A 127,019-nucleotide genomic window follows, 5' to 3' on the forward strand; every position below is an offset into this window, starting at 1 on the left:
TTTCAGTTGTAGCCCTATGCTCTCCTACAATCATAGGATCATAGAATAGTAGGGTTGGAAGGGGCCTACAAGGCCATCGAGTCCAACCCCCTGCTCAGTGCAGGAATCCAAGGCTGTTGCGAACCTCTTTCAGCCTGAGGGCCGACCCATTTCAGAGAAGCACTCGGGGGCCGCATTCCAGTGGTGGGCGGGGCAAAGGAAAAGTGGGCAGGGCAGAAATGCCAGCATATCTTAGCGTAAAGCTCTCACTGCCAGTAACTCAGCCTTAGGGGAAACACGTTAACTTCTTAGAATAGGGAAAACACTGTACAAAAGCATTTGCCTTGCACAATCCCTCTGGACAATTGTACAGACGAGGTCCAGAGGGATAAGATGCATGAGTGGGCAGGGGGAACAGAAGAACCCCATGGAAGGCATCCTGTTCAAAGGCCCTGCAAAAGCTGGAGCCCACATTGCTGGTTGCAACTCAGTCAGTATATTTTATTCTGTCCCTGCACCATTAGTTCTGCACCATGGAGGCTGTGGCTTCAATGTCAGTGGGGCAGCAAATGTGGTCTGGGTTTCAGTCAAAACCAGTCAGAACTATAAAGGAGCTGTCCAAGAAGCCCCACTGACCTCGAAACCACCAGTTTCCACTGGCTCTGTATAGATCTAAGGCAGAACTCACTTCCGCCCATGCTCATTGACCTGTTCCTTGTGCCTTGCCATCAGATTCCTTTGGGGTTTTCAGATCATTAACAGGGCTTTCTCCTGAATCTCCGCGGGTCTGGCCTGGAGCTCGGGGACAGCTGCACAAAGTCATCAAATACATTTAGCTGCTTCTGACTGATGGGATCATAGAGGGAGACAGAGACCTTTCTGCTATCGTTCATCACTTCACCCCCCACCCCCGTTCTCACTTTCAAATCCAGGAAGGAGGCTCAGTTTCAAGCATGGAATTAACTTTGGACCATTTTTGTGCTCAAACGCCTAGGAGGGGTCTTGAATCAGGACCTCCAGCACTTTACCTCCAGTACCACCAGCATTTCAGGAGGCGGATTAGTCCGTAGGGCAGCCTTCCGCAATCTGGTGCCCCCCAGATGTTTTGGACTACAACTCGCAGGATTCCTGACCATTGGCCATGCTGGTTGAGGCTAATGAGAGTTGAAGTCCATAGCATCGGGAGGGCACCAGGTTGGGGAAGGCTGCCTTAGGGGAAAATGTGGCCTCTATGCTGCAGTCAGCTGACACCCAACTGCATGCCCCCCCCCGCTTAGATACTATCACCTGACTCTACAAGCCAATAGAGACACACCAGGACCTATAAAGCCTTTGCGCCAAGCCAGCTCATCAGTCTGAGCAATAGTGGCTTCCTCCTTGTGTCATGGCCTGTTTGATCAGGTACTCTGACCATGTTGGATGCATCTGGCCTTTGTCTTCCCCAACACCTGAACTGGACCCCAGCGGAATCCTGTCCTGGAGCGGGGCCAAGGCCTGTTCCTAGAGCTCCTCTTTTCCATAGGACAAGACTTGCCTCGAGAAGGTACTAAAGCAAGGACCCATTGGAGATCTGAATGGAAAGGCAGCCACCGGGGGACTCAAGGGCTGAATATTCAGCCACAACATCCCTCATGATTTGATTCTGCTGATGCCACTTGAACCAGGGTGGCCACTTGTCCTACTTTGAAGAGGGCAGTCCTTTATTTGACGGCATCCTCTTTTTCAAGGGTGGGCAGTAGTGGCCTGGGGGTCGCATGCGGTCCCCTGTGTCTTTTTTTGCACCCCCTGCCCCTGCTGCCACCATTGTCAAATCTGCCACGGTGGGAGCAAAAGCATGGTGATTTTACAAGGAAACAAGGTGTGTGGGAGAAGTGGAATCATACTCCCAGGGCTCCTTCACACGGAGCTTTTATCCTGCAATTGAGATGGCTCCTTCACGGAAGTTTACAGGCTCTTTACATGACGCCGTGATCATTCAAGGCATCTCCTGCACTAAATGCCCTTTATTCCGTTTTTTAATAGACCACAGATAATGAGCTATCCAATTACCCCGCTGTGTTCCGCTTGAGTTTCCTCCCTGAAAAGTGGAAAAGCGGCAAGAAGAGGAGCGAGATCAGTGAAAGATAATGGAAGACTGAGGGCATCTCTACACCAGCCTAAAATCCTGCATTTAAAACGGGCTTTCAGCTTCCGTTTTAAACGCAGGATCACAACAACTCCCTTTTTCACGTGCTTCCTTTTCCCCCACCCCCTTCCCCCTTCTTCTCCCCCGTAGATGAGTCTTCCGTTATCTTTCATTGATCTCGCTCCTCTTCTTGCCGCTTTAACTCTTTTCACAGAGGGAACTGAAACGGAACACACCACGGTAATTGGATACCTCGTTGTCTGCGCTCTATTTAAAAACAGAACAAAGGGCATTTAGTGCAGGAGACGCCTTGGATGATTGCGGCGTCATGTAAAGAGCCCGCAAACTTCTGTGAAGGAGCCATCTCAATTGCAGGATAAAAGCCCAGTGTGAAGGAGCCCTCAGAGACGGGGAGAAGGAGGGGGAAAGGGGAGGGGAGAAAGGAAGCACGTGAAAAAGGGAGTTGTTGTGACCCTGCATTTAAAATGGAAGCAGAAAGTCCTGTTTTAAATGCAGGATTTTAGGCTGGGGTAGAGATGCCCCCAGAGACCTCCTGGGAGCATGACTGTGCTTGCAAACAGAGCGTACGTTCCCTGTGTGCCTTGTTGCCTTGCAAAATCACCACACTTTTTGTTAGGACCATCGTAAATATGGCAGCAATTTCTGCAGTGCTGGGGTGCAGCCCTGGTGAGTTCTGGGTGGGGGACAATGTGGCCAACCAACCCCTGAAAGTTGCCCACCCCTGCTCTATTTGAAGGGCTGTCTGGTCCATGACCAGTTTAAAGCAGTGGAGGCTGGTGGCTCCGATGGCATCCACTGGTTTAAAGATAAAGAACCATAGGAGGGAGAGCAGGCTGGGGCCTTGAAGTGGCCCATGAAGAGCTGGCTCCCGGACAACAGACAGCGCAGACACATATGGGTCACCTGTTCAGTCTTCCCACTGCAGTGGGATGTATTGTATTTCTATTTAAATTATCGTCATTATTTCTAAATGTGCTTCTATGCATAACATTAGCATATGCAAATTACATTGGTGCCCTCTTCTGTCCTTTTTTTGGGGGGGGGTCATGCATTCCATCCTTTTGGGTGGAGTAGGTGCCACCCTTCCCCATTTCAAATGGACACAAACTCACTGGCCTGTGGGAACTGAATAGAAAACGGGAGGGAAAGGAGTCTATTCCTCTGCTGCTACTCTGGCATCTGCCTGGTGCTGTTATGGTAGGTGATAAAAGGCTTCTTCTCATGGGGGCCGTCAACATGTGTCTGGACTGTACCACTTCATACGGGGTGGGGGGCTCACAAGCTTGAATGCCTCTCCATAACAAAATTAATACATTTTTAGGCTGCCGTTAAGGCTGGAAACTTCTCCAGGCATTGTACAATTAAAAAAAAACAAACCCATACAAAGTAGCTACAATAAAAATCAATAAGAACATATTCAGTAAAAATCCATAAAAGTAGAAATTACCAATACATATCCTGTGCGGATCTTTCTTTTAAAGAAGAATCCTGCACGTGCCAGGCAAGGATTTCTGTACTATCACTATTCTTCTCTGGCAAGTGTTCTGGGTGAGTCTACATGGGATTCAGATTAATTCCAAATTGACCTTGCTCTTTTTCTTCTAGAGGTCGAGTGTCTTTGTGCCAGCAAGGGAATGAACCTTGCCCGCTTGCCCAGCTGCTGGGGCTCTTGGTTGCTTATCTCACCTTGAGCTTCCGTGTTGGTGCTGGGAAGATAGACTGAAATCTATGGCAGGCATTCGGTTGCCTGCAGTGTTTCAAGGGAGAGATTTTGAGCAGGGTGTTAATTCCTGGGCCTTTTATTGGACTCTTCCTACTTGCTGAATTTATTCCAAGCAAAGGGGGGGGGACACACAAACCATTTTCCAAGTTTGCACACTTGTTGCTTTCTCGTATTGCTTTGTTTTGTTCATTTCTACTGCCCCCCCCCGACTGTACTGTACTGTAGCTATTTTTATATTAGTGATCCAGCAAGTTGAAGGGTAGTCTACAGTAAACATCTGCCTTGGAGTACTGAGCTGGATGCAGCCTCTAATTGTGAGCCACTAGGGTTGGGCGGAGAGCTTGAGAGTTTGCTCGCAGATCTGCTAGATCTCATCCATCTTTAACAGTTGCACAGAAGAGTAGGTCAACAAGTGCAGCTTCTTCCAAAATATCCTGCTCAAATTCCCCTTTCCTCCAAGCCTCCCCTTGGAAGGGGTAGTGACCTAATTGCAGAAAGAGCCCTTTAGACACAAGGACAGCTCACTGCAGGGCTGTTCTCGCAGTTTTGGGGTGCTTAAGGTGTGCCCAGCCCCATCAAACTGCTTCTTCCAGGAGACAAAAGGATCTCTGAAGGCGACGTGGAGTCATCGCTATGATTGTCAACTTCACCATGGGATGTCTTCTATGGAAACAGTTGCCAGGGCAACCTATAGGCAGAGCTTCATTCACTGAAACTGTCCACTTATACAGATTCAGATAAAGGGCCAGACATGTTATAGATGTGGCCTTGCGTGAAACAGGGAACGGAGCAAGACAGACCAGTAGTGACTTTATTTGCTTATTCTCTGTCCCTTAGGGCTGATGTTGGCAGAGTGCCCTGGCAGTTTGCAAAATATTTATACAGTTCAAGATGATATTCAGACATGTTTGTATTCCACATGTCTGTGATTCCCCTACAAGCACAGTTAAGGATCAAGTGCAGAACCCAGCCTGAGGCAAGTTTCTATCCCATATGGCTCTCGGATATAACCTGGAACATTTCTGGGCAGTTCCTGGTGAAATTGCAGAAGCCAAGGTGGGGCTGAGTTGGATGTCCAATAGCCAGGAGGTGTGGCTTAATATTCTGGATGGGAGGAGCCGTGGCAGAAAACATGTGTGCCAGTCCTAGGTAGTGATGGCAGAACTTACTCCAACAGAATTCATTATTTCCTCAGAAATTTCTGTCGAATCTCAGACAAGAGTTTTCTGTTAATTTGAGATGTACTGTTTTGTTGTTTATTCGTTCAGTCGCTTCTGACTCTTCGTGACTTCATGGACCAGCCCACACCAGAGCTTCCTGTCGGCTGTCGCCACCCCCAGCTCCCCCAAGGTCGAGTCCGTCACCTCCAGAATCTCATCCATCCATCTTGCCCTTGGTCGGCCCCTCTTCCTTTGGCCTTCCACTTTCCCTAGCATCAGCATCTTCTGCAGGGTGTCCTGTCTTCTCATGATGTGGCCAAAGTACTTCAGTTTTGCCTTTAATATCCTTCCCTCCAGTGAGCAGTCTGGCTTTCTTTCCTGGAGTATGGACTGGTTTGATCTTCTTGCAGTCCAAGGCACTCTCAGAATTTTCCTCCAACACCACAGTTCAAAAGCATCTATCTTCCTTCGCTCAGCCTTCCTTATGGTCCAGCTCTTGCAGCCGTAGGTTACTACGGGGAATACCATTGCTCTGACTATGCGGACCTTTGCTGTCAGTGTGATGTCTCTGCTCTTCACTATTTCATCTAGATTTGTCATTGCTGTCCTCCCAAGAAGTAAACGTCTTCTGATTTCCCGGCTGCAGTCGGCGTCGGCAGTCACCTTTGCGCCTAGAAAGACAAAGTCTGTCACTGCCTCCACGTTTTCTCCCTCTATTTGCCAGCTATCCATCAAGCTGGTTGCTGTACTGTACTGTACAGATGTACTGCAGTTCTCCATATATTAGTTTTTGTGCACGCACATCATCAAAGTGCACCTTGGGAGCTGTGGTTTGGAATCACATCATGACATCATGCGCCACTATGTTATGTTCCTTTTCCTGATTGGTTGGCTGAGGACAGGCCTGGGATAGGCCTGTCTGAGCAACTGCCCGCCCAAGAAGACCGTACAAGGTGAGATGGACCAATGGCCTGATTCAGTAGAAGGTTCCTTCACGCGAGTAGAGGTGCTGCCGCATCACGCATCTACTGTGCCAGACTTTGTACGGGGCAACTGTGTGGCATCGTCTCACAACTGTTGATTTCTTGTGTTCCCCCTGTGGTTCTTCCAACCTTTTTCACACTGCAAAAAATCCCTAGGCATGGAGGGTTCGTAGTGCTACTCATCTGTCTTTTTTAAAGAGACGTGGTTTTGACATACACAGTGATATATTGGGTCAGTGAACCTCTCTTTGTGCATCTGCTCTGGCGCAGCTTCACTATTATCTTTCTAGAACCCTGGGTGATAGTGCCCTGCTAGCTAAATGACATCCCTGTCATATTTTCCTCATTGTGCAGAACATCACAAATGTATCTATTTGCGTGCGCGCGCGCGCGTGCGTCCACACGTGTTGGCTTTGCAAATCCCTGTCATGCTCCCGCAGCACGTGCCAGAAGATCGGGCCTGGGCCTTCAGGGGAGATGGCTGCAGGTCTGTTCCACAAGAGGAAGGGAACTCTGCCTCAGAACCTTATTTCAGCTCCCAGTACCTTGAAACTGTGCTTCCTTGATCTTGGAGTGATCTCTCATGCTGCTGACTCCTGATAAGACTTGCTTTTGGGCCGCCATTTTTTCCTGGACTGGTGATACTGTGCTTTGACCTTTTACTTGCTTCCTGACTTTGCTAAATGGATTTGCCCCTAGTTTGCCTCAGGGCCGAGCCTGACCGTGCCATAGCAGGATGGCTCCCAACGTTTCCCCACCTGGACCTCAGGCAGGACTTGGCCAAATAGGCACTGTCTTTTATGACTGGCACCCTGGCAAGATATGTGTAATTCGGAAGGACAGGGCTGGGCTAGGTAAAGTGTCTGCTAAGTGCCCCAGGTGACCAGCAGGAAACAGCTGGAGAGTCTGCAGCCCAGCAGCTGGCCTGGCTCACTCTGCCTTCCGGCAGAGAGTACATTGCAGGCCAAAACCAGAAGCGCCAACATTTCTGCAGTGTTGAGTGCTGCTGCTTATACTTCTTCTGCTGGCAAGCAGTGGTAAATTCTGACGTGCAGGCAGTCATTGTCCCCTTATAGAATCATAGAATAGTAGAGTTGGAAGGGGCCTACAAGGCCATCGAGTCCAACCCCCTGCTCAATGCAGGAATCCAAGTCAGAGCATCCCTGACAGATGGCTGCCCAGCCTCATCTTGAACGCCTCCAGTGTGGGAAAGCCTACCGCCTCCCCAGGTCATTGGCTCCATTGTCCTATTGCTCTAACAGTCAGGACGTTTTTCCTGATGTTCAGACAGAATCTGGCTTCCTGTAACTGGGATGATGGAGAAGATATCCTGGCCTTCGTCTCTGTGACAACCTTTCAAGTACTTGAAGAGCGCCGTTATATCTCCCCTCAGTCTTCTCTTCTCAAGGCTAAACATGCCCAGTTCTTTCAGTCTCTCTTCATAGGGCTTTGTTTCCAGTCCCCTGATCATCTTTGTTGCCCTGCTCTAAACCCTCTCCAGTTTGTCTGCATCCTTCTTAAAGTGTGGTGCCCAGAACCGGACGCGGTACTCCAGATGAGGCCTAACCAGTGCTGAGTAGAGGGGAACTAGTACTTCCCGGGATTTGGAAGCTATGCTTCTATTAATGCAGCCCAAAAGAGCATTTGCCTTTTTTGCAGCCACATCACATTGTTGGCTCATATTCAGCTTGTGATCGACAACAATTCCCAGATCCTTCTCGCTTGTCATGTTGTTGAGCCATGTATCCCCTATCTTGTAACTGTGCATTTGTTTTTTTTCCCCCTAGGTGCAGAACTTGGCATTTATCCCTATTAAATGTCCTTCTGTTGTTTTCTGCCCAGCGCTCCAGTCTATCAATATCACTTTGAATTTTGTTTCTGTCTTCCAAGGTATTAGCTATCCCGCCCAATTTTGTGTCATCTGCAAATTTGATCAGCATACCCTGCCCCTCCTCCTCCAAGTCATTAATATAACTATTGAAGAGCACTGGGCCCAGGACTGAGCCCTGTGGTAACCCACTAGTTACCTCTCCCCAGTTTGAGAAGGTCCCATTGATAAGCACTCTTCGAGTCCGATTCTGTAGCTAACTGTGGATCCACTGGATCGTTGTTTCATCTAGCCCACTTTGAGCTAGTTTGCTCATCAGGGTATCATTGGGCACTTTGTCGAAAGCTTTGCTAAAGTTGAGGTATATGATGTCTACAGCATTCCCACGGTCCACAAGGGAGGTGACTTGATCAAAAAATGAGATCAGGTTCGACTGGCAGGATTTGTTCTTGACAAATCCATGTTGGCTTGGAGTAATCACTGCATTGTTTTCAAGGTGCTTCCAGATGGATTGCTTTATCATCTGCTCCAGAATTTTCCCAGGGATTGATGTCAGACTGACTGGTCTGTAGTTCCCAGGTTCCTGCTTTTCCCCCTTTTTGAAGATAGGGACAACATTAGCCCTCCTCCAGTCATCTGGCAGTTCCCCTGTCCTCCATGATTTCTCAAAGAGAATATACAGCAGTTCTGAGAGTTCTTCTGCCAGTTCCTTTATTACTCTAGGATGCAGTTCATCTGGCCCTGGAGATTTGAACTCATTCAAAGTAATGAGGTGTTCCTTGACCATATGCCTGTCGATCTCAAGCTGCAATCCTGCCCCTTCAGCCTGGACTTCGCCTTTGGCATGGGGATCATAGACCCTCTTTTGGAAGAAGACTGAGCCAAAGTAGGAATTGGGCACCTCTACCTTTTCTTTGTCCTCTGTTATCGTTTTGCCATCCATATTTAATAGCAGAACCACCATTTCTTTCCTCTGCCTTTTACTATGCACGTAGCTGAAGAAAGCCTTTTTGTTGTTTTTAGCATCCCTCGCTAACCTCAGCTCGTTCTCAGCTTTAGCCTTCCTGACGCCATCCCTGCAATTCTGTGCTACCTGCCTGTACTCTTCCTTTGTTACTTGGCCTTCTTTCCACTTCCTATATGTGTCCTTTTTTGTTTTCAGGTCATCCCTAAGCTTTTTGTGAAGCCACATTGGCTTCTTCTGTTGTCTTCCACCTTTTCTTCTTGTTGGAATTGTTTGTAATTTTGCCTTGAGAATTTCCTTTTTTAAAAGCTCCCCCCCCCCCCATCTTGGACTCCTTTTCTTGTTAGCGTCGCTTGCCATGGGACCTTACTGATCATTGTTCTGAGTTTATTAAAATTGGCTTTCCTAAAATCCAGGGTACGGGTTTGGCTACACTCGGCTTTTGCTTCCTTTAGAACCAAGAACTCAAGTATAACATGGTCGCTTTCCCCCAGAGTTCCTGTAACTGCTACTTTACCCACTAAGTCATCTCTGTTAGTTAGGATCAAGTCAAGAATAGCTCATCCTCTAGTTCCTCCCTCTACTTTTTGTAGGAGGAAGTTATCCGCCACACAAGTCAGGAATTTCCTGGAGGGACCATGTTTTGCAGAATTTGTCTCCCAACAAATATCGGGGAAATTGAAGTCCCCTGTTACTACTACATCATGCTCCCTTGAAACACTGGCTCTTTGCTTTTCAAAAGTTTCATCCTCGTCTTCTCCTTGATTGGGTGGCTGGTAGTAGACTTCGACCACCATGTTCTTTTTATTCTTTGCTCCTTTTATTTTAACCCAGATGCTCTCGATGGGGCTACCAAGCTCATTCTCCTGTATTTCTGGGCAGAGATATGTATTTTTCACATACAGTGCAACCCCACCTCCCTTTCTGTTCCTCCTGTTCTTTTTGAACAAGTATATCCTTCAATTGCTGTATTCCAGTCATGAGAGTCATCCCACCAAGTCTCAGTTATACCTATCAAGTCATAATTTCCCTCTTGTATTAAGAGTTCTAGTTCGTTCTGTTTGTTTCCCATACTCTGGGCATTAGTATATAGACATCGAAGACCATGTGCTTCATAGTCTAGCTTTCTTCCTACATGTGTCTGAAGACTATAATTGGGCACTATTAGAGCTGTTCTCTCCGTTGCAGTGCATGAGCCTACGTCCATTGTTACCCCCAACTTTACATCTCCCTTCCCGGTAGGATTCAGTTTAAAGCCCTGCTGATGAAGTTCTTCATGCTGTGGCCAAACACATTCTTCCCATCCTTTGTGAGGTGCAACCCGTCCCTTGCCAACAGCCCATCTTCCAGGAAGTATAGCCCGTGGTCCCAGAATCCAAATCTCTCTCGTCGGCACCACCTTCGTAGCCAGTCATTCACCCGGAGTATTTTTCATTTCCTTTCTATCCCTCTTCTAACTACTGGAAGGATGGGTGAGAAAACTATCTGGGCCCCAAAGTTCTTGAGTTTCCTTCCCAAAGCTTCAAAGTCTAACGTGATTTCTTCGTAGCTCCGCTTGGCGGTATCATTTGTTCCCACATGGATGAGAAGAAAGGGATACCTGTCAGTAGGCTTTATGAGTGCAGGCAACCTTTCAGTCACGTCTCTAATCTGTCCTCCCAGGAGACAACATACCTGGCGAGTCCACGGGTCTTCGCGACATACTTGGGTCTCGATCCCACACAGCAAGGAGTCTCCCACTATTACCACTCTTCTTCTTGTTGTAAGCTTGGGTTTCATTGCCTCTGTTTGACTGACCTTCAGCCTCTTGCTCACTCTCATGTAGGTTCCCCTGTGATTCTTCCTCTGCAGGCTGTCCTCCAGTCTCATCCGCAAGTACCTGGAATCAGTTCCACAGCTCCACTGCTTCCACTGGTGCAGAGTGGTGTCTAGTTCTTCTAGCCTCACTCCCAAGGAGAGTCCAACAGTGCGGGTAGCTGTGTTGAGCCATATCAACAAACCAGTTCTTAGGAGTTTTCATCTCCACCAGGAGCAGGTCTTTTGCAAAGCTAATGCAGGGATGGGCAACTTGCAGCCTTCCAGATGTTTTGGCTTACAACTCCCATTGTCCTTCACAATTGGCTCTGCTGGCAAGGGCTGATGGGAGCTGTTGGCCAAAAAACATGGAGGGTCAGAAGTTGCCTACTCTGGAATGCGTGGGTCTTAATTGCCCATTCAAGATCGAGCCACCCCAAAATACTTTGCATTACAGCAGGCATAGCTGACAATTATCTACTGTTGCTGGGAAAATCAGTTTCCCCACCAGCTTATGTGAGGATTGCAGCTCAACTCAGAGGGAACAGGGAAGCAGGAGGGTGGTGGCAGATGATGCCCGTGTCCCTGCTAGTGAAAAAGGCCTGGTGCTTTGACCCTGCAAGCCCCTGCTGCACTACAGCACTGTGGGCAAGGCCTCCGCCCTCCTCTCCCAAGGACCGCCTTCACACAGCCAGCCTTCGGGAAGGGGTGCAGTGAGTGGGTTGCTGTCCAGAGAACCTGTCCCAGGTTGTCAGCTACAGGCAGATGCAAACTGTTGTCCGAGCTGAAACATCCAGTAGGATGGAGCCAAGCCAGGAGGGGTCAGACCAAGATGGGAACTGAAGCAAGGGGAGATGACCCTTGCCCAGGAAGAGTCCCGGCCTTAACACAGGAAGCAGCTTTATACATGGCCAGACTGTTTTTTCCATCTTGGCCAGTACTGTCCACTTTCCAAGGTCTTGTGCAGAGCAGGGTCGACATGTTTTATTGAAGATGTATTCATTGATGTTTATTGTATCCACTTTGTACGTTTTTATCTTCTACGCTGCCTTGAGTAGGTTCCACCCTCAAAGGTGGTCTAAAATGATGCCCTGATCCCCCTGCCACTGCTGCTAAATTTCCTCCCACAGAGAGACTCATACAGATCACTCTTTCCTCACTGGAAAGAGAGATCTGTATGAAGATCACTTGAGTGGTGCTGGTGGTGTGGGACAGAAAGCTCTTCACTGTCTCCCCTAGCAATCCTGATACAGATCATTCTTTCCCTGCTGCTCCTAGCAGGGAGGAAAGAATGATCTTTATCAGGATCACTGGTGTGTGTGTGTGTCCTGGCCCCCAATTACATGTGGCCCGCGGAGCTGAAAGGGTTGTGCACCCCTGCATGCTGCCTGATCCCTTTTTAGCTGAAGCTGACACCGACTGAACGCACTGCACGCATTGCAAAGCTACAGTCTCTGCCCTGGGCAGGAAGCTTTTATGGCCCCTCCTGTCTAAGGATGAGGGATACATTAATTTGGCTCTTGTTTGAATGTGAACGTACCTAATTTTGCACTTTCAAACCAACACACGAACCAAAACTCAGTTGTCCTTCAGAATTCACATTTCTCAGAATTTTGCAACAGAGTTCTAAAAAAAAAAAGCATGCAAAATACAAATCCCAGTAAAAATAATATTCAAAATGCATTGCACTAGGCAAATTGCTGGTAAAAAAACATGTATGTCAGGCAAAATTGCATACAAAAATGCATGTATTAGGAGAAATGCACACAAGAAAGCATATACAGTTTTATGCAAACTTAAAAAAAAACACCCTCAACTCTCGAGCCAAAATGAATTTAAGATAGGGAAAAATGAGACGCAGAGAAACTGAAGTAGACAGATTCCTCCTGTCTTGAGTCACTGCACCTTTGTGGAAAGCCAGATCTTTACCAGCTCTTTGCCTTGCTTGGTACGCTCAACTCATGTGGCACAATGGCTGGTCCTGTTGGGTCCAACGTCGCCTACTGTGAACTGAAAGGGCACTCCCTTTCCGCTCTGCACTGGGCAAGCATTCTGCCATTATGGTTTGCCCACCATGACTGATCTTCTCATTAAGGAACCCCTGACGAGCCTTTGACAAAGGTTCCAGGCCTCTCCGTTAGTGGACAGGCACACCTGACTGCGTGCCTGCTCCGGAGCCCAGGGTGGACACACAGCAGAAGAATGGGTGAATCAGAGCCGGAGAGAACTTGGCATCCGTTGCACGCACATGTTGCATCTCAGCAGAAGCTGGCCGCTGGTGACAGTGGCCTCTGTGAGCCGTGATGGGTGGGCAACAGATGGTCCATGAAAGCCTCCTCTGACTGTCCACAGATGATGCTGGTTGCCATGGTGGGAAAGAAAAGGAAGAGTGAACAGATGGCTGCGCATAGGGAGAGGGGGCAGGAGGCAATGTCCATCATTCCACCGGTGTTGTGGCTTTCAGTGCTCTGCCCCCATTCCATAACTTCCCTGGAGGAGAGGGAGGGGACGTAGGCATCTCTCAGCTTGAGGGCCAAGGGTCTGAGATAAGCATGAACGTTATCGATTGCCCTCCACCCCTAACGTCTAGCTGTGGCCAGTGGTGTGACAATATGGGAACCTGTGTCTAGTCGAGCAGGCGTGGCATCAGCGCCTGGCACCCTCTGGCAGCTGCTGGGATGCTCGTGCCCCGGACCAGCCACAGCGCCCTCCCGCCCTGCTGACACCTGCCCCTCGCACGAGGCCTCTGGGTCTGGGAGCTGCAGTTTACATTCATCAATGCCCACAACACAACATTGCTCTGGGGCTTTGTGGGAAATGTGGATGGCAGCTCCGACCTGCTGCTGCTCAGACTGCATTTGGTGACACTTCCCACAGGGGCCCAGCACCACAGGAGAGGGGCCCCTCAGGCCGGGAGCTGACCCGGCCGCCAGGCTGTGCTGTGCCGTTTCAGATTGGGCTCATGTGATGGGATTCAAAAAATTATATCTCTGCACATGGAAAACTAGAAGTCGCGGAGAAGGCTGCCATGCCCCGCCACAGGACTCTGCTCTGGATGACGCCCCCCCCCCCGATGTGCTCCATTGCTGGGAGCACGTGTCTGCGCTCTTGCTCCTGCCAGTGTAACAGAACACAAAACAGACTGAACAATCCCTTTTTGAAACTCAGTGCTGTACCTGCATTTTATATGCAAGATGATTTGCAAGTAAAACCATTTTACCTTTTCTTCATCAAAGAAGGATGCGGTCTCCTTTTATAAGATAGCCTATGTCTGCATAAACACTCATTCTGCTTTCGTTCTTTGTTTTTCTCTGCTAATTGCCTTTCTAGCAGGAGGCATCATTATTAAATAATCCCATCAGGACCAAGGACTGGGCCTGTCCTCCCCTCACAGAGGCCATTCCAACCAACTGGACTGTGACATTATGGGGACTTCTCCTCCCGCCTGGCAGTAAAAATACAGCAATACATAAATTCAGTCACCAACAGTTTGCTGCTCTCTCAGGAAACCCAAAGGCCTCACTCTGCCCAATGGTAGGGCCGGCCCTACAGGCCCCTTTGCCATTGTGCAGCTCTGCTTCCTGCCCTCAACAGAGAAGGGCAGCGCTATGGCCACAGCAGCAGGGGTCCTCCCACCCCTGTTATTTGACCTGCATTGGTCCACCGTGTTGCAGTTTAAAACCCAAGTTTCCTGTCCTAGTCGATCAGTCACTTCCTCTTGACATTCTTTAGCGCTGGAATGAGGCTTACCAATGCCTAGTAGCAACATAATGCAATTTCCCAGATCTTGGACACACATGCTTTTGTGAGGCGAGCCTAAAATGGCCTTGGCTGTTTGTGCCACATTGTCATGCTTCTGACTCATGTTCTGTTTGTTATCCTCCATATGCCTTAAATCCTTCACAGGAATGGTACTGCCTAGTCATATATTCCCCACTTCATTCCACTGGAGTGTTTGCAACACTTGCGTGCGTGTCTGTAAATCTAATTTTGTTTTTGTCATTGCTGTCCTTATTGAAGTGACGTGTCTTTAGCACTCTGCTTCCAGATGAGGCTTTTATCATACAATTGTCCTGCCTCATCCAGGGAATTTTACAGGTGGTTGGTTCAGACATCATCTTCCATTTGTCACCCTCCCGTGTTTTCCCAGCATTTCTTGCTTCTTTTTTCTTGCTGCAGAAAATCTGTTAAGGAGGGAAAGATGGAATAGCTGCACAATGCTTTTTCTGATTAGTGCTAGGAGCCTTCCATCTGGAAGCACCCTGGGTAGGTTAATCTTTGGCAGAGGCAGTGACAGAATCACTAGGGGCTAATCTACACTGCCATTTCATCCTGCTACTCTAACACCTGGCTCATGTGTGGGCCACACGATCGATCGATCTATCTATCTATCTATCTATCTATCTATCAATCAATTGCCCATCTGGCTGGTCACCCAGCCACTCTGGGCAATGTACAATAATAGAAACAGTTTAAAACAATAAAATCCTACATTAAAAACATTATATTTCTAAAAATACTCTAATCCACCCCAAATGCCTGCCTGAACCACGTTTTTAATGTGTGGTGGAAGCTCATTAAAGAGGGGGCATGGAGGAGTTCCCTAGGGAGGGAGTTCCACAGAGTGGGGGCCACCACAGAGAAGGCCCTCTCTGTGCACTCCTTGACCCATTGTCCTGTCACTATTTCCCCCTCAATATTCCATTTTTCCTCAAATTATTTCATGATGTTTTTTCTGTGCTTGCAGCTTCTGTGCACTACAAAGATATGTGTGTTACAATCTAGTGGCTTTATAACTCTGACCAGCAGGAGTGGCTTTAAAGCTGGAGAATCTATTTTGCAACACTTCCCCCCTTCCCTGCTCCCATGGTAGGATCTACAGTTTCTCTCTTCCTCTTCCTTTCGGTCCCTGCTCTTTCCTCACATGGATTTTCATGGGATTTGCAGACAGGAAATCCACAGTGTTGGGGTGTTGCTATTTTTCACTGTGCACCCACACAGCTGTGCAGCAGTGAATAACCCTCCAGGTAAACTCCAGAATAGTTTTAAACCTTCAGTGAAGGTACTCATGCAGGTAGGGGCACTAAAAAAAAAAAAAGTGCGAATTTAAGCAGCAGTGCGCCTCCCATTTCCCCTGCAACTGCAGTCCTGTACTGTGGCTTGTGGCATATGCTTGCACTATAAACACAAATGGTAAAATTCACATCAGCCCCCTGGAGTTGTTCCTCCTCTTCACCGTGGCAAGCTGCTTGTTCACGTGCCTCTTGCTCTGGCCCAGACATCGGTGTGGGGGGGGGGAGGAGCAGGGATGCCACCGCCTGCTTGCTCCCTGGCTGTCTGCCTGTCAGGCAAGGGGGAGCCACGATGAGAAAGGGGAGGAGGCGCAAGAGCAGCTGGTGACCATGGCAGCAAGAGGATGGGCTCGCTGAGGGAGGGGCCCCATGCCCAAGGGCCCTCAAAAACCTGGAGCCGGCGCGGATTTCTCGGGACAGCAGTGGCTGGTGACGTCCAAGGGAGATAGACGGCTGCAGCAGCTTTTGCGCCATGAGACCACCAGCAGCTGCTGGGAATGGTAGTGCTGCGCCCGTGAGCTGGCAGTTGGGAATGGTAGAGCTGCTGGGAAAGGCTGCTGGGAATGGTAGCACTGGGCCTGTGAGCTGGCCTTTCCCCGCTCAGCCCTTGCAAATGGAAAATCAGAGGCCCACTGACAGCTTTTCTCTATTAGAGTGGCAGAGAGGCATTGAGTGGATGGCAATCCCTGGCTGGCCCCAAAGAGGAATTCCCATCCAACTGTCCAGGGGGAGGGGAGGTCAGGGGAGCACTGCTTCCCCCCCCCCCCGCAGCACAAACCTGTCTCTGGCTGCAGCTCCCTTTCCGCAAGAGGTCGTGAGCAGCGAGCATCTGGAGGGGAGGGTTGCCAGGTAAAAACTCACCGCATACTAGCCTCCGCGGCAGAGAGCGGATCGGCAGAAATCAGCAGGGAAGACGTCTCTAAACCTTGTCTCCTGCACATTGCTGGAGCTGCTGTTAAAGGGCCAACTGCAGGAGCTGCTTCAAGAGTTCACAGTCCGACGCGCAGCCTCTGCGCAAGCTCTCTCGCCACCTGAGAGAACACGTGCCCCTTGCCGCTACATCGCAGCCCTTCCCCCTTCCCCAATTCTGTGCCCAGCTTACCTTTGCCACCAGCCGCCCTCTGTTTGCCTCGCCACGGGGAGTGCCGCATGGCCAGAAGAAGGGGCTGCGGGGCTCTCGTGAGACCCCCGCAGCTGAGGCAAACAGGCACATGTGACAAGGCAAACAAATGGGGCGGCTGCTCCAGAGAGCCCCACCAGCTGCTCTCTCACTGTGGCAAATGCCATGGCAGGATTGTGGCTGGGGGTGGGGGCATTCCAGAGTACCCACTGGAGGCAGCAGGGTAGCAGCAGTGGTGGCAGGCACTCTGGGGTGGTGGTGGCACAATGCCCCACTTGTCCCACTCTGCTGGCTGAAGTAGGAGCCTCACTCTGCTTCATGGGAGGTCTGGCTCTGCCTGCTTACGATGGTGGTGATGGGGGACTGTACTTGCTGGTCCTGGGTCCGGCATCCATGTGCTTGCTTGTCTGTGTTATTAATCATGGAATGTATATTCCACTCTTCAGCAGACCTGTCAGAGCGGTGCACTCTTCACAGAGTAGGCATCAAGGGTAGGCATGGTTGGGCACCTGCTGACGGCCCTACCAACAATTTAACAAATCGTAAAATACAAGTGTGAAAAATGCCATTATAATAATAAAATAAATACAGGCAACGGAGCAATAAAATATATCAAAAGCTAATAAAAAACATCAAAGCAGCAGTTTAAAACCAACTAGGTGAAATGCCCTGAAGATCTGGGGAAAGAAAAAGGTCTTCGCTGACCTGGCACGGGAAGGACATCAGACAGGCAGATGAGCCTTCCTGGGAAGGGTCTTCTACACTGGAGGCACCCTAACTCAGCCTTCTCCAACCAGATGTATTGGACTGCACTTCCCACTGTTCCCAGACTGCAAGACCCAGGCAGGCGCTGACACGGACATCCCCCCTCCTTGCAAGTAGGCTCACGTGAAGGGCAGCCTCATGTGCCTGGCTGGGCACTTTGCCAGCAGCCCTGACTCACCATCTCCTCTGCTCCTGTGGGTCTGGGAGTGATGAAGACTGATGCAAGAGCCTGGGCAACGGGTGTGGAGGCCTCCAGTCCTATGGCTGGAACGCCAGGGTCTGAAAGCTCTGCAAGCAGCCTTCCCCAACCTGGTGTCCTCTAGGTGTTTTGGACTTCAAGTCCCGTCAGGCCCAACCATCATGGCCAATGGGCAGGAATCCTGGGAATTGTAATCAAAAACATCTGGAGGGCACCAGGTCGATGAAGACTGCTCCCCAGGAATAGCTGATTTCTCAGGGTCATTCCCAATGCTGGTATTTGCTGGAGGGGGTGGTGGACCTGGTCGCGCTGCTCCTCCTCTGAGGAGGAGGCCCCAGGTCCAAGGTCTGGGCAGGACTGAACTGAACTCTAACAGATACCCAGGTCCAAAGCTGTTAGGGCTATACATTGTGCCTGGAAATGGAACAGCAGAAAGTGAAGTTTTAAAAGAATTGTGGGGTCAGGTCCCTCTAGGCAGCCCCAGTTAGAAGTGTACAGTAGTGCTGTCACAGCAGGACTTTGGGACAGAAGTCTGGGGCCCAGTCAGTAGAATGAGCAAGAGGGGCCCCAATGGCCAGAGGGCTGCCTTCCCACATTTTGAAGTACGTGAAGTAGTTGGTGGGGCAGTGAACCCGCTCCTGGTTTCAGTCAGAACCAGTCAGAACCCTAAAGGATAGCTTTGCACCTTGGAGAGCTCCCTTAGAGTTCTGACTGAAACCTGGAGCGGCTTCACTGCCCCACTGACATCAGAGTCACCAGCCTCCAGCGGCAGTAATACACCTGGCCATCTAAAGAGCCCTTTAAGGAGGCGTTGGGTGTTTACAGCACCGTCACCCTGCCTCCTTCATGGAATTTTACGGGAGTCCAGATGGCGAGGTCGTCTTCTACTCCTGGACCCTGCCTTGTTTTCTCACTGCTTCTCCCTCTTTTTTTCTTAACAGAGAAAATCCTTTAAGGAAAAAAAAGACCCAACAGCTGTCCAAGATATTTGCACTGGTAGTGCTGAGCCCTCTGGAAGCTGTAGGACTTAAAAACGCCTCCGGTGCGTTTTTAGACAGAAATAAGTCCTACAGCTCCCAGCATGCTGCCTGGAGGTTGCTGGAAGCTGTAGGACTAATTTCAGTCCAAACATGCATAGGATTGCAGCCTTCAGAACATAACATGATTATACATATTATTTTTCCGTTTATTTTATTTTTTTAAATTAATTTATAGAATTAATTTTCCAAACACAAAGACACAAAAAGGCCTCATATTTATTTAACTATAGTCATTGACAGAGGTAGTTCATTTAACATCTCCCCCACCCTTTACTTTACAAACAAAAATATAGGGGGTGTCTCCATGAGCGATTTATTGCGAGTTTGCTGTGTTTGGAGGTCATTTGGGGCGCATGACATCATGGCCAACCCGCAGCCACCTCGGAGTTTTGCGCCAAAAAAATGGTTTTTCTTAGACTACTTTTAGTCCGATTGTTTTCCTTAATTTGGTTGTCTGGGCTTCTGTTGCGGTGTGCACTAACCCTCCACATTTGCTCTGGAATGATAGCCCTACCAAGGGGTGTGTCTTTCACCTGGCCATGACCCCACTGACCCCAGTCAAGGGGTGTTTCCCCAATGTTTTCCCTGCCTGTGTTTCCCCGATGTTTCTGCCATTTCATGCATTGAACGGGAGTAGCTATACCCCTATCACACTATAGCACTATGGCGCTATCTTGAAATAGCGCATTTGAATGGGAGTAGCTATACCTGCTATTGCACTACTGCGGTTTTAGAGGGACAATGATAAAAAAAGAGAGGGAGGAATTGGGCATAGGCTAGGGAGGCAGGCACTAACACACACTGGCCAGAGAAACCAGTAAGGGCAGAACAAGGCGAGAGTGGGAGAGAGTGGGTGGGAGGGAACGGGTTCTCTAGGTGATGACGTGGATGAGACTCCACCCGGTAGCCACCCAAACAATTTGCGGTAAACTTCCATGTGACTGGCTGAGAGCCCCAGGCTAGCTTTGGGATAATCCAGGCTTTCAAGCCCCACGTGTCCCCAGACGGAGCAGATTTGACTCCAGTAAAAACTGCAGCACAGTGGAGAGCAAACTAAACCCGTCACCGTGGAGATCCCCCCTGCCCAGGTGGACTCCATTGGCTGCTTGGTGTTTTGTTTGTTTGTTATATATTTATACTACTTCTATACTACTTGATATCCCAAGATCTCTAAGCAGTTTACAAAAAAATGCATATAATATAATATAAAACCAATATAAAACAATAAATACATTTAAAATGTTACAAAAACAGTAGAACAGAGCAGGATCATAGCTGACTACAAGTCAGGGAAAGCCTGAATAAACAGATACTGTTGTTAGGAAAAATCCATGTTTTCCCCAGCTACCGAGAAGACTGCAGCTAAGCTCAGAGGGAACATGGAAGTCTTGTGGGGTGGCAAATGAGGTCGTCATTCCCGCTAATAAAAAGTCCTGGTGCTTTGACCCTGTGAGCCCTGACTCCACTACACCACTGCTTATAGGAGTGCTTAAACTGTTTGTCTCCACCAATGCTCAACTTGTTTTATGGGTATCAAAAAAAGCAGAAAAGATGGGAAACCACCAAATGATCAGCTGTTAGGGGGTGGGATGGGGAGGGACTGGGCAGAGCATGGTCATCTGGGGAGATTTCTTCCCCAGGCCTGGGGTTCAGCACCCCTGATCTCTAGAGCAACCCTCCCCGACCTGGTGGCCTCCAAATGTGTTGGACTACAACTCCCAGCAGCCCCAGCCAGCATGCTGGGAGTTGTGGGCCAACGCATCTGGAGGGGGCACCAGGTTGAGGTTGAGCTGCCCCAACACATTATTATGCACGGCTACAGGCGCTTCTTCACGAAGTTGCATGCTTTGTCTGTTTATTCTGCAACCGCTTGTCCTATATAAATTTAAAAGCAAATGGAGGCTGTTCGTTTGGTCAGAGATCTACACAAAACACAAAAGAAGCCCTCGAAGATCATCAGCCACGCCAAAGGAGCCTCACCGACTGTAGGACATGAAGCGGCAGACTGCCGGTACCTTAGGGAGCGCCTTCTCCCCTGCGTCCCAGTCCGCCGCCTAAGGTCCTCTGAGGGCTCCCTGCTGCCGCTGCCTAACGTGAGACCGGCAGCCGCACACAAGGGGACCTTTTCCTCGGCCGCCACTCCGTTGTGGAAGGAGCTGCTGGCTGAAATGCACCTGCTGACCTCTTTGAAGGTCATCAAGCAGGAATTAGAGACTCTATTATTCCAGCAGGCCTTCCCTTTCTAGAACTCTTGTTCCTTTTCCTGACTTTTGTATACTGTTTTTAAGCCGTGTGGTTTTAAACTGTGTTGTTTTATGGTTGGATTATTATTTTGTTGTTGTTAAATTGTTCTTAGTTCAAAGCTATTTTTAATTATGTGTTGTTTGTATATGTCCTTCTGCTTTTATGTAAATGGCTTTTAAACTTTGCATGTTGTAATGTTTTAACTTTTGTAAACCGCCAGAGAGCTTCAGCTATGTGGTGCTGTAGAAATGTAATGAATGAATGAATGGTGTCATCGTGTTCCAGCAAATGTTCTCCTACAAACGCATTTGAGAGGCGCAATGCCTCTGCCCCACACCCAAGATTCAGCTCGTAGGGTGACTCCTGGCAGAGAGGAATGAAAGCGGAAGAACAGCAGCTCTGGAGAGTGGAATTCCAACATCTGAAAAAAGGCATTCCCCGAACGCAAAATTTGGGACAAAAAATCAAGGCTGCCCCTGATAGATGGGGACCGTTGGAGGATATCTGGGGCAGTTCCAAAAAGCATGTGTGAATATACTGTCCCGGATCCTTGAGCCCAACATTCAGTGGCCTGGTGCCCTCCAGATGTTGTGGACTTCAACTCCCATCAGCCCCAGGCTGCATGGCCAAGGGTCAGGAAAGCTGGGAGGTGTGGTCCAAAACATCTAGAGGGCACCCCGTTGGGGAAGGCTTCTGGAGACTTCTTGGGCGTAGCTGGCTGGGGCATGCCGGGTGCTGTATGGTTTTTCCTGTCTAAACTTGCCCAGGGCTGTGCTTTAATTCTCTGGGGGAGTGGGCCAGAAGGCAGCAGGAGGACTGCCGGCATTCTCCCAGAAGGAGGAGGACAGCGGCAGGCAGAGGTTGCTCTGTTTCCAGGGGGTGTCGTTCCTCCCAAGGAGGTGGCGGATGTGACACCGAGGGCAACCAGCAGCTTCAGCCGTGACTAGACTGCTGGCTCCTGTCTCCAGGCCCTTGGCTTGCTCTGGGCAGGAGTCTTCTGCCGGGGAGAGAACAACCCGGGGCTTCGCTGGGGCCTGGTCCTGTGCTGGAGCAGTCGTCCTCCTCCTTCACAAGGCAGGGGCACAAGGAACCGAGCAGGCCAGGCAGCGACATCCAGCGCCCCGGAAGAGGCGCCACTGTGCTCTTCTCAGAGGTGATCGCAGGGCAGCGCTTCAGAAGGAGTGGGAGGCTTTGCCGAAAGCCCATGGGGCAAAATACAGGGCACCCAAGCGGGCTGAGGCCAGAGCAGAACTTAACCAAGGACTGCAGGCGGAGGTGGCCGGAATTCCCTTCTCCGTTTGCTCTCCCCACTGATGCAGCCTTGCCTGGGAAAGCTGCTCTTGGTGGTTTATATGATATTAGGAGAGCCGGTGTGGTGCAGTGGCAAGAGTGCTAAACTGGGAGCCAGGAGATCTGGGTTCTGGTCCCCACTCAGCCATGGAAGCTCACTGGGGGACTTTGGGCCAGTCACAGACTCTCAGCCCAACCCACCTTGCAGGCTTGTTGTGGTGAGAATAAAATGGAGAGGAGGAGGAGGATTATGTATGCTGCCTTGGCTTCCTTAAGGAGGAAAAAGGGGGGATATAAATGTAATAAATACATAAAGGCTATATTATGTACACACATACACACACAGGCACACGCACATATATGCATCCATCACAAATGAAGGGTGAACATGGCTGTAACATTTTACAAGTGTGGTGTTGGAAGTGGCAGGGAAATGCCTCCATGCCCTAAAAGCATGCTCAGATTTTAATGGCCTCTGGGCCAAATCTGGCCCACCTGGGGGTGCTAGATGGCCATGCGCCCTTCCCCTGGACCCACCCCCTTTCCCCCAACTGCTGATTGGGTTTTCTGCCTTATATTCAGTGGAGGCTGATGGATCCAATGTCAGTGGGGCTGTGAGGTTTCAGACAGAACTCTAAAGGAGTTATCCAAGGTGCTGCACATCTTGGACAGCTCCTTTAGAGTTCTGACTGGTTCTGACTGAAACCTGGAGCGGATTTGCTTCCCAACTGACATTGGAGCCACCAGCCTCCACTGCTTATATTCCCGTTCTAAAAAGTTGAAATGCTTCTCCTAAAGCTTCATTACCGGCAGAAAGAAGCTTCAGCTGGTGTTTCTGGTCTGGCCCCATTTGCTTTGGCTCCCTCAGGCTGAAAGAGGTCCAGCACCCGTGCGCTAGACAGAATGCGCCTTGAAAAATTACACCATTGTGTCTGCAAAACTGGTTCTATATTTCCAGCATGCCAGCAAAAGCACAGCTGCAGCCTATTGGCCAGCACCTGTGCTGCCTCCAACACCCTTAGAATCATAGAATCATAGAATAGCAGGGTTGGAAGGGGCCTACAAGGCCATCGGGTCCAACCCCCTGCTCAATGCAGGAACCCAAGTCAAAGCATCCCTGACAGATGGCTCTCCAGCCTCGTCTTGAACGCTTCCAGTGTGGGAGAGCCCACCACCTCCCTAGGCCATGGGTTCCATTGTCATATTGCTCTAACAGTCAGGAAGTTTTTCCTGATGTTCAGCCAGAATCTGGCTTCCTGTAATTTGAGCCCATGATTCCATGTGCTGCACTCCGGGATGATCAAGAAGAGATCCCTCCTCTCTGGGACAACCTTTCAAGTCCTTGAAAAGCGCCATCCTATCTCTCCTCAGTCTTCTCTTCTCAAGGCTAAACAGGACCAGTTCTTTCAGTCTCTCTTCATAGGGCTTTGTTTCCAGTCCCCTGATCATCCTTGTTGCCCTCCTCTGAACCCTCTCCAGCTTGTCTGCATCCTTCTTAAAGTGTGGCGCCCAGAACCGGACACAGAACTCCAGATGAGGCCTAACCAGTGCTGAGTAGAGGGGAACTAGTACTTCCTGGGATTTGGAAGCTATGCTTCTATTAATGCAGCCCAAAAGAGCATTGGCCTTTTTTGCAGCCACATCACATGGTTAGCTCATATTCAGCTTGTGATCGACAACAATTCCAAGATCCTTCTCACTTGTAGTGTTGTTGAGTCACGTATCCCCCATGTAGTGTTGTTGAGCCATGTATCCCGTCCCCAAGCCCTGGAACAGTTTTGCAACTATTTATTCTGTGCATAGAAGACATTTTGAAATCTAGTTTTACAGAAGGTGACCCATTCTGCCTGAAACATGAAGACTGCAGGGGCAAGACTTAGAACTGATTCAGCATTTGACTTGTATGCATGTGCGAAGAACACGTGGTTACCATTGTGAAGACTGTTACATTTGCCTTCACCCCAAATGTGAGCGGGTTCAAACTGCTGGAGAGAAGACTTGAGGAGAACTGGGCGGCCACCTGCCTTGCAGCACAGCTCTGGCTACGACACTCCGCTCTCACTTTCTTCAGGTTTTTTGCCTCTGTCCCTCAGTTATCCTCGATTCTGAGGTGAGGGGAACCCCAAGACAGAGGTATACAAAATCTTGCATGGTGTGGACATTTTTCTCCCTCTCTCATGATTCTAGAACCCGGGGTCATCCCATGAAGCTGATTGGTGGGAGATTCAGGACAGATAAAAGGAAAGACTTCTTCACATGGTGCATGGTTAAACTATGGAATTCACTACCACAGGATGTAGTGATGGCCACCAACTTGGATGGCTTTAAAAGGGGGTTGGACAAATTCCTGGAGGAAAAGGCTATCAGTGGCTACTAGTCTTGACGGCTCTGTGCTGCCTCCAGTACCAGAGGTAGTGAGCTTAAGTACACTAGTTGCTGGGGTGTATAGGCAGGAGGGTGTGGTTGCACTCAAGTTCTGCTTGTGGGTTTTCCTGGTTGGCCACTGTGTGAACAGAATGCTGGACGAGACGGACCCTTGGTCTGATCCAGCAGGGCTCTTCTTACGTTCTTAACTCTTAGCAAAGCATTCCAGTCCCTAGGCAGAGCCCAGTCTGTTGACTCCTGCCTCCCCCGTAACAAAGCATCTGGTAGAGATGAGCTGTCTAGCATGGAAGGTGAGCAATCCTTGGGACTATAGAGTATATAATCAAACCCCAGGTCCCAATTAAGGAACTTTGATTAAGATAAAGGAAAGAGGGAGAAATTAGATAAGGAGACTGCAAAATAAACATTTTACTCTAAATCAGGGGTGTCGAACATCTCTGAGATTCAATTTTGGAAAAGCTGGGGGGGGTATTCCAGTGGTGGGTGGGGCCAAAGGCAGAAGCGGTGGGGGAAAACGGCACAAAAGCCAGGAAGCTACCAAATGATTGGCAGTTCTGGGGAATGGGTGGGGCCAAGGGATGGGGGTGGGGCCATTTGGGGAACCCCAGAGGCCTGTGTTAGGATTCCAGGAGGGCTGGATTTGAACTGGGGGCCTGAGGTTCATCACCCCTGACTGCATAATCCTGCACTTACACAGAGAGGTTTGGTCACTTGCACACGAGTTGTGCTCATTGAGTTCTGAGATGGTGAAGGAGTGTTTCTCTTGAGACATCACTTATCAGCAGGGGAGGATAAGCCATTAACCCTGCTCCAACCCAGGAAGGTGAGAATGGGAGAGTTAATTTCTCCCCATCACTGCTTCTCAGTACTGTGTAGGAGGCTGGCTTGCTCACCTCACAAAGGTCCAAGCTGGGTGGTGGGAATTAACCCTAAAAGTGTGAGCTGTTAGCCTAGGACAGCCTTCCTTGACCTGGTGCCCTCCAGATGTTTTAGACTTCAACTCCCCTCAGCCACACCCAAGATGGTCAGTGGTCAGACAGGCTGGGAGTTGTAGTCCAAAACATCTGGAGGGCACCAGGTTGGGGAAGGCTGGTCTAGGAAGTCCCCGAGATAAAGCTTAAACTGGCTATGTCAGCCATAAAAATTACCCTGGTCTCCTCTTTTCTCTCCCACAGTAGGGTAATTAACAGTCATATGCATGTTTACTTGGGGATTAAGTCCCACTAATGCCAATTTGGCTTGCTCCTTAGTAAGTGTGCATAGGACTGCTGCCTAAGGCAAGGCATTAAGAGAATCTGCTCTGGACAAGGGCATAAATGGGCATCAAAGACCACGTCATAAACTGACCATTAATTAAAATAATGTTACATGGTGTAATGGTTTCCTTTCATTAAGAAATGTCTTTGGCAGAAGGCAACAGTGAATTATTCCCCATTTCAGCCCATAAAATTTAAGAGGCCACATTTTCAGAAGAGACCAAGATCATAGAAAACAAACACATGGGGCATCATCCAGTAAAAACTTGTTTGCTTTTCAACATTTGTCATGTATTCAAGATGGCACAGGCTTTGAGGCTTAGTAAGGGCAGTATTCCTGGCAGGAAACACTCTTGCAGCTTGTTATTGATAATTTGCCCACAGCCGAATACAGTCAAGCAACCTTTATTCTTACATATATACACTCCAAGATGATCCTTTTTAATTTTTGTGGTGCTGCTTCCTACAGGTAAATGACAGAGTCGCATGACTGTAGAAATTACTGATCACAGCACTGAAGAACAATCACCAGACCGTACCATAAACAGCATGGTGAGCTATTTAAGAGCTGTTTAAGTCTCATGTGCAAAAACATCCTGAGATGCTCTGCACACCTTATAAATGGCAGAGAAGTGATGAGCATCCTGCCCTTCAGTGGAGGCACGGTGCCCACGTTTTCTTGGCAAGGGCCTTGGCAAAAGTGGGAGAACATCTGGGGTACAGAAGATAAAAAGGAGAAAGGCCCTCCCTGTGATGCTGCTCCTAGAAAATGAAATCATAGTGCAAAATGTGCTCAGGAAAATTGAAAGAAGAAAAAACATTGTTTCTATACATGATGGCATGTGTAGGGGAGGGGCAAATCTGTCACTTTCGCTTTCTCCACATTCTAATTCTTTAAATCCTGAGTTCCTTCTCTCTTGAATATGAAGAGCTTTGCCAATTTGGTTAAATTCTTTTAAAGAACAAACTGAGCCAGAATTCTCACCCTTCTGCACCGGCCAAATCCAACAGGTGCAGCGATTCCCAGCATGGAGAGGACCATGCCGTAGCTGCCTGCCGTGTAGCTGTTAAAGATGAGGAGCCTGCCAAAAAAAGAGAAAGAGGTGGAAACCCTACTTTAGCACCACGAGCGAGGCTGAACACACAGGGATTCAGCCCCAGGCTAGACAGTCAGTGCCCTCTGCCTAGATGGACAGATCTGTCTGTTTCAGTTCCTCACACATCTGAATGTTCAAAATCTCATGTTCTTTTTGTCCTGAATAAGGTGTACTTTGCAAATGTCGGGAAATTCTTGTCAGAAACCAGTCTGAAATGAGGTTCTCTCCCATCCCTAATTAGGAGGGAGTCCCCCTTTTCCCTGCGAAGAGAAAACTCCCTGGAAAAGACCCTGATGCTGGGAAAGACTGAAGGCAAAAGGAGAAGGGGACGGCAGAGGATGAGATGGCTAGATAGCATCACCGATGCAATGAATATGGACTTGAGCACGCTCCGGGAGAGAGCGCAGGACAGGAAGGCCTGGCGTGCTCTGGTCCATGGGGTCACGAAGAGTCGGACACGACTGAACGACTGAACAACAACAACCCCCTTTTCCCAGGCCTGTAATGTGAATGCAAACCTTACGTTGGCCAGAATGTACACTTGAATTAGAAGTGGCACTCCCACTTCCTATCCCACATTGCCAGCATTCACAGCATTCACACATAAGTAGTGCGGGACTCAAAGTTGCCTGTAGCACAAGGTGGCCAAATGCTCTTAAAGCTACCCAGTTGGTCAAGAAGCCAGGCACATACAGGTAGCCAGCTGCTGCCTGCCAAAACCTGGGTTCTGCCATGCTCTCTTACTACAACCGGGAATGTGGCACGGGCAATAGCTTCTAGCCAGCAGGGAACACTCCTGCTCAATGCAGCCGTCTGATTCCGCCAAACAAAACCTCACACGACCCACAGGAAACTGTCAGAGGCCATTCCAAAATCCACAGGGAATTAGGCGTGTCAGGTTTTGTCCCAAGCCTATGACTTCACAGAACAGTTCTGTGATCAGAACAACGTGACCTGAGGCTGGATGGAGTAACCTGGACTGGGATCCAGCCGGATAGTGCATCTGCCAGATGATGTGCAAGAACATGCGCTTGCAGGGATCAGCCTCAGCGGAATGGAAAACATAGCCGACTCTGCTCCTGTTACCCAACTGCAGGACAGCTTGGTCCTCTGGACCTTCCCCCCCTTGGAGGCAGGGGGCGGGCAGCAGCCGTAACCAGGCGCCTTAGGGGTGGGCACGCTGGGTGTTTCCCAGAGTGCCAGACTGAGCTTGGTGACGTGGTGTTTGTCGAGTGTACTGACTGCAGGAAGCAAAGGCAAAGGAAAACAGTCAGGGTGCAATCCTATCAGGATGGCTGTAAGCCCCTGAACTGGGACACTGATGGGCATCCTAGGCAGAGTGGGAGGAGCAGAGAGGCGATCTTTGCCTCTACGTTCCTCTTGTTCTGCATTTTTGCTAGACGGGTATTTCCACCCATCTAGCTGAGGCTTTGCAGTGCGGGAGGGAAGGAGGCTGGGGAGGCCAGAGGATTCTTCATACGCCAGCCTCCCCAGTCCCCTCCCCTCCCCACCCACAGAACCGCCCCCTTTTTCTCCTCTCCAAGGTTGCTTTTGCAACCTTGGAGAGGCAGCAGGCATGGTTCTCTTTGCACTGGCTGCGAGAGGGAGGGGAGCTCAGACTCTGGGCTCCGAGGTCAGAGCACTGCCTCTGACCTCGGATCCAGGAATCTGAACTATCCTATGGCCCCCCAAATGCTGTCTAGGGGCCATAGGATTGCCCTCTAAAGCTGCAATCCTATGCATGCTTAGACAGACAAAAGTCCTACAACTCTCAGCATTCCCCAGCCAGCTATGCATAGGATTGCGCCTTAAGTGTCTTTAGCCTTATTTCTCAGAGTTCTACAGGCTGTTTGGGTGCAAAGAATAAAAATGAACTTCTTCGAACAATTAGCTTTGAAGTTCCTCTTTCAATTTCCTTTTCAATGCTTTTTCAATTTCCAGTTTAATGTCATTTGTTCTGGATAAAACCTAGTGGAAGATGGCTTTACTTTGAGATGTGACCCAGCATTACCAAGCACTATGGAACACTCTCAAGGAAGCATCCCACGTGCTGACACGGTCATCTTTTTGGTGCCAGGGGAAAATGTACTAATTTCCCCAGGCATTTGCACAGGGGCTAGGGCCCAATTCTTGTGGGTGGTTTTTATGGTGTTCTTGGATGTGGGGATGGGGGATTTTGTGTATTGTGGATCAACACTTTTCAGATTCTGTTGCTTTTAGATTATGTTTAGATTATGTTTATTTTTATTATCTCACTGATTATGGTTTAGATTGATTTTGTTTTTTTCTGTTATATTAATTTCTGTATTTGTCCACGTAAGTTGCCTTGAGGCTGCTTTTTGTGGTGGGAATAACAATAAACATACTATAAATGACTACAGATAATAATAGAAGAAATTATAAGCTGCCCGGGCTGGGGTTGGGTAGCACTGAAAGTGCTCCTTGCCCAGAGCGCTAGTTTTCCTATGATCAGCCCCAGCTGTGGCAATTCCAAGATTTCCTGGCATGTGCATTGCCCTGTCCCATGCATCTCTGCAGGATGCATGCGCCCCATGCCAGTATGCCGTCTTTGACGGACCTGCCTTCCCGTCCCAACACCGCCAGCAGCACATGCAATTCAACACGTCTGGAGGCCATTGGGCTGAGGAAGGCTGTTCTAAAGGGTAGCAAATTTTGGACAGCTCAGCCGTCACCGTCAGTAAACCTGTCCCAAAATATACTTCGCCCCTGCTGCACCTGTTTGACTTCTGCTTTGTGGCGCTTCCCACTTGGAACGTTCCAAAGTTCCCCCCACCCCCCATTGCCCCAGCATCCGCCACTCAAGAGGGCTGCTTCATTGTATGGCTGGGATTGTGGCAGATGGTCTGGTGAACAAAAGGCCTTGTGAGGAAGTCCAGAGGCTCCTAAATAAAAATCCTTGCAGCCTTCCTCAATCTGGTACCCTTCAGAAGGTTGGGATCTACCCCATTATCCCCAGGTGGCCTAGCCCGGTACTCAAAAGAAATTCCTGTGCTCAGAATTCTTCAGTTTATTTATTTATTTAATTTATTATTTATATCCCGCCCTTTCCCCCTCTTTTAAGAAACCCAAGGCGGCATACATGATCCTCCTCCTCTCCATTTTATCCTCACAACAACAACCCTGCGAGGTGGGTTGGGCTGAGAGTCTGTGACTGGCCCAAAGTCACCCAGTGAGCTTCCATGGCCGAGTGGGGACTAGAGCCCGGATCTCCCGGCTCCCGGTCCAACACTCTTGCCACTACACCACACTGGCTCTCGTTTATTTAATCCATCGATTTATAGACTGCTTACTATATCCATAAGTCTCTCAAAGGGGTTTACAATACATTCCTAAGTGTTGGCCTTTTGCACCAGGCTCCATTGGTGGATCTTGGGGTTGTTCTACAAAACGAAGTAGATACTGCAAGCCTAAAGTCTGCCCAGCCCTGGCCTAGAGGACAGATGTGGCTGGAGAGAGACCTCTCCTTTACTCCTGACCTAGGGAGGCTCTTCGTACCTAGGATAGCTCCTCTAGAGTTCTGAGTGAAACCCGGGAAGGATTCACTGCCCCACTGACATCAGAGCCGCTAGCCTCCACTGGCTATTCCCCTTTGCAAAAACTGCTCCTGAAGGCTTTGGTGACAGCTGGGGCCACCATAAGTATGTCTTCCCACCTAATACAACACCCTTTTCTCTTAGAGCACATGGGGGCAACCTGTGGCCCGCACATGGCCCTTTGTGCGGCCTGTGGGGCCCCACCCACTTCCCCGCCACCCAGCTGATCAGCTATCCGCTGTGTAGTGGCGGACAGATCACTGTTTCCTCACTGCTAATAGCAGGAAAATGCAATCTTGAATAGGGTCACTGGGTGAGGTGGAGGTGTTAACTCCCTCACTCCAGTAGTCCAATCTCCAGGTAGAACACAGTCCTCTTAGGCCACCAAGAGCAGCATTTATTTACTTACTTACTTTATTAATCGTCCACCTGGCTGGTCACCCAGCCACTCTGGACGATGTACAATATTAGAAACTGTTTAAAACAATAAAATTCTACATTAAAAACATCAGATTTCTAAAAATACCCTAACCCACCCCAAATGCCTGCCTGAACAACCACGTTTTTAATGTGTGGCGGAAACTCATAAAGAGGGGGCATGGCGGAGTTCCCTAGGGAGGGAGTTCCACAGAGTGGGGGCCACCAAAGAGAAGGCCCCTTCCCTCATCCTCACCAGTCTAGCTGTCCTGGCTGATGGGACAGAGAGAAGGCCATCCAAGGCTGATCTTGTTAAGCGGTCTGTCTGGTGTTGCTGGAGGTGCTCTTTAAGACAGGCTGGGCTGGAACTATATAGGGTTTTAAAGTTCAAAACCAACACCTTGAATTTGGCCCCGGAAAAGAACTGGTAACCAGTGCAACTCCTTCAGCACTGGAGTGATGTGATCTCACCAGTGGCTGCCTTTAATCAGGCGAGCCGCCGCGTTCTGTACACGCGTCCCAGCACAGTCTCTCCCTGCTGGGCAAAGAGGGTCCTAGAATCATAGAATCATAGAATAGTAGGGTTGGAAGGGGCCTACAAGGCCATCGAGTCCAACCCCCTGCTCAATGCAGGAATCCAAGTCAGAGCATCCCTGACAAATGGCTGTCCAGCCTCGTCTTAAAGGCCTCCAGTGTGGGAGAGCCCACCACCTCCCCAGGTAATTGGTTCCATTGCCGTATTGCTCTGACACTCAGGAAGTTTTTCCTGATGTTCAGCCAGAATCTGGCTTCCTGTAACTTGAGCCCATTATTCCGTGTCCTGCACTCTGGGATGATCAAGAAGAGATCCTGGCCTTCTTCTCTGTGACAACCTTTCAAGTACTTGAAGAGTGCTATCATATCTCCCCTCAGTCTTCTCTTCTCAAGGCTAAACATGCCCAGTTCTTTCAGTCTCTCTTCATAGGGCTTTGTTTCCAGTCCCCTGATCATCTTTGTTGCCCTCCTTTGAACCCTCTCCAGCTTGTCTGCATCCTTCTTAAAGTGTGGTGCCCAGAACTGGACACAGTACTCCAGATGAGGCCTAACCAGTGCTGAGTAGAGGGGAACTAGTACTTCCCGGGATTTGGAAGCGATGCTTCTATTAATGCAGCCCAAAATAGCATTTGCCTTTTTTGCAGCCACATCACATTGTTGGCTCATATTCAGCTTGTGATCGACGACAATTCCAAGATCCTTCTCGCTCGTAGTGTGGTTGAGCCACGTATCCCCCATCTTGTAACTGTGCCTTTGGTTTCTTTTTCCTAGGTGCAGAACTTGGCATTTGTCCCTATTAAATGCCATTCTGTTGTTTTCTGCCCAGCATTCTGTTGTTTCCTGCCCTTCTCCACCCCAGCAGGGAGAACCTTTGAAAGCTAGGACTGCACAGGCTGGCACCAGCAGGGGCCCCAGCATTCACAGAGCTCGTCTCCTCTGATCTCAGCTCACAGGAAGGGAAGTTTTACCCTCTCCATCCTTGGGTGCTGAAATATGGGTGAGTGCATGCAGGACTGTGTGTGTGTGTGCGCGTGTGCATGCACCGCCCATCATCAGATGTGGCCCTTGGGACCAAAAAGGTTGCCCACCTAGCCTTAGAAGCACATTTCGTCCCAGTCACTCCTGTCCTTGTAGCCTCTAGGCTAGACTGCTGTAACATGCTGCCCTTGGAACTAGTGTTGCAGTGGTCAATTGCGAAGTGCAGGCATTCAGCATGACAGTCCCTGCAGCCACGCTCCCCACGGAGAGTCTGGCATTGCAGGCAGCTGCGTTGATCCAAAACAACAAACCAGTTCTTGGGAGTTTTCATCTCCACCAGGAGCAGGTCTTTTGTAAAGCTCAAGACGGAGACACCTTGCATTACAGCAGGGAACTATATACTGTTGTTGGGAAAATTCATTTCCTGCCAGCTGCCGTGCGGTCCAGCTCAGAGGGAAGAGGGAACTCTGGGGGAGTGGCGGATGACGTCAGCGGCCCTGCTAATAGACAAGCGCCAGCACTGCGTCCCTGTGAGCCTGGGTTCCGCTACACCACTGCTCCGATCTACTGTTCATACCAGTTGGAGATGCCGGCTGGTGCAAAAGGTACTTGGTCTGCTATTGAAGAATATTGGCTACCTGAAGCTCAGTGCTGGCCAGACTGAAGAGGGCGTCCAGTTTCTTTCTGGATGCAGTTCAAAGCACAGAGTTCAATCCATGAAATGTTGTGTTGTTCTTCTGGAAGTCAGCCTGTAATGTATTCCTTCTCCACCCTGGACCCTCCAGATGTGTTGGACTACAGCTCCCATCATAAATCAGCATCTTGGCTTGGGGTGATGGGAGTTGTAATCAAACACATCTACAAGGTGGATCTCTCTTGGTTTCTTTCTCCCCCCTCCCGCCCGGAACATTTACCTCTGTTAATGACCAAAAAGCCACAAGATGTTGATGGTGCTTGATGGGATTTGGGGCAATTTCTCTTAAAGCCGCCTACCTGGTCTCCTTCTCTCACTGTCCAACAGCTGCACAGCCTTCGTCAAGCACTGGACCCTTCCAACCCTACTATTCTATGATTCTATGACCCAGAGGATGCTGGGAAGGCTTCTGCTCTGGGAGCCATTGTCCTTTGGCCACTTTCTTTTGTTGTTCTTCTATTTTCTCTGTCTGTGCAATGACAACACAGGCCTACAGTCAATATTCAGGACCGCTGCGCTAATGTTTTCCAACACTTAGGGCTTTTCTACATGAGGCTTTTATCCCACACCTTTACCGAGGCTTCTGCGCCCAGATTCTTTGTGAGATTAAGATCAGCTCCTTTACACGTGGTCTTTTTTTCCCCCAGGGTGTGAGTGTCTCTTCCTTTCTAAATGTTCCATTACAAAACCACTAGGTGGGGCTGTGGTATAGTGGAATTGCACAATTACACTAGGTTTCTATGACACCATTCAGAAAAAATACCAGACTTTCCTCCTTAAGGAAAAAAAGTGGTTGCAAAGCACAAGAAAGGTGCTGGAGCTGCAAACTACCGTGAGTGCGGAATCACGAGCGCACGGTAAAAGCCTCAAGTAGAAAGACTGTTAGAGCTGCTCCCACCATTTTATAGGGGGAGTGAGGTGACCCAAGCCTTGGGTAGTGTGTTTACAGTAACAAATAATACTCACTGGCGACACATAGAGCAAATCTTTAAGACCACATCATTTCCCAGGAATGGAAAAGGGCACACTCACCAATTCCAGTCCGAGTCGTTTTGTTCAAACGATCTAGTATGTGTACCTTTTCCATTCCTGGGAAATGATGTGGTCTTAAAGACAGAATGAGGCCCAGTGACTTCAGAGGCTATATCTGGACTGAAAAATGCTTGTTTCTCATGTTACATGTTGCATGATTCAGAAGTTCCATTTAGAGAGAACAGGGTTGGTATGACTCGGGAAAAATGGCATATGGCAGCAGTAAGGGAGACAAAGTCTCATATTGGCCCAACAACAACAAATATATATATATATCAATATATATATCATTTTAAGTTTTCCAAATGCCTCACACACACGATCTCAGCACTCTTCCCAACAACCCTGTAGGGTGGGCCAATATTATTATCCCCATATGGTAAAGGTACTGAGGTGAGCTTGAGAGATGGAGGTGGGGCGCTTACCTAAGGCCACCTTGTTAGTTCATGACCCAGGAGAAATTTTGAATCGGGTATTTCCGAGCTCACAGCTAGTCCTTTCAGGGCGCAATCCTATGCATGTTTAGACAGAAAAAGTCCCGCAACTTCCAGCATTCCTCAGCCAGCATGCTGGGAGCTGCAGGCCTCCTTTCTGTCTAAACATGCACAGGGTCTGGCCCTTAACTGCTTGGCACAACTCGGGAGCAGGGAACTCACCGTCCTCCCCGTTCCCAGTAACTCAAAAGACGCCTGGCAGCTCTAGGTGACTCTGCACATGTTCAGAGGCATGCTCTTTCTGAGGCACATCTCTCCCGCCCCACTCTTCAGGATCGAGCGCCGGCACTGGGGGCGGCGGCGAGCCCCGGCCGAAAGGGACGCGCTTCCCCGCTTCACAGCTCCCAGGGCGGGCGCGAAGGAAACCGGGGCACTGAACGACCCTTCCCCGCCGGCGGCGGCGCGCTCCTGGAGCGGCTGTGCGCGGCAGGGAGGCGAGCGGGGCCGGTCGGCGTCAGACAATCCGCCTCTTTTTCTCCCCCCGTGCCGCCGCCGCCCGGTGCCCGGTGCCAGGCGGAGGCAGCCTCGCGCGGCCCTCGCCGTCCCGTCCCTGGGCCCGGCGAGGGCGCCGCCTCCTTTTCTCCCGGGCAGCCAATGAAGGCGGCCGCGGGGAGGGAAGGGGGCCGGGCGGACTCCTCCTCGCCCTTCCCTCTCTCCCAGGAGCTCGCCTGGCCGCCGCCGCCGCCGCCGCTGCCCTAGTCGTCGGCCCGGCTGCGACGGGGACGCCGCCACCGCAGCCAGCCCGCGGGATCATGCGTTAAGGCGCGCGGCCGGGCACTGCGGCCGCGCCAGTTGCGCGCGGCGGGCCGGCAAGATGAACTACCTGGTGAGTGGCGCCGCGGGACGGGGGCCAGGCGAGCCGTCCGGTCTTCCGGGGGGGGGCGGCGGCCCATAGCGGGGCCGCGCGGCGGCTGGCGCGGGGACGCCTCTCCGGACGCGCATCGGGGAGAGGGGGCGGGCGCCCCTCGCCGGGGAGCTCCCGCGGCGCCGTGCCGGCAGGACGCGCTGCCCGGGCCTCTCCGGGCCGTCTGGCGGGGCGGGGGCGGGGGCGGCGAGCGAGGCCGGAGCGGGGCGAGCAGGACGGACGTGGCTCGCGCTGCTTGCCAGAGGAGGCGCCCAGCACGGCGGAGCCTGCAGGCTGGAGAGCCCTGACGTGGCCGGAGAAGCCCCGCGGCGCCGGCCGCGGGCAGAGCGCGGGGCTGCCGAGGGAGCAGGCGGAGGAGGGTCGCCGGGCCGATGCCCCTCGGCCTTCCAGCCTGCCTTCCCGCGCGGGAGGGGAGAAGGCGCGCGGGGGGGATCGCTGCGCTCCGCCTCGGAGCCGGGACGGAGCGAGCGGCAAGGAGCCGTCGGTCGCCGGGCCCCGCCGCCGCCCCTTCGGAACCCGAGCGGCTCTTGCGCTCCCCCCGGGCCGGGCCAGGGCCAGGACGGGAAGCGCAGCGTCTCTCCCGCCCTCCCCTTCCCGGGAAATGGGCTGGGGCGGCCTCGGACGCGGAGGGAGAGACGGCACGGCGAGCGGGGGAGTCGCCCGCCTGGAGCCGGCCGCCTCGTCCTCCCGCCCGGACCTTTCCGCCTCGGCCCTGCCGTCGCTGCGCCCTCCGAGGGGAGCTTCCCGGGGCCGCGGGCGATCGAGGCTGCGCTGGGACGGGGGCTGTTGGAGGCTCAAGCGAAATCCAGTGGCCCCCGACTTGGGGAGGGACGGGAACGCAGCCAGAAAGAGCCCCGTGGCGCCGGGAAAGCGGCCATAGTTTCAATAAGCGGGATATAAATCTATTCCAGGCGCAGTGCTATGCATGTTAGACCCCCCAAAAATCCTACAGCTCCCAGCATGCCCCAGCCAGCCGTGCTTGTCCGCGAATGCTGGGAGTTGTAGGCTTTTTTTCTGTCTAAACATGCATAGGATTGCACCCTCAAATAAATTAAATAGCGGGAGGGGGTACCAGTCCTGCACCCACAGTTTCCACTCTGCTCCAATGAAATAACAGGGAGTAACGGCTGTTCCTGGGCTGCCTAGTTCGTTGCCTGTGCTGTTCCTTAGTTTACTCCCAAGTATGCAGTGCAGGGCTGGTAAAAACCCACACTGGAACTGCCCCCGAATTGCTGTGAGTCTGGCAGTGCAGTTAATGCAGCCAAGCCCAACCTCCAGATGTGTTGGACTACAGCTCCAGCATCCCCCAGCCAGCCACATCTGGAGGGCTCTAGGCTGGGGAAGGCTGGGTTAAAAGGGCTTCATCGGAGGGAACCGCTCCATGTGAAATGTGCGCTCTGGGGCTGACTTGAAAGGGGGTGTTGAGTGAGTGGATGGGGTCTGTTTAGGCCTGGGTGTGAGCAGTGTGTTGCATGCTTAAACCCCCCAAATGGCCTTGAATCCCAGTTATCTGGATCTAAATTGACACATTTGGGAATTGCAGAGGATGTACTGAAAGAATGGGAGTTGCTCTAATGAAAGCAGGACGTACAAAGAGCTGGAGCCCTATGAGGAAAGGTTATAACATCTGGGACTGTTTAGAAAAACGGGGAGACAAGGTAGAGGTGTGCAAATTGTGCATGGTATGGAGAAAGTGGATAGGGAGACATTTTCTCCCCCTCTTAATACTAGAACCCAAAGGGTTCTCCCATAAAGCTGAATAGTGGGAGAATCGGAGACAGATAAAAGGAAGTCCTTCACACACTGTATAGTTAAACGATGGAATTTGCTACCACAGGAAGTAGTGATGGCCACCAATTTAGATGGCTTTACAAGGGAATTAGTCAAATTCCTGGAGGAGAAGGCTATCAAAGGTTGCTAGTCATGATGGCCAAATATTCTCTCCACTGTCAGTGGCAATATGCTTCTATATGTCAGCTGCTGGGGAACATGGGCAGGAGGGTGCTGTTGCACTCATGTCCTACTTCTGGGTTTCCTTCGGGCTGCTGGTTGGCCACTGTGTGAACAGAATGCTGGACTAGATGGACCCTTAGTTTCATAGAATCATAGGGTTGGAAGGGGCTGCAAGACCATCGAGTCCAACCCCCTGCCCAATGCCGGAAGCCTGATTCCCAGGCAGTCTCCCATCCAAGTGCTAATCAGGACTGACCCTGCTTAGCTTCCGCGATCAGCATGGTTCTTATGTTCTTAAAGAATGTGATATTTGCTATAACTGGCCAGGTGGGGTAAAACTGTGTGCCTGCAGAACAGGAGGTTTTGCTCTTGCTCCGGGTCTGACCTGGAGGGAGTTTTCTTTTTCCTTTCTCACACTGGTTACTGGTGGCCCATGGGCTTTTTGTCATCTGCAAAACCTGGCCTGAGTTGCTTCCTTGAGCCCCCTTGAGCTATTTGCCTTACAACCACCTTTTGTGGTGGGTGAACTTCTTCAGCTGGGGAAGAAGGGGGTACCCTGGAGCTGGACAGGTTGATGTGGAGTAAGAGATGGGTGTGGATGGGCTTTCCAATCGCTATGTTTTAGTCCCTTTGATTTCATTGAAGTGTGCCATGATTTCGGATGGCTAGGCACCCTCAGTGAGCTTTCTGAATCTGGAAGAGGTGGGAGTCTGTCAACTGCTAATTGTGTTTCCCTCCTCCCTCCCCACCTTCCTGGGTGCACCATGCAAATTGGGAACAGCAGAACCATTGGCCTGGTGGCCCCCTGGTAAACAACTGACATCCCCTCTCTCTGGAGTCAGCCCTGATGGGAGAAACTTCAGCGTTAAGTCTCCCATTGAAGTAAATGGGACTCTGAAATGCTTCATGGCTGCCTTCTTGTTGTTATGCTCAGACACTGTATTCTGACATCACAGATGCCTGTAATATTTTGTTCATGAATAAGGGATAACTCCTGTTCAAATGAGCCATGATAATTGGCAATGCTAGGAAACAGCTCTGTTGGGCAGATGTGGCTAGAGTCGAATCCTGGCACAGGTCTTACCAGTCTAGATTTCCAGCAGATTTAAAGTAAGACAGACCCTGATCTCTAGTACATTTATATCCTGATCCTAAATATCTGGATCCCTACTATGGGGCTTAAATCCTGGTAAATATATTGCGGATCGCAGTCTTGTTAGCTACAACTCTGCTGGTTATCTATATTTGGTGGGTTTGGGGCCCACTGTGCGGCATTTGCCGAAGGAAACGGACGCTCTGATTTGTGCATTTGAAGAGCTCTGGCTGCGTCAGGTCTTTTGGAGAGGGCCAGCTGAAGCTGGGAGGGACTCCCTGTGGCAGCTAGACATGTTTACATCTCTCTCTCTTGTGCCAGTTGCTGGCAAGGGCAAGGATTAAACCGAGGCAACCTGCCGCCGGTCACTTGATTTCCAGCGTTAGTAGCTGCTCACCCTGCAAAGTAATAGAAGTGGTGTATGGCTTTAATTGCAGGGGGTGGGGATCTGATAGAGTTAGACCATGGCAATTCATGAGAGGCTGGCTGACAAGAAAAAGAAGTGATGCATGGACAGACTGGAAAATTAGGAGGCCTACAATCAGACAGTCAACAGAAGCAAGAGACGGCTTAAGCAAGCCTTCTCCAGGCTGGCACCCTCCAGATGTGTTGGACTACAACTCCCAACTTCCCCCAGCTGGCTGGGGATGCTGGGAGATGTAGTCTAACACATCTGGGGGGTGCCAGGCTGGGGGAAGGCTGGCTTAAAACATGGACCAGTGCTTTGTACAACATGCTGTTGTGCCATAAAACCCTTGCTGTAGCTCTCCACTTAATAAAGTTCTGTGCAATCCAAATGCTTTGAGCTTTACTCTCTTTCACCGGCCAGTATGGAATCATGCAAGTCACAAGGCTATGGAGATGGGAGACTGCCTTCTGGCAGCTTGCAGGTGAAAACCCCCCCCCTTTTTTTTTTGTTGTTGGCTGGAGAGGCCAAGGGTAGTGGGGTGTTGGGGGAGGACTTGGGTGGATGCTTCTTCCAGGTGCAGCTTTAGAATTGCACAGGTGTTTGGCGCTGTTCTGTGCCAGGTGCCTCAGATGTTTGGTGCCCTGCTACTTCTCTTCTACCTCCCCATACATTGTGCCAATTCACATGGATAGGGTAATTCCAAAATCCATATTAATATAATGCCTTTATTAGACCAGCCGAAAGGTCATAAAAACTGTGCAAGTTTTTGAGATCTGCAGATCTCTTAATCAGGCAAGATGTTACAAAAATCAGGTCTGGGGAATATGGGGGGGGGGCAAATCTGGCTTGATGGTGAAGTCACATTTCCTGCATGTTCAGAGTCCCAGGATGGAATGCAGGAGGAGGGGACTATGGACGTTCATTTTAGACTCTGCAGGACATGTGATGGTTACAGGTTGGATCTGCAGCTGCAGTGGGGGTTTTATGGCGCAACAGCTGGATTGCTGGGAACCAGAAAGGGGGAAATGTTGGATCCCCCACTTTGGAAATATAAAATCCAGCTATTATTCAGACATGTTTCCATTCTGGGTGAAGCACACAGGTTCCTTCTGTTACTGGATCACAGAGAGAAAAAGTCAGTCTGTGTTAACAAAGCAGGAGATAATTTTAGATGTGATATAAGTTTTTTTACACCTTATTTTCCAAGCCTGGGTCTTTGTTTCCAGTTTTTGGCTTGGAAGTTTAATTTCCTGACTGGATGCCTATGTCAAGAAAAGGCAGCAGCAATATGTTTGGTGAAGTTTAACTTGATTCCTCGGTGAGTTTGGGATTGAATGGGGCACCTGGGATGCCTCAGCAACCCCCCCCTCCCAATCTCTGTGCCAATCTGGACTGGGCAACTTTAAAAGGCTGCAGTGCCCTCAGAACCCCCTTCCTCTGATATCCTTGTGTGGTCATGGAAGAGAGCCTGATATACCATTTGTCACAGGGACTTTCCCAGTCTTACTGTCTCCTGACTACACCATTTCCACCCTTCATGTCATTTACTGCTTTAATTTGGGCTCTTGATTTGCAAAGTGCTTTTTAGCCTGAATTCTGTATGCCCTTGCCGTGGCCCTGTGAGGAAGGGCAGTATTGCTCTGGTTTTTATGCAGGTAGTGAAATGAGCCTCTGGGAAAAATGAGCTGCTCAGAGGCTGCTCAGCAAGCCCATGGCAATGTTGGGACTTGGAAATGTTTGCTTCTAATGAAAAGAATCTTTCTGACATCCACAGAAAACAGTGGCGAAAGCAGTTCTGCAGGTTTGGGCCAAGATCCTTAGAAACACAGACCTAGTTTGCACTTAATGACAAGCCAGAGTACGGGTTGTTGTTGAATCCTGGGTTGTTGTTACGCGCGAACCCTGCACTGTGTTTAACTGTGGTTTGTTAATCATGAACAGCCCAGAGTTTACGACCCAGCAACAAACCATGGGTTCTCTTCCTGTATTGTTCATGGTTAACAACCCAACGTTAAACCATAGTGCAAGGTTTGCACGTAATGACAATCCACAGTTCAATGACAACCCATACTTAGCCCATGCTCTGGGTTGTCATTACGTGTGAACCAGGTCTGTGTCTGATGTCATAAGAACTAACTTGTCGATCAGCCAAAGACCCATCTTAGCCTAGCATTCTGTCTCCGAGATCAGCCAGCCAATGCACCTGGAACACTCTGGAGCACAGCATAGCAGTCGTGGCCAGCCCTTGCTGCTTAACCCCAGCACCTCTGGCATTCAGAAGTAAATGGCTTCCATGACCATCTCCGTGATGGCTGGATTGGTGTGCCATTGGTGGGGGTGGGGGCAGCCAAGCTGAGGTCTGAGTCCCAACTTCAGCAGCAACCCTGCTGACTTGAGGACGATGGGAAATTCTGCACCTGGAGCAGACCAGCTGGGACAGCTTTGGAGCAGACCAGCTCTGGCAAAGGCATCTCAGAGGAGACCCACGGCTTGTGCATGGGGGTCAGCAGATCCCTTGAGAGCGCACAAAACCTGGGGTGGACTTGGAGGGAGGGGAGCAAAGGGAGGGCGTGCCCCTTACTGCTTCCTTTGTAGGAAGTCTGTGTGCGGAGACAAGCAGTGGAGGGTGGTGGCTCCGGGTTTTAGTCAGAACTCGAAAGCAGCTGTGAAGCCCCACGGAGAGCCCCCTTGAAGTTCTGACTGAAACCCAGAACAGATTCACCACATCAGGGCCACCAGCCTCCGCTGGAGACAGGCAAGGATGGAGTTCTGGAACAGCAGAGTGCCGGGCAGGCTGAGGAAAACCAGCTTTCTCTGCAGGTTGACACTTTCTCAGAAGGAGCAGAGCTTAATTTGTGCCTGAGCTCATTCCTGGCACCTCTTCCCACTTCCCAGGAACAAACTCTAGAGCGCCTTGGGAAAGAGACCAAAAGGTGCCCCTGAGCAAGTGCAGAGTGCATTTCCCTCACAACTGAGGGAGTCCGCATCAGAAGGGGCAGTGCTTCGTGACGGCTTTGAGCCCCGCCGTCTCTCTGTGGCAGCCTTCCCCAACCTGGGGCCCTCTAGATCCCCAGCATTCCTGACCATCGGCCTTGCTGTCTGGGGCTGGTGGGAGTCGAAGTCCCAGGCAGAAGGGGCCGAATCCAGGACCTGCCTTCTGCGAGAGGAAGGGCTCCGCTTGCAGAAGGTTGCTCTGCCGGATTGGGGGGATCCTGCTCCCCCCTCCCGCACCTCACCCCATTCAGCAGGGTCTCATGACTCTCTCTGTAGCATCTTCTGCTGGAGGGGAGGGGGCTGGGAAGTCCATGTCCCACAGCGCAGTTGCTCCAGCATAAATATGGATCCAGCCCCGGAGGGCAGCCAGGGAAGGCTGTGCTGTGGGGCAACATGCAGAGGAATCAAGCCACCTGTATGCATCCTCAGCCCCCACCCCATCATGCAACCCCCCTTCTGGCCTCCTTAGCCACTGGCTCCCCTCCCTCCCTCGGCACTAGCAGGCTGAGCCCCGTGATCGAGTGGCTGAGCAGAACCTGCCTCATGGTGGCTGGCATGGGTGTGCGGGCCAGGCCGTGCAGAGCCTGGCGTCAGTGATTCACCAGCGGCCAATACTCAGGTCGCTGGCCAGGCTGGGATGGGGGGCCCAGCTGCTTTGCTGCCGCTGCCATCCAGCAAATGCCAGGGCTCCGCTGGGGCAGAGGACGGTCTGAGGAGCAGCCTGCCCCATGGAGGGTCTGTCCGACCTGGGGCAGATTTTGTCCTGCATGTGGAGAGACCTCGCTCATTCTCCCCGGTGCTGCGTTGATTTCTAACATTTCTTTCAAGCCTCCTGGCCTGATTCCATGCCGTCTTCCGACCAGCAAGCCCCTCGCCCTGAATCCAGATAGCATGGGCTGGCAGGCTGCGGTGAATGGCAAAGGGAAATGCATTCTGTACATGCGCTGAGGTACATTTGCTTGTTCTTGCTTCACATGTTTCAGGATCAAGGCATTGAAAACAAGGACAATGGAGCCTTGACTTGGGGTTGCCCCCCCACTTCCTGCTGCTGCCCTCGGGGCTCCTGAGCAGGGCTGGCTTTTTAAAGCCTTCTCAGGCCCCAAGGTGCAAACACCACAGCTGGAGGCAGGCAAAGGCAGCGGAGACTGTGAAAGTGGGATGCCTGCTGCCTCATCTCCCTTTTGCGTCTGGCAAACAGGTTTTGTAGGCGGGAGGGGGAAGGTAGGCCCCCAAACCTGCCAAACCTGTTTGCCTGGAGGCAAAAAAAGGGTTTGCACCAGCTTTCCCCAATCTGGTGCTTTCCAGATGTGTTGGACTGCAACTGCCATCATCCCCAGCCAGGTTGGGAGACGGCTGGTGCAGACGAAAGGCAGTGTTTCCTCTCCCAAAGCATTTTCAACTCTCTTAACAACGACTGCTCATCTCCATCCCCACTTGCTGCTCCATCCTTTCCTTTGCCCTCTGCAGCCGTCCAGACCGGAGTTTCCGATGCAAGGAGCACAGGAGGAGCATTGTTTGGGCCCAGAGTGGTCCAAGGTTCCTGCTTGAGGTGGCGTCGGTTCCGGCCCCCGGTGCCCTTGAGTCAGCCAGGAAGGGCATGCCGGGAATCTGCGCTTCTGCAACGGAGTCTGTGCCATGGGAATGGCTTTCTGGTTTGCATGGACCCTTTGTCTGAGCAAGACTGGGAATTGGTGGCTGCAGGCAGGGTTGGCACCAAGGGTGGGCATGCTCGGCTATCTGCTGGGGCCCACCCCCAGCAGGGGCCCACTTACAAGAGCCCCCAGGCTTGCTCCTCTTCAGCATTTCTTGTTCGCCTGCCTCTCGCTCTGGCCCAGACAGTGATGGAGGTGAGGAGCAGGAGATGCCAGGGCCTGCCGGCGAAGCAAGCAAGTGGCAGCAATGGCGGTGAGACGGTGGGCTCACTGAGGCAGGGGACCCACGGAGGGTGACGTGCTCAAGGGCCTCCAAACCCTGCCTGAGGGCAGCTTTACTTTCCAGGTTTGACTGGGAAGGGTGCTGGGGCATGGCGGTGTGGTGCGGTGTCACGGCGACGTGACTGAGTTGCAAATTGGGGAGCCCCGGTTCAAATCTCAGTTCTGCCCTGAGCCCACCAGGGCAGATGGTCTTTGGCATGCTGCTCTCTTTTGGGGATTATAATACCAGCCTACCTTACAGGGTGGTTGTTTGGATTAAAGATCCTTCCAAGATGCAGCAAGATTGCGGCTGTGAAACACTTCGAAGATTTGAAAGTACTATATGGTGCTGATTACTATGGGGCTGCTGCTGCTGCTGCAGTAGAAATGTGTGGTGGCATCAAGAGAGGATGCGGACAGACTTTTATTATTTCTTTATGATGTTTGTATCCAAGGAGCAAGATACAGGGATATGAGGTTATCAACAACCCGTGATATGTTTTAGGCTGAGAGAGTGACTGGACCACGGTTGTCTGATAAGCTCTGTAGATGTGAAGAGATTTGAACTCGCGGCTCCCCGATGTCAATCTCACTGCTTCTTAGCCACTCCACAGAATTCCTTCTGAGGACGCCGGATTGCAGATTGCATTGGGCCTCTCTTGTCCCGTTGCTCCCCACCCATCACGTCATGGTTGCGTTTTGCCTCGTTTATTGCAGAAATGCAAAGTCAGGTGAGGTGTGAAGTGAGGCAGAAGCAGGGTAAGGAAGGAGCCATTCATCACCGCTGACTTCTGAAGCTAGCATTGCTCCCTGCCGAGGTCTGGGGTGGAGGCCAGCAGGTTTCATGATTCCGGTCACAAGACGCAAAAACGTCTGCGTGTCGGGCTCCAAGCAAGTCTCGACAGGAAGCGAGCCGTCGGTGCTGGTTATAGGTTGGGTCATGTGCAGTGCAGGGCTGGCTGAACTGCTATTCCGTGTACAGCATTCAGCAAGTTCTCCTGGCTAAACTGGGGGGCCCTCTATGGGGACCCCCCTCTCTTTTGAGTTGGCATGGCTGGCAGGGAGGCATGATGGCATCTGTTGCATGGGGCAGCCATGCTTCCAAAGTGCTGATCGGTGGTGGCACATTTGGAAGGGCGCACCTTCTGCAGTGTCGGAGAAAGTTCTGGGGCACAGTGTACTGCAGTCATGCGCTGCTGAGCGCAGCCAGAACGCTGCATGCCAGCTGCATTCTGTCCGACAGTTGAGTGACCCCTGGTGTGCACCTCTCCACTTGTGCAGGGCAGCAAAATGTCATGGGTCACCACTGCTGAATGCTTGCTTGGGGTTGCTGTAAGTCTTTTAAAATAGAGTAGCAGTCTGGTGTTTCATTATTTTAGTCCCTGCAATGTGGTTTTACCTCTTATACCGGATACTGTATTTTATGCTATGTTGCCAACATTTATCAGTTTTATATTGTTGATGTTGTTGCCCTTTTATTTGCATGATGATGAAGATGATGATTTAAATGGTGAAACACCTAGAGATTTCATTGGGTGCTTAATGATTAAATAATAAACGAGAGGACCGTCCCTGTGGCAATGAGAAGCTGTTTGGGTCTGGCTGCCAGGGAGGGCCTAGCAGACTTTCCTCTGTCTGATGTTCCGATGCCCTTCCTGGCATAGGAGCAGGATGAGTGCCAGCATGCCGCCCTGTGCAGTATTCCTAGCCTGCAGCTACAGGCTGAAGAATGGCTTACTGAGCACTGCGGTCGTGTTTGGACAGGCTGTTGGGAAACCAGAGGAGGAGGAATGCCTCCGAGTACCGGTTGCTGCAGAACCCAAGCAGGGTGTGTGTGCCACTGCGCTCGTGTCCTGCTTGTGTCCTGCTATGGCTGAGTCAAGCTCAGCCTCGGGGAGCTCTGTGCAGCAAATCCATTCAGCAAAGTCAGAAGGCGGGCAATGATCAGAAGCCCAGGACTACCAGTCAAGAAGAAGGGCACCCAAACACACGGTCTGAGGCAGAGCTGAATTCAAGCCCAGCCAGCAGTCCAAACCATGCACAATCCAAGGAACAGGAGTCCGGGGTCAGCAGCACGAGAGGCGAGCGAAGGCCTGGATGCGCCCGATCTCATCTGATCTCAGAAGCTGAGCAGGGTCAGCCTTGGTTAGTACTTGGATGGGAGACTGCCTGGGAATCAGGCTTCCTGCACTGAGCAGGGGGTTGGACTCGATGGTCTTGTAGGCCCCTTCCAACCCTGTGATTCTGTGATTCCAAGATCAGTCAGGAGAAGAAGCAAGGTCAGGAAAACTGGGCTGCAAGGCCCTGGGAGCTGAAATAAAGGTGTTGTTCCAGCAACCAGCAGGTCGCCAGAGCTAATTAGCCAAGTCTCCCAGCCTACATCCAGGTGCAGCTGCAAGCCATTAGTCCTGGCTTCAGCGTCTTCTTACTTCCAAGGAGACCCTTGTTCTCGTGTAGACCTTCACTCCCGAGGAGCCTGGTTGCTGCAGGCCTTAAGACATGCGTTTGGCCTCTGAGTGGTGTCTTGCACCTCCTCCTTCTGGCGCCAGGCAGATGCCCAGCCTCCTCCTCTGATTCCACGTGTGGGCTGGTGCCCTCAGGAGCCCCGGCCTCAGGCTCCCTCATTGCTAAATGGCCCGGGGTGGCTTGTCCACAGGTGCCGGAGGTAACTGGGGTATCACAGGAGTCGGGGGTCCCACAGGGCCTTTAGGCTCTGCAATGTCAGGGTCTTTGTCCAGAGAGTCATCGGGGCCTGGGACAGGCATGATGGCTTGTGGGCTTCCCAGAGGCACCAGTGCAAACAGGTTGCTGGACTAGAGAGAACCTTGGTGTAACCCAGCATGGCTCTTAAGTTCTTATGAGAGCTTCGGCTATTGGGCGGTATAGAAATGAAATAAATAATGAATGAATGAACGAACTTTAACTGGCTGCCTTCCCCACAGCTCTTTATAATTGCTTACCTAGGCTTTCCTTGGCCTGTGGTGCATTAGGACTCTGCTCTGCTTTATTGTTGCCTTTGCAACGACGTGTGTAGTGCAATATTTTTAATTATTTATCATTCTGTAGTGTTCTTATATTGTGTTATACGTGCATTTTAGGTATTGTATTATATGACGTGCTATAGAGGTATGGTTTACTCTTTGGAGCAGATTGCACGTCTTTGGAATGGGTTGTCGTTTCTGGAACGGAAGCATAGCAGCCACTAAAGCTGCTGCAGCTGTAAGCTTTGCACATGCGAAAGGGATGTGTGATTGCTGTACAAGTGGAGCAAGAGTGTGGCCACCAGAGAGGCTTCACGCAGCAGTCGTGCTTCTGCCATCTCCGCTATCCCGTCAATTCAGAAAGCCTCTGCTAAAGTCCGCTCTGTCCTGTTGCTGTGCCTGCATCACCCCTTTCCTTGGCTCCTCGTTCTGCTGCTTCCGCACATCCCTAATTTGTTCCTAAACTTAAATCATGGTGCTAGTTTTACAGCCCAAAGTGACCTGAAACTATTCATCTTCCTCATATGAACCGGCCTGGTCACTGCGACCCACTCCTGAGGCCCTCCTCCGAGTCCCTGTTTCCCATTGTCATAGAATCATAGACTAGTAGGGTTGGAAGGGGCCTACAAGGCCATCGAGTCCAGCCCCCTGCTCAGTGCAGGAATCCAAGTCAGAGCATCCCTGACAGATGGCTGCCCAGCCTCGTCTTGAATGCCTCCAGAGTGGGGGAGCCCACCGCCTCCCTAGGCCATTGGTTCCATTGTCGTATTGCTCTAACAGTCAGGAAGCTTTTCCTGATGTTCAGCTGGAATGTGGCTTCCTGTCACTTGAGCCCATTATTCTGTGTCCTGCACTTTGGGATGATTGAGAAGAGATCCTGACCTTCCTCTCTGGGACAACCTTTCCAGTACTTGAAGGGTGCTATCATATCTCCCCTCAGTCTTCTCTTCTCAAGGTAAACATGCCCAGTTCTTTCAGTCTCTCTTCATAGGGCTTTGTTTCCAGTCCCCTGATCATCTTTGTTGCCCTCCTCTGAATCCTCTCCAGCTTGTCTGCATCCTTCTTAAAGTGTGGTGCCCAGAACTGGACACAGTACTCCAGATGAGGCCTAACCAGTGCTGAGTAGAGGGGAACTAGTACTTCCCAGGATTTGGAAGCTATGCTTCTATGAATGCAGCCCAAAAGAGCATTGGCCCTTTTTGCAGCCACATCACATTGTTGGCTCATATTCAGCTTGTGATCGACAACAATTCCCAGATCCTTCTCGCTTGTCGTGTTGTTGAGCCACGTATTCCCCATCTTGTAACTGTGCATTTGGTTTCTTTTTCCTAGGTGCAGAACTTGGCATTTGTTCCTATTAAATGCCATTCTGTTGTTTTCTGCCCAGTGCTCCAGTCTATCCAGATCACTTTGAATTTTGTTTCTGTCTTCCAAAGTATTAGCTATCCCTCCCAATTTTGTGTCATCTGCAAATTTGATCAGCATTCCCTGCACCACCTCCTCCAAGTCATTAATAAAAATGTTGAAGAGCACTGGGCCCAGGACTGAGCCCTGCGGTGCCCCACTCGTTACCTCTCCCCAGTTTGAGAAGGTCCCATTGAGAAGCACTCTTTGAGTCCGATTCTGTAGCCAACTGTGGATCCACCGGATCGTTGTTTCATCTAGCCCACTTCGAGCTAGTTTGCTCATCAGGATATCATGGGGCACTTTGTCGAAAGCTTTGCTGAAGTCAAAGTATATGATATCTACAGCATTCCCACGGTCCACAAGGGAGGTGACTTGATCAAAAAATGAGATCAGATTTGTCTGGCAGGACTTGTTCTTGACAAATCCATGTTGGCTTCGAGTAACCACTGCATTGTTTTCAAGGTGCTTCCAGATGGATTGCTTTATCATCTGCTCCAGAATTTTCCCAGGGATTGATGTCAGACTGACTGGTCTGTAGTTCCCAGGTTCCTTCCTTTTTACTCTTTTTGAAGATAGGGACAACAGCCCTCCTCCAGTCATCTGGCTTCACCCGTCCTCCATGATTTCTCATAGAGAATAGATAGTGGTTCTGAGAGTTCTTCTGCCAGTTCCTTTATTACTCTGGGATGCAGTTCATCTGGCCCTGGAGATTTGAACTCATTCAAAGTAATGAGGTGTTCCTGCCCCTTCAGCCTGTACTTTGCCTTTGCCAGGGGGCTCATAGACCCTCTTTTGGGAGAAGACTGAGCCAAAGTAGGAATTGAGCACCTCTGCCTTTTCCTTGTCGTCTGTTATCATTTTGTCATCCTTATTTAATAGCTGAACAACCATTTCTTTCCTCTGCCTTTTACTATGCACGTAGCTGAAGAAAGCCTTTTTGTTGTTTTTAGCATCCCTCGCTAACCTCAGCTCATTCTCAGCTTTAGCCTTCCTGACACCATCCCTGCAATTCTGTGCTACCTGCCTGTACTCTTCCTTTAAGGTCAGGGAGGCCTTGTCAGTGGTGGCTCCTAGAATTTGGGATAGCCTCCCAAAAGAGTTATGCCTGGGCACATTCTTTTCAGTGGGTAGCAAATACTGTTTTATTTCAGTAAGCCCTTTCTGGATGCTGCCTTTAACAGGACCTGGCTGCTGCTGCTGTTTGAGCTCAGGGGTAAGCAGCTTGTCACCCTTCAGATGTTTTGGCCTACAAGTCCCATCAGCCCTAGCTGGCATAGCTAATGGCAAGGGATGATGGGAGTTGCAGTCCAAAACATCTGTAAGGTCTTATCGCTCACCCCTGTTCTAGATCCTGTCCATGACATTTTTACAGTTGTTTTATTGCATATTTAATTCTGCTTCTTGTTAGATGAAGATGATAATAGTGATGATAGAAAGGCTGGCTATTTGCTACCCAGCCAGATTTAAGATTTTGATACTAGTGTAAAAAGTAAAGGTGTCCCCAATCAGTCGTGTCCGACTCTAGGGTGTGGTGCTCATCTCCATTTCTACGCCGAAGAGCCAGCACTGTCCGAAGACGCTTCCGTGGTCATGTGGCCGGCATGACTGAACACCGAGGTGCACGGAACGCTGTTACCTTTCCCACCGAGGCGGTACCTATTTATCTACTTGCAATTTCTTGCTTTCAAACTGCTAGGTTAGCAGAAGCTGGGACTGAAGACGGGAGCTCACTCGGTCATGCGGCACTCAGGTCTTGAACTGCTGTCCTGCCGACCTTCCGGTCTGCAATTCAGCGTCTTAACCACTAAACCACCACAGCCCCTAGTGTACAAAGCCCTAAACAACTTGAGACCAAGATACCTCAGAGAGTGCTTTCTCCCTTGCCAGCCTTCCCAGCCACTGAGGTCATCAGAGGGCTTGCTCCTGGTGGTTCCACATGGACCCATGGCTCAGCTGCAGTCCACCCAGAGAAGAGCCTTCAGTGTGGTGGCCCTCTTCCTGTGGAACTTGCTGCCTCTGGAGGTCAGGCAGGTGCCAACACTGGGTTGTTTTTGGCACCTCCTGAAAACAGCTTTTTCCAGCCTTCATTCGTTGATCAGCCTCAGTTTTATTGGCACTCTGTTTTTTAAAGACTAATTTTAATATCATGCTTCATTCTTATCTTTTGTTCATTTTACCTCTTGTTCACTGCTCTGGAATCTGTTTAGATGTGGAGCAGTATACAAATGTTGTAAATAAATAAAGGTAGGATATAAATATTGGCCATAATAAGCAGCTTCTAGCTTCCAGCCCTTGATGCTTAAAGATCTCACCCCTGTCACTCCCAAGTGCATCTCTTCCCTTACTCCCCCATCCCTAGCTTTTTGCTGCACAAAATCATCCAAAGCCCATTCCTGCCGGCCTCTTCCCGCTCACCTGACGTAACGCATCGAGGCTGCCGGTTCCTGCATGTGCAGCATGGCACATATCTGAGCTGTGGATTTCTCGCGTGATGACCATGGCAGGTGTCAAAAGCAGTGACCCAGTTTAAAGGCGATGTTGGCCAAGGGTAACACGGCACCTTTTACATGCCCAGCGTTGCCTTTAAGTCGAATGATAAGGTAATTATGCACCACGCATGGAAGCATTTATTTTTCTCTTTCTTGAACCGGCGGCCAACCGGCTTCCCTTGGTGATGCACAGCCCTGCCTGGTGTGTGTGTTATATGAGGGGGAGGGCATTCTCTCTGGAATTGTCTTGAGTGGCTTCTTGGGGGCAAACAACACTGCTGGCCCTGTAGTTCTCTTAGTGGGCTGGTAATAGGGGAAGGACAGCCTGAAGCATGTTCCCCTGATTTGTAGCTGCTCCAGTCAGAGGCTCATCTGGCACATGCCAAAAGCCAAAGGAGGCGGCTGCAGGGAAGGGGGAGAGGTGATGGGAGCGCTTGTTTTGGCCATCTCTCTCTCTCTCTCTCTCTCTCTCTCTCTCTCACACACACACACGCACGCACGCACGCACAGAATTTCCCTTCCCACGCCGCTGCTGCTCCTCCTCCTCCAGAGCTGTGTCAGAGTTCAATAGCATCCCTTGCGACAGCTTTGCCGGCTCATTTTCTGGGTCACAGACAATTCCAGCCGAGGGGGAGTGAGGCCTCTGCTTCCTGGCGTCAGCGTCATGAGCCCCTGCCCGGATCTGAGAGGCCAGGCGTTTGTGTTATCCAAAAAACAGTTTATACCAGTTGTCCCAGCCTGTGGGGGAGAAGAGGAAGCCAGCGTCATAGCGAGAACCTTGACACCTCTGTGTAGTGAGTTTTGTTGCATCTATGCATATGGGGAAATGAGGCGGTAGAGTCTTCAGGCAGTAAACAGGACTGTACCACTTTATTATTTATTTATGGCATTGAAGCCAACCAACAGTTTACAAAGATTTCAGAAAATAAAAACCATAATCAAATGAAAACACAGTAAAATGTTGAACACAACCTCAACAAGCAATAACAACCATAACAACAATTAGACAAGTTAGAAAGATGACCCCTTCCTGTGGACAGAGAGAATGGGAGCCAATCGCAACTCTAGAGGGAGAGCGTTCCAGAGTTTGGGAACAATACAGGAGAAAGCCCTTTTCCACATACCTGACAAGCAGGCCTCTGCAAGCAAGCGGGCCTTCAAAAGGGCCTCCCTGCTGAGGCAGGATCACAGTTTCAAATGCTCCCCTGCAGAAAAGAACACCCAAACTGAACAACGTGCAAACAGAAAATTAGCACAGGAGGGTATGGGTTGGGTAAGAGCTGTTTTCCATGGTGTCCTGTTTAATTTCCTTTTTTTAAAATGTGATTTCCCTCACCTGCAGTCTGGAGTAGCAGGGTCTGCTCTTTTACCCCATTTTGCTGTAGGTCTGTTTTGCTTCTCGGGAATAAAGCCTGCTTGGGGAGATGTTTCCTGGGATTCCTTGAAGGTTGTCTTAGTTCAGTTAATGGTTGAAGTCCTGCACCTGCCTTTGACTCACCGTGTGTCTTTTGGGCAATTTGCTTCCTTGAGGCCCCAGTTTGCTATTGGAGAAATAGAAACTTCCAGGGGTGGTTGTCAAGCCAAGAACTGAACAGAGGATTGCAACGAGCAATGGGATACCTAAGACTCTGGGAGCCAAGTGCATGCTGGAAGATCCCTGGGCATGACATTTGTCAACCCAGTGTGCAGCCGCTGTAAAAAAGGCAAACTCCATGTTAGGCATAATTAGACAAGGAATTGAAAATAAAACTACCAATATCATACTGCCCCTATACAATTCTATGGTGCGACTACACATGGAAAACACTGTACAACTCTGGTTACCACACCTAAAAAAAGATATTGTAGATGGAAAAAGTGCAGAAAATGGCAACTAAGGGATTGTTTATCTACTCATTTGCTTTCTCCAGCCTATCCAAGGAAGTAACCAAAGTGCTATGAAAAGCACTTGGACAGAGGTAGCTGTGTGTGTATAATAATTCTATGAACAGTCAGGGGCAGCAAATACTTTGGCAGGAGTGGGTGAGGTTGCTGATCAGTGCCCAGATAAATTGCTCTGGTGTGTGTGGCTGGGAATGATGGGAGTTGTAGCCAAGCACATCTGGAGGGTCCCAGCTTGGGGAAGGCAGCCTAGCGGCATCTTTGTGCATATATGAAGCTGCTTTATGCCCATGGGCACCAGCGTACCTGCAGACGCCTCTCTTTTGCCCACCAGGCTCCCTGCCCCTTTTTTGTTGTTTATTCGTTCAGTCGCTTCCGACTCTTCGTGACTTCATGGACCAGTCCACGCCAGAGCTTCCTGTCGGCCGTCGCCACCCCCAGCTCCCCTAAGGTCGAGTCCGTCACCTCCATCCATCTTGCCCTTGGTTGGCCCCTCTGCCTTTTGCCTTCCACTTTCCCTAGCATCAGCATCTTCTCCAGGGTATCCTGTCTTCTCATGATGTGGCCAAAGTACTTCAGTTTTGCCTTTAACATCATTCCCTCAAGTGAGCAGTCTGGCTTTCTTTCCTGGAGTATGGACTGGTTTGATCTTCTTGCAGTCCAAGGCACTCTCAGAATTTTCCTCCAGCACCACAGTTCAAAAGCATCGATCTTCCTTCGCTCAGCCTTCCTTATGGTCCAGCTCTCGCAGCCATAGGTTACTACTGATTGTTATTAATTCATTATTATTTTTTAATTGTGAGGCTGGCTTGCTGCAAAGCATAGTGCTGCCCTCCAGCACCATCTTTATTTGGGTTCAAAAGAGTGGTTTTGTGTTTTGGAGCTCAAAACTCACCTTTTCCTTGTACTTAAGTTCTTGGGCAAGTTACTTTTCATTTAGTCTGTTTGCCGTCTGGGAAATGAGTGTTTTGTAACTGTCCACGGTAGCCATTTTATGAATGGGCAAGCCCCTCCCCCACCGCAGCCAAAGCACGTGGTCTCCCCCGGCCTCTCTCCTCTGCGGAAGGCGTGCGTTTGAAAGCTGCGTTTCTCAAAGTCAGAGTTTATTTATTTTCTACATTTCAGTAGTGCCTTTCTGCCCATGCACTCAAGGCAATTTACAGTCCAAAATCACAGCTTCGGATCTACTAGATGTAGACAATGAAAGAGGGATAGGGAGGGGAAACATTTTTAAGAAATCAGGTAGGGATGGCTGATGCCATGGCCAACGCAGTTCTGGGTGGGAAGGAGCTCGTTGCAGTTGCCGAGTTGGCTTTTGTTCTGTTTTTAAGGGGAAAGTGTCTTCCGATAATAAAGGAAGGAGAGGGTCAGGATGGGGAATATTAGGAGGCTTCTGCCTAGATGGAGGCATTACTTATCCTACAAAGAAACCAGGAAGTGGATCACGACTGGTGGTTGGGGAGGAGAGGACTGAGAAACCCAGTAGCAGGTCACTGTCTACAAGGCAAACGGCTTCAAATCCTTGCACTCCTCTCTCTCTCTCACTCACAGCGCGGGTACAGACTTCAGCCAGCAGAGCTCTTCAGTCTCTGCCTTGTCTGACTGTTTTGCTTGCCAGGGACTGTCCGCCCCTTCCTCTGTTTTGAGGCCTCCCAGGAGACCGGCCACTGCAGAGTAGCAGGTATTTAACGGCTCTTTCCTCCCACCCCCGTGCCCCAGGCCTTCCTGGGACAATTCCCGTGCTGTCTGCAGTGACTTGGGCACAGAAAGCACATTGTTGTCCAGGGCCCCGAGAGCTGGTGGGTGGACTGATTGTGCCGGGCCCGTGAGCAGGATTTGACGGGGCCTGAGTAACCACAGCTATGTTCTAGCTTGCTAAGGAATGTGTGGCTGCGGGAGGCAGAGAAGAAGCCGAGAGAGCCACAGGAGCGTCACTTTAACTTGGGTGCTCTGCTCATTTTTCACATGGTGTTTCCCAGTCGTCTGAATCACACTTTGTTCTTGTCTGGAAGCACATTTCATTCTTACACTCCGAAAGGTTTGTGTTTTGTGGAGTGTGTAAAAAAGCAAGAATTCCCCAGTTCTGGTGGAGCCTGCCCCTATGATAATCCTGTGTGAGTCACTGCTGGGCATGTACCCTGATGAAGGAGACGAGCCTGGAGCAGTGACTTGTGCAGAGATGTAACAAGCAGCCTCTTCCAAGGCAGAGAGAATTCTGTTCTTTGCCTGTGTCCAGTCACATCAGATGCGGGGAGACAGAAAAATAGGCTGCCGCCAGCAGCAGTGATGTGGGGCAGAAAATGTTCCGGTTCTCAGTTTTTTACACGGAAAGTTTTCCATTTCATAAGTTCATTAGTAAGTTCATTAGAATGGGTGCCATTTGCAAATACAATATTAGGCCACCTTGGCAGTTTCACAGTTGTAACTGATATTTTTCATTTGGGTAACCCTGGCAAGTATGTGAGTGGATATGAATATGTCTTAGAAATATATAATATGTCTCAGTGTGAAGTGGAGCTAATAAGTCAGGACAGCGAAAATGGAGATGCCCCAACAGCCTCAGTGGAAGAGAGAGGGACTCTGTTGAGAGAGATGAGTGGTTTAGCAACCTCAGTTCATTGGGTTGCTAAAATTAACCTCCCCGGGCTGAATTAAGGCCGCAGGCCAGAAGTTCTACATCTCCGGTGTAGTCAATAGCTGGACCAGTTGCCAGACTGAGAGCAAGGAAGCTTCCGGTGCTCCTCTCAGATTCCCTGGTAGTAGAACACATGCTTTGCAAGGTCCCAAGTTCATTCCCCCGCATCTCTGGATAGGGCTGGGAATTACTGTCTTCCACCGTACCAGTCAGTCTGTAGCAGACAACACGACGCTAGTTGGAGTGGTGGCCTGCCCCAGCTTAAGACAGCGTTGTGTTTAATTCCTGACTCGGATTCCTGCATTGAGCAGGGGGTCGTGCTCGATGGTCTTATAGGCCCCTTCCAACCCTACTGTTCTAAGATTCTCAAACAGGGCTGTAAAATAGCAGTCAGCATGCTGGAATAAATTTAATTTCAGCAAATGCTCCTGTGAGCCCAAAGTGCTCATCTTCAAAGGGGTCTGCCCACTGCATAGGAACACAGGAAACGGCTTTGTACCGAGTCTGACCGTTGGTGCATTTAGCTCAGTGTTGCCTTGTACCTGCTCTCAGTGGCTCTCTGGGGTTTCAGGCAGGAGTCTTCCCCAGCCGCGTTCGGCGATGTCTGGGATTGAGCCTGGGACCTTTTGCATGCAAGGGTTGTCCTCAAGCACTAAGCTAAGGGACTCCACTATGAATGTGAAACGACTGGAAGTTGGGAACTGTTGATGATCTTCTGCAAATCATCCCGGAAACTACCAGTAGATCCCACTTTTCCTTTCGCCCATTCCTGCCTTGGGACATTTCCCCAGACCTTTTGCAATACACAAGGGCTCTGTGGCAGATGAGCAGGGGGGCAGGGCCTAGTTGGGAGAAGCTGATTTAGAAACGATTTTCTGGAGCTAGGAAGGTTGGAAACCACACCCCATCCTGTGCTGTCCCTCCCTTTCTACTTGTTCTCCTGGGCATCACCAAATCAAAGCGGGCGTTGGCATGATTGTGGTGCAATTGATGCCCAATTGGCAATGCAGGTTATGGCTTGAACCCGTTGAAGAGCTACCAGTGTCTTCTGCTTCAGCTTGTGTCCTGGACGAAAGCCCCCCTGACTCCCTCCAGCCTCTCAGTCGTTTACGAGGTCAGGGGATGGAAATTGGGGTTGGGCGAGTATTGTGACGGAGGGCCGTGGCTCACTGGATTGCTCCGGTCAACATTCACAGGATTTTATCTCGAGTACACAGAAGTGGGTGGAATAGGCAGCTGCTCACAGTAACCTTTGAATAACCCCTTGCTGACTGCCAGAGGTTGTAGCCAAAACACCTTTGGCGTTTCGAGTCTGTGTAGACAGGAACGGGGGTCTTCAAACCAGGAGCATTGAACCTCTTTTAGCTGGAGGGCCAAATTCTATTTTGGAGATGCTCTCAGGGGCTGCATTACAGTGGTGGGCGGGGCCAAATGCAAAAGGGGCAGGGCCAAAACACCCAAATTACGAGCATGTTTTAGTTCAAAGCTCTTCCTGCCAGGAACTGAACCTTAGGAGCGGCATTTCAACCTTTTCGAAAAGCAGGGAGACTGCTGGAAAAGGTTGCTTTGTGGAACCCCAGAAGGCCAGATTTGGCCCGTGGGACTAAGGTTCAACAACCCTGCTTCAAACAGTTACCTTGTCAATGGAACTTTTTCCACCTCTGCCTTGTGCCTTGAAACCTGTGCTGCTGCTTCTCCTCTGCAAAGTGTCAACAGGAGTGCAGGTTGACTTGCAGGGGCTACAGGACTCTGGCCGTGCTGCAAATGTGTCCGGTGGAAGAGCAGCTGTAGAGGAGAGTGGTAGGGGAAGTGGGCAGGGAAAGGGAGAAGCACCTCTCCCACCCATCCTTGTGCCCCTGCAAATTGCAGTTTTGCAGCACCTGAGGTTTCTAAAGACAACGGTGGAGCCCGGATGTGTGTTTACGAGCTTGCGAAACGTCAGGCTCTTTAATTGCGTGAGCAAGCTCTGATCTGTCTCTGTGGCTGGAGGACCCCCTCTCCAGGAACCTCTGATGAAAGGATCTTCAACTGAATGGCCCAGAGGGAGAGCTTTTGTGTTCATTTAGAAGGGTTTTTAGGGAACTTTGGCATTATTGGAGATCGTCCACAGGTAGGAAGTAAAAGGCAAAAGAGTGGTGTGTGTGTGTGTGTGTGTGTGTGTGTGTGTGCGTGGGGGGGATGCCTGTAATGCAGAGGTGGGCCTCCCGATGTTTTGGTCTACAACTCACATCTCTCACCATTGGATATGCTGGCTAGGGCTGACGGGAAAATTCTGGAGGGCCACAAGTTTCCCTTCCTGGATCTAATGCAATGACATGTTGCAGACTTATCTTTCTTGTTCTGAGCTGGCAACCGCTAAATTAGAGTTGAAGGAAGCCTTCTAGCCTTCCCCACTCTGGTACCCTTCAGATGTTCAGCTCCCATCAGCCCCAGCCGGCATGACCACAGGCCAGGGATTCTGGGAGTTGTAGTCCAAAACATCTGGAGGGCACCAGGTTGGGTAAGGCTGAAGGGATCATTCAGCACCATCTGGCAGTGGACTAGCCTAGGATCAGGCCCTTGCTTCCAAATGACATCATCTGAACCTGAATGACTGATCAAATCCCAGTGTGTTTTCAAAGAGGCGTGCCTTCTTATACATCTCAGTTCCCAGCAGATGTCCACTGTGGTCTTGGGTGGACCATTCAGGCAGTGCTGGTGCCAGGTTTTGGAGGGCCCTTGGGAAAGACACCCTCCATGGGCCCCTTCCCTTAGAAAGTCCATTTTCTCGCCAGCCGCTCTTGCTCCTTCTCCTCTTTCTCATCATTGCTTCCACTTGCTTGCTTGGCAGGCAGGGCACCAGAGAGCAGGAAGGCCACGGCATCTCCTGCTCTTCCTTCTCACCACCACCCTTGTCTGGGCCAGAGTGAGAGGCAGGTGAGCAAGCCGGTTGCAATGGCGAGGAGGAGCCACTCTAGGGGGCTCTTCAGTAGGCCCCTCTTGGGGTGAAGGCCCTTGGGAGATGCCCAACCATATCTACTCTTGATGTCAGCCCTGCATTCAGGAAACTTGCTGATGGCTCCGTCTCCCCAATTTGGCCTTGGCACTGGCTGGAGAAGAAGGATGCTCAAGGAAGCAGCAGCAGCTGTCTCCGCTGCTCCAGGTGTTTCTTTGCTGTTGCTGCAACACCTAAAAAAGGTTGCGGGGCTGCTTTGCACAAGCCCGAGGGCTGCGCTGCGGGGATACGAAAGGTGTAAGGCGCCCATCAAGCCTGGAGAGGCCGAGTGCAATGTCGCCAGCTGCTTGCTGGTACAGCTGTTTTGATCTGATTTTAATTGAGTCATGAATGGTTTTTAAGATGTGTGTTTATTGTAAACCATCTTGGGAGTCATTGTGGCTGAAAAGATGGTCTGTAAGGGTAGCAAATAAATATAGTTGGGACCAAACACCATTTGTGGTGAGGGTGTTGCGGAGGGCATACCCCTCTAGACTTTCTGGTGTTCTATTTGCCATGTGTTGAAAGCTAAATATTTGACCCAGCCTCCTACCAGCTTTAGCTCTTGGGCAGATGAGCACAGTGAGCACAATTGAGTTCTACTTTACAAGTAGAGGGGATTAGAAAAGGTGCCATTGTTTAATAATATTTCATCTACATTCCGAAAACCATGTTGGTGTAATACCTTTATTAGGCGAACCAAAAGATCACAAACAATGTGCAAGCTTTTGAGACCGCCAGATCTCTTCATCAGGAAAGAAGTTATATAAAGCAGGTTGGAGTGAGGGGAATAGGGAAGGGGAAAGAAGCTGATTAGATAGTGAAGTCAGTGTCTACATGTTCAAATTTCCAAGGTGAAATGGGGGGTCTGCAGACATCCTTATTAGACTCTGCAGGTCATGTGATGGTTAGTGGTTGGACCTGCAGGTACCCCTAGGGCTGCTGGGTGCAAGAAATCCTCCTTTCTTGAAAATATAAAATCCAGCTGTTCTCTGAAGTGCTTTCCTGCATGTCTTGCCCAGAAGTGGGTGAAACATGTGGGCTCTTTTTACCAGTGGACTACAGAGAGAGGTTAGGCAGTCTTTATAGTAACAGGGCAGGAGATAGTTATAGATGCTATTCTAAGTAAAGTCCATTGAAGCCAAAATGGGTAGCTTTACCTAGTGGCTGGAGGGGATGAAACCTTGGAGAATGAAGCCTGGGCTTCTGCTGATATAAAATCCTTTTCCTCTAGCATAGGCCCTGCGGTAGCATGGCTAAATTTGGTATTCTCCAGGTCTCACAAAAAACAAAGGTAGCCCTGTTGACCATAAGTAGCATTCAAAGATCCCTGCATTCCTTATTTTGTAAGATTTGCAACAGGTCAGTCAGAATTCTCTCCTATATTGCAGGTGGGGGCTGCAAGGCTTGCTTAAGGCCACTTAGGGTCAGACTACAGCTCAGTGGAGTAACACCTGCTTTGCATGCGGAAGATTGTGGGTTTAATCCTTGGCATCTCTTCTTGCAGGGCTCAGGGAGCAGGTAAGGGGAGCGACCTCTGCCTGACACCTCTGAGAGCCGCTGCCAGTCAAAATAATAGACAGTACCGGACTAGGTGGTCAAATAGCCTGACCTAGTACATAATCGCTTCCCAAGTTCCCTAGTGAATGCATGGCCAAAGTGATGTTTGAACCGGGGACTTCATGCTCTAGCTCAGCCTCATAGACCAGGGGTGAGGAATGCGTGGCCCTCCAGATGTTGGACTACAACTCCCATCAGCCCTAGCCAGCTTAACCAATGGTGAGCAATGATGGGAGTCCTCATCCAATAACATCTGGAGGGCCAGATGTTTCCCAACCCTTGCTTAGACGCTGCACTTCACCAGCTTTCTCCTGTTTACACTGTCAGTGGAGCGACGGAAATAAATTTATTGGCTGCTTGCGCAGTACGTTGTTTTTTAAAAGGTTAACTGAACTATTAACTATTGTTTGTCTGCTTGGTGGCCTAGATCCTGCAGTCAAGGCAATAAAGTGCTGACGATGATGTTGCCAGGGGATGGTTTGATTGTGTTGACACAGTACCTGAAGCTGGCAGTTTTTGCCTGTTAGAGGCAGCTGTCCTGAACCAAGTTTTTATGCAAGGGTACAGAACCTTTCCCCTTCATGGATCACTGCCTTGTTGTGGCGAAGGGGCTTGCGTAACTCAGTGAAGCCATAAGCTATGCCGTGCAGGGCCACCCAAGACGGACAGGTCATGGCAGAGAGTTCTGACAAAATGTGGTCCACTGGAGAAGGAAATGGCAACCCACTCCAGTATTCTTGCCAAGAAAACCCCATGGAACGTATCACAAGGCTAAAAGATATGACGCCGGAAGATGAGCCCCTCAAGTCGGAAGGTGTCCAATATGCTACTGGGGAAGAGCAGAGGGTATTTCCAAGTAGCGCCAGAAAGAGTGAAGCGGCTGGGCCAAACCCGAAAGGACACTCAGCTGTGGATGTGTCTGGCGGTGAAAAGAAAATCCGATGCTGTAAAGAACAATATTGTTTAGGAACCTGGAATGTCAGATCAATGAATCAAGGTAAGCTGGAGGTGGTCAAACATGAGATGGCAAGATTGAACATCGACATCTTGGGAATCAGCGAATGAACATCGACATCTTGGGAATCAGCGAACTAAAATGGACAGGCATGGGCGAATTTAATTCAGGTGACCATCATATCTACTATTGTGGGCAAGAATCCCTTAGAAGAAATGGAGTAGCACTCATAGTCAACAAAAGGGTGGGAAAAGCAGTACTGGGGTACAATCTTAAAAATGATAGAATGATCTCAGTACTAATCCAAGGCAAACCATTCAACATCACAGTAATTCAAGTCTATGCCCCAACCACTGAGGCCGAAGAAGCTGAGGTTGATCGGTTCTATGAAGACCTACAACACCTTCTAGAACTAACACCAAAAAAAGATGTACTCTTCATCATAGGGGATTGGAATGCTAAAGTAGGAAGTCAAGAAATCACCGGGATGACAGGCAGGCATGGCCTTGGTGTACAAAATGAAGCAGGACAAAAGCTAATAGAGTTTTGCCAAGAGAACATGCTGATCATAGCAAACACTCTTTTCCAACAGCACAAGAGGCGACTCTACACATGGACGTCACCAGATGGTCAATATCGAAATCAGATTGATTATGTCCTTTGCAGCCAAAGATGGAGAAGCTCCATACAGTCAGTAAAAACAAGACCTGGAGCTGACTGTGGCTCAGATCATGAGCTGCTTCTTGCAAAATTTCGGCTTAAATTGAAGAACGTAGGGAAAACCACTAAACCATTCAGGTATGACCTAAATCATATCCCTGATGAATATACAGTGGAGGTGAGGAATAGATTTCAGGGATTAGACCTGATAGACAGAGTGCCTGAGGAACTATGGACGGAGGTCCGTAACATTGTTCAGGAGGCAGCAACAAAATCCGTCCCAAAGAAAAAGAAATGCAAGAAAGCCAAGTGGCTGTCTGATGAGGCTTTACAAGTAGCTCACGAAAGAAGGGAAGCAAAAAGCAAGGGAGAAAGGGGAAGATATAGCCAACTGAATGCAGAGTTCCAGAGAATAGCAAGGAGAGACAAGAAGGCCTTCTTAAATGAACAATGCAAAGAAATCGAGGAAAACAACAGAATGGGAAAGACTAGAGATCTCTTCAAGAAAAGTGGAGATCTCAAGGGAACGTTTTGTGCAAAGACGGGCATGATAAAGGACAAAGAAGGCAGGGACCTAACAGAAGCAGATGAGATTAAGAAGAGGTGGCAAGAATACACAGAAGAACTATACAGGAAAGATCTGAATGTCCCTGATAGCCATGATAGTGCGGTCACTGAACTTGAGCCGGACATCCTAGAGAGTGAAGTCAAGTGGGCCTTAGGAAGCATTAGTAACAACAAAGCTAGCGGAGATGACAGTATTCCAGCTGAGCTATTTAAAATCCTAAAAGATGATGCTGTTCAAGTGCTGCATTCAATATGCCAACAAATTTGGCACACTCAACAGTGGCCACAAGACTGGAAAAGGTCAGTTTACATTCCAGTTCCAAAGAAGGGCAACGCCAAAGAGTGTTCAAACTACCGCACAATTGCGCTCATTTCACATGCCAGCAAGGTGATGCTCAAAATCCTACAAGCTAGGCTTCATCAGTATGCGAACCGAGAACTACCGGAAGTACAAGCTGGGTTTCGAAGAGGCAGAGGAACTAGAGATCAAATCGCCAACATTCGCTGCATCATGGAGAAAGCAAGAGAATTCCAGAAAAACGTCTATTTCTGCTTCATTGACTACGCTAAAGCCTTTGATTGTGTGGATCACAACAAACTGTGGCAAATTCTTAAAGTGATGGGAGTACCAGACCACCTTACCTGTCTCCTGAGAAACCTGTACGAGGGTCAAGAAGCAACAGTAAGAACCAGAGATGGAACAACCGATTGGTTCAAAATTGGGAAAGGAGTACGACAAGGCTGCATATTGTCACCCTGCTTATTTAACTTATATGCAGAGTACATCATGAGAAATGCCGGGTTGGATGAATCAGAGGTCGGAATTAAGATTGCCGGGAGAATTATCAACAACCTCCGATATGCAGACGATACCACCCTAATGGCAGAAAGCGAAGAGGATCTCAAGAGCCTCTTGTTGAGGGTGAAAGAGGAGAGTGCAAAAGCTGGTTTGAAACTCAACATTAAAAAAACTAAGATCATGTCATCTGGCCCTATCACTTCCTGGCATATAGAAGGGGAAGAAATGGAAGCAGTGACAGATTTTACTTTCTTGGGCTCCAAGATCACCGCAGATGGTGACTGTAGCCCTGAAATTAAAAGACGCTTGCTCCTTGGGAGGAAAGCTATGGCCAACCTAGACAGCATAGTAAGAAGCAGAGACATCACCTTGCCGACAAAGGTCCGTCTAATCAAAGCTATGGTTTTCCCAGTAGTAATGTATGGCTGTGAGAGCTGGACTATAAGGAAGGCTGAGCGCCGAAGAATTGATGCTTTCGAACTGTGGTGCTGGAGAAGACTCTTACGAGTGCCCTGGACTGCAAGGAGGTCAAATCAGTCCATCCTAAAGGAAATCAACCCTGAGTGCTCATTGGAAGGACAGATAATGAAGCTGAAGCTCCAATATTTTGGCCACCTAATGCGAAGAGAAAACTCCCTGGAAAAGACCCTGATGCTGGGAAAGACTGAAGGCAAAAGGAGAAGGGGACGGCAGAGGATGAGATGGCTAGATAGCATCACGGATGCAATGAATATGAACTTGAGCACGCTCCGGGAGAGAGCGCAGGACAGGAAGGCCTGGCGTGCTATGGTCCATGGGGTCATGAAGAGTCGGACACGACTGAACGACTGAACAACAACAACAACAGAACCTTTGGCCCAAGGCCCAAATTCCAGTCTGGCCCTCCAGAATTCCCCAGAGGGCTCCAGCCCCTTCCTCTGGCCCTACCCCCTTTTCCCATACCACCAATCATTTGGTGGTTTCCTGGCTTTTGTGGAGGTTTTCCCCCATTCTAAGAGGTTGAAATACTTCTCCTAAGACTTAGTTACTGGCAGGAAGCGTTCTAAGCTAAAATATGCTGGTGTCTTTGGCATTTTGACCCCATCTGCTTTGCTTTCAGCCCTGTCCACCACTGGAATGCAGCCCCTGAGCTTCTCCAAAGTGGAATTTGGCCCTCGAGCGGAAAGAGGTTCAACGTGGGTGGAATGTGCGCTTGGGCTGTTGGAGGAGAAAATAATTCTTACCCTTGCTCTTTGTTGGTTGCAAAGAGCCTTTTGTGTATCCTAGTTTCTGGCAGCTATTTGGGGTGACCAATGCTATTTGGAGAGACCCTGCCTTAGTTCTGTGAATTTCACTACCACCCTCAAGAACCCACTAGAAGACAGGGGGTATACATAGCCCTGCTTCGCATGGAATAAGGTTCCAACATATGTAGCATGACCTCCTGCAATATGCCTTCCTGGGTCCTCTTGCTCGTTGAAATGGATGATAATTCAACATTGTACAATGCCTAGAGAACTTGTTTTATGTTATATGAATATAGTGAATCAATGAATGAATGAGTGAATGACTATAATGTTCTATCTGTGAGTCTATTCCACCTTGTTACTGTAGCCTGCTCTTGATGAGCCTGCTCTTCATAGCTCATCCTTTAGCAAGCCGCTCTCTCTGTATGTGCCACCGCTCTCTCTGTATGTGCCACGTAACATAGAGATAATGCTGACCTACCACAGAGTCGTCGTAAGGATTTCCGAGATGTTTGTAAAGGACTTTTAACTCTCTGTAAATGCGGAGCAGTATTATCTTTCAGTTATTAAGGCTGCCCTGTGCCCACTTACTTTGGAGTAAGTCCCACTGAACTTCCAAGTGAACGTAGTCGGGACTCCGTGTTTCTTTTCGCATCCCTTGCAAATTGCACAGCCCACCCTCCCGTGTGTTTGTCCAAATCGTGAATGAAAATGTTGCTTGGGACTTCCAGAGGCTCATCTGGTGCACCAACTCCTTCCTCCTCATAGCTGGACGCTTTCCAGTTTCTTGTGTGCCCACTTGAAGTCGGCACCTTTTTTTATTGCCTCTCTAGTTTGCTCATGAGAACTGACGTGCACACCTGCTGTGTGAAAAAGCCCCCAGAAGGAAGGGGCTAGCGCAGCCTCCCCTCAACCTGGTGCCTTCCAGATGTGTTGTCTGGGGATGCTGGCTCAGCACATCTGGAGGGGGCACCAGGTTGAGGGAAGGCTGTGCTAGAACTCAGAAGTTTCATTTGAAGGGCCTTTTTAGGAGATGATCCAACAGGAAACGAGGATCTTGTTTAAACGGATTTTACATAAGTGACTCATTCTGCTTTTGAGTAATTTCCCCCACCCCCACCCCACCCATGGACGGGTTCACAGGATGACTTTAGAAAGTCATTGCGTGAGCATGGAGCGTTATGTCGTAATCGAAGCCCTATCTGAGAAAATGGGCAGTTTTGGCCTTCTGTGCTGCTTGTTCCTTTTTTTTTAAGCTGCATTAATCATGCATTCTTTTAATGGGAGGGCAGGTGAGTTTAACTCCTCTGTTTAACCTGCAAAAGGTCTTTGGGGGCAACTCAGGAACTTTTTTTTTCTTGTTGTCTATCTTTTGTATCTTGCTTTCTCCAGCAAGGGACGTTGGCTGGGCACCTCTCTTAATTGGTTTTCCGAACAGTGACAAAATGTACAAGACATGCTTGTTGCTCCTGGAAATTATGCCCAGTTGTGAAAGCTATCCCTGCATTCTGTGCTGGGGGGGCAGGGGGGGGCAGGGAACTGTAAGTCAGCAAACGTTACGAATGAATACGCCATTCTTGACTCCAGGAGTCCTCTTCCAGCACATAGAGTCTGCTTGGTAGTGCGTGGGCCTTGTGTGCAGAAAGTCCGAGGTTCAGTCCACTCCAAAGGATCTCGGGTAGCAGGGCTGGGAAAGACCCATCTGAGGCTTTGGGGAGCAGACTGTGCTGGATTACATGGGCCAGTATAAGGCTGCTTCAACGCTTCTTCTTGTCACCAACTTGGGTGGTTGAGTGCTGACAGGACTGGAGACAAAAATGGAGCCACCAAGAAACAAGTGGGGAGTATCTCCATACTTGGTGGAACTGAGGTTTGCAGAAGTACTATAGTGGGGTGTGTGTGTGTGTGTGTGTCTGTGTGTGAGAGAGAGAGATCCAACAACCTAAGGGAGGAAAAATACCCCAAACACAGGCCAGTAAGGACCAAGCATACGCAGCAAAGATACTTTAAAAAAATGAAAAGAAACAATAAAACAGAGCAGCAGCGTAATCGTCACTTACAAGCCAGGCAAAGCTTTTGCAGATAAGCATGGTTTCTGGAGGCATTTAAAACACACCACACCTGCATGAGGGAGGGTGTTCCAGAGGGTGGATGCCGCTACGATTGATCACGGAATGGCCAGCAAGGCCTCCTCTTACAAGTTGCCTAGATGAATATAGGGGAAGGTGGTCCATTAGGTATCCCGGTCCTGAGATATTTTGGGCTTTTGTGCATTAACCACAGAACCTTGGAACGGGACTCGGTAGTGCATAGGCAGCTGGTGCAGTTCCTTTAGCACAGGTGTAACGTGTACATGGCTGGGTGTGCCACTGAACAACCTTCCTGCTGCTGCTCCCTCTGCAAACTGCAGCTTCCAAATCAGGGCAGCCCCACGCAGAGTGGATGACAGTAATCTAATCGTGAGGATACCAGCACAGGAACCGCAGTGGCTAGGCTGTCCTCAGATTACACTGAACATCGTTATCAAGCCAGCCAAAGGACAGGTTTCAACGAGGGTGGAGCACAGCAGGAAGCTAGCTGCCTGGGCAGTCTGCAGTCTTTTCTATGCAGTTTCGAACCAGAGGATTTTTATCCTTTGTGTCGGCGTGCTTTCCTGGGATGTCATTTTGCGAGGTAGAAGGACTGGACCTTTTCTGTGGATGCCCTGTGCTGGGGGAGGTGGCACAACTTGGTTACTTGGTCCATGTGGACTGTGTTTTCTTGCTTTCATTTCCCTGCAGGGATCTCTGGATTTGGCACAACGTGGTCCTGTTGGGAACATTTGCTCCGAGGAGACCACAAAACACAAAGTTCTTATTTTTCAAAACAAATGCATTCATTGGGGGCTTAATTTATTTTTACACTTTTTAACTTACAAATCAGCAATACATTAAGAATGAGAGGGGAAAACCCCAAACTGAAATGAATTCGATGGGAAGTGACTTCTAGTCGAGGCTTTTATGTGCAATTGCCCTGCTCTATTCATAGAATTTTACTGGGGTGGGGGCAGATTACAGATGTGAAGTGGGAGGGGGAGGAAATTGAAAAATTGGGGGGAGAACCTGGTGGTTTCCCCCCTAAATTTTCCAAAAACCCACGAGGAAAAAGTGTGTGTGTGTGTCTGTGTACGTTTAAATACATTTCCCTCGCCCCATTTTTTCTGGCTCTTTTCCTGGCCTTCATGTCTCTAGTCCAGACACTGTTGTCTCCCATTTGCAGTCCTCCTGTGTTTTCCCACTAGTGCTTCTGACTTTTTCTTCTTATCACAGAAAAACTGATGATGACAGAAAGACAGAATAGCTGCACAATGCCTTTTGATTGGTAGCTCTAGGAGCCCTGTGTCTGGAAGTGCCCATGGACATCTAAAATGTAAAAGGGCCAACCCAACCACAGTACAATGATATCTTCCTGTATTATTCCTAATAACAAATGAAGTTCTACATCTCCCTTCCCCAGCCTGGTGCCCACCAGAGGTATTGGACTACAACTCTCAGCATCCCCCAACCAGTAGGCTGTTTATACGTAATGAACCTTGTTATTCCAGTACTTTGAAAAAAATGCTCAATTTTCAATAAAACGCTTATCTCTCTCTTAACTTGTTCATATATGCTGTTTTCCAAATGCTTCATGATGGATCAGGTGGGTCAGGCCCCCATTTATAGCTTATGGCTGCTGTAAACCAATGAACAACTTTTTTATTTTATTTGAAGTATTTTTATCCCATTCCTCAGTCAAAAAGGCTCCCGAAGCAGCTTACATGCCATCAGTAAACAAGATAGTCCCTTGTAAGCAGGCTTACAATCCAGAATGTGTGACATAAGAGCAAAAAGGGATGGGAAGGGAAGAGGGAAAAATTACAGTAGCCTTTCAGCAGGGTGGAATGGCCCTGCTTATCTCTCTGTATCGCCTACTGGAATGACTGGTGGTGGTGACGGTTGAGGGAGGTGGAGCCTTTATGAGGGAGGCCTTTCAGTCTGTCAGTGATGCCTAAATCCCCACAGGTTAGGCATCTGGTTATCCTTCAGGTATTTTGGATGATAACTTCCTAAGTCTTAGCCAGCATGGCCAATGTTCAGGTATTATGGGCACTGTAGTCCCCCCAAATATGAGGGGCAACCGGTTACCTACTCAAATAACAAAAGGGGACTACGAACGAATCACACAGAATAACATAACCAGCCATCTCTGTGATATATTCCAATATTAGTGTTCACAACCATATGATTTTAGGAAGGAAAGGAAAGGTTCCTCCTGTGCAAGCACCGAGTCATTGCTGACCCATAGAGGGACGCCGCTTGTGCTGGCGTTTTCATGGCAGACTATAGCGGGGTGGTTTGCCATTGCCTTCCCCAGTCATTGTCCCAGAGAAGAAGGCCAGGATCTCTTCTTGATCATCCCAGAGCGCAGGACACGGAATAATGGCTCAAGTTACAGGAAGCCAGATTCCAGCTGAACATCAGGAAAAACTTCCTGACTGTTAGAGCAACACGACAATGGAACCAATTCCCTAGGGAGGTGGTGGGCTCTCCCACACTGGAGGTGTTCAAGACGAGGCTGGACAGCCATCTGTCAGAGATGCTCTGACTTGGATTCCTGCGCTGAGCAGGGGGTTGGACTCGATGGCCTTGTAGGCCCCTTCCAGCCCTGCTATTCTATGATTCTATGATCTCCAGCAAATGCTGTTCACTGTATTTTTAACAAGTAGGCGTTGTTTTTGATGGTATCTAATATTATACTAATAATAGTAATGCCATTTGTAGCTTGTATACAGCACTTTCAAGTCATGCACTTTCAGTTACCCTTTCAACAACCCTGTAAGATGGGCCAGTATTATTATCCCCATATATCAAAGATTTTTGGGGTGGGGGTGAACGCTGAGAGGCAAGTCGCCTGCTCAAAACCACAGAGCAACTTTGTAGTCCAGGTTAAATTTGATCTGGGGCCTTGATGGCTCACAGCTCGTGCTCTCTTGCAGTCACAACCAGGGTGCTTTGTGATAGCGGGTGACTGCTGCATGTGCATGCGCATGTGTGATGTGCGTGTTGCATGCATTCATCCAGATAAGTGATTCCTCCTTCACCTTGGGCTGTTACAGCCTTCTCCACCATGAGGAACCATTGGCCATGCTGGCTGGGAATTATGGGTATTGTAGTCCAACACATCTGGGCAGCACCAGGTTGGGGAGGCTCGGCTACTGGCTCCCCCATGTATGCCCTTCCCAAGTACAATCTGATGTGCTCTGGATGTTATCTGTACTACTTCTAGCACATGACTGGCACTACTTTACTAAGTCTAATTCTGGGCTGGAAGAAGTGGTGTGTGGTCAACAATACTATTGCTGGAGGAAGGGATAGGGAGTGTGCGCGTGTGTGTGTGACAGAGCCGGTCTTTGTGGAGCTGTACATCAGCTTGGCCAGATGCTTCGTGGTTACATTTAGGCACCCAGGCCAGGGTTGTGAACTATAGCAACCCTCCCTCTTATTCCCTCCCTCAGATCTGTGCATTTGAGGCCCCTCTTCCATCTGCCTTTTGTTTCTTTTCTGTAGGGAGAGTGGGTTGAGAATCCTGTTGCTTACAGTTTTTGAGCTTCCAGATTGTCTTCTATTCCAGGAAGCCTCTTCTGGTAGAGTTTGGGCAAGCTTGGATAATACTTCAGATTAAGAACATAGGAAGAGCTCTGCTCTTCCTGGAGGTGTTGGACTACAACTCCCATAATTCCCAGACCAAAGACCTATCTAGTCCAGCATTCCCTCCACATAACAACTAACCAGGTGCCTCTGGGAAGCCCACAAGTAGGACAGGAGTGCAATAACGTCCTTGAAAGCTGGCTTCAAAATTGTAGACAAAATAAGACTTCAGTGCAATCGTACATGTAGGACATGAATGAAAGATATCCCTAACATTAACAGAAAACATTCTGCTCAGCTCAGTGGTCAAGAGAGAACAAGCTGGCAGGGGCGGGGGCGGCTTATGTCCTGGCAAGAACCCACAACAAGCCTCTGGGTGGAGTTGGGTCCCGTAGCCATGTGCTCTAGGAGGTGGGCATGAGTCCTGGGCGAGGCTGGTGAGTCCTGGGGGTGCCCAGTGGACGCACAGCCTTTGAAGACTTGGTTTTGGAGGCTGCCTGAAACATTTTCTTCTCATTTCGCGGAGGGGCCACCCGCCGTCCGTTAAGCTGTAAACAAAGTGCTCTAGATGGAGAAAATGTACCTCTTGTTCTCCTGGGAGGAAATGCAGTACAGGAAGCCTGGACGGACACAGAACTAGGAACCATGTTAAGGATGGGACAAGCGCTGGGAGCAACGCTGTTTGCTGTGGTCTGCTGACCGGCATCTCACTAACACATGAAGTGTATATTTCCCAACTGAGTAAAAATAATGCCTGCTCACAAACCTTTCTGTTTGTGCCGTCCCAAGACTTAACTTTCCACATACAGTCGCTCTTGGAGCGAGCAAAGTCTCTTCTGTGAACTAGCGTGGAAGTGAGCAAGTGAAATATTTTGCCAAAGCAGCCAAACTCCTTCAGAGATGGCCCTCTGCTCTTGGGCACAGGGCTGGCACCAAGGTCGGCGTGGCCAGGCACTTGCCAAGGGCCCACACCCCAGCAGGGGCCCACTGACAAGATGCCCTTGGAGTTGCTCCTCTCCTCTTCACCATGGCAACCTGCTTGTTCACCTTCCTCTTGCTGCTTTGTTTGCCCGCCTTCCGCTCTGGCCCAGACAGTGGTGGTGGTGAGGAGAAGCAGGAGAGGCCACGGCCTGCTTGCTCAGTGCCTCTCTGCCTGTCAAGCAAGCAGGTGGGAGCAAGGATGGAAAAGGGGAGGAGGAGTAATAGCAGCTGGTGACCGTGGCGGTGAGAAGGCAGGCTTGCTGAGAGAGGGGGCCCACTGAGCGAGACCCTCAAAAACCTGGAGCCGACACGCGGCTGTACCGGGAGTTGTAGTCCAACACATCTGGAGGGTGCCAAGTTGGGAAAGGTCGACATGCAGGCATCAGGGGCCGGCAAAGGCCTCACTGTCCTGCTCTCCTTTCTTTCTGGCTGCATTGGAAACGCTTGCCTGGGGAAGCGAGGCCCGTCCTACCGCTGGGCGAGGCCAAAGGGAATTCTCTGGTTGACTCACAGCTCTGGCACGTCCTGCCTGGGAGAGGAGGCGGCAAGCCCAGTGCGTGGGCTAGAAGGGGGGTCCTGGGCAGCCCCTGGGGCAGGCAGCCCCTTCTGATAAAGCAGCTGGGCCAAGATCAGCTCTCCCCCCCCCCCAGCTGTTGGATTTTGAATACTTCACAGTCTAGGAGGAAAAAAAGACTCCAGCTAATAAATGGTTATAACACTGGCTGTAATTTATTGGCTTCACATTCTTTGAACTGAAGGGAGAGCAAGTGTGTTCACACCGGTATGCTGCGAAAGGGGAATGGAAAGAGAGCATCGGGGAAGCCAGGTGGGGCAGGGAGTGACGCACAGAACTTCTCCTGGGCTGAGCAGGGATCTGCTTGTGCAGTGCACGGCACGCTCCTGTGCACTGCAGTCCTGTACACACATGTGCCTAGGTGTAAGTCCCTGGAACTTGCCTCTGAGAAGATAGCGCATAGGAGTGCGCTCTTCGGTGTCCTCAAACTGCTTTTTTTTACTCAAAGCAGGACTGGTTTGCTTGTGTGGCCCACAATTACGTGACGTTTGTAAAAAGAATAAACTGTGTTTAAAGCTTGTACCATCCCTGTTGACTTGCTCCTGATTAAAAATATGCAAGTGTGTGTTCTTCTTGATCAGGGATGGGGAACACAGGGCTCTCCAGATGTTAGCCTCCAGCTCCCATCAGCCCTGGCAGCATAGCCAGTGTTGAGGGACGATGGGAGTTGCGGTCCAGTAATAATTGGAAGCAGTTGAGGCTGGTGGTTCCCACAGTGGGGAGGTGAATTCGCTCCAGGATTCTGTCAGAACCAGTCAGAACTCTAAAGGAGCTATCTAAGATCTGAAGCTATCCTTTCGAGTTCTGACTGGTTCTGACAGAAACCCGGAGCGGACTCACCACCCCACTGACATCGGAGCCACCAGCCTCCACTGACTGGGAGGCCACGCATTCTCGTTCCCTGCTCTTGATGCAGTGTGTTTGTTTCTGCAAGAAAATGTGTCAGTGTTCTTGTTCAGAGTTCCACCCATGCCCCTTTCCAGTATGCGCCGTTCAATTCTCTTTCCATCCCCCCTCTCCCCCCCCACCCTGCTCCTGGTTTTACACACACACACACACACACACACCCAACGGATTCTCAAGTGTTTGTGGACACTGAATGTGCTCAGTCTTTATTGGGCTCTCCCCACTACTTTGGGGTTTCCCCCCTACAGATTTTGGTACACCTCCTTGGATCCCCCCAAGGTGTGAGAGTAAAGAGTATCCCTCATTTTAATTCTTAAAGAAAGGATGCCAGAGGGGCAAACTACACAAGGCATGCCTGTAAATAATGCATTATTAATTAATAGTAATTAATTAATTAATTTCAGTAATTATACAATACAACTGTTTTGTTCTCAGTGTCAGTAAACGGGCAGGAAACTCTTAGAAATGTTTTCATTACTGCAGGGGTGGGGAACCTTACGGTCCAAGGGCCAAATTCCATTTTGGAGAAGCTCTTGGGGGCCGCATTCCGGTGGTGGGTGGGACCACATGCCAAAGAGTTGTGGCCAAAATGCTAACAACACCAGCCTTTTTTAGCTTAGAGCTCTTCCTGCCATTAACTAAGCCTTGGGAGAGGTATTTCACCTCTTAGAATGGGGGAAAATGTGCAAAAGCCACAAAATGATTGGTGGTTGGGGGACAGGGGAGCCACGGGGGGTGGGGGTGGATTTGGCCTTCAGGCCTGAGTTTCCTGCTTTATGAAAATGCAGACCTGGGAACATGAGAACTTGATTGCAACAGAGGGGCTGGGAGGGGGGCTGCTTTCTGCCCCATCCCACCTGCCTTCTGAGGCATGGCTCATGTGATGCTGCCTGCCAGGTTCGTGGCCCCGTTTGGCTGCTGGCTGCTGGCCCCTTCCTACACAGCCAGAGCAGCATCTAAGCCCCTGCCTCTTTCCTGCCGCCGCCCATCTCCCGGCCCACCACTCTCAACCTGTCCTCTCTCTCTCCTTCTTGCAGAACGTGCTGGCCAAGGCCCTCTACGACAATGTGGCCGAGTCGCCGGACGAGCTCTCCTTCCGCAAGGGCGATATCATGACGGTGCTGGAGCGCAACACGCAGGGCCTGGATGGCTGGTGGCTCTGCTCGCTGCACGGGCGGCAGGGCATCGTCCCGGGCAACCGCCTCAAGATCCTGGTGGGCATGTATGACAAGAAGCAGCTGCCCAGCTCCATCCAGGGCCAAGCTCAGCCTTTGCCACAGCAGCCGCCGGCACCGGCTGGACCAACCCCTCTGACTTATCCTCACCCAGGGGGCTACTCCCCCCTGTCTCCTGCATCTCAGTACACCTCTATGCACCCCTCCTACCTGCCCCAAGAGGACAATGTCTACCTGGTCCCAGCACCAAATAAGGCCCCAGGGACACTCCACCACAGCCCGTTCCAGTCTCCTCCGGGCAAGCAGCCCGCCGCCTACCCAAAGCAGAGCCCCCCTCAAGGCCAGGATGTGTACCAGGTGCCGGCCGGACCCGCCAGCCCGCCCCAGGACATCTACCAGGTGCCCCCAGCTCCCTCTGGGCTGGGGCAGGACATCTACCAGGTGCCACCTTCTCTGGATGGGAGGGGATGGGAGGCACCGAAGACCCAAGGAAAGGTAGGCTGCTCCCGGTCGGACGCTTGCGTCTCCTGTTTCTTAACCTTTAGAGAGCACGAGCTGTGTGCAAGGGGGGCAGAAAAGGGCAGCCAGAACGATCACAAGAGCGCAAGAAGAGACCTGCTGGATCAGACCAAAGGTTCCTTCCGTCCAGCCTTCTGTTCACACAGTGGCCAACCAGCTGCCTGTGGGAAGCCCACAAGCCGGACATGAGTGCAAGAGCACCCTCCTGCCCATCATCCCCAGTAACCGGTGCGCATGAGCATACTTCCTCCAATACTGGAGGTAGCACGTAGCCATCAGGACTAGTAGCCATTGATAGCCTTCTCCTCCAGGGGTTTGTGCGAAGGAGCCCTCCCTTTTCTCTGTCCTATCCACCAATCAGCTTCATGGGATGATCCTACTCAGTTCTAATATTATGAGAGAGGGAGACAAATGTCTCTCGATCCACTTTCTCCACACCATGCATGGGCACTTTCCCTATGAGTAAAGGCTACGGCGCTGGTTGCTTTTTAATTTTGAGGCATGGCTGCAATCCTGTGCACACTTACCTGGAAGTAAGCTCCATTGAACATGGTAGGACTTACTCCTGAGTAAACACATTCACTGCACAGTAAACACTGAAAGAGTTGCACAGTAGAGGTTTATAAAATGATGTATGGTTTGCAGACATTTTTCTCTCTTTTTCACAATATTAGGGGGTCATCCAACGAAATTCATGACACTATATCCAGGACAGACAAACACAAGTGCATAGGAAGCTGCCTTGTGCTGAGTCACCCTTGGTCCATCTAGCCCAATACTGTCAACGCTGACTGGCAGCAGCGGCTCTCCAGGGTTTCAGGCAGGATTCCTTCCTAGCCCTACCTGGTGAAACTGGGGATACAAACTGGGGCCTCCTGTATGCAAAGCAGGGGCTCTACCACTGGCCTGTGGCCCAGCATAGGAAGCTGCCTTGTGCTGAGTCACCCTTGGTCCATCTAGCCCAATACTGTCAACGCTGACTGGCAGCAGCAGCTCTCCAGGGTTTCAGGCAGGATTTCTTCCTAGCCCCACTTGGTGAAGCTGGGGATACAAACTGGGGCCTCCTGTATGCAAAGCAGGGGCTCTACCACTGACCTGTGGCCCAGCATGGGAGTACTTCTTCACACAAGATAAAATAATTTGCTGCTGCAAGATGTTGCGAAGGCTACTACTAGTTTAGATGGCATTAAAGGGGGATTGGATAAATGCATGGAGGATAGACAGGTCCATTAGTTCAGTCAGCCTTTCTCCACCTGGCGCACTCCACTTGGTTCCAGCAAATTGGTGCTGGGTGCTTCTAGCTTCTGCTGCAAACATACAGAACCAGTTTCCCCCGAGCCCAATCCAGGAGCAAAGAACATAACGCAGCACACGCATTCCACAGTGAACTCAGCACTGATCATACACATCTGTGCATTCTTAGTTTCAGTGAACATTAGCAGGGTTCTGTTCTCACAATCGGCTGGTCATCGTAAATGTTTCGCCTTGCTAATGTTGGCAGAGTTGAGGTACGTGCATGGATTGTTCGGTGTTAACCGTGCTGAGGTGAGCAGTTTTCACAAGAGCACCGATCAGGCTGAGATGAGTTTCTTTTGTGTGAGCCCTCTGCTATTACTGTTAATTATTTATATAATTCAGGGTGCTTTACAGAGAAACAGGAGCAAAGATGCTTCCGCCCCAACAAGCTTACAGTCTAAGGCCGGTAACCTATCCTGCCCGACCACTAACAGAACCAGCCGCTGGTGCAACGAGAAATTGCGGTTTTAGTAACATCTGGAAACGAGCGGCAATGCTTGTTTCTGGAATGGGGCAGGTGAGTGGAACTCCCAGAGGGGCGCTCCGCGGATATCCTCCATTTTGGAAATGAGCGTTGCCGCTCATTTCTGGGGTTACTTTTGGACACGCTGGTGCCTGTTGTGCAAGTGGCTGGTTCCGCACGTGCAAGAGAACCAGCAGCAGCCGTATAGGATACTGCCCTGACAGTGTAGCCCTATACATGTCTACTCAGAAAAAAGGCTCACTGACTTCAGTAAGGCTTACTCTCGGGTAAGTGTGTACAGGGTTGCAGCCTAAATTTCAGAGGTAGGCAATATGATGGAGGCAAGTGAAATGAGGTCAGTAGGTAATATTGCACCCTTGACGTGGGTGGCCCTTTATGGATTTATTTGGGTATATTATAATTTGACAAAGGGGAGACAGTGGAGGAAGGTGAAAGAAGAGTTTCTCTCTGCGCCCTATGTTTGGTTTACATTTTTATTTGAACTTACCTAATTTCACACTTTTGAACTAGTATGCAAATTGAAACTCAGCCAGCCTTCAAAATTTGCACTTCTCTGAGTTTTGCACTGGAGTTTTCCAATTAAAAAATGCATATATTGGGGAAAGTGCACACAAAAATGCATGTGTTAGCGAAAATAACATTAAAAATGTTATTCCTAAAAATATTAGGAAAATTGCACGTACAAACTGTTGGTGTTTGGCAACATTGGATTCATGTATTAGGAGAAATGCACACAAAAATGCATAGGAAGTTTCATGCAAAATTTTAAAAAACATCCTCAAAGTTTGGGAAGGACCAAATTTAAGGTGGGAAAAATTAGAAACCGAGTAACCAAAATTAACAGATTCAAACATCCCTAGAAGGGAGGCAGGGTAAAAGGGGATGAATGTGTGTTAGTTAAGTGACAGGGGGTGCTTTCAGATGAGGTTTTTATTGTGCAAGCGCCCTGCCCCATTGATGGGATTTTCCGCGGGGATCCAGACATCGTTGTCTTCCACTTGTAATGCTCCTGTATTTTCACACGCCATCTTCTTTCTTTCCACAAAAAATCCGTTGAGGAGGGAAGTGACATAACAGCCTTTTGGTTGGCGGCGCCAGGACAGGGGCTCTTCCGTCTAGACGCCCCCACGTACTTCGGCTTAGTTAAAATAGAAGATGGGCGCGAGGGGGGTGTGCCAATGATCCGCAGCCAAGGTGGGCTCGATGCCATTAATGTTCCTTTGTCCCTGTGAGGCTACTTCTCTAGAGCACAAAATGAGTCACTTCCGCAGGGCCAGTGAGGTCCTTGCTTAAAAATGAAACGAAACAGCCCTGCAGTTTTAAGGCTTTCATTGCATCAATTAATTGCCGGCGTCTTCCTTTGATGGCTGTCCATAACTCGGGCTGGCCTTGGAGGTGCTCGTATCGGGAACTTTCTTTTCCCGGAGCTACGATGGGTCTGTTTACGTAGCCTGCTGCCAGTGACTCAGCTGCTCCCGCCAGCAACGGGGCTCCTGCGGGGCCCAGGGACCCCAGCGGCATTAGAAGCAGCCACTGAACTTCAGATGGCAAAGAAATGCTGGGGCAGCGGAGGCTGGTGGCCCAGACATCAGTGGGTGGCTCTGCACCTTGGAGAGCTCCTCTAGAGTTCTGACTGAAACCCGGAGTGGATTCACCGCCCACTGACCTCGGAGCCATCCGCCTCCACTGTGCTGACATCTGGGGCAGGCACCTGCCGGTCCCACACCAGGGCTGCTGTCCTGTTTGCAATGTGGCGGGGGCCGGTGGGCCGGCGCACGGTTTTTATTGGTATTCTGTTTTCAGCCGACATTTAATGTGGTGTTTTATTCTTTTTATTCACGGCTCTGGAGTCTATTTCGATGTGGAGCGGTATGCAAATGTTGTAAACAAAACGCATCAATAAGCATCCGTACAGGGCGCAGACGGACCCCTTCTGCTTTTAAAAGCCCACGGCTCGCCAGAGGGACGGCAGCAGCTCGCGTTCTGGGGCAATTGGGTGTGGGGGCTCCCCAAAGTGGGTGGTGTGCCTCTTGCGCAGAGCTCCCTGGCGGGAGGAGCCAACGCAGCCTCGCCTCTCTGTTCTGCTCCCTCTGCTGCGGGGCGGCGGAGGCAGCGCACCAACAGGCACCGAGGCTCGGCCGTGCCGGGGGGTTTCCACCCGTGTGGCTTTCCCCTGTGTGGGGTGTTGCAGCCGGCTGCTGGGAGCGGTTTCCTGTCCCTCCCTGGGAAAGGAAATGACCTCCCATGGGGCGTGGGGCTCCTGCTCCATCTCGGAGGCCCCCTTGTCTTGACTCCTGGGCCGTCCGCTGTCTGGATCCCGGGGCGGGGTGGGGAAGGCCCCTTGTAAGCGTTTGGAAAGGAGGCCTTCTGAGCCCATCCAGTGCTGTTGCTTTACCTCTGGCTGCTAAATCTGCCAGTGCAGAGGAAGCGTCCCTTGAGGGAAGGCCCTGCTTCGGGAAGGGCCGTGGGGCTGTTAGGTTTCGACCTTGGGACCGAAGTCCCAGGCCCAGCAGCTGGGGTGGCCCAGATGGCCAGCCAGAGACCGACAGAGGCAGAAGCAAACGCCGTTGTATTCCTTGCTCACGATGGTGCTTTGGCTGAAGTGAGTTTAAAATGCAAAAACGCACGTGCTTGGCGTATTTTTTCTCTTAAATCAGGCAAACAGTTTTGTTGTTCCAACCTATAACAAATGTAGAAGTCGCTGTGAAGCATGAAATGGAGGTTGCGGGGGGGGGGGGGGGATACTAGTCGTGTGCTTCACAACTGAAGTAATACACATGACCATCTAAATGTGTGTGTGTGGGGGGGGGGGCAATACGTCCAGGCCTAAAATCACCCGGCTGCAGCACTGGTGAGGGGCTGTTGGTGCGTGCCTGGTCCAGGCTGAGCCCCCGAGCCCCCTCCCCCTCGCCGCTCCTGCGTGCTTGTCCTCCGTGGAGCTGCTGACCTTGAAGGAGATTCGGAGGGAGCAGGCTGGGCAGAATGGGAATGATTCTGAAAGTGCCGCTCCGGCTTGGCCGGCAGCCAGCATTGCCTGCCAGGTTCCCGCCCACACCTCTCCCTTGCTGCGGTTGACCTTGTTGCTTTTCCTGCCTTTGAGGGTAGGCCAAAGGCCATCAGCAAAGGGTGTGTGTATGGGGGGGTTGAATAGGATAGGGGGTGTAACATACAGTGGTGCTGCATGAGTGCCAGCTACAGAAAACACCTTCTCCCAGCAAGCTGCATTCCCCCCCCCAAGGAAAGTTGTGCATGATGATGATGGTGAGGCAATGTGGCGTAGTGGCGAGAGTGTTGGACTGGGACTTGGGAGACACGGGTTCAAGTCCCCACTTGGCCATGAAGCTCACTGGGTGAATTTGGGCCAGTCACTGACTCTCAGCCTCACCTACCTCACAGGGTTGTTGTTGTGAGGATAAAAATGGAGAGGACAACAACCATGTCAGCCGCCTTGGGTTCCTTGCAAGAGGAAAAAAGGTGGGATATCAGTGTAGCAAACAAATAAATAAAAGTGTTATTAATTTACATTTTTGAGGGCATCGCCAGTTGGGCAGTATATAAATTAAATAAATAAATTTGTATATCATCCAACCGGCAGATGCCCTCGGGCCTGTTTACAATCACAGAAAGCCCAAGACAACAGCAAAATAGCAGCCAAAACAATAAATACGACAATGAAAATATCAAGATATTAAAACTATTGTAATCCTATTGGATCCACCCTTGATGCTCATGATCCTCTGAACCTGGAGCCTTACTAGTATCCAAAACAGAGTGGAAGGCACGCTGTGCCTCCCTCTCTGCATTTCAGCTAGATGGGTGTTTTTGCCCATCTAGCTGAGGCATCGGGGAGGGGGAAGGACGGAGGCTGGAGAGCCCTGGGGATATGGCGCAATCCATCTCCCCCCATCCCCGCCACTGGCACCCTTCACTCCGAGGTCGCTTTTGCAGCCTCAGAGAGGCAGCGGGTGTAGTTCTCTCCATGCTGGCTGCGAGGGAGAGGGGAAAGAGGCAGGGAGCTCAGACTCCTGGGTCCGAGTTTGGAGCACTGTCTCTGACCTCGGATCCAGGAATCTGAAGTATCATATGGCCCCTCAGACGCTGTCTAAGGGCTGTAGGATTGCTGTCTAAAAATATTATAGAGCCATCAGTGAAATGGATAATGAGAGTAATCGATTAACAATGAAGCGCCTGCAGGAAGAGGAAGGTCTTAACCTGGCATCGAATTCAGCCAAGTGCCCCCCTTCTGTGCTGCTTTGGCCACAGTGACCTGACAGATACCCTGCCCTGGGCCTTCAAGGCAGAAGAGTCTGGAGGAGACACGGTCATCTCCGTGCGCCATCACAGATCCAGCTCTGGGGTTGTGGCACATCGCCATGAGCAAGCAACATGCTGTTGTAAAATTAATGCTTAACAAAGAAAATAACACCAAAGGTTTTATGTTTCCATTAAATCTTTTCATTCGGTGCACAAATAAGAAAAGCCCCATTTTTTATAACCCTGTTGCTTTAATTGGTGTCCTTCTCTGACCCAAACATGTCCGGGTAATATGATTGTCTACATCTCTGCCCCTCCATCCCTGAGAATATATATCTGCCAACTGAGAATAACACTTCATGCATCTGCTGATAACCTGTCCTTCAAAAGCTTCTGGCACAATGCACTTGTTAGTCTTTGAGGCAGTGTTGGACTGCAACACCCATCATTCCCAGCCAGCATGGCCTATAGGGTAGACCAGATAAACGGCTTCCTCCAAAAGCATGTTGAGCTGCTGCTGCCTTCTCCAAGATCCTGCCCCAGAAGGTGAGAGCAGCGGCTGGGCGATGGTTAAAATCGCCCCGATCCAAAGAGGGTTTCCCAAGGAATGGATGCACAGTTGCCTCTTCGAAGGTGGCCACCCCCACCCTCTCCCTCAAGGAGGCATCAGCGTCATCTTGGGCTCACCCAGTCAACTCCCTGGTTGCAGCCAAGATGGGCAGGGGTCCAGACTGCAGGTGGCTGCATGCGCCTCCGAGCACTTGGCTCACATTCTCCGGCCCCCATCGCTTGGAACTGACCCCAGACAACCAGACTAGATGGGGCTCTGGACAGCCCACTAGAACTGGCGATAGGGTGGCCATTTTATAGGCGACAGTCCTCTATTTGAAGGGCTCTCCTGTCCAGTTCCAGTTTAAAGAAAACGAACCATACACACTCTTGCCCATCGACACTTAGTGCCTGGACAACAGACTGAACAGGCGGGTATGCAGGTCAGCTAGTCACCGTCTCCCATGCTATGGTGAGATGTGCTGCATTTCTATTTAAATGATAATGATAATTTCTGCATTTGCATCTATACATACACATGAGCAGGTGCAAACTCTGTGCAAATCCCTGCCCTCGTTCCTGGTGATGCATTTCCTCAAGTTCAGGACAGATAGGAGCAATTTTCTCCTTACAGTGCCTTGCAAGCCAGAACAGGCCTCCGAGGGCTGATTTAGCTGGCAAGAGCTGGCTTGTGTGAAGAGCGCCCACGCTGACCTTGTAGTGGAATTCCCGATTTGCCATGGTGTGTGGCACTTTGCGTTTGTGTACACGCACGCAACTCGGAGGACGCGCAGCCTCCCATCCGGCTTGGCTGGGAGGGCTCCGTGCAGGTGCTTTTTCTCTGCAAAGTCACAGCCGCTGGGAAGGCTGCTCCTGGCTTCTGCGGGGTCCCTTGTCCTCCCATCCAGAAGCGGCCGCCCATGAGGGAACGAGCGCTCATTGTGCTTCATCTCCAAGCCCCTCATGTGCTCTGGATCCAGAAATAGAGCATGATGTCATCCCTGCCGTCCCTGGAGATGCAGCTCCTGCTGCAAGGTGGGCGGGAGGTTCCTCTTCCCAGCCAGGAGCTGCTTGTAGGCGGACAGTGCCCTCTCCTGGGGAAAGGGCTAAATGCACCCTGTGAGGAACATTTAAGAGCATTTGGGGCCGGGGGGAGTAAGTACGTAAGAACATAGGAAGAGCCCTGCTGGATCAGAGCCCATCTAGTCCAGCATTCTGGTCACGCACTGGCCAACCAGCTGTCAACCAGGAACCCACAAGCAGGGCATGAGTGCAACAGCGCCCTCCTGCCCATGTTCCCCAGCAACTGGTCTGCTGCCCCTGATACTGGAGGTAGCATAGAGCCATCAGAACTAGTAGTCATTGATAGCTTTCTCCTCCAGGATGTTCCCAGTTCCATCTGCCCCCGCATGGAAAAAGTATTCAGCAATATTGGATCATAAGAAAGCAGACAAGGAGTCCGATGAGGTGGTGGGTGTAATGGATTGTGGGGTGGACTGGACTTGAGAAAAGCTAGGTTCGAACCCCTGCTTGGCCATAAAACTCAGAAGGTGACTATGGGCCCACCTCTGTGGCAGGGGTGGGCAGCCAGAATCAGGTACAGGGCCGGATGACCCCCCCCCCACCATTGGGGAGAGATCCAGAGCAGGCAAAGCTCTGCCTGACTTCACTCATTCTTTGTGTTCTCCGCATGGGGAAGGCAAAGGAAGAGTGAAGCCCACTCATCCAGTGAATGTGCAGCCACCACGCCCCCAGTCCCCTTGTGATCTCAAATCTGTGATCGGCAATAACAAAGGGATTCATTCCCCTTTGGGAGGAGGGAGTGGCGCCCAGGGGAATCCTGAAATAACAAGGCAATTCCGCTCCCTGCCTCCACCCAAAGCCCCCAGGGCAGGGTTTGGTGAGGGGTAGGGGCTTAAGGAGGGGCGTGGGCAGGGCCCACACTGGAGCCCAAGCCTCCACAGGCTGGATTAGGCCCTCAGACTGGAGGTTGTCCACTCATGCTTTACGGGGTCATTTTGAGGACAGAGTGGGAACAACCCATGTAAGCCATTCTGAGCTCCTTGGAGCAAGGAAGGGATTACAATGGGGACGAGTGACTGAAGTGATTAAGCTTAGAAAAGGGTCAACTCAGGGAAGAGAGAAGTCGGGTGACGGGGAGCTGCTCCAAAACTTGCCACGCGACACCTGTTCTGCGTGTCGAAAGCTGCTCTCCAGAAGCTGCATCTGTGTAGCCAACCCCAGCATCCCCCTCCCTCCACAGCTGCAGTCACAGGTGCCACAGGGGCTTGGCGTCGATGGGCTGGTTCACACACATCTGCACATCACTTGATGATCGGCAACTGACCTGACTGCACTGGAAAGTGCTCCATTTGTATGTGGAGCTAATTTCGGAGATTAAAGCAGGTAGTAGACACTTTAACAAACCATGGAAGGATTAAAAAGTCATTCCGTCAATATTATCCTGCAATTTATTCATCAGAATATCCAGATTAACAAGCAATGAGGGGTTATAAGCTAAACATACTGACAGTTTCAGGAGGCGAGTGGGAAGGACGCAGTTGGCTAGTAGAAGATGAAGATGTGCATCTGGGATCAACATGTAAAAAATTGGGAGGAATTAGAAGTGTTGCGTCTGAGATGATAGAAACGTAATAAAATGATAAAACGACAACAAGAATTTGTTTTTTCTGTTTAAGAAATCTATCCACTGTTTTCTCAAAACAACTCTGCCCAAAGTGATATGCAGGACCGATACAATAAAACAAGGAGAAACTCATGCCTCCTTTTGAATCGGGTGTGCAGGTTAAAAATCTGCAAAATAAAAACCAGGTTATTTTTATGTCCTGTTAACCTCCTGCATTCATCCTGCCTGTAGCATTGTGCAGAAAGAAAGCGGGCAGCGTGTCACCAGAACAGTTCCCTTGTGCACAACAAGTTTCTTTTTTTTTGCGATGTGCCCCTGACTTCAGATGATGTCAGTTTATCCATCGCTCCACGAGTCTCTCGCCAGCGGTCTCTACCATGGTTCTTACCAGGTGTGACAGACAAGGTCTGACCTTTGTTGCTGGGATGACAGGGCTGGCCACCCGGCAGGCGACATGCCTCCAGAGGGGGCTGGGTGTTGTCTGCCTGGCTGCCCAACCATGTCATCCCAGCAGCCCACCCAGGTGATGTTTTTAGATGTTCTCTGAACTGTTGTGAACAACCATCGTAGGGGCTGCTACGCTTTTGCCAACAGGAAACCCTGAAACTGCACAGTTTGGTGGTTGGGAAACCACCCAATGATTGGTGATTGGGGGGAAAGGGTCTAGGCAGGGGAAGGAGGCTTGGCCATCTAGGGACCCCACGGGGGCTGGATGTGGCCCTGGCCTGAGGTCCCATCCCCCTGCTGTAAACCCATGGCAACCACGGGGAGGCACCTTTTTATGGGAGGCAATGCTGGCGCTACATATTTGGGGGACGGTCAGGTAAGACACACTGGGTGCTACCCTCTTGCAGGGTGGGACTCTCCTCCTGACCATGGCCGGCAGCATCCGTTCCTGCTCCTCTTCCTCACCACTGTTGCGTGCTTTCTTCCCTCGCTTTGGGCCAGAGGGAGAGCAACTGGGCAGCAGCAGTGAGGAGGAGAGAAGCTGGAGCAGCACCAGCAAGGCCGGAGGGCTCTCGGCGGTGGAGCGCCTACAGGGCCGTGGGCCTCCGCAAGTGTCGGCCGTGCCAAGCCCCATCCCTGCTCATGGCAGAAGCCTTGGGAGCATGACAGTCCCAGGGAGAGAAGGAGGTTCCCAGGGCTGCTTCTAGATAGACCAAGCTGGCTTTGGGCAAGAGCCGTTTTGCCCAGCCGGTTTTGCCCCTGCCTCACCTGGCCAGTTTTGTCTCATCTGCACCCTCTTTCCTTCCCTGCAGGTGGTGGTTCCCACACGGGTGGGGCAGGTGTATGTCTACGACTCCCCCAAAGGAGAGCAGGAAGAGTATGATGTTCCCCGCCACCTCCAGGAGATCTACGACGTGCCCCCGACGCGAGGCCTGCTCTTGAACCAGTGCAGCCAGGAGGTCAGTGCCACCCAGCCTCTGGAGGTAGCAGAGAGCCCGGGCAGCATGGGGCATGCAGGGGGGGGGGATGCCCCCAGTTCAGTTTCTCCTGCCCAAGTGTTTCCAATGGTACTGGCACACTCTGCGACTTGGGCCTGGTGGATGAAGTGGTAGGACCCCGAGAGGGCCAACCGGCCTGTACCCCTTCAGGCTGCAGGTGGGGGAAGTCTGTTTTTGAATGCTCCCCCATGTAAGGACATAACTCTCTGCAAGGAAACCAAACCACACCCCTGCATCGCGGGGAGAGAAGCTTCCTCAATGCATCTGGAGGGCTTTGTATAATAATGATATTGTATAATTCTATTATGCAATGCAATGACACTTCTGTTGTTCTCCGTGTCAGTAAGTGGGCAGGGAGCTCTTAGAAACATTTTCATTACAGCAGGGGTGGTCCAAGGGCCAAATTCAGTTTTGGAGAAACTCTCAGGGGCTGCATTCCAGGGGTGGGCGGGGCCCAATGCAAAAGGGGTACGGCCAAAAATAACAGCATATTGTAGCTTCAAGCTCTTCCTGCCAGCCACTTGAGCCTTAGGAGAGGCATTTCAGCCTCTTGGAATAGGGGGGAAATGTGCAAAAGCTGAGAAACCACCCAACAATTGGTGGTAGGGGGAAAGGGGCAAGGCCAAGGGAGGACCAGATTTGGCTTGCAGGAGGGCCGGACTTGGCCCACAGGCCTCAGCTTCAATACCCCTGCACTAGGATGTGGCACCTGAAGCAGGCTTTTGTTGCAGGGCACAGCTAAGAGTCCAGAGGTTGTAGCTGCAGCTACCATCGTCATGTCACTGCCTGGGTGGGAGGCTGCCTGGGAACCCCATGTAGGCCACCGTGAGTTCCATCATGGAAGAGAGGCCGGGTGTAAATGCCATGGGTGGGAACCAACACCTCCTTCTCCTCCTTTTGCCAGGTATATGACACCCCCGCCATGGCAGCAAAGGGCCCCAACAGCAGGGATCTGAGTCATGGACAGGAGATCTACGATGTGCCACCCAGTGTGGAGAAGGGCCTGCAAGTGGTGAGTGGGGAATTCAGGGTTTCCAAGGGGCAGGGGGCTCTGGCCTAGATATTAAGGGAGGCTGGAAAGTTCTGCAGTGAGGCTGGCGCTAGCAGGGGGCGCTGCTGCTGCTTGGGATACTTGCTCCGCTGGTCTGCAAATAAAGACGCTCTTCGCGAAAGCTGGACCAGTCTGTGTGTCTTCTGCATTATCATGATTGCAGAATTTGCTGGGCAGGACGCTGTGTATTCTGTGTTAACGTGATTGCAGAATTTGCTGGGCAAGACCGTGTGTCTTCTGCATCAACATGATTGCAGAATTCGCTGGGCAAGATGCTGTGTCTTCTGCATCAACGTGATTGCAGAATTCGCTGGGCAGGAGCATGTGTCTTCTGCATCATCGTGATTGCAGAATTCGCTGTCAGGTGCCAGACTCGGGATTTTGAGAATGCCTGGCTTTGAAAGCAAGTTTCAAGTTCTTATTGCTGCAGAGACAAGTGTGAAAACAAGGCCCGGCATTGTCTCAAGAAGCGGGCTGAGCAACTCTTGTGGTGGAGCGCTGGAGTGCTCCTTGTGCTTCCTGTCTGGAAGCTCATCAAGTTGTGATTCCAGCCATTTCTAACAGTGGCCAACCAGATGCATGTGGGAAGTTCATGAGTACAGCAGGAAGGCAGCAAAACCCCCTGCCTCCTCCTAGCTGGGTTATGTCCTCCTGGCATCTTTCGTGTTTAGAACAGCCTTCAGGGCTGTGCAGTGTAACCACTGGCTGTGCTGGCTGGGGATTATGGGAGTTGTTGTACAGCACATCTGGGTGGGCACCAGGTTGGGGAAGTCTGATTTAGAGGTATGGTATCGCTGAACATGGAGGTTTATTTATGGGGAGAGCAATCCTATGGCCACTAGGATCCCGTCCGTGCTCCACCCGCCTGTACTGCCCCTGCAGTAGGCTTCAAACTCCTAATTTAGAGGTGCCAAGATAGTGATGAATCAGATCCAGGTTTACTTACAAGGAGTACTTTATTGAGTAACTTACAGCACACAGGCGTACCCAATGGTTGGATCAGACAGCTTCTCTGAACCCAGAGCCATGGGGTAACATGGGTTTTATAGCATACATGTGAGCAATGAGGCAGCATGACAGAAGCAAGCGCCTTTAGCGTTCATTCCCAGCATAGACTAACAGCACTTGGTTCTCAGCACAGCCACCTGTACCTTTAAGGTAAACAAACTTCACTTCCCAGGCACATCTTGATTAGATACTCTGCTCATTAGTAAGGAATGTGCTAGGCCGCGCTATCGGCCCTTTGACTCATCTTCACATGCTCAGAGGCTTACTAGCAAGGGAATTGCGCTAATAATAAACTTAAGCAAGGCATTATGGATCTCTAGGCCCCTCTAACACTACAGGTGACTTGGTTACGCTCCTGGGGCCAATACACCGCCCTGCATTGGATAGTTGGCCTCCTCCAAGTTAGGTTGAACCCTTAGTTATTTAGGCATTGCTAAAATGTATAAACCACCCTTTATCCACAAGGGATCCCAGGGCAGTACACAGTCAAGCCCCTGAGAGTCATTTCTCGTGAATCTGTCTACCCCCCCTTTTAAAGCTATCTATAGTAAGAAAAACATATGATATTTTTTCCTAGGTTGCGAGATCAGACTAAATTACACAGGGATAGGCAAATATGAACAGCAGAGGCGGCTTTATATTTGGGGCAAATGGGTCTGTGGCCCCCTGCCTGCCTGCCACTCACTTGTGGCAGAGAGACCCCCCACAACCAGGCACATTCACTCCCAGTGCCACGTGTGGGTCTCCTCTTGTACTCCTCCAGCAGTGTCTGCCCAATGCAGGCCCAGTGGGCATCAGCCGCCACTGATATACAGGTGTCCCTAAGCTGCACAGTAACATACTGCTGTCTGCGAATGGGGCTGCTCCTTGCACAGAATTCAGTAGGCCTTGGCCACCTGGCTGAGATGGGTTGGCCTCGGCAGACATCCCGCCGCTCTGCCTGCCTCCAGGTCCCTTGATCTGTAGCTTTCTACAGAAGGTAGCTTTCTGAGAGAGCGCCAGTGGTGAAGCAGAGGTCTCGGGAGCGTTCCAGCTTTGACTTCAGTGCTGCTTCTCTGAGTAGAGGTTGGGGCCGGAAATGACGCTGGCTTTGATTTCTCCCTGCAGGTGTACGACATCCCCCCGTCCGTCAGCAAGGACGTCCCAGATGGCCCAATGCGGGAGGAGACCTACGACGTGCCCCCCGTGTTCTGCAAGGCCAAGCCTTTTGACCCGTCACGGCACCCGCTCGTCTTAGCTCAGCCGTTGGTGTCGCTGGCCGAGACTTACTTGCCCGAAGATGTCTACGACGTCCCTCCATCCGCCAGCAAAAGTGCCCCCGAGGCCCAGGAGATCTACGACGTCCCACCCGCGCTGCGGAAGCTGGCGAGCCAGGAGGTCTACGACGTGCCGCGGGAGCTGCCCATCGGCAGCAAGGATGGGGGAGGCGACTACATCTACGACGTGCCCCCCCAGGTGGACCGGGAGGGCAAGGCGAGCGACGGCAAGCGCCTCTCAGCCTCCAGCACGGGCAGCACCCGCAGCAACCTCTCCAGCTCCTCTCTGGACGCGGTGCCCGTCAAGGACGCCCCCGACAAGGAGCTGCGCCTCGACCAGGACGTTGCCATGGAGACGCTGGCCCGGCTCCAGAACAACGTCAGCACGGCCGTCTCCTACCTCATGTCCTTCATCAGCAGCAGCTGGCGCAGCCCCGAGCAAATGGAGGTGCAGGCGCCCCACCTCCAGGGGGCGGCCGAGAGCATCAGAGGGGCTCTGGCGGAACTGCTGGAGTTTGCCCGTGGCGCCGTGAGCAGCGCCGCCCAGGCCTCCGACCGCTCCCTCCACTCCAAGCTCAGCAAGCAGGTGCAGAAGATGGAAGACGTGTACCAGGCACTGCTGCGGCACAGCCAGGCCTTGGACGGCTGCGGCTGGGCCCCCAGCGCCCTCGTGCCCAGCAAGCCCGGCGCCCCGGACGACCTGGAGCGCTTGGTCATGTACTCGCGGGGGGTGCCCGATGACACCAAGCAGCTGGCCTCCTTCCTGCACGGCAACGCCTCGCTGCTCTTCAAACGGACCAAGGCGCCCCCCGCCTCCCTGGGGGACGGCAGCCTCTCCCACAGCACTGCCGCTGATAAGGCAAGCAGCATCCAGTCCCGGCCCTTGCCCTCTCCACCCAAGTTCCTGGCCCAGGACTCGCCCGAGGGGCAGTACGAGAACAGCGGGGGCGGCTGGATGGAAGACTATGACTACGTGCACCTGCAGGTGGGGCTGGCGGGCGGGGAGGAGCGCTCTGTCGAGGGAGGGAAGGGCGAGCCCCCCCCAGGCGCTGCACACAGCAGGGAGATGGCGGTGGGCAGGTCTCTCCCTGTGACGTCACCCTTGACACTCCAGACGGCCAAGCTCCTTGCTGGGAATGGATATTTATTTTTACCATTTTTATTAAAGTTTTACGCAGTGCCCTTCAGCGGGGCTTTCAGAGCAGCGTGTTGCCGAGAGGCAACAGTTCGTTTTAGGATTCACTAATAGTTGAAGGGGGGGGGAATTAAGCAGGAAGAAAGTAAGAAAGCAAAACACTATAAGGCAATGATTGCAGCGAGAAACTATAGAGCAAGATTATAAGGCTTATGCCGCTGTTGCTGGGATCCCCCTTAGAATTCATGACAGATGGTCTTCAGTAACAGCCTGGTATGCAGCACATTTCATTTCATTTATTTCATGTATTATATTTCTGTACCGTCCCACATTGTGGATCTCAGCCTGCATCGAGGTTCGGAATTGGGAGTGTTCCAGGGACACATATGTTACTATACTCACACGAATCCCTCCTATGTTCTGGCCATGTTCCAATAACCTCGAGAATATTTATGTATTCTCACAAAGTAGAAGGTTTAGCCCTATCAAGTGGCAAGTAACTGGTACAGATAACTCTGTGACTATCCCAGACACGCCCGCCTGTATTAGGTGGCAGACCTTGAGATCTGGCCAAAGGTGACCTAAAGGTAAATAATCATCTCTCCAGTCGTACCATTTCCCACAGATAGCTGACCTGGGAAATAATAAGAAAAAGAAGAGTAGCCAACTACTTAAAGCAACAGACCCAACTGAAAGTCTAGGCACAGAAAGGAGCAATTGTTGCTCACCACTAACTCCTTGAAGTGACCGTGGCCTTCTGCATTTCTGCTACTAGCTGTGTATGACAACACAATACAATTTTAAAAAATCAAGTCAAAATATAGCAAATCACAGCATGTTGAAAGAGCAGTTACATTTAAAAGCCTGTGAAAATTAAAAAGAAATCTTTGCCTGGTGCTGAAAAGATAGTAATGTTGGCAGCAGATAAACATGCAGAGGGAGTTCCTCAAACTGGGAGCCACAACTGAGAAGGCCCTCTCTGTGGTCGCCACCCACCTCAGCTCAGAAGGTGGCAGCACCTGGAGGGGAACCTCCGAGGATGATGACCTCAATACAGTAGTTATGATGATGATATCTACATTTTCCTAAGTACTGTAGAAAGATTTAAAAAATACCAGACAGTCCTTGCATCTGGGTTCATAATCTTATAACCACAAGGACACCTCTGGCTTGGGGTCAGCTCACAGCTCCCACCCTGGGCTCTGCACTCTGGCTTGGAGGCTACTGGGGCTTTGGGAGGTGGGGAGGCGAGGAATCCGTTGTGATCGGAGATAGCAAGGGGACTCCCCTGCACACCACTCCCAGTAGGCATACATAGTTTAAAGGAGTGTGCACCTGGTAACATGGCTTCTCGCTCCCCACATGTCAGTAGTTGCCAGACTGCCAATCAGACCCCAGAACTCCCTTGATTTGTTCTTCCCCGCTCCCCACATTTTATAACCATAATGATCCCACTACTGCCACTACCACCACCGTTTTCCAGTGCTGTATGTCAGATCTGGGGAGAACTGCAAAGTGAGAAATGGCGCTTGCAGGTGGGCAGAGGTGGGCAGGATCACCCGTGGGGGCTGGGCACTTTCAGGACACTCCTTTTGGCACTGGCACATACGGTTGCCAGGGTTGGAGGAATTGCAAGATAGAGTTGGCCCTGCTGGCCTAACATTTGCTCAAATTCCCCAAAGCTAGTGCACACCTGGGTCCGGTATGGTGTCTGTTTATGGCACAGCTCCTGCTGGAGTGACTGCTTGTCCCCTTTGAAGTGTGTGTGTGTGTGTGTGTGTGAGAGAGAGAGAGAGAGAGAAGGCTGGGGATGCAGTCAAGCCAAGATCATAGAACAGTAGGGTTGGAAGGGGCCTACAAGGCCATTGATAACTATCCACCCTAATACCAGGCCTCTTCAGCTTGTGACCTTCCAAGCCAAATGCACCCACGTGGCGTATCATGGCCCACTGGGACTTGGGAAGCCAACTGTATTTTGCCACCTGTCTCAGTTTGCAAAAAGGAAGATCGGTCAAGTGCCTGGCAGGCCGTAATATATGGCTGCTGGGCTGGGTTGGCTTGGCAGGTCACACGTTGTGCAGGTCCGTATTAGCCTTATGCCTGGAGACAAAGCTGTCACTTCCAGCTTTAGTCACAGGGAGCCAGTTGCCTGCTTGGACATGTAGTCCAGAGCCCTGCCTTTTTGAATGGTTCAGTTCTGTGCAGATATTTTGGGGGCTGGATATGCCCTTTGCGTGCAGAGAGTCCCAGGTGCAAGGCCTCCAACTTGAGTCCCCAGAGAACCAGCTCCAAACCTAGCGCACACAATATAATGTTGTTGTTCAGTCGTTACACAACGACTAGTACACAATATAATACTGGCTTAGATTTCAGGCAGGAGTGGGCATTTTGTCTGCAAGGGTGTTTCATTGGGGAAATGCAACTCTGGACTTCTACTCAGTGAGTGCAACTACCAGTTACCCACCCTCTCCACGAGACTCTGTCTGTTCTGCTGTCACAGACTAGTACAGCTGCATTTCTGGAAGCTCAAAAACCCATATTAGTGTACCTTTATTAGGCCAACCAAAAGATCACACAACCTTCTGAGATCTTGAGATCTCTTCATCAGGAAAGATGTTACAAAAAGCAGATAAGGGGGGTAGGATAGGGAGTGGGGAGAAATCCTAAATCAGGGATCCAGCATTTTTTTCCATTTCTAGTTCCCAGCAATCCATGGGGCAGCTGCAAGTCAAAGCTGTAACCATCACAGGACATGCAGAGCCTAACTAGAATGTCTGCAGACCCTTCGTCCCCCTCTTCAAATCAGTTTTCCCTCTCCCCTATTCCAGCCCCCAAACCTGTTCTTTATAACATCTTGTCTGATGAAGAGATATGGAGATCTTGAAAGCTTCCACATTTTTTGCAATCTTTGGTTGGCCTAATAAAGGTATTGTTCAGTTGTTAAGTCGTGTCCGACTCTTTGTGACCCCATGGACCATAGCACTCCAGGCCTTCCTGTCCTCCGCTCTCTCCCGGAGTGTGCTCAAGTTCATATTCATTGCATCGGTGATGCTATCTAGCCATCTCATCCTCTGCTGTCCCCATCTCCTTTTGCCTTCAATCTTTCCCAGCATCAGGGTCTTTTCCAGAGAGTTTTCTCTTCACATTAGGTGGCCAAAATATTTGAGCTTCAGCTTCAGTATCTGTCCTTCCAATGAGCACTCAGGGTTGATTTCCTTTAGGATGGAGTGATTTGACCTCCTTGCAGTCCAGGGGACTCGTAAGAGTCTTCTCCAGCACCACAGATCGAAAGCATCAATTCTTCAGCGCTCAGCCTTCCTTATAGTCCAGCTCTCACAGCCATACGTTACTACTGAGAAAACCATAGCTTTGATTATACGAACCTTTGTTGGCAAGGTGATGTCTTTGCTTCTTACTATTCTGTCTAGGTTTGCCATAGCTTTCCCCCAAGGAGCAAGCGTTTTTTAATTTCATGGCTACAGTCACCGTCTGTGGTGATCTTGGAGCCCAAGAAAATAAAGTCTGTCACTGCTTCCATTTCTTCCCCTTCTATATGCCAGGAATTGATGGGGCCAGATGCCATGATCTTAGTTTTTTTTTAATATTGAGTTTCAAACCAGCTTTTGCACTCTCCACTTTCACCCTCAACAAGAGGCTCTTTAGATCCTCTTCGCTTTCTGCCATTAGGGTGGTATCATCTGCGTATCTGAGGTTGTTGATAATTCTCCCGGCAATCTTAATCTGTGATTCATACAACCTGGCGTTTCTCATGATGTACTCTGCATATAAGTTAAATAAGCAGGGTGACAATATACAGCCTTGTCGTACTCCTTTCCCAATTTTGAACCAATCAGTTGTTCCATCTCTGGTTCTTACTGTTGCTTCTTGACCCTCGTACAGGTTTTTCAGGAGACAGGTAAGGTGGTCTGGTACTCCCATCTCTTTAAGAATTTGCCAGAGTTTGTTGTGATCCGCACCATCAAAGGCTTTAGCGTAGTCAATGAAGGAGAAATAGTTGTTTTCCTGGAATTCTCTTGCTTTCTCCATGATCCAGCGAATGTTGGCGATTTGATCTCTAGTTCCTCTGCCTCTTCGAAACCCTGCTTGTACTTCCAGTAGTTCCCGATTCACATACTGCTGAAGCCTAGCTTTTAGGATTTTGAACATCACCTTGCTGGCATGTGAAATGAGCGCAATTGTATGGTAGTTTGAACACTCTTTGGCGTTGCCCTTCTTTGGAATTGGAATGTAAACTGACCTTTTCCAGTCTTGCGGCCACTGTTGAGTGTTCCAAATTTGTTGGCATATTGAATGCAGCACTTTAACAGCATCATCTTTTAGGATTTTAAATAGCTCAGCTGGAATACTGTCATCTCCGCTAGCTTTGTTGTTAGTAATGCTTCCTAAGGCCCACTTGACTTCACTCTCTAGGATGTCCGGCTCAAGTTCAGTGACCGCACTATCATGGCTCTCAGGGACATTAAGATCTTTCCTGTATAGTTCTTCTGTGTATTCTTTCCACCTCTTCTTAATCTCATCTGCTTCTGTTAGGTCCCTGCCTTCTTTGTCCTTTATCATGCTCGTCTTTGCACAAAACGTTCCCTTGAGATCTCCAATTTTCTTGAAAAGATCTCTAGTCTTTCCCATTCTATTGTTTTCCTCGATTTCTTTGCATTGTTCATTTAAGAAGGCCTTCTTGTCTCTCCTTGCTATTCTCTGGAAATCTGCATTCAATTGGATATATCTTCCCCTTTCTCCCTTGCTTTTTGCTTCCCTTCTTTCCTCAGCTACTTGTAAAGCCTCATCAGACAGCCACTTGGCTTTCTTGCATTTCTTTTTCTTTGGGATGGATTGAGTTGCTGCCTCCTGAACAATGTTACGGACCTCCGTCCATAGATCCTCAGGCACTCTGTCTATCAGGTCTAATCCTTGAAATCTATTCCTCACCTCCACTGTATATTCATAAGGGATATGATTCAGGTCATACCTGAATGGTTTGCTGGTTTTCCCTACGTTCTTCAATTTAAGCCGAAATTTTGCAATAAGAAGCTCATGATCTGAGCCACAGTCAGCTCCAGGTCTTGTTTTGACTGACTGTATAGAGCTTCTCCACCTTTGGCTGCAAAGGACATAATCAATCTGATTTCGATATTGACCATCTGGTGATGTCCATGTGTAGAGTCACCTCTTGTGCTGTTGGAAAAGAGTGTTTGCTATGATCAGCATGTTCTCTTGGCAGAACTCTATTAGCCTTTGTCCTGCTTCATTTTGTACACCAAGGCCATGCCTGCCTGTTATCCTGGTGATTTCTTGACTTCCTACTTTAGCATTCCAATCCCCTATGATGAAGAATCTTTTTTTGGTGTTAGTTCTAGAAGGTGTTGTAGGTCTTAATACTGATCAACCTCAGCTTCTTCGGCCTCAGTGGCTGGGGCATAGACTTGAATTACTGTGATGTTGAATGGTTTGCCTTGGATTCGTACTGAGATCATTCTATCGTTTTTGAGATTGTACCCCAGTACTGCTTTTCCCACCCTTTTGTTGACTATGAGTGCTACTCCATTTCTTCTAAGGGATTCTTGCCCACAGTAGTAGATATGATGGCCACCTGAATTAAATTCATCCATGCTTGTCCATTTTAGTTCATTGATTCCCAAGATGTCGATGTTCAATCTTGCCATCTCATGTTTGACCACCTCCAGCTTGTTGTTGTTGTTCAGTCGTTAAGTCATGTCCGACTCTTCGTGACCCCATGGACCACAGCATGCCAGGCCCTCCTGTCCTCTGCTCTCTCCCGGAGTATGCTCAGGACCTCCAGCTTACTTTGATTCATTGATCTTACATTCCAGGTTCCTAAACAATATTGTTCTTTACAGCATCAGACTTTCTTTTCACCACCAGACACATTCACAGCTGAGTGTCCTTTCGGCTTTGGCCCAGCCGCTTCACTCTTTCTGGCGCTACTTGGAAATTCCCTCTGCTCTTCCCCAGTAGTATATTGGACACCTTCCGACCTGAGGGGCTCATCTTCCGGCGTCATCTCTTTTAGCCTTGTGATACGTTCCATGGGGTTTTCTTGGCAAGAATCCTGGAGTGGGTTGCCATTTCCTTCTCCAGCGGACCACATTTTGTCAGAACTCTCCGCCATGACCTGTCCGTCTTGGGTGGCCCTGCACGGCATAGCTTATGGCGTCACTGAGTTACGCAAGCCTCTTCGCCACAACAAGGCAGTGATCCATGAAGGGGAATAAAGGTATTGCACTAATGTAAAGGGGCATTATACTAACACGGCTGACTTTGTTTCTTCTTCTTCTTCTTCTGGAATTGGCCTCTGAAGCTAGCAGAAGCCAGGCCCTGTTTGGGTTCCAGTCATGGCACAGCCCGTGCTGAACCGCGAGTTGTCCTCATCTCCCATTGGGTCATTGGATGCTGCTAGTGAAGAGCCATCTGAACTGGGTGTGGGGTCCAGAGAGGGAGCCAGTTTCCTGGAGCTGTGGGCCCCTCCCTGAGGCTCTCTGGCTGCGCCCCTGCTAACCTCCTTTCATCCTTTCTAAACTAGGGGAAGGAGGAGTTTGAGAAGACCCAGAAGGAACTGCTCGAGAGAGGCAGCATCATTCGGCAGGGCAAGGGGCAGCTAGAACAGCAGCAGGTCAGTAGGGTGGGCACAGCAGGCAGCGTCCTGCCACTAACGTTTATGCTGGTTGCATGTTGCTGTCGACAGCCATGCCTTTTCACAGCTGGGATGCTTGCGATATTGTGTTGATTTGCTCATGACATTCCTCAACAAGGACGTGAGTTTCCTTGGCACAGGGGAAAAAAGTGCTGATGCGAAAGCTGAATTCGAAAAATCGATGCTGCATCGAATCTTGAGCCATGCTATCTACATATTCTCAAAAGAGCTAAACAGCAACCAGACCGTGCTCAGTTAGAAAAATGGGGCCACGTTTTCCATCCTTTTGACTGCCGGAATCTGATGTGCACCCACTCGGGAGTAAGTCCAGTTGCGAGCTGTGAGGCTTGCTTCCAAATATGCAGGCACAGGATTGGTCAGCAAGTCTCATTGTGCAACAGCAGCATAACTTTCCAAGGCACAGAGTGCTTATCACCATGACTTGATTCTGCTATAAACATCAGCCTTTCAGATGAACTCAAGGCCTGCCAGAGAAAGAGAGAGCATCATATGCGTTGCCATCAAACTAACCAAGCATGGGTGTTCTGTGGGAACACATACCCTGCTGAGCCCCCCCCCCCAATTCAGGAGTGGGGCCCCTGAAGGGGACAAGGAGGAGAAGAGAGTGGCCTGATCAGGGAGGGAGGTCATGGGGGAAGCAGCACTTTGTCACGGAGGTGGCTATTTCCCCTTGCTCATTGTGCAAATCTCTGAAATGCTCTGCTCTCAACTATTGACAGTCGATAGAACAGACACATTCCTAAAGAAATAGAGGCAGGCTTGACCAAGAGATTAATTGCTCCTGAAGAAGAGAGTTTGTCTCAAAACGCGTAGAGCAGAGCATTTTAGAGATTTGCACAATGAATAAACAATTTCTATAGACCATACTCCATGGCACTTTGGGATTTTTTTTGCACGTAGCGCCTTCCCTCCCAGTTTTCCTATTTCCCCTTGTTGGCCAGCCCAGGAAACGGAGAATACATTAAGTTGTCCTATATCAAGTCAGACCCTTGGTCCACCTAGCCCAGTATTGTCTACACTGACTAGAGAATAGGAATAATTGGTAAATTCTCCCAATGGAGGGGAGTAAATAGTGGGGTCCCACAGGGATCTGTATTAGGACCAGTGCTTTTCAAGCTGTTCATTAATGATCTGGAATTAGGAGTGAATAGTGAAGTGGCCAAGTTTACCAATGACACCAAATTATTTAGGGTGGTTAAAACAAAAAGGCATTGTGAAGAGCCCCAAAAGGATCTCTCCAAACTAGGAGAATGGGCATGTAAATGGCAAAGGCAGTTCAATGTAAGCAAGTGTAAAGTGATGCACACTGGGGCAAAAAATCCCAACTTCAAGTATAGCCTGGTCAGATCTGAGCTAGCAGTCACTGACCAGGAAAGAGATCTTGGGGTTGTGGTGGACAGCTCAATGAAGATGTCAATCCAGTGTGCGGCTGCTGTAAAAAAGGCAAACTCCATGTTAGGCAAAATTAGAAAAGGGATTGAGAATAAAACTGCCAACATCATACTGCCCCTATACAAATCTATGGTGTGGCCACACTTGGAATACTGTGTACAGTTCCGGTCACTACATCTAAACAAAGATATTGTAGAGCTGGAAAAGGTGCCGAAATGGGCAACTACAATGTTCCAGAGGCTGGAGCATTTCCCCTGTGAGAGAAGGTTACAACAGCTGGGGCTGTTTAGCGTGGAAAAAAGGAGGGTCAGGGGAGACATGATAGAGGTCTACAAAATTATGCATGGTGGGGAGAATGTGGATAGGGAGACATTTTTCTTCCTCTCTCAAAATACTAGAACTCGGGGCCATCCTATGGAGCTGATTGGTGGGAGATTCAGGACAGATAAAAGGAAGTCCTTCACACAGTGCATATTAAACTATGGAATTCACTACCACAGGAAGTAGTGATGGCCACCAATTTGGGTAGCTTTAAAAGGGGGCTAGACACATTCTTGGAGGAAAAGACTATCAATGGCTACTAGTCCTGATGGCTATGTGCTGCCTCCAGTACCAGAGGCAGTGAGCCTATGTACACCAGTTGCTGGGGAACATGGGTGGGAGGGTGCTGTTGCACTCTGGTCCTGCCTGTGAGTTTCCCATGGGCAGCTGGTTGGCCACTGTGTGAACAGAATGCTGGACGAGACAGACCCTTGGTCTGATCCAGCAGGGCTCTTCTTATGTTCTTATGACTGATGGTGGCTCTCCGGGGTTTCCGACAGGGGTTTCCTCTAGTGCTACCTAGAGATGCCAGGGATTGAACCTGGAAACTTCTGCATGCAAAGTACATGCTCCACCACTGAACTACAGCCCTTCTGCTAAAGATAGATTCCAGTCCTCACAGCTCTGAATACAATTATTGATTTAAATAAGAATAGGTGGAGCTGCCTTATACCTTATACCATGTAGTGCAATATCAGCCACTGGCTGGCAACAGTGTCAAGCCTCCTTTCTGAGCCCTACCAAAGAGGCCAGGGATTAAACGGGGGACCGGTTGCATGCGATGCAGGTGCGTGTCCACTGAACTATGGCCATTTCTCAACAAGACTTCCTCTACAACAGCCTGACCCAAAGCAAGGCTTACTTTTGAGTGACTGCTTGCTCATCAGTAAAGGCCTGCCCACGAGTAGGTACCTCCCTGTGAGAGAGCCGAGAAATGGGCATGGGCGGAGAGCCACATATAGCAAGTTGATGGGGGAGGCCAGCGAGAAAAGGTGCCATCATTCTTCCCCATGTCCCAGATCATAGAAGGAGCCTCTGGGAGCGCCCTTAACCCCCTTCTGTCTAGCTGGAGATGAAGGTCCACCCCCCAACCCTCTTCCTCTGGGCCGTCTGGGTCTCTTACCTGTCAGTTGGGCGTTATGGGAATCGGTGACTGAGGCGCCCCTATATTTCAAATGGCCAAGCCCAGGTCTCATGGAACCCAAGCAGAGGCAGTCTGCTGTTCCCGTTGCTGAGGCAACCCGCAGAGGCAGGCTGGGCAGCCATGCTGACAGGATCCGAGCTGGCGGTGACTGGCCAGGAAAGAGATCTTGGGGTTGTGGTGGACAGCTCCATGAAATGTCCACCCAGTGACATTTCTCAGCTGCTGTGAAAAAGGCAAACTCCATGTTAGGCATAATTAGAAAGGAATTTAAAATAAAGCTGCTGATATCTTACTGCCCTTAGATAAAGCCATGGTGCTATCACACTTGAAATACTGTGTACAGTTCTGGTCACCACATCTAAAAAGGGATATTGTAGAGTTGGAAAAGTCGCAAAACAGGGCAGCCAAAATGATCAAGGGGCTGGAGCAACTCCCCTATGAGCAAAGGTTGCAGCTAGGGATGTGCAAACCCACCCCTGCCTGGGTTCTCCGGGCGCCTGCGCAGCCCCCGCTCACCAGTCCCCGGACCACACTCACGCCCCTTCTGTGCTTGGCGAGCAGCCCGCACTCAGCCTGGCGGCCTCGTCAAACTCCACAGTCACCATTTTTGGGAAAATAAAATGGTGATCACAAAAAATGTGCATAGTTGCATGTGCGCGAAAATGCGTGTTTTGCGAGTGCACATTTTGAGTATGCACAAAAATGTGCATACACAAATGTGCGTGTTGTATATGTGCAAATACGCGCATTAGCAAAATGCACATTTTTGTGATCGCCATTTTATTTTTAAGAAATGGCAACTGCGGAGCTTGACAAGGCCGCTGGGGTGAGTGCAGGCCGCTCACCAAGCACTAGCAGGGGGCGAGTGGGGGTAGGGGCTTGGCAAGCGGGGCTCAGGAGTGGGGGGTGGGGGTTCCACTGGATTCCTGGATGGAATTGGACTATCCCTAGTTGCACCATCTGGGACAGTTTAACTTAGAAAAAAGTCAAGGAGACATGATATAGGTGTACAAAATTATGCGTGGTGTAGAGAAAGTGGATGGGGAGACATTTTTCTCACTTTCTCATAATGCGCTCATCCCGTGAACCCAATGCGCTCATCCCGTGAAGCTGATTGGTGGGAGATTCGGGACAGATAAAAGGAAGGACGTCTTCACACAGCACATAGTTAAAACGATGGAATTCACTACCATAAGGTGTAGTGATGGCCACCAATTTGGATGGATTTAAAGGAGAATTGGAGAAATTCATGGAGGAGAGGGCTGTCAATGGCTGCTAGTCCTGATGGGCTATATATTTCCTCCAGGATCGGAGGCAAGGTGCCTCTGTATCCCGGTTGCTGTGCAGCATGAGTGGGTGGATGCCCTTGCCTTTGCGTTGCACTTGTGGGCTTCCTTCCCACAGGCAGCTGGTTGGCCGCTGTGTAAACAGAATCCTGGACTAGATGGGCCCTTGCTCTGGGTCCGCGTGAGTCCCCTTACGTTCTGACAGTCTTCTCCCAGCTCATGGAGTGTCCTGTGCTCTCTGCCCACAGCTGAAACAGTTTGAGCGGCTGGAGCAGGAAGTCACGCGGCCCATCGACAATGACCTGTCCAACTGGACGCCGCCTCAACACTACGCCCACGGGCGGGGGGGCGGGGGTGCCGCCCTGTGCCCCTCCGACCGGCAGCTGCTGCTCTTCTACCTGGAGCAGGGCGAGGCCAACCTCACCACGCTGACCAACGCCGTGGACGCCTTCTTCACGGCTGTGAACACCAACCAGCCGCCCAAGATCTTCGTGGCGCACAGCAAGTTCGTCATCCTGAGCGCCCACAAGCTGGTCTTCATCGGGGACACGCTGTCACGCCAGGCGAAGGCCCCGGACGTGCGCCACAAGGTCACGCACTACAGCAACCTGCTGTGTGACATGCTGAAGGAGATTGTGGCAGCCACCAAGGCCGCCGCTCTCCAGTATCCATCCCCGGCGGCCGCCAAAGACATGATGGAGCGGGTCCACGAGCTCGCCAACAGCGCGCAGCAGTTCCGGATGGTGCTGGGGCAGCTGGCGGCCATGTGAAGCCACCTCTGGCTCACCGGGGAAGAGATCTGGCCGCTGTGAATGGACTGTAAATACTTCGCCAGACTCCCTCCTGCTTGCTGAAGAGTTGTATTGGGGGAGGGCTGGGCGGGTCGGCTGGCAGGCTGCCCCTGTCTCCCCTCCCCCAGCATGTCCTCCAGATGAGATGGCTGTGCCAGCAGGTCCAGGAGGGTCTGGCATGGGGCCAGGCCTGCTGTGGCCCACAAGGGAGGACGTTTCTGGCCCTGATGGCAGCCAGGAGGGTAGCAGAAGACAAATAATTATTTTTTCTTGTTTGATTCTAAAATTGTTTGGCTGATGGGCACTATTTAAATCAAATAAAGAGACACAGAATCCAAGCAACTAGGAGGTAAAGGAACAAAGTCCGCATTTTGTGTGTGTTGACTGGCATCAGTGTCTTAATTCAGCCTTCCCCGGCCTGGTGCTTTCCAGATGCCTTGGACTACAATTCCCATCATCCTCAACCAGCACCAGGTTGGGGAAAGCGGCCCTAATTTAACCACACTGCATCTGTGCACACGCTCCTCCTCAGGCGGTGGTAGAGTAGAGATCGGAGGAGTGTCTATAACAGGGGTGGTCAACTTTGGGAGGCCTGGGTGCCATTTTTGTCCCCTGCCCCCCCATCAGGCTGTCCTTCCCATCCCCCCCTGCAGTGCTGAAATAACAACAACAACAACAATAGATATCCAGAGCATCTATGGAACACCCAAAGGGTCAAAATTGGCTTGTTGTCAAAATGGCCACTCCAGATGCCATTTTGTTTAAAAAAAAAAAATTCTGGAAGCTGGCGGGGCTGCAGTCAGGATCAGTAGGGTCTGCATGGGCCACCTCTGGTCTATAATGATGGTTGGTGACTCATTTTTAACAGAGGCCCTACTGTGGCTTGAGCAAGGGCAGAAAAGTCAGCAGCATTGGCTTTTCCCTCTTCTCCGCCAAGGTGACTGGCTCTTCTTCCACCCTCTCCTGCCCAGGGTGAATAACAGGGCTGCCTCGTGCCTCCAGACAAAGCTCACTCTGGGAGCAGGTGCAGGACAAACTTTACTTCCTCTGTCTTCCTCCCTCTGCTGCTACACCTACCTGGCTCTGGCCGTAACGTTGACCTTTGCCTCCTCCTGCCATCCAGCTTCAGTCAGGCTTTGGGGCTATTTATTAAAAAATCCTTCTTCCTTTTCTTTTGAGGAGCCGGGCTTATCCCTTTAAATTCAGGGTGCAAAAAATGTGGCCTGCCATTCCATTTCTCCAGACCGCGCTGCCTCTGCCGTGGTGGAGGCACTGCCTGGGGTTTCCCGTTCTAGCAAGGGAATCCCTTTATTTCTGATGACAACATTGGTTAATGGGCGGACTAAAAATACAATTAAAATAAAATTTAAAAAGAGATCCAAGCTAAGGAAGGGATTCCCTTGCTAGCACTAACAAGGAAATCCCCAGGCTTGTGTGAGTGTGTGCATGTGTGTGAATGTATAGGGCACTGGCACTGCCCTATACAGCCCTTGGGGTCAGAAAGGTTGTGCACCCCTGCTTTAAATATTTATTCAGTGCCTTTTCAAAAAGCCAGTGTATTGGGGGTCCAGATTTACACCACTGTTGACGGTGAGTGGGAGAGAGCGGCTTTGTGGCTGCCACACGGGCCAGCCAATCCTCAACCTGCACAGCCGGCTTCCCCTGGAAACTTTTAAGAACTATGTGCTAAAAGGCTCCAAACAAGCGCACAACTCCCAGCCCTGAGTATCCGTATGCAGCCGCCAAGAGGCTTTGGCAAGGGCATCTGCTCACACACATGCACACCTTTGCTGTGCTTTCTCTTCTGCATGAGAGTGCACAGCCGAGGTGCATAATAAGGCAGGGTGGGGTGGGGGACTCTGCTCAAGCCTCGTGTTCTTCATAAGGGGAGAGGTTAAAGAGCCCTTTGCCTGATTCAGACTGGGGAAAAGCGGCTGAGGAGTACAACAGGGCGTGTGCATGTCGGGGGCGGTCTTTAGGATCACGGGCTGTGCTAGAAGCCAGGTAAGGAGTCTGTGGGAGCCAGGTTTCCATGAGACTTGAGTTGCCTGACATAACCCCACTCCAACCTATGGCCAAGCTGGCTGGGGGTGATGGAGTTGTTATCTAATTCGCCTGGAGGGCGCCGCGTCCAAGAAGGCTGCATACTCCTGTAAAGCGAAGAGAGGCCTTCGTCAGAAGGAGCGTCTGTGCAGATGGCCCTGGCCTGACCGGGTCCTGACCAAGTAGCCCAGCAAGGAAGGAGCACCTTGGTTGGTGGTTGGCTGTTCCAGGTCTTCCTTTCACCTTCGGGTTGGGCGCATTCCTGGCTTTATTAAAATGGCAGAAGGAAAGGGGTGCCCTGACCTCTATGTAGGCCTGTATTTATCCATGAGCCAGTCGACAAAGAAAACATCACAGCATGGAAGCCCTGTGCCTCCCTTGCGTGGCCGTAGTTGTGGCTGAGGTTGCATGTGCGTGAGAGAGAGACCCCAGAGATCTCACATGAGATCAATTTAGTTGGCTGTCCTGGCTCTCCCTGAGGCTGGTCTGTTGTGGCTACCACAGACAAAACCAATGTAATTGTATGTTGCCTCACAGTAGGGCCACATCTACCAGCTGGAAGCGACGGGGGGGGGGCTTTGCTTCAGAGGGACGTTTTGGGGTACCACAAAGGCCAACAGAATGGGAGAGATCTGATCCATGGAGCACCATCCCACTGAAATGGCTGGGAGTTGTGCAGATATAAGCTAACAAAAATGGTTCCTGTACTAAAGGAGAATAAAAATACTGCAGCGAAAAAGGCCATTGAACCATTTTAAAAACTGCTTTTTGGAGGAGGAGGAGAGGGAAGAAATCCTTCGCATAGTTTACTTCTAAAGAAAGAACCATGTTGGGAAGGGAGCCTTTTTAGAAGCTTAGATGTGGGAGAAGGATCCAACCATATTCACCCTCTGCACAGGGGTCATTTCTTTGAAGACATTTCCAGCCAGGGTCCAAAGGACTACACTGCACGATTTGTGTGCTTTAAGGAGGGGTAGGCCACTTATTGCCCTCCAGATGTTTTGGTCTAGAAGTCCCACCTGCCTTAGCCAGCATAGCCAATGGTGAGAGATTGTGGGAGCGGTAGGCTGAAACATCTGGAGGGTCACGAATTGCCCACCCCCGGCTTAAAGAGGTGTTACGTGTGGTGTTTCTCAAACAGCATCTCCCCCCGCCGCCTCCTGCCATGCTGCATGTAATTTATAGGTTTGCATCCCACCTTTTTCCATCATGGTACTTAAGGTGACACAGATGAGGGGTTCCCAGGTGGTCTCCCATCCAGACTTTTACCAAACCCCAGATACGCTTAGCTTCCGCAGGTGGCTGTCATAATCCCTTGGGGCGCACTATACAAAGAGGGCCAGGGCGATGTTATGGTTAGAGTGTTGGACTGGAAATCAGGAGACCCGGGTTCTAGCCCCCAGTCAGCCATGAAGTTCACTGGGTGACTTTGGGCCAGTTCCTGACTCTCAGCCTAACCTACCTCACGTTGTTGTGAGGATAAAATGGGTGGGGGGAGGATCATGTGAGCCACCTTGAGTTCCTTGTAGGGCTGTGCACAGCCCCCCTGACCTGCTTTGGAGGCCAGTTCAGAGGTCCCGAATACGCCCTGACCTGCCTCAGGCTGCTCCAGATCCAGGCTGACCTGCTTTGAGCTCCAAATCCAAAGCAAGATCCGGAGACCTGAAGCGGGCATCCCGCCAAGCCATGTGCCACCATGGCCGAGTGAGCCCCCTGCCACCGCACACAGCCCTGCTGCCACGCTGCATGAGCTCCCAGCCACCCAGCCACCCCCCGCTCCTTACCTGGACCTGTCAGGAGTGCCTGCAGCCATAGGCCTCTGCAAGGGAGTTGCCAAGCAACTCCTCTTACCAGAAGAAGAACGGTCACCATTTTGAAAGAAAATGGCAACTCCTTGCAGAGGCTGCCGGCTGCCAGCACTCCCCAGGAGTCCAGGTAAGGAGCAGGGAGCTGTCCGGAACCGGCCGAAGCACTTTGGAGTGATCTGACCCGGTTCAGAATACTTCGGCCCAATCCTGACCCACTCTGGAACCACACCACTTTGATCTGAAGCGCCCCAATCCAACTCAGGATTGGGGGTTTGGACTGAAGTGGTGCACAGCCCTCCTCCTGTGCAAGTGGGAAAAAAGGCAGGATAGAAATGTAATAAAAATAAGTGGCAAATCTTGAAACGGAGGGGACTCGCACAGCAGATTTTGAAACTGCAGAGACGCCTGCCGGTCAACGGGGAAGAGACGTCAAATTAGTCCCAGTGGGCCTGCCTAAAGGAGCTGCTCGTGGCTTCTAGGCCCTGTGCGTAATGCCTGAGGCCACGCCCAGAAGTCAGGGCATATTTAGGGTGGGGGGCAATTGCCCTGGGGCCTCACCCATGGAGGGGCCCCCATCATATTTGTCACTGTTCTGCCTGCTAAGATTCCTTTCCTTCCACGGCGGCACCAGTGCTCAGTGAAGATGTAACCCTGGAACCAGTGGTGCCTCCAGATGGAGGGCTGCTAGAGCTACCAGGCAAAAGGTGTTGGGCAGCTATTCCGTCTTCCCCTCTCAACAGATCCTTTGCCGCAAGAAAAATATTGGAGAAGCAGCAGGCAAACACAGGAGGGTTACGAACGGAAGACGGCATCATCTGGCCCCGCTGCCAGTTTCCAGGAACGAGGAAGGGCACCTGCGCAATAGGGGCCTCACCCAGAAGCACCTCAGGAGTCATTTCAGGAGTCTGGATTTGCCCCAGGCAGCCTTTAGTGGCCTTCTGATTTCAACGGAGGGGTCTATTCCTATTCTCCTGTTGTTTTGATCTGGACATTTAATCAACACATCACCCGTCACGCATCAAGGCAGACTTCGTGGATGGCCTAGCCCTGGCTTGTTGAACCTTCCAGCCCGACGGCTGAATTCCGTTTCAGAGAAGCCTTCGGGGGCCACGCTCCGGGGGTGGGTGGAGCCCAGTGCAAAAGGAGCGGGGCCAAAATACCAGCATATTCTAGCTTAAAGCTCTTCCAGCCTGTAGCTGACCCTTAGCAGAGGCACATCAGCCTTTGAGAATGCGGGGAAAACTGCACAAGAGCTGGGAAACCACCAAATGATTGAGCCTGGATGTTGCACTTGGTGCAGTCAGTAGAAGTCAGGAATGCCTACTACCAGGGTGGGCCACTTATGGCCTTCCATGTTTTGGACTACAACTGCTGTTGTCCCTCACCGTTGGCTTTGCTGACTAGGCCTGATGGGAGTTGAAGGCCACAACTTCTGAAGAGCCAGAAGATGCCTACCCCTGACCTACTGGCTCCGCTCATGTTCCTGCTAGGCAGTGATGTCGGCACTACTCCCTCTTCCCCAAATGCCATTAACATGAAGTAGGGAAGCCACAAAACATTTGGAAAATTCACAAAGCTCCCCCATGGTGTGGTCATGTCCTTTTTATCATAAATTTATCGGATTTCAAATAGTCCTTGGAACAGCCTTCCTGAACCGGGTCCCTTCCAGACGTGTTGGACTACAACTCCCAGCATCCCCCACCAGCCATGCTGGGAGTTGCGGTCCAACACATCTGGAGGGCATCAAGTGGGGGGAGGCTGCACTAACACAAAGCGAGTTCCTAATGGCAGATGTGCCACAGATAAGATTCGCTGCTTTGGGTCACACTCCAGCCAAAGGCGAGCATTGCTGTATTAAGCTTGCTAGCTTGCCTTGTCGTAAACCAGGTGCGGGAGAGAAGCAGGTCATGTTCAGCGAGGGGCTAGTTGGTTCATCGGGGTGTCAGCCAAAAGCAGAACTGGCATGCAGAGTTTGCAGTTGCTGCAACTGTCTTTGAGCAGGAGAGAGTGGAGGGCTGGTTTGAAGCAGAGACAGGCCCACCATTCAGAAATGCAGAGGACTGCCAAATTCCAAACATTCCTCCTTTCACAATGGCGCTCCACAGATAACTTCTCCTTAAGGCCCTGGGTGTTTGAGGGGGGCGTATGAAAAAAATGGAGCCTCTCTCACTCAGACACACAGTGTCGCAATAGCCTGGGCAGCGTCGGCTGCAGGTTTTTGAGGGCCCTTGTAGAAGAAAAGGGATTGAGACTAAAACTGCTGATATCATACTGGCTGTATACAAATCTGTGATGCGACCACACTTGGAATGCTGGGTACAGTTCTGGTCACCGCACCTAAGAAAGAATATTGTAGAGCTGGAAAAAAAAGTGCAGAAAAGGGGAACTGAAATGATCAAGGGGCTGGAGCATCTCCCCTAGGAGAGAAGGTTTCAACCGCTGGGATTGTTTAGCTTGAGAAAAAGGGGGGTAAGGGGAGACGAGACATGATAGAGGTCTACAAAATTATGCATGCTGTGGAGAACATGGATAGGGAGACTTTATTCTCCCTCTCTCAAAATACTAGAACCCAACGGGGTCATCGCATGAAGCTGCTTGGTGGGAGACTCAGGACAGATAGAATAAGTACTTCACACAGTGCATTGTCAAACTATGAAATTCACTACCACAAGATGCTGTGATAGCCACCAATTTAGATGGCTTTAAAAGGGAGTTAGATAAAAGCCTACGGGAGAAGGCTGTCAATGGCTACTAGCCCTGATGCCTCTATGCTGCCTCCAGTATCAGAGGCAGTAAGCTTATGTACACCAGGTGCTGAGGACCATGGGCAGGAGTGTGCTTTTGCATTCACATCCTGCTTGTGGGTTTCCCATGGGTAGCTAGTTGGCCACTGTGTGAACAGAATGCTGGACCCTTGGTCTGATCCAGTATGGCTCTTCTTACGTTCTTAAGATACCCTCAATCGGCCGTCTCCCTCAGTGAGTCGACCTTCTCATCACCACTGTCACCCGATGCTTTTGCTCCCCATCCTCTTTCTCATCATTGCCACCCCTTGCCTGCTAGACAGAGAGGCCATGCGCAAGTGGGCCGTGGCACCTCCCGCTCCTCCTCCTCCCCACCTCCATTGTCCAGGCCAGGGTGAAGTCAAGTGAACAAGAAGGGCGCAACAGTGAAGAGGAGGAGCAACTCCGGGGTGTTCTCCTCAGTGGGCCCCTGCTGGGGTGCGGGACCTCAGGGAAGTGCCCAGCCATGCGCACTCTTGATGCCAGCTGTGGGCCTTGGATTCATTTGTCTGGTTTAGCAGGAATGAAACAAGGACAGGACACTCATGAAGGAGAAACAGGTTTTATTGGTCCCCGTGACCTCTGCCTCGGGCGGCTCAGTTTTTGGCCATGGTTTCCTCAACCCACCCGCGGAGCCGACTGACGCGAGCATACACGCCTGGGCTGGTGACTGTACAATACTTGCTGCCCCAAGACACGATGCCCACCAGCTGCCAAACACCTTCCTTCTGGCACACGAGGGGTCCCCCGGAGTCACCCTGGAAACGCAAGCATAGCACTTAGAACTTGTTGTGTGAGGGGGGCTCTGCCACTTTCCTCCTTATCTACATCCTGTTTGGGAACCAAAGCAATATTCACAGGACATTTTTTCCATGTTCAGTAAAGATTAGAGTACGGTTTCATGTCAGAGTGACCGTGTGTCCTCTTCTACAGAGGACAGTGTTCTGTTTGAAGGACTGCCAGAGGGCAGCCCTCTCCTTCAAGACATCCTTATTTATTTATTCAGTCATTTGAAGGGCTGTTCTGTCCAATTCCAGTTTAAAGATAATGAACCATAAGAGACTCCACAGGCAGGTGCACACAGGTCACCTGGTCACCGTCTTCCACACTATGGTGAGATGTACTGTATTTCTATTTAAATTATAATAATTGTTTCTAAATGCACATCTATACATACACATGCGTTTGCAAAGGTTATGCAAGCTACTGGACTCTTTCGTCCTCTTTTTTGGCAAGTCTTAAGCGCTCACCCTATTCATATACCTATTTCTTCCACACTTAGGCCAGTTCACAAACAGCGGATGAGATGAGCAACATTCTGTTCCCAACATGTGCCATTTCAAGTTGGGGGGTGGGGAGAGAGGCTTATGATGCTCCTCCAAGCTTGCTGACACACACGAGCCCTCTTCTCGTCAGCCCTGCTTTAGTCCCTTTTTAAATAGGGAATCCAGATGTCATAGTTGCAAGTTTCTGGGTTTTTCCATACCTGATTTGTGGCTATTTTTGTTTTTGAAATGAATTGCGACTGCTGTGGCAGCTTCTTTAATGCAGGCAGGCAAAGCGGTGCTGAGGCTTTCAAGGGCTACTGCAAGAAATGTGAGCTTTGCAAATCTAAAAAAAGCAAACTCTGCCATCCGGAACTCTTCTCTGTGCCTTACTGGACACCCAAGGTAAGTTGCATGAGCGTGAGTATGAGCTGCAAGAATACAAGGGACGACAGGAAAAGAGGCTTGAGGCACAATGTTTAGACAGAGAAAAGGCCTACAACTCCCAGCATGGCTGGCTGGGGAATGCTGGGAGTCGTGGGCCTTTCCTCTGTCTAAACATGCATAGGATTGCGCCCTTAAAGAGTGGGAGGAGGAATATAAGATTGAACTGCACGTTTGCAAAGTGTGTGAGTGGGAGGGGGATGTTAGAAGCAGAGGTGGGTGCATGGAAGAAAAAGGAGAGGGAATAGGAGGGGGGGAGAAAGAGAGAGAGACTTGATTTTACTCTGAAAAATGCAAGTGGGCTGCTTGTGCGAATGGCATGCAAGCAGAACGGGACCAGGCTTGACCAGAAGTATGCATAGCAGAAACTGAATGTGCTACTCTTTCAAAACGCTTAAAGTCCCAATGGCAGCGATATTTCTAGCAGAGCAGCATAGATCAGCTGTAGCTTTGGTGAGCCATGAGGACTGTCGGGCAACCAATCAAGAACTGGAAGAGCAGCTTAGCATCCACAAGGAGCTGAGGCAGCAGTGAGGGTGGAAGAGGAAGGGCACGGTCCCGTGGGGATGGCCGTAAGCCTGAACCCAGAAGCTGACGATCATCCAATGCAGAGTAGGAGGAGCGCACCTTCGCCGCCACGCTCCCCTCACTCTGCATTTTAGCTAGATGGGCGTCGACCCCTCCCCCCTCCCCATCTAGCTGATGCATCAGGGAGGGGGCGGGAAGGAGGCCAGGGAGGACGTGGCATAAGCCAGCCCCTCCACTTCTTTCCTCTCCCCTCCCCGCCCATGGAGATGCCCCCTTCCCTCTAAGGTCCTTCAGATGGGCAGCTGGTGTGGTTCACTCCATGCTGGCTGGGAGGGGGAGGGGGCATGAAGCTCAGACTCCTGGGTCCGAGGTTGGAGCACTATCTCCGACCTCGGATCCAGGAATTTGAACTGTTCTACACTCCTCCACAGACTCTGTCTACGGGCCATAGGATTGCCCTCTACATGATATAGGCTGGATGTGCCTGATCTCGGAAGCTGAGCAGGGTCAGCCCTGGTTAGTACTTGGATGGGTGACTGCCTGGGAATCAGGCTTCCTGCATTGAGCAGGGGGTTGGGCTCGATGGTCTTGTAGGCCCCTTCCAACCCTATGATTCTATGAACCTCCATCCCCACTCATACAGTGAGTACAACATGCCCCCTCCTCCAGACCCCATTTAACCCAGACTGGTGAGAACTGCAAACACCAGAGGCCCACGAACCAGTTGTCTGACTTTAGATACGAGTGTGACCTTCTCTATGGGCGCCAACCACCTGCTGGCCTCCTCCAAGGACGTCATGATAAGGGGGCGGGGCAGTTCTGGGCTTTCTGGGAGGGGGCTCGGGGCGCTCACCATGCACGAAGAGGAGCCGGCTGCCCCCGCGCAGATCATCAGGTCAGAGATGTTGCTGCCCCAGTACTTCTTGCACTGTTCATTGGACAGGAGGGGCAGGGCAGTTTGCTGCAGCTTGCTGGGGGCGTTGAAATCTGCAGGAGACAGGATCAAATCAGGAACTGGTACGCCCACTGTCCGCTAGATGCGCCCACAGTGGGATCGTCCTTGCTTGGAAGAACATCTCCAACCCACTTACCCCCAGAGTCTCTATTCCAGTCTTCCCCAACTTGGTGCCCTCCAGCTTGGTTGGACTACAACTCCCAGCATCCCTAACCAGCCATGCTGGGAGTTGCAGTCCAACACACCAGGAGGGCAGCAGGCTGGGGAGGGCAGCCCTGCTCCGTCTCCCTTGCTGCCCTGCAGGCTTGGAACTGAAAGGCAGGGCTGCCCCTTCTCGTACCGCCTTCGGGGCCCTCCGCAGAACCCACCTGTGCTGTGACGCCTCTGGCACCACGCCAGAGTTCCCCTGCCCACCTGTAACTACGCCTAAGCACCGGCTGCAACCACACCTCTGCCGTCACCTCCCGGTTTCCGCCTCCGCCTTCTCTCCCCTGCCCCTCCCCTGTCATCTCCCCTGAGTTGGATTTCAGATTGCAAGGCCATTGTGGCGGGGACCTGTCCTGTCCATAAACTGCTGTGCACACTGATGGTGTAAATAACAATGATGGTGATGATGTGCAATTAACTCCTCTCTCCTTGTGGTTGCAAACTGGGCCCAGCGTGCCTTGCTGGGCTTGTAGCAACATCTATGACGCTGCCTATCTCCCACCCGCAACTTCCAAGGGTGATGGAACGAAAGCCTCCTCTGAAGGAGGCTCCATGGGCCACTGGACTGCTCTGCTTTGTTTTTGGAAGAAGCATTCAGGCAGCATGAGAACCATCCTGGAGAAAAACAGGCTCCTGCTTTCTCCAAGGCAACCCCGTCCCCTGTGAGGTGTGCAGGAAGCTGGCTGTGCCAACCGTGCTGCCCGCCTTGGCCTCTCTGAGTGCTGTGGAGTGGTGTGAGCAGAAGTGCCCAGCCAATCGCAACCCACTGGGAACAGTTGAATCAACTGGAGGAAGTCGCCCTCCTGACCCCTGAGATACAGGTTTCCTGGAGGAGCCCTTGGGCTCAAGGCAGGCTGCGTCCCTGGAGTCCAGGAATGTCGGACCTCTTTCAGCCTGAGGGCCACATTCCATTTCTGGAGAAGCTCTCAAGCACTGCAGTCTAATGGTGCGCGGTGCTGAAGGCAAAAGGAGCTGGACCAAATGCCAGCATATCGACTGGAAGCTCTTCCTGCCAGTCACCAAGCCTTGGGAGAGGCATTTCAACCTCTGGAAATGGGGGGGGGGCCCTTCACAAATGCCAGGAAACCTCCAAACCATCAGCGGCTGGGGGAAGGGGACCAAGGGAAGGGGGCAGGGCCATCTGGGGAACCCCAAAAGGCTGGACTGGGACAAAGGTGGGCCTGAAGTTCTCCACCCCTGCTGTAGTCCAAGGATGGCTGCCTGCTTTTGTCTGCGGGGCTCTTTGCTCAAGATGATGGTTTGGACGGCAGAAAGAAGTCTATTTACCGCACAGCACAGTCCATCTACAGACAGGCATGGTCGATGATCTGTCTGGTGCCAGCAGAGACACCACTTCCTCACACCTTCTGCGACTATCTGCCTCCTCACCAGTGGACATCTCTAGGGGGCACCAGGAAGGCTGGAGATGCACAATAGCCGAGATGTGCCTCCTCTTCCTGCTGCAACCTGCGCCTCTCTTTCAACCCAAGATGGAGGCAAAAAGCGGGGGCGGGGCAGCTCTCTTCTTGTGACATGCAAGCCCCTGCCAGACCCACCGTTGTAGCGCGTCCTGCCCCAGCCGGTGGTGACACAAAGGTCTCCGCTCTTGAACAGATCCACGGCATCTGTCAGGCACACGGGGGACACGGTGGGGCTCATCTCAGCAGGGGTGGCCAGCTTGATGAGGGCGACGTCATTGCTTTTAGGAGGGCGGTTCCATTCTGGGTGGATGAAGACCTGGAGAGAGACAGAGAGAGAGAGAGAGGCTCTGTGAGTGCAGCAAGCAAGAGCCATGGTCGTATCGTACCATCAAAATGAGCCCATTTCTTTCCCTTGGGATGCGCATGTACATACCTCCCAAGAAGAGGAAATGTATCACCCCAAAAGAGAAACATGGATTAGCGTTAAATTAACATATACTGATTTATAAAGTATATAGAGGACTGTTCTCTCTAAAGTAGGATACATGGCCATTCTACCCTCCCTGCTCAATAGGGTGGCCAGGTGTCCTACTTTAGAGGGGACAGTCCTCTATTTGAAGATGATGAGCTACTTGATGAGCTGCCCTGTCCAACAGGAACCTGTTGAAGAGCCGAGGGGAGGAGGCTTGAATTGCTCCGAAAAAGGCCACTGCAGTGCAGGAGGAGGCACGGAAGGAGAGGTGCCGCTCACTAGTGCAGAGAGGGGCACGGTTGAGCAACAGGCCCAAAATCGAGCGGGTGGAGCTTGCTAGAGATTTGGTTTGTGCCCCAGAAGCATCTGGGGAGAACACATAGGAACATTTCCAGGAACTGGATGCCCAGGAGGCAAGCCAGAGAGCGAATAAATGTCTCCTGTCTGCATTGGCAACACGTCACATAGCTCAGAGCAAGGGCAGTTCTGGAGAGTCAGTAGCTACCACCCTGCGCGAAGGCATGGACGCCTCGGATCAGATATTTGAGAAGGCCATGGCAGAACAAACTGCCGCAGTGGACAGGCAGACCGATGCTCTACATATATTATCCGCAGCCTTGACAGCAGCTCAAGCCGCGTAATGTCCCTACCCTGCAGCAGCTTCTGTCTCCTCCCGCTCAGCTTCAGGTTCATCAGCCCTGGCATGCTCAGGTGTGCCTATTTGGGCTGTGTCCCTACAACCCACATCCGCTTCATGTTTACTGCTAAAGCAAGGTTTCAAGGGGAAGCAGGAAGCGGCAGAAGAGTTCCATCGGGACGGCACGAGCACTCCCAGGAGCAGCCAAAGATGAACACGTGCCCGGAACACAGAGCGGGCTGATGGCAACGAGGCTGCTGACACAGCGAAGGAGCCTTGCCCAGGAGTGGCCCACCCTTCAGCACTGCAAAGGTTCCAGGGATACATGCTGGGAGTGGGTGAGGAGGGCAGAGGAAAACAACCCACAATTTGGGAAAACAAGCCATGAAGTGCTCGATTGTCTGGCGAGTTTATTGTGAGTTAACTATGGGTAAAACAACCCACTGTTGCTTAATTAAACCATGGACTGCCGTAACGTGCAAACTGGCCCTATGATTTGTTGCTGGCTTATGAAGTCTGGCTTGTTTAAAACATGGATTATTGTGATGACTGAACGCAAACTATGGGTTAGCCATGGCTTCTTTGCTCTGCTGCCCACCCCAGAACAGACCCACCCAGCAAGAGTGGCCTGAAAATGAGACTGCTCTGAAGGCTGACAAAAGGGTGAGCGACATGCTCACCAGATACAGGGAAAACAAGCTGCAGTTTTGCTCATCTCAAGGCAATTCATGGCCAAAGCAACAAACCGGGTTTAACATAAACGATGGCTTAGCGATCGGTATGAAAGCAGTCTCCTTAGGGGTGTGACTATGGGAACAGTCACGATGAGTGCCTGCACTTCAACATTTGCCACTGCACAGCTGCTAGACAGCATGCCGCTTTGCGCTGTTTCACCCACCTGCTCAACCGCCAGTGTCTGAATGCTCTCCGCAGGGGAGCTGCGGTCATGTTCGCCAATCACCACAGTGTGGCTGGTCCTGGGAAAAGCAAACAAAGGCTGTGGTCTGACGGTGAACTGGGTCTGATTGCAGGCAGCACATAACTCACACAGCACATAATCAAACTATGGAATTCACTACCACAAGACATAGCGACGGCCACCTCTTTGGGTGGCTTTAAAAGGGGGTTGGACAAATTCCTGGAGGAGAAGGATCTCAGCGGCTGCTAGTCCTGATGGCTCTGTGCTGCCTCCAGGGTCAGAGGCAGGATGCCTATGCACAGCGGTTGCCAGGGAACATGGGTGGGAGGGTGGGGTGGCACTTGCGTTCTACTTGTGGGCCCCCCACAGGCGACTGGTTGGCCACTGTGTGGGTAGGATGCTGGACAGATGGACCTTTGGTGGCTCTTCCCGCATGGCTCTTCTGACGTTCTCATGTTTTAACGCTTCGCTGGCTACCAGGCTGTTTCTGGTCACAATCCAAAGTGCTGTTTATGACCTATACAGCCGAATATGTCTTGGGATGAGGCTATCTCCCATGTGAGACTGCCCAGGTTTAAGATATCAGGGAGATCTTCGTTTAGTGCCGCCACGTTCAGGGATATGTTTGGTGGCGACATGACAGAACGCGGCTCCCAGGCTGTGCAACTGCTTGCCCAGGGAGGCTCTGTTGGCTCTCTGCCGACCTTCAGCCAGCAGGCAAAGACATTTCTGTTCAATCAGACCTTCGGCTTGTAAGCAGGTCTGTTGGGCTAAGTGCTGTTCTTATGTTGTTATTCCTATATTTTTAATTGTGTTTGTAAGGCATTTATTTTATCACTGTTTTAATCATGTTTTTATTTAGATATTATTGTAAGCCACCTTGAGTGCCATTTTCTTGGGAGAAAGGTGGGATATAAATCAAATAAATAAATAAAACAACATTCAGAAATGAAATCCTCCCAGATAATGACCGTTTGGGGCCCAGTACCATCATTCACGCCCTTGCACTGGCCAGGCACGGCTGCCATGTCTCTTAGCGTTGGCTGTGCATTTCCTGATCCACATAGGCTCCTCCGAAACTTCAGTTACTATTTTTATATCCTCGCAACAATGGAGGGGCTATGTACTTACGTCACCTTGCAGTGGGCTGCGGTCACTACCCAGAATTCGTTGAGTAGAGATCCACCGCAGAAATGCCGCTTGTTGCTATTCTTCAGGAAAGACCAACAAAAAGAGATGGTGAGACCCAACAAAAACAGGCTCGGAGAAGCCCAGCAGTAGGGAACCTTTCTTTTGTTGAGGGCTGCATTCCCTCAGGAGTATCTTGGGGTGGAGGCCATGTTCCAGTGGGCTGGGCAAGAGTCAAAAGTGGGCAGAGCCATCCTTTCTCTCTCTCTGGAGCACAAGTGTTGAGCCACAGATCTGACATTGGGGAAATGTGTATTCTGCACATGAACAGAAGCACTACAACCTCTTTATTATTTTTCTATATATTCCAGGGCAAAGTCCTGGAATCATTACCAAACCGATGTTCCAGAGTTAAGCTCAAGTAGAGGAATCGTGAAGCAAACGGGTTTCCAATCATTTCCCAAGCGCCCTTACCTGCAAGGAGACCTGCCAGGGCCATGATCCAGGCACCGCCTCTTCACCATTGACGATGCGGGTGTAGCCAGAGACAACAGGGTGGATTGCGGGGAGACCGCAGCCTGGAAGCAACAAAGGAAGTGAGCCCCTCACTCTGAGGCCCCATGGCAAGAGAGGAAAGCAGTCAAGGGGTCCCCTGTACCCCTGTACCTCCCCCCTTGTCACACGGCAAAGACAGACGCTCCTAAGCAAGCTGCTAAGTGACTGGTGTGTCTGTTGGTGTCTGCGCTGGAAGAGTGGGATGTTGTAATACACATGAAATTACCCCCTTTCGAGTTTCTGCCCATTGCTCTGAGGCCCATAGGAAGGGCTCTTTCCTTGGGAAGCAGCCAAGGGGTCCCTCCATACTCCCCCCCTCTGCAAGACACATGACAAAGCGACAAGCGCAAAATGAGCTCTTAAGTGACTGTTTTTTGTGGTCGTGTTAGAACTGCCCGGTGTTTTAATACACAGGAAATTACCTCCCTTTGTCCCTCTGACCTGGGCAAATTTACATGGAAATTGCTGAGGTGATTATGTTCAAGTACAGGTCGGGTTAGGTCCCACCGGGGCAAAGGGCAGCCAATAATGCAGTGTATACATTTTTCAAAAGCCACTTCAATGGGGCAAACGGCACCTGAAACCGCATTAGTTCGAGGATTGCGTGGGTGGAGTCCTGCAAGTGCATAGGTGTGGGGCAGCGGATGAGCGGGGGCTTGCTCTTGCCCCCCCCCATTCAGTGAAGCTTTTAAAATCAGTAAGGCTCTGCGTACCTCTGCGCTTCCATACGTAACAGAGTCGTTTCAAAACAGGCTCGAGGCTTGCTCTCTGCCACTCCCCCACCCCTGAAGCCACTGAAGTGCAATTGGAGAGAGTTACTTCCGAGTAAGCCTGATTATCCAGCACACCTTCACAACTGCACAGCTTCAAAGCAACAGGCCTGGCTCCCCCGTGCTCAAACCACAGGCAAAGGAATTATCCCGACCCCTCTGCTCCTGTAGTCAGCGAAGTGCAATTGGAGGCCATGAGCTTGATTTATGGATTGATTGCATTTATACCCCACCTTTTTTCCTCTTGCAAGGAACCCCAAGCAGCTTACATGATCCTCCTCCTCTCCATTTTATCCTCACAACAACAGCCCTGTGAGGTGGGTTGGGATGAGAGTGTGTGACTGGCCCAAAGTCACCCAGTGAGCTTCCATGGCCGAGTGGGGACTAGAACCCGAATCTCCCAGCTCCTAGTCCAACACTCTTGCCACTACACCACCCTGGCTACTTCTGGGTAGACATGTTCAGCCCTCCGCTCCCCCCATGCCCCTGCCCCATGCAACGATCCCTTCCACCAATCAGCGCTGCCTCCACCAGCCCGCGCTGAAGCCAGCTGAGCTCACACAGATTCCCAAACTGCACTGTAGCTGCTGTGATGGGAAAATCTGTCACAAAATGAGTTTGGGGGAAAACGGGATTTAGGGCAAGAAATGCCCCGCTAGCTACAGAGAGTGACGGGAGAGAGGTGTGCATCATCTGCCACGATCGTCTTGGGGGTAGAGTAGAACCGGAATAACAACTCTGTGTAGATACCTCCCTGGTTTACATGAAATGGTGGCAAATTGTGGGTCAAATAAGCCATGATTCGTGGGGATGTCACCACCTGTGAGCCACTTCCAGTTTCCGTAAACAACCTCTGATCGGTGTGATTCAGGTTGTCAGCATGATGTATGAACCCAGAGCCCTGGGTTGTTTAGAGGGTAAACAACAACCCATGGTTTGTTGTTGTGTTAATCACTGGGTTATCTAGCCCCTAAATAATCCATCAGCCTGGGTCCGCATGTCATGCTGACAGCCTCTGATTGGAAGCTATTTATGGAGACCAGAAGTGGCTGGCGTCATCATGCGATCCTGCATATCATGCCGCAGTGATGTGCAAACAGCCTCTCTGTCTTTGGGAGCTTCCAGGTGGACAGCATCTAGTGCTACCTGTCAAAATGCTTTGTACAGCCACACTTCTGTGGATAAAAGTATTGTCTGAAGGCCCCCTTTCTCTTTCTCTTGAGCCACCTGCCTGCCTTTGTCTGCCTGTCCACTCTGCAGTGCCTGGACCTGCTTTGTCCTATACTGAATGTTGCTGAGACTAAAGATCAACCTACACATTCATCATCATCACCACCACCGTCATCATCACCATCACCTGTGATACACTCCTTCTCAGTCTATGGCTGCCTTTACATTAAAGAAAAAATCCGCAGTCCTCCAGCGGTGACCATGTGATTGCCGAGAGGGGAAGCTTTTAATTTTCAAGGCTCCATAGAACTCAATGAAACAGCACCATCTAGTGGATGTTTTAATACTGCAACATCGCAACTTAGTTCATTATTTCTGGATCTTTTTAAGATGGAATAACCAGGAAATACCTTTGGATGTGCCCTGGAAGTTGACAACATCATGAACAGGACCCACAAATGTCTGTGAGTGAGCAATCTCAATAGCAGGATAAAAGCTCCATGTGAAGAAGCACTACATCACTTTATAATAGACTTGGAACCCACTTTGCTATTTTTGTATCTCTTAGAATACATACAATCATAGAATCACAGAATAGTAGGGTTGGAAGGGCCCCACAAGACCATCGAGTCCAATCCTCTGCTCAGTGCAGGAATCCAAGTCAGAGCATCCCTGACAGGTGGCTTTCCAGTCTCATCTTGAATGCCTCCAGTGAGGGAAAGCCTACCACCTCCCTAGGTAATTGGTGCCATTGCCATATTGCTCTGTCAGGAAGTTTCCCCTGATGTTCAGCCGGAATCTGGCTTCCGGTAACTTGAGCCCATTATTCCGTGTCCTGCACTCTGGGATGATTGAGAAGAGATCCTGGCCTTCCTCTCTGGGACAACCTTTCAAGTACTGGAAGAGCGCTATCCTATCTCCCCTCAGTCTTCTCTTCTCAAGGCTAAACATGCCCAGTTCTTTCAGTCTCTCTTCACAGGGCTTTCTTTCCAGTCCCCTGATCATCTTTGTTGCCCTCCTGTGAACCCTCTCCATCTCGTCTGCATCCTTCTTAAAATGTGGTGCCCTGAGCTGGACGCAGTACTCCAGATGAGGCCAAACCAATGCTGAGTAGAGGGGAACTAGTACTTCCCGGGATTTGGAAGCTATGCTTCTATTAATGCAGCCCAAAAGAACATTGGCCTTTTTTGCAGCCACATCACATTGTTGGCTCATATTCAGCTTGTGATCTACAGCAATTCCAAGATCCTTCTCACTTGTAGTCTTGTTGAGCCAAGTATCACCCATCTTGTGACTGTGCATTTGGTTTCTTTTTCCTAGGTGCAGAACTTGGCATTTATCCCTATTAAATTTCATTCTGTTGTTTTCAGCCCAGCGCTCCAGTCTATCAAGATCACTTTGAATTTTGTTTCTGTCTGCCAAAGTATTAGCTATCCCGCCCAATTTTGTGTCGTCCGCAAATTTGATCAGCATTCCCTGCACCTCCTCCTCCAAGTCATTCATAAAAATGTTGAAGAGCACTGGGCCCAGGACTGAGCTCTGCAGTACCTCACTCATTACTTCTCCCCAGTTTGAGAAGGTCCCATTGATAAGCACTCTTTGAGTCCGATTCTGTAGCCAACTGTGGATCCACTGGATCGTTGTTTCATCTAGCCCACTTCGAGCTAGTTTGCTCATCAGGATATCATGGGGCACTTTGTTGAAAGCTTTGCTGAAGTCGAGGTATATTATGTCCACAGCATTCCCACAGTCCACAAGGGAGATTACCTGATCCAAAAATGAGATCAGATTCATCTGGCAGGATTTGTTCTTAACAAATCCATGTTGGCTTCGAGTAACCACTGCATTGTTGTCAAGGTGCTTCCAGATGGGTTGCTTTATCACCTGCTCCAGAATTTTCCCAGGGATTTATGTCAGACTGACTGGTCTGTAGTTCCCAGGTTCCTCCTTTTTACCCTTTCTGACGATAGGGACAACATTAGCCCTCCTCCAGTCATCTGACACTTCACCCGTCCTCCATGATTGCTCAAAGAGAATAGACAGTGGCTCTGAGAGTTCTTCTGCCAGTTCCTTTATTACTCCAGGATGCAGTTCATCTGGCCCCGGAGCTTTGAACTCATTCAAAGTAATTAGGTGTTCCTTGACCATATGCCTATCAATCTTGAGCTGCAATCCTGCCTCTTCAGCCTGTACTTCACCTTTGCCGGGGGTGTGTGTGTGTCATAACCCTCTTTTGGGAGAAGACTGAGCCAAAGTAGGAATTGAGCACCTCTGCCTTTTCCTTGCCATCTGTTATCATTTTGCCATCCTTATTTAATAGCTGAATCACCATTTCTTTCCTCTGTCTTTTTCTACGCACGTATCTGAAGAAAGCCTTCTTGTTGCTTTTAGCATCCCTCGCTAACCTCAGCTTGTTCTCAGCTTTAGCCTTCCTGATGCCATCCCTGCAATTCTGTGCTACCTGCCTGTACTCTTCCTTTGTTGCTTGGCCTCCTTTCCACTTCCTATATGTGTCGTTTTTTGTTTTCAGGTCATCTCTTAGCTTTTTGTGAAGCCACATGGGCTTCTTCTGTTGTCTTCCTCCTTTTTTTTCTTGTTGGAATTGTTTGTAATTGTGCCTTGAGAATTTCCTTTTTTAAAAACTCCCACCCATCTCGGACTCCTTTTCTCGTTAGAGTCACTTGCCATGGGACCTTACTGATCATTGTTCTGAGTTTATTAAAATCGGCTTTCCTAAAATCCAGGGTACGGGTTTGGCTACACTTGGCTTTTGCTTCTTGTAGAACCATGAACTCAAGTATAACGTGGTCGCTTTCCCCCAGAGTTCCTGTAACTGCTACTTTACCCACTAAGTTATCGCTGTTGGTTAGGATCAAGTCAAGGATAGCCGATCCTCTAGTTCCTACCTCTGCTTTCTGTAGGAGGAAGTTATCTGCCACACAAATCAGGAATTTCCTGGAGGGGCCATGTTTTGCAGAATTTGTCTCCCAACAAATATCGGGGAAATTGAAGTCCCCCATTTCTACTACATCATGCTCCCTGGAAACATTGGCTATTTGCTTTTCAAAAGTGTCATCCTCGTCTTCTCCTTGATTGGGTGGCCGGTAGTAGACACCGACCACCATGTTCCTTTTATTCTTTGCTCCATTTATTTTAACCCAGATGCTCTCGATGGGGCTACCAAGCTCATCCGCCTGTATTTCTGTGCAGAGATAAGTATTTTTCACATACAGTGCAACCCCACCTCCTTTTCTGTTCCTCCTGTTCTTTTTGAACAAGATATATCCTTCAATTGCTGTATTCCAGTCATGAGAGTCATCCCGCCAAGTCTCAGTTATACCTATCAAGTCATAATTTCCCTCCTGTATTAAGAGTTCTAGTTCGTTCTGTTTGTTTCCCATACTCTGGGCATTATTATATAGACATTGAAGACCATGTGCTTCATGGTCTGGCTTTCTCCCTACATGTTTGTGAAGACTATTATTGGGTGCTATTAGAACTGTTCTCTCTGTTGCGGTGCATGAGCCTTCGTCCATTCTTAAAACCCTTGCAAGTGGCTTGATCAAATTGAGCCCAGATAATACAGCCATGGAAAAGGCTTACCTTCCTGAGACTGGATGCAAAATCATAGGCATGTGGATACTTACCCTGTCCCTGAGCAGCACTAAAGAGTGCGAGGCAGGATAAAAACCACAAGGCAGCCATGCTAGTGACGTCCGTAAGCAACATTTTCAGGATGGATTGCGGTGGCTGCACCATTTTTATACTGAAAGCTGGGAGCAAAAATAGCCCAGAGCCAGCAGTGACATGGGAATGAACGCACCTGACTGACTGTTGATAACAGGATCGATAATTGGCCGGAGCTGACGATGGCACCCGCTTCGGAAATAGATAGGTTATTTTTAGGTCTATCACACCTGAGTTGTTTCCAGGACACTGTCTGTGGGGGGACTCCCCAGAGGGGAAGGGAGCTTGAGAGTTTCTGTCCGTTTCAACTCCGGCATTGCTAAGGGGCTGTGGTTTTCAAACTTTTCCACTTCAAGGGCAGTCTTCCCCCAACCTGGTGCCCTGCAGATCTGTTGGACTGCAACTCCCATCATTCCCAGCCAGCATAGCCAATGCAGGGCACCAGGTTGGGGCAGGCTGTTCCAGGGAACCCTCTCCACATTGTGTCATTTGTTAAGGAGCTCCAGTATGGCTGCCATAGCTTCGCTGTGCCTTGCAGAGAACAGTGCACACTTGAACACAGTCTGCGCTTGGATCTCGCTCTCATGGAGGCTGTTGGATTGTGCTTGGATTGTACCACTTCAGGTGGCGGGTGGAGGAAGTTCACATGATGGAATCCACTCCATGCAAACAAATAAAAGAAAATCCCAGCCCTGAACATATCTTGCATGTGCTGAGCAAGGGTTCTAATGTACCCTTCTCCCTAACATGCTTTTTGTCTAAATGCAGGGATCTGTTAATTTTTGTACGTAGGAGCATTCCATCATGACAGCCTCCTCCACTTGCCATTTGAAGTGGTACAATCCAGCCACAGAGTTAAACACTACAGTGAGAACTAGGCCTACATCCACGTGGAGTGCTATGGGTAACTTAGGGTGGCCACGTGCACTTCTCCCCAAAAGAGGAAATGCGCTGCCAAAAAGGAAGACCAAAGAAGACAGAAATTTGCATGAAATTTGCATATGCTGGTGTATATATCTAGCTGCAAGTTTAGAAACAATAGCTATAATTTAAACTGAAATACAATACATCCCATCATAGTGGGGAGCACTGTGACTGGAGGAGATCTGTGCGCCTGCTCAGTCTGTTTTCCAGCTGCTAAATGTGAATGGCCAACCACAAGGCCTTTGCTCTGGTAAAGTGCCACACTTCCATCACTCCTTGTTGAACACCAACACACACACACACACACAATGTATCCCATCAGACTGCAGGTGGACACAGCTGCTCTGTCAAACACAAGGTCTGTGCAAGGTTTCGCGAGGGCCAAAACCCAATTTCACGAAGAAAAATATCTCTTCCTCCCCATGAAAAGGGGTCAACGCTGGCCTTTACTCACCTTCGATTCGAGCAAATGGACTCAGTGAGGCAACAAGGAAGATTCTGAGGGATTCCAGGGCAAGACAGACTTTGCATATGTGGTACATCTGAAGTGGAAGATCTGCCCACTATTTACTGGAATGCTGGTCATATTCCAGTTGTAGGGAACATCATTTATCCCCATTTCTTGGCCGTATGTGACATTGAGCAGTTCAGGACAAGCTGAATTTTCTCTTATGATAATCTAACGAGTTTGTGACTCAGAGGGTTGCCCTTTTTGTGATTAAGATGGCCAGTTTAAGGAAGACAGAAAAGGGAAAACTGTCTGATTAAATGAGCCATGTAACAGCTTTTAAATCATGTGGGGTCTCAATGGGTCCATAAAACCTTATTTTGTTAAAAGGCATGCATATATTTTTAAATATTTTATTACTTCAATTTTAGATTATTTTTTAAAACTTAGTTTAATGTTTTAAGATGCTTGTATTAGTTGTTTGTTTTTAATGAGTGCTTGAAATGGTCTAAAGACTTATTCAATAAAATTTGACTTGACAGAATGTATCCCATGGCATCTTGCTTTACTCCTGAGTTATAAAAGTTTGTTATCTTTTAATGTTCTCAATGTTAATATATTTTCTATGTATCATTCTAATTCCACTGATGCATTTCTAATTCCCCTGGATGTGTAATTTAAATCATTTAAAATCCTTCTTTAGTGATATAAATAATTTCTTCAAAGCCTTATCTATGGTCTCTTACTCCCTCAGCATTTTAGGTATCACGTTTTCCTGCCCACCCAGAATTCAATGCCAAAAGCTCCTTCATGTGTATCCTTGCTTTACATGTATGTCATATGCATCTATCCATGTACATTAAAGCAGACTTCTTAACGGATTTGTGGAGAATGTGGGCAAGACAGCTGAAAATAAACTATTGAGACATAAAACTTGGGTACTTATGGAAAATCAATACCCTAGGTTTTTCCCTAGGTTTTCTGTATGTTCTGTGTTCCTGAGTGTTACTCTTTGACAAATGTTTTGTTGCTCTATGAATTGGAAGTAATACTGGTTGGGAACTGTTGAAATATTGGGGAACTGTTTAAAATATTGCTGAAAATTTAGCATTTAGTGAACTTCCTAAATAAAGCTGACATTAGCTCAAAATTAGATGCTCCTCTCCTTGAATATATTGATCCTAAGAACCAGTTATTGAGGTTTAAGAGTACAAACCCAGTGAGTGAGCAAAAACTTCAATGTGTGAATGTGGAATCCTGTATTTGAGAAATGCTCTTCTTCAAGAGAACCAAAAAACATAAAAAGAGCCATGTTAGATCAGACTAAGGGTCCTTCTAGCCCAGCATCCTGTGCACACTGTGTCCAACCAGCTGCCTGTGGGAAACCCACAAGTACAACATGACTGCAATAGCACACCTCTGCCCATGCTCCCCAGCAACTGGTGTACATAGGCACATTGCCTGTGATACTAAAGATAACATATAGCCATCATGACTAGTCGCCATTATCCTCCATGAATTTGTCTAATGGTCCTCAGTCAGAAGGTACATGAGGCAACCACCTTGCTGAAGCTAAGCAGTATCTGGGTCTGGTCCACCGTGAATTCCACAATGGAAGAACAGTGGGATATAAATGTAATCAATAAAATTAAATAATAAATAAATAATCTCATTTTAAAAGCCATCTGAATTGGCCATCACTACATCTTTGTGGTAGCAAATTCTATAGTTTAACTATGTGCTTTGTGAAGAAGGATTTCCTTTTATCTGTCCTGAATCTCTCACAAATCACCTTCATGGCATGACCCCATTTGGGTTCCAGTATTGTGAGAGAGCAAGAAAAATGTCTCCAGATCCACTTACTCCACACCATGCATAATTTTCTACTCCTCTATCATGTCTCCCCTTACTTGCCTCTTTTCTAAGCCAAACAATCCCAGATGTTGTAACCTTTCCTCATAGGGGATCTGCTTCAGCCCCTTGATCATTTTACTTGCCATTTTCTGCACTTTTTCCAACTCTTTCCCTTTTTTTAGATATGGTGAACAGAACTGTAGACCGTGTTCCAAGCGTGGTCACACCATAGATTTGTACTAGGGCAGTAAGATATTGACAGTTTTATTTTTGATTCCTTTTCTAATTACGCCCAACATGAAAGTTGCCTTTTTCACAGCATCCACACACCAGGCTGACATGTCCATCGAGCTGTCCACCACAATCCCAAGATTTCTTTGTTGATCAGTCACCACTAGCTCAAATCCCATGAAGTTGGGATTTTCACACTCTTTACATTTAACTGCATTTACCGTTTGGATGCCCATTTGTAGGTAAAAAGACACCCAGAACAACCAGATTGCATCTATTCCATCATTCCTTCTTAATGGATTATTTTGTGGAAACAAAAAAAGACAAACGAAGCAGTGTGAAAACATGGGAGAGTTATAAAAAGAAGGTGATAACTAAACCTTTGTAAAATTCCATGAATGAGCCAGGGGATTGCACAATAAAAGCCACATTGGGAAACACCCCTGGTAACAGTACAGATCTACAGAATATATTGAATAGGGGCAGTTGATAGCCTGTTATCATACAAAGCCATCCCTCCCTGCCAATGTAACCTCAGGGGGCACCTGACTCACTCTTTCCTCCCACGACACATCTGGCTTCTTTCTGAACTGAACACAGCTCAAGGGCGTGTTTCTACGGCTATCGGCTTCACTTTGTTTGCAACTCTGTTGCAACATTTCCCCAATCGCATCTTCTCCTTTTCCAGTGTCCACAGCCCCTAAAGTCCCGGCTTATCATTGCTGTAGCCTGGGGCTCTGTGCTGTTTCCACTGAGCTCTAATTGAATTATTTTCTTGATGGCCAGGTGGAGTCTGAGTGGAGTCTGGGTTGGGTCTGATGACCTCATCTGTGTTCCCACCTCCTCAGCCATGTTTCCAGGACAATGGAAGGAGAAGCTAATGGAGGAGTATGGGATTTTTAAAAAGGAATCAGCTTTGCTGTGAAAAGAGGCTTCCCCCTCTCCCCCCGCCCTTTCTCCTTTCCCCTGAAAGTCCAGATGCACCTGCATTTCAGGAGCAAGCCTCATTGAGCACAATGGGAGTTACTTCCGAGTAGGCACACATATCCTTGTGCTGGGAAAGGGGGGGAGAACACAAAGAGGGAAACCAGCCCCCGTTTTAACCCAGAGGACCTCATTGACCACAATGGGAGTTACTTCTGATGAGACAGTAATGGGTTTGTTGTGGGAAAGAGGGCAAAGTCAGCCCCCATTTTAATGCATAGGATCTCTGTATGGAAGCTGTGAATGAGTTACATCCTAAGGCAATGGACCAAAGCCTCAAGATCGTGCTTAATCACATTTAAGGAATTGGGCTTAAAAGTGTGCCATTTCAATTGAGAGGGAATCTCAGCCTCATCCCCTGCAATGGGAGTTAATTCTGAGGAGACACTCATGGGTTTGTTGTGGGAAAGAGAGTGAAACCAGCCCCCCATTTTAATGCACAGGATCTCTATATGGAAACTGTGAATGAGTTATGTCCAAGGCAATGGACCGAAGCCTCGAGATTGCACTTAATTGCATTTAAGGAATTGGGCTTTGATATGTGCCATGTCAACTGAGGGGCTTCTCTGTTATTTCTGTGGTCATTGAGAGGGCAAGCCTCACTTAGCACAATGGGAGAAAACACCCCTTGACTGGGGTCGGGGGCCGTGTTCTAGTGCTTATTTTCAATGATGTTTTAAAAGTTGGTCCCTGGGCATCCTGCTCCAAAACGGTGATGAAACTTCCGGAAAACAGGGAGGGAAAGGGTTGGGTCACTGAGGTCAGAGCAGCATACCCACAAAGGCCGGGCTAAACACTCCACAGGCAGGACTGTGATACCGGACCCAGTGCGATTGTGGAAACAGGTCAGTAACGGAGCCGCGGTAAGCTGAAAAAGTTGGATTATAAGCAGTCTCAGAAGAAGGAGTTTTTCCGCGATAAAATGCAGGGTTGCTGCTGAATGGCCACATCATCATGGAAACATGGAGACCTCACCGTGCAGTCAGGTTGGAGTAAATCACTGGTGGAAACACAGCCCAAGAGAGCAGCACCTGGGGCCTGATGCAATAATATTTTCTTCCAGCCATCACACAAACGTAGCTGAGAAGCAAGAGCAGACAGCAGCA

The 127,019-nt window shown here is 50.3% G+C and overlaps 2 protein-coding genes across 3 annotated transcripts; one reads left to right on the top strand and one right to left on the bottom strand.

Moving 5' to 3' along the window:
• Nucleotides 1-35,167: 35,167 nt before the first annotated feature.
• BCAR1 (BCAR1 scaffold protein, Cas family member) lies at nucleotides 35,168-102,024 on the top strand. Of its 2 annotated transcripts, none has more exons than XM_084812182.1 (7): nucleotides 35,168-35,574; nucleotides 73,274-73,906; nucleotides 84,420-84,566; nucleotides 85,510-85,617; nucleotides 87,772-88,905; nucleotides 95,615-95,704; nucleotides 100,138-102,024. In XM_084812182.1, the coding sequence occupies exons 1-7, from the start codon at nucleotides 35,563-35,565 to the stop codon at nucleotides 100,657-100,659; spliced, it is 2,646 nt and encodes an 881-aa protein (XP_084668308.1). In that variant the 5' UTR covers nucleotides 35,168-35,562; the 3' UTR covers nucleotides 100,660-102,024. The 2 variants fall into 2 exon arrangements, with proteins under 2 accessions (XP_084668308.1, XP_084668310.1); XM_084812184.1 differs by having other exon boundaries at nucleotides 35,444-35,574; nucleotides 87,772-88,779; nucleotides 100,138-101,443.
• A 5,830-nt stretch (nucleotides 102,025-107,854) lies between these two features.
• Nucleotides 107,855-121,521, bottom strand: LOC146339106 (chymotrypsin B-like). The gene is made up of 7 exons (XM_084812460.1): nucleotides 121,433-121,521; nucleotides 115,765-115,868; nucleotides 115,294-115,373; nucleotides 114,142-114,220; nucleotides 112,270-112,450; nucleotides 110,405-110,538; nucleotides 107,855-108,072 (listed from the first exon to the last, which is right to left on the bottom strand). The coding sequence occupies exons 1-7, from the start codon at nucleotides 121,512-121,514 to the stop codon at nucleotides 107,911-107,913; spliced, it is 822 nt and encodes a 273-aa protein (XP_084668586.1). The 5' UTR covers nucleotides 121,515-121,521; the 3' UTR covers nucleotides 107,855-107,910.
• Between the last annotated feature and the right edge of the window lie 5,498 nt (nucleotides 121,522-127,019).

Source organism: Heloderma suspectum, chromosome 8 (assembly GCF_057233095.1).
Source record: "Heloderma suspectum isolate Gila_16-S chromosome 8, 16-S_ref, whole genome shotgun sequence".
Taxonomy (NCBI): domain Eukaryota; kingdom Metazoa; phylum Chordata; class Lepidosauria; order Squamata; family Helodermatidae; genus Heloderma; species Heloderma suspectum.

What these genes read in the sequence shown, in the direction of transcription:
- BCAR1 (XM_084812182.1), top strand. An exon ending in TGAACCAGTGCAGCCAGGAG is followed by an intron (nt 84,567 to 85,509) that starts GTCAGTGCCACC and finishes TCCTTTTGCCAG; the next exon opens with GTATATGACACCCCCGCCAT. An exon ending in ATGACTACGTGCACCTGCAG is followed by an intron (nt 88,906 to 95,614) that starts GTGGGGCTGGCG and finishes TTTCTAAACTAG; the next exon opens with GGGAAGGAGGAGTTTGAGAA.
- LOC146339106 (XM_084812460.1), bottom strand. Translation starts at nt 121,514, where the DNA reads ATGTTGCTTACGGACGTCACTAGCATGGCTGCCTTGTGGTTTTTATCC. An exon ending in TAGTGCTGCTCAGGGACAGG is followed by an intron (nt 115,869 to 121,432) that starts GTAAGTATCCAC and finishes TGTTGCTTCCAG; the next exon opens with GCTGCGGTCTCCCCGCAATC. An exon ending in CCGGCTCCTCTTCGTGCATG is followed by an intron (nt 108,073 to 110,404) that starts GTGAGCGCCCCG and finishes TTGCGTTTCCAG; the next exon opens with GGTGACTCCGGGGGACCCCT.